Source organism: Rana temporaria, chromosome 5, assembly GCF_905171775.1.
Source record: "Rana temporaria chromosome 5, aRanTem1.1, whole genome shotgun sequence".
In the NCBI taxonomy this organism is placed as follows: domain Eukaryota; kingdom Metazoa; phylum Chordata; class Amphibia; order Anura; family Ranidae; genus Rana; species Rana temporaria.
In genome coordinates, this window is record NC_053493.1 from 286,096,671 (window position 1) to 286,240,849 (window position 144,179).

A 144,179-nucleotide genomic window follows, 5' to 3' on the forward strand; every position below is an offset into this window, starting at 1 on the left:
ATGTTGTCAAGAGATAGTGAGATATGAAATCCCAAGTAAGGTACAGTGGAGGGCCAAGAAAAAGTATATTTGTTTTCAATCTGAGAAGTATGAGATTGTAGAGTAGTATTAAGAGCTTTAGACATTTCATCATTAACCTGTAACCCAGAGATAAAATCTCAGCAAAAGTAGATATTGAAGAGATTAGGTAGTATACAGTGGGGATCGAAAGTTTGGGCACCCCAGGTAAAAATGTGTATTAATGTGCATAAGAAGCCAATAAAAAATGGAAAAATCAACAAAAGGCATCAAATTACAGATTAGACATTCTTATAATATGTCAAAAAAAGTTAGATTTTATTTCCATCATTTACACTTTCAAAATTACAGAAAACAAAAAAATGACGTTTGCAAAAGTTTGGGCACCCTGCAGAATTTATAGCATGCACTGCCCCCTTTGCAAAGCTGAGACCTGCCAGTGTCATGGATTGTTCTCAATCATCGTCTGGGAAGACCAGGTGATGTCAATCTCAAAGGTTTTAAATGCCCAGACTCATCTGACCTTGCCCCAACAATCAGCACCATGGGTTCTTCTAAGCAGTTGTCTAGAAAACTGAAAATAGTTGACGCTCACAAAGCTGGAGAAGGCTATAAGAAGATAGCAAAGCGTTTTCAGATGTCAATATCCTCTGTTCGGAATGTAATTAAGAAATGGCAGTCATCAGGAACAGTGGAAGTTAAAGCAAGATCTGGAAGACTAAGAAAAATATCAGACAGAACAGCTCGCAGGATTGTGAGTAAAGCAATTCAAAACCCACGTTTGACTGCCTGACCCCTCCAGAAAGATCTGGCAGACACTGGTGTTGTGGTACACTATTCCACTATAAAGAGATATGTGTACAAATATGGTCTTCATGGAAGAGTCATCAGAAGAAAACCTCTTCTATGTCCTCACCACAAAAATCAGCGTTTGAACTATGCAAATGAACACATAGACAAGCCTGATGCATTTTGGAAACAAGTTCTGTGGACCGATGAGGTTAAAATATAACTTTTTGGCTGGAATGAGCAAAGGTACGTTTGGAGAAGAATTTAATGAAAAGAACCTCTGTCCAACTGTTAAGCATGGGGGTGGATCAATCATGCTTTGGGGTTGTATTGCAGCCAGTGGCACAGGGAACATTTCACGAGTAGAAGGAAAAATTGATTCAATAAAATGTCAGCAAATTTTGGATGGTAACTTGATGCCATCTGTGAAAAAGCTGAAGTTAAAGAGAGGATGGCTTCTACAAATGGATGATCCTAAACACACCTCAAAATCCACGGGGGATTACATCAAGAGGCGTAAACTGAAGGTTTTGCCATGGCCTTCACAATCTCCTGACCTCAACATAATTGAAAATCTATGGATAGACCTTAAAAGAGCAGTGCGTGACAGACAGCCCAGAAATCTTAAAGAACTGGAAGACTTTTGTAAGGAAGAATGGGCAAAGATACCTCAAACAAGAATTGAAAGACTCTTGGCTGGCTACAAAAAGTGTTTACAAGCTGTGATACTTTCCAAAGGGGGCAGTACAAGATATTAACTCTGCAGGGTGCCCAAACTTTTGCAGATGCCATTTTTTTGTTTTCTGTAATTTTGAAAGTGTAAATGATGGAAATAAAATCTAACTTTTTTGACATATTATAAGAATGTCTAATCTGTAATTTGATGCCTTTTGGAGATTTTTCCATCTTTCCTTAGCTTCGTTATGCACATTATTACAAATTTTTACCTGGGGTGCCCAAACTTTCGATCCCCACTGTATATGGGGGAAGAAATGTTCAATAAAATAACATCTGTGAAAAGCAATATTTTATGATGTGTTTACGCAAAAGTAATGCCATGACTAGATTAATTGGATCTGATGACTATTGCTAAAGGTTCCATGGCAAGTATAAAGAGAATTGGATATAAGGGACAGCATTTTTGGGTGTCCTGAAGAATGTTAAAAGAAGGAGGTGACAAGTCTGCATATTCAATGGAGGCAGTAGGTTTAACATATAAAGCATGTATCCATGCTAGAAACTCATTTCCAAACCCCCATCTGTGCAGTACATAGAATAATTAAGGCCAAGAGAACAAATCAAATGTCTTGCTAACATCTAGTGATAATAGCATTGTTTAAAGAGACCTGGATTTATCTAAATGAATTAATTGAAAGATACAAATTATATTATCTCCAGCTTGTCTTGAGGGTACAAAGCTTACTTGATCTTTCTGTACTTTCTTATGAAGTAATTTCAGTATCAAGCATTAAATTGAAATTAGAAGGTATGGAAGGTAAATGTTAACAAAATAATTGACAGAAAGAAAGAGATCTGCAATGCAAAGACCATACACATGAGCCTCCGGGACTTTAACTTGACCTGAAATCAATATAAACTACAAACATTTAAAAATTAGAAAAACCTTTATTGAAACTAGTGTAGACACTGTAATCAAAATATAATAATAACTACCTTCCACCACCATTAGAAAGAAAACATTGCCTTAGTACAAAAAGCTACTCTTGAGCAACTCTCCATGCTTCCATTATTCTTGCTAAAACTTATTTTATTTATATCACTTTGGAGAAGATAAGGATTTTTAATCTAGATGGATGGTATATCCCAAGTCTATGAAGAAATGTGTTTTCACATCCATTGTGACATTAATGATCATTGCAGTATAGCATTGTGATTTTACCCATGGGGTTATTGTCAGGGAGTTTTTATATGGAGTCCCTTAGCTTTAGCAAAATATACTAATCAGCATTCATTCTTGTCAGGAGCATGGTTCTTTGACAGCTGCTGGTCTCATTGCAGCATCCTGGTTTTGGTTGTGATACATTCTCTCTGCCTGTCTACCTGCAAGGTGATTGTTGTGGTCAGTCTCAAGGTGGAGACGAAACCGGATTTAAGCCAGCCAAGCCTGCAGTCTCATGCTTGTGATAGAGTGTGTAATACGTGCAAGCTCTATGGCTTTCTGTCCTGCTCTGCTGTTTGGATTCCTCTATTAATGACCTCAGATTGGATATTGACTATTCTCTGAACTGTCTTTTGACTACGAATTGACTAAGACTATTCTGAACCTTGCCTGCCTTGTACCTGGATTGTCATTGAACCACTCTACCTGTCTGCCAAACACAAGTACCCGTTTGCTTTGTTCAGTTTGCCTGTCCCAACATGGTGGCCAGGCACTATAGAATTGTGTATAAAACCTGGGGGCAACCGAGTCCCTGTAGGCCTGCTTGCCTTATTGGAAAGGGAGCTGCTATAGGTGAAGAACACAGAAGCTAGCTATAGTGTCTGATCACCTGCGTTAGGGGTAAGTGGGACTCTTCTATAATATGGGATGTATGAATGTGCATATGACATCTAGACGTAACAACATTGTCTTTTTAAAGGTGGTTATTATAATTTTTTTGATTTACTGTGTCTACACAGACATTTTTTAACAAACAAACCACTGGTTAAACATTTGTGCGCGGACACTCCATACTATAGTATTCCTATACAATACAAAAACAAACAGTAAGCTACAGTATATTCCTTCAAAATGTTTTGCCCAGGCTGATGAATATAATGGTTCTCAGAAGCTCAGAAGTACAATGTCTTAGAGCAGTGGTTCTCAACCTGGGGGTCGGGACCCCCTCGGGGGTCAAATGATGATTTGCCAGGGGTCCCCACATCCTGGGCTGTTCCTGAAGCCCACACCGCTCTCCCAGCCTTTTTGACTGATCAGAACTCTCCCCAGCATTGCCACTCATCCCAATTCCCCGCCATCACTGCCACTCATCCCACCCTCCCCCCCCCCACCAAGGAGCAAGAGAAGTAATAAAAATAGAGAATACACGGAATATAGAGGAAAAGAGCGGAATGAAATAAAGAAAAAGGGAGAAAAGGAACAAGAAAGACGGCTGGAGAGGGACGGGGGAAAAAAAAAAAGAAATTAGAATAAAGAGAGATAAAAGAGAAAGAAAGGAGAACAAAGAGAAAGAGTTGTACATCCTAAAATGTACCATAGGGGTTTTAATACTGTATGAGTGGAAGGGATTCAGGGAGTGCAAAATATCCGTGGGTTTGGGCGTGCAAATCACTTGTCTTGCCTTGGGTGCTGACAACCCACGCTACGAAAATAATTTTACTGTTAGGGGTCCCCACAACTTGGAAAATGTTATCAAGGGGTCACGGCACTAGAAGGTTGAGAACCACTGTCTTAGAGAATAGAACCTTTTACAGGATGTGATCTGTTAAGATACAGTAATATCATACAAGCAGTGTTTCCCAGAGCAGTCCTTAGAAGACCAATAGCATTTCATGTTTAACCAGGGCTTTTTTCTCAGATAATAGTTGCAGGAACTTAACCATACCCCCTCCTTTCCACTGAACCACTTAATGGTTGTCTTAATATGGTATTAAATACCAGGAGTGTCTTTTGTACAGAGTGCCGAATTCATGAGTGCGCTACATGCAGAGTGCAGGGTTCAGGGGTGTGCTATGTACAGGGTTCAGGGGTGTGATATGTACAGAGTTCAGGATTCAGGGGTACGCTAATTTCAGAGTACAGGATATAGTTGTGCACTATGTACAGAGTATAGGATTTAGGGGTGCATCATGTACAGAGTACACGTTTCTGAGGTGTACAGAGTACAGAATTCAGGGGTGCACTACGTATAAAGTACAGGATTCAGGGGTGCTCTACGTACAGGGAGCAGAGTTCAGGTGTGTACTAAGTACAACGTACAGAGTTCAGGAATGCACTACATACAGAGTGCAGGGTTCAGAGGTGGACTATACACAGAGTGCAGGATTCAGGAGTGCACTGTACAGAGAACAGGGTTCAGGGGTGAGCTATGTGCTGAGCTCAGCTCTTTCTCTTTCTCATAGGTCCTAACATCTGCACACTCCTCTCAGCTCTGACCTCTGCACCACTGCACACATCCTCCATCTCTGCACACAAATCCCCCTCACTGCCCTCATCTCTCCTTCATCCGCTACCTATGCATGCAACTGCCCTCAACTCCTCCACCAAATCCAAACCTCTGTACACATACTTCCTTTCTTTCCTTTAAAGCTCGACACATTTTACCTTGTCAAAAAGCACCTGCCTAGCTCAAGTGCCTCACTTCACTGTATGTTGCTCCTCACCTATGGTAAGCGGTATCTATGCACCCAGGAACTGATGACAAATGGGGATCACAGAGGGTGTAGCTTTCCTTGGGAAGCAACCCCCTGCCCATGACCATTCTGGACTAGCACCTACATCTCCATTGTCCAAGTCATTTGTACTGTAAGCACTTAAAGTGACTATGAGTCAGACTGGACATCTGAAAATTTGATTTGTTGCTGGTAGCTGAGGACTTGAGTTAGTCCGACTTTTCAGTAACTTCCAAAAGTAGATTTTTTGTATGGGTCTTTTTAACATTCATCCAAGTGATAAAAACTTGCAACAATTCATGAAAATAGTAGACTGATGCAAAATACCTGAACTGCGTGAATATATAAAGGATTTTATTAATATTTTCTAGGTAATTCACAAGTAATTCTCATATTGCAGCAACAAATGATTTCCTTGAAGGTCTTTCGCATTTCCTGACTGCGAAAGGCATATATCAGAGGATCAATGACAGAGTTGCACATGATAAGAATGAGATACATATTAAAATGGGACATAAAACAGACACAATACAGGTTCTGTGGACATGAAATCATCAGAATGAGATGGAGAAAGAACGGAGCCCAGCAAACAATAAAAATTCCAATCAATATCGTTAGAGTGATGGCTCCTTTCATACTTGTTCTCTGGTGGACTGAATTATAGCCTGGCAGAGCAGCTATCCTCTTGACATGCGTACGCGCCAGCAAGAACATATGGATGTATAAAGATACCATGAGGAAAAGCATGGTGAAAAACATACTAATGAGGCATATTATTACATACGTTGATTCATAGTAAAGAATAAATATAATCCCACACCCAGTGCAGAATGTCCATATACAAGCAATAATGGCTCCAGCTCTTTTTACAGTCATGATGTTGTGGTACCGAAGAGCATAGAAAATGGTGATATAGCGGTCTATAGCTATAGCAAGTAAACTGCACATTGAAGCCACCACTGATATGCAGATCATGGAATCAAAAACATTATCTATATGACGTACAAATGCATCTTCCATAACAAGATGTTTATTATTTATGAGGTTTATTGCGATTGTTTCCCATGCATTAGACACACTAACCAACATATCGGCGACTGCTAAGCTACATACAAAGAAATACATAGGGGAATGCAAATTCTTGTTCTTGATAATGGCAAAAATCACAAGGATGTTTTCAAGGAGGCTTAAAATACCAAGCGTTAAAAACACTTCCGCAGCTATTACCACTTGATCACACGAAGACAGTTTAGTCTTGCTTGTTGGCATTGTATTATTGCCATCTATGTTGCTTATATTAAGTTCGAGTATACGGTGCTGCACGGACATATTCATCCTTACAAGAATGTGAATGTTCTTTCCCAAGGCCGTTATGCTCCAATTTTGTACTTTGGTCCCATTGTCAGGAGAGATGAGGTATACTGTTAAAAAAGAATATAAACAGATCTTAGCATGATTCACTTATGGGATCATATTACAAAAGAATAAAATTATGATTTGTTTTGTTTTTTCATTTTTTTTTTTATAGTGATCAGAGATTGCATTTCAATGCAAAAGTTGGAGGTACATTTCAACATGCAAAATCATATGAATCACATGGCTAATGAGCCTGAGTATACTTGACCATACACAAAAGTATCTATCAGACATGTAGGCAACTGTTTCATGCAACATGTATTCCCATTATACATTGCATCTTGGGCGATCTCCCAATAACTGTAACTAGCAATAAAGGTCTGCACACCACAATTATCTGCACTATTTTGCAACCAACAATACAAGATTTTTTGGGTGCCTAAACCCTAACAAACTGTATCAACCTGTTAGTACAATCATTTTAAATATGCTGAGTAAGCACACCATATAAAAAGAATGCTGTTGCAATAAAGTTGTTTTGAGCATATAAACACAATTATTCAATCGGTACAATATCCAGGTATGTCATATCACATCAAGCATATTGCAGTATTTACTGCACTGTTAATTCATCTCTACATCCCAAAAAAATACCTAGGTAAAGTGAACACCACTTAATCAAATAACAGCTGACGTACAAAAATAATTACAGGAATTCAGAAGCCAGAACAGAAGAGTCGGTTCACACTAGGGCGACACGACTTCCAGCACGACTTTCAGAAGCAACTCCAACACGACTTGAACATGAACCACAGGGCGATCTGGGGCGATTTACAACACGACTTGAAGTCGTCTCCAGGACAGGAGACTTTCCAGTGGCCAATAAAACAACAATCAGCTCTGGGAGAGGGAGGGGGAGGGAGAGATTTGCCTGAGAAATGTATGTTATCTTCCTGGAAAGTAGCTTCAGATAAGACAGTGATCCGATTTCTGAGGCGACTTCCATTGAAATCAATGGGTACAAATCGCCTACAAGTCGGATTGAAGTAGTACAGGAACCTTTTCTGAAGTCGGATCGCCTTGAGTCGTGTGTATTAACACCGCTCCCATTCACTTCCATTGTTTTTCTCTACAGCACGACTTGGGACGACTTGAGGCGACATGAAGTCGGATGGCAAGTCGCCCCAGTGTGAACCGGCTCTAAGGAAGAAAACAGAGTCAAACCCTGGTAAAAAGAGAGAGGGGGGAACCCAACATGGGGGGGGGGGCTTGACATCCCCTTTACCAAGAACCTCCTTCCTCAACCAGATAGCTGCCTGTGATGCAGAGTGCTGGCTCTCCTTTCTTCACCCCAGTCTTAAAAGCAGGAAATAATGTTCTACAAGTCTTCAATATTACTGCTCCCTCTCAATATGTGTAAAGTATAATACCAAGTGTTCCAAAAATGAGTATACAACATTCTTGATCAACATATGACTGCCCTATGTTAGATTAGATATGGGCCTAACACCACCCTGTTTGGTTGGCAGAAGAACTCCCGAATAGGGGAAAGGTTCTAACCCAAATGGTGAACCCCATTGAAGTCTATGGGAGCTGAAAACGAAAAATCAAAACAAGTGCCCAGGTTGAAGGCTTATACAGTATGCAAGTAATTGGCCATGAAAGGGGTATGAGGATCCAGGTACTGCCCTAGGGGACATTTATTAATGCAATTTTTTTTTTAAAGATAATCCTTTTTTAGGAGCAGTGATATTATTTATGTTTAACCACTTAAGGACCAAGCTTCTTTCTGAGATTTGGTGTTTACAACATTTTAATTTTTTTGCTAGAAAATTACTTAGAACCCCCAAACATTATATATATATTTTTCTAACACTCTAGAGAATTTTTGTCATTTTTGTATTTGCGCAGCGGTCTTACAAGTGCACTTTGTTTGGAAAAAATTTACTTTTTTGTATAAAAAAATAAGACAACAGTAAAGTTAGCCCAATTATTTTTTATATTGTGAAAGATAATGTTACGCCAAGTAAATTGATACCCAACATGTCATGCTTCAAAATTGCGCCCACTCGTGGAATGGTGACAAACTTTGACACTTAAAAAGTTAAAAAATGTCTACAGGTTACCAGTTTTGAGTTACAGAGGAGGTCTTTTACTAGAATTATTGATCTCGCTCTAACGATCGTGGTGATACCTCACATGTGTGGTTTGAACAAGGTTTTCATGTATGCGTTCGGTTTAGCACGCAAGCTCGGCCGGACAGGGTGCGTTTAAAATTTGTATTTATTTTTTCTTATATATTTTACCTTTTATTTAACATTTTTACACTGTTCTTTTTTAAAAAATGTGGTCACTGTTATTCCTATTACAAAGAATGTAAACATCCCTTGTAATAGAAAAAAATCATGACAGGACCACTTAAATATGAGATCTGGGGTCAAAAAGACCTCAGATCTCATATTTACACTAAAATGCAAAAAAAAAAAAGATATATATATATGCAATGATATGAAGACGGGTACCTCTCTGCTCCTGGCCGAGAGCAGAGATGACGTCACCGACGGCTCGCAGCTTACCTCACGCGTTACGTGGCTGGACAGGTTCATTACATCGGATGTTCGTTATTGAAATAAGAAATATGAGTGTTTTATTGCCTTTTATTAAAGTTTATTTGCGATTTTACACATTGTGAGCGTTATTCCTCCTTACATGCACTTTGTGGGAGCCATTGATTCAATGAAAGAGGGACTGGAATTGTGATCATACGCTGCTGCTGTGTTTGGAAGTGAAAGTGATCTGCAGACATATTGGGGAAGTGAAGCTGCGGCCAGTGGAAATTCATAAGGCTTATTATAAGCCTCCTAGAGGTGAGATGCTGGTACTACTGGTAACCTGGAGTGGAGCACATTTTTTTGGATTTTTCTTTGAGCACTGCACTTTAAGATTTATCCTGTGGACATCATACTACCTTCGGGCTGCATTTCTTGGACTTTTTCCCTGGATTGTTATCCTGCACATTTATTATTCACAATTGCATGAAGACTTTCTCACTATATTAGTTCTTATTATGTTTGGACTTCAGTCCTATTGATTTACATATTGGAAGAAATTAGCCTTGTTGCACTTTAGTAGCACTTATCACTTTATGCACTTTATATTGCTGCATATATATACTTAATGGAAATATTTTTATTGATATTTTTTATAAACCGTTCGCCCATCACTATGTTAGGCTCCATGTACACGGAACATTTTTAGAACTGCTCCTAAATGATTAAACTTGAGAGATAGTAACCCACTTTTAAAACGTCCATTTTGCTGGGTTTACATACCGCGTTTAGCAACGTTTTGCCACGTTTGCATTTTTTTTTTTTAAATGGCCAAAAACGAAAAACACCTATAAACGAAATGCTGCTAAACGCGGGTTACTGCGTTTAGCTGCGTTTAGTCGCGTTTGTCGTCTGAAACGTGGAAATCTTCTGCGTCTGTACCCATTTTTTTGCTTTCAAAGAAACGCTGTTAAATGCAACTGCTTAAAAATGGCAATAAACAAAACTGTGTACATGGTCACATAGGATAACATTGAATGAGTTCAGGGGCAGTTGAAAAAAGCGTCCAACTGCCTCTGAACGTACGTTTAGCAGAGTCCCATGTACATGGGGTCTTAGATCACTGTTTCTCAATCCAGGTCTTAGGGTCTGATACCAGATTATGTTTTGCAGATCTCGTCACACAGTCACAGGTGAAATGATTTGTTAAATACACATATAAAATATATATAAATTAATTCCGACACGCAAAATTTTGACGCATACTCGGAAACAACTCGTTGCATGCTCGGAAGCATTGAACTTCATTTTCTCGGCTTGTCGTAGTGTTGTACGTCACTGCGTTCTTGACGGACGAAAGTTCAGAGAACTTTTGTGTGACGGTGTGTATGCAAGCCAAGCTAGAGCGGAACTCCGTCGGAAAAAAACACCCAAGGTATTTCAGACGAAAAATCTGATTGTGTGTATGGGGCATTAGGTTTTAAAGGTATGAGGTGGCAACCCTAGTCAGAATGCAACCCCTACGAGCAGTTAAGAAGGTTATTGGCATCATGCAACTGGCCCTACCAAGTGGCATTGGCCCTGGGACTATGCAGGCACCATCCATTGGGAGGTCAATCAGCCATAGCTCAAGGAACCGCCAGGAATATCTGTAGGAAACCTAGAGTTCCACAGAACCCTGGTTGAGAATAGCAGGAGTAGGGAATAGTTAACATCTCTGTCAGATATTTTGTTTGTTTGCAAATTTTTTGCTGTCAGTGTCCAATTGGAAGATCTCAATTTACTTCCTTTCCCAGACATGCAACAGAAATGTAGATGACATTTCTCTAAGGCCTGGTTCATACTGGTACGATTTGAGATGCGATTTGAGATGTCAAATCGCATCTCAAATCAGCAGCATTTGCCGGCAATTGTCGGCAATGGCACCGTCCTAATCTGTGCGACGCCGCATCTGCGGTGCTGCACCGATTTCAAAAAGTAGTTCCTGTACTACTTTTTGCGATTTCGGGATGCGATTTGCATTGACATCTGTGTAGAAACCTGCACAGATGTCAATGAAATCGCGGCCGAAATCGGGACTTACAAGCGGGAGTGAAATTGTGCGAGTTCAGCTGAACTCGCACGGCTTCACTCCCGCAGCCCAGTGTGAACCTGGGCTAAAGTTAGTTGTCACTGGGAAACAAGTGTCCTCATTGAAAGGTTTTCAGACTCTCCCTAAGCTATAAAGCCTTTTGTTCATACACAGAAGTGGATGATTCATCAGCTGTGACTCATTCTTTATCAGATGGCTCAACATAAGATTTAGTTAAGAGAAGTAATAAGCTGCATTCATACCTGAGTGTTTCAAAGTTGTGTGTTTTAACTGCGTTTTTGCCGCAATTTTGTTCAAGTCACCAATGTAAAAGGGCAGAAAAACACCTGTAATCTGCCCCAAAGAAGCTCATGTTCTTTTTTTTAAGCTTAGGGCATTTTTCAGGTGACAAAACGCTCAGATGTGAACATGTGCCATTGAAATGAATGAAATTTTACTTGTTGGGCATTTTTTTTTCAGGTGTTTTACGCCCTTTTTTTTTTAGCTGAAAATGCTTAGGTGTGAATGCAGCCTAAGCCTTGGTTCACACTAATGTGATGTGGGAACCAGCATGATTATAGCGCCTGTTCCCGCATCGCTCCTCTCCCGCAGGCAGTTCACACTGCCTTGTGTGAACCGCTAGGAGTGTCATTAACAAAGTTAATGACACCCCCAGTCCTGTTTACAGATCGCAGTGCGAACTGTGAACTTGCACAGGAATCGGATCACATAGGTGAGAACACCCATGCAATACGATTCTAGTGCTGCGCTATTCTCTATGCGAATCGAATGCGAGTTCAGCCATACAACTGCCATACTAGCATTGCTCAGAGATCACATGTGATCGGCAACTGCAGTGTGGGTCCGAATCACATGCAATCTCTGAGATCGCAGCAGTGTGAACCTGAACTTAAGGATTATTATTTTTTCCACAATCGTACTTACCTCGGTAGATGCAGCATCGGTTTTATGTTGTATCTGTCCCCCAGTGCCTCTACACTGAGAACTGAGCGATCGAGCATCGCAGATCACTTAGGCCCCTTTCAGACAGGGGCGGGAGCCGCGGTGGCGGTATAACGCCGCAAAAAATAGCGGCGCTATACCGCCGGGATTGCCGCGGGAATCAGCCGCTAGCGGTGCGGTTTTAACCCCCGCTAGCGGCCGATAAAGGGTTAATACCGCCCACAATGCGCCTCTATAGAGGCGCATTGCGGGTGGTATTGCCGCGGTTTCCCATTGTTTTCAATGGGAAGGAGCGGTATACATGCCGCTCCTCTCACCGCTCCAAAGATGCTGCTGACAGGAGATTTTTTTGTCTCCCGCCAGCGCATCGCCTCAGTGTGAAAGCCCTCGGGCTTTCACATTGAGTCTGCAGTGAAGGAGTTTTTCAGGCGGGATAGCAGCGCTATTTTTAGCGATATACCGCCTGAAAAACTCCTCGAAAGGGGGCTCAGATTTCACAGCGTCCCAAGCGGAGAGCTGCAGACACAGTCACAGCTCTCTGCGGCCGGATCAGTCTCTCTGCGGCTTGCTGATCCAGACTTTATTGTCACGATGACGCGGTGCCTGGACTGATATCCGTGACGTCAGCAGAGAGTGGACTTCAGGTCACAGGAGTGTAAAATTAATTGCACTCCTGTGATCCATAGGAGAAGTACAGCCAAACAAGCTCAGGCTGGACTTCTCCTTTAAAGGGACACTAAAGATTCCTCAAACAAACATATCATACTTACCTCCACTGTGCAGCTCGTTTTGCAGAGTGGCCCTGATCCTGGTCTTCTGGGGCCCCTTTCGGCAGCTGTCTCGGCTCCTCCCCGCATCAGCTTAACCCCTTCATGAGAAGCACTCTTCCAAGGGGGTTAACTTGCGGGCGCGCTCCCGTGATACAGCTGGTGGCTATAGCTACAGACTGTATCACTCGGCCCCGCCCCCCGGCACGCCGCGTCATTGTTTGATTGACAGCAGCTGGACCAAATGGCTGTGCTGCTATCAATCCACCAATGAATGAGCCAAGAAGCCAGTGCATTCACGGCGCGGGACTTTCGAGGGGTCAGGTAAGTAAACGGGGGGGCTGGGGGACCACTAATCCTCGGATGTTTTTGAAAAAAACATGTACCTTTACAACCCCTTTAACCACTAGGGTACCGCACGCCGTCAAATGACGGCGGGCGGAATACCCTATTGTTCTGACAGGACTTCTTGTCATTTAAAGCCGCTAGTGGGCACGCATCGCGTCACTGGGAACACAATGCGCGTGCCCAGTAACTGAGCAGGGATGTGGAGCTCTGTGTGTAAACACAGAGCTCCACGTCCTGTCAGGGAGAGGAGACTGATGCTGTGTCCCTTGTACATAGGGACACAGATCGGTCACCTCCCCCAGTCACCCCCCTACAGTTAGAACACTCCAAGGCTACACATTTAACCCCTTCCCCGCCCCCTAGTGGTTAACCTCTTCCCTGCCAGTCACATTTACACAGTAATCAATGCATATTTATAGCACTGTTCACTGTATAAATGTGAATGGTCCCAAAAATGTGTCAAAAATGTCCGATGTGTCCGCTATATGTCGCAGTCCTGAAAAAAAAATCGCAAATCGCCACCATTCCTAGTAAAAAAATACATTTAAAAAAATCATAATTATGTCCCCTATTTTGTAGGCAATATAACTTTTGCGCAAACCAGTCACTATACGGTTATTACGATTTTATTTTTATTTTTTTTTTACCAAAAATATGTAGAAGAATACATATCGGCCTAAACTGAGATACGTTTTTTTTTTTTTAAATGGGATATTTATTATAGCAAAAAGCAAAAAATATTGTGTTTTTTTTTCAAAATTTACGCTCCTTTTTTTGTTTATAGCCCAAAAAAAACAAAAAAAACGCACAGGTGATCAAATACCACCAAAATAAAGCTCTATTTGTGGGAAAAAAAGGATGTAAATTTCAGAGCTACGTCGCACGACCGGGCAATTGTCTGTTAAAGTGACGCAGTGCCGGAAGCTAAAATTTGGTCTGGGCAGGAAGGGGGTGTAGGTGCACAGTAGGCAAGTGGTTAAGCAAAGTATGAGAAACAGAAGGCTGTAACTTCTGTGCTATCTACTTAACAAATTTGCCCCTTTCACATGTGCGGACAGAATGTCCGCATTTTCATTCATCCGTTTGCGGATGAAAACGGGACATACATTGGTCCCTATGTGATTGCGGGTGTCAGCGGATGAACATCCGCTGACACCTGTAATCACCCGCCTCCGCAATGCTCCAATTTTGCGGACGGAAGAAAATCCTATTTTTTCTTCCGTCTGTGGATCGGATCGGATGAACACGGACATACGCATAGAACACGGACTCCCATAGGGGAGAGCGGAGAAAAGACAGGGCGGTCCCTGCACAGTGTGCGGAGACCGCCTTGTCAGCCGATGGCTCAGCAGGGATTTTACGGAGGATCCCCGCTGAGCTGACGGACACACGGAGGCAGATCATTACTGATCCGCCCCGTGTGAAAGGGCCCATTGCATATTGCTATTAAAAATAGATGTGAAACAACCGGTAAAAACTTACAACAGTTTATTATTTTAAATGTAGCAAAGCTGCTAATAACATTTAAACAAATATAAGAGTGCCTATAATGGTTAGCTGACTTGCAGATTACAGGAGGCAGAATGTACAACCCCAGACAATATTTTATATTATATTATAGTAAAGATCCTATTGAAGAGCATTTCCTTAAAGCAAAGTTCCACCTAAAATTGGAATTTCCGCTTTAGGCTGGGTTCACACTATTGCGAACCTAGTGCTAAGAAACCCGCATCCAATGTGCATGAGAGGAGATTGTGGTGCTGGTCCCAACATCTCCGGGGCAGACTTGGCTCCATTTGAGGTCCGAATTCAGCCAAAAATTGTTATATCACTGTTAGGCTGGATTCACACCTATGCTTGTTAGTGCTTTTTGCATTTTGCAGATTTGCATTACAGAACGTGTTCCATAGAAAACCATGTTAAAATGGACTCTAGTGCAAATCAGAAAAATACAAAAAGCACTAAAACTGCATAGGTGTGAATACAGCCTTATAAGCAATAGTTTTAGCTGTCATGAATGGCTTTCATTTATTGCAGCTAGTTTACTATTGTGAGCTGTGACTGGCTACAGTTAATCATATGGTAAAGAGTGCTGTGATTAGCCCAGGTACCATGTGATATCTGTGGGACAATCACAGCATCACAATACTAAGCAAAACCAGTACATTGCTGATCCTGCAGCTGTGCCTGATTCTCAGTATGCTTACTGTGAGAGGGTTGGCAGGTGGTGAAGGTATATCTAAACAAAGATGCAGCTTACTGTAGCTGTATGCACACTTGCACACTGCTGCTATCAAATGCATTTTTATAATTTTTTTTAGGTATTTGAGGGTTTTTTTCTGGCCCTAAACCACCTCTATGTGAGCCTGTGTGTCCATGTACACATAAGCAGTTGCAGGCATTTAGAGGCAGGGGCACTTAGCCTAGGTTCACATTGGAACGATTGCACTGTTCCAATCGGTGCGACAATGATTTGCTCCTCCACTACTTTTGCCAATTTCAGGTGCGACTTCAATAGACATCTGTGTATGCAGCCACACAGGTATCTATCAAGTAGCAGCTGAAATCGCGCTGACCTTGCTACTTTGAAACTGCGCTACTTCAGGGGAAGTAGCACGATTTCAAAGTAGCATCAATGTGAGCCAGGGCTTAAAGGGGTTGTAAAGGTTTGTTTTTTATTTTGTAAATAGGTTCCTTTAAGCTAGTGCATTGTTGGTTCACTTACCTTATCCTTCGATTTCCTTTCTAAATGTTTTTTTTCTTTGTTTTCTTTGTCTGAATTTCCTGTTCCTCCTTAGTAAGCTGTTCTGGCTGACTAACCCCTGCTCGGATAATGGTGTGAGGTTTACTCAGGAAACAGGAAGTGAGAAATTCAGACAAAGGAAAAAAACATTTAGAAGGGAAATCGAAGGAAAAGGTAAGTGAACCAACAATGCACAATCTTAAAGGAACCTATTTAGAAAATAAAAGATAAACCTTTACAACCCCTTTAAGGGCAGAAATCTGAACACATTAAAATCTCTTTCAGGAAAGCAGCTTTTGGGCAGAAAAAAAGTGACACCTGGAGGTAATCTGCAGCAATTTTATATGTAAAAAACTGTCATAGTCCCTCTGTTATTTAGATGTATACCCTGTGCTAGTTTTGAGTCACTCTGATGGGTTGCTCATATTTAAAACAGCTCTATAAACTTGTGTATTTGTGAAGTGTATTGCGCTAACTTATATAAACATTTTACCACAACTGATCCTGTGAACTTGTTACTCAAAAAACAAAAAGTGTGTGCATGTGTCTATGATTATTAGTTAATGTGCAAACAATTAACAAATAATGTGCAATGAATACCAGTACAGTGCCCTGTGCCAAACTATAACGTATGAATTCCTCAATCCATCAAAAAAATGTGAAATAAATCCAAAAATAAAAATAAAAAAATATATATATGTATATGTGCTATGAAAGTCCTTAATAGATGATTTCTTGCAGTGATGCCCAGCTATGTTTCCACCTTCACCGCAAATAGTGCCTACACCGTCACCGGATAAAATGGCCACTCACCAGATGGACCCAGAAATCTGCCTTTGGTTCATATGGATAACCACTCCCTCTCTCAGGTTTATCAGCAATCACTCCCAATGCTTTGGCTGTAGTCTTGTTCTATATCCACTCATGTAATATAAAAGACTATCATGGTGTAGTATATCCAAGAATTTATTATGATTAAAACATATAGTTATTCCACTCACATGTAAAAGTGCCTGAGAGCCGGCACTGAGCTAATCCAGCTGTAAATAGGAGTATTTGGTGTACGAGTGTGTCCTGGTCCGCACGTGTGATGCCTCACTTTGTCGCCTGCGTTCCCAGCCTCGTTATACTCAGACTGGACATGACGAACTGGCAATGGTCCCGCAGCCTCTATGCATTTCGCAACTTAATGCGTCGTCAGGAAGCTGCCTCATTGGTGTTCGTCAGTCTTTTTATACCTCCCTGTGCTACTTGTTATCCTATCATCTGCTTCGTACAACAGGAAACACCACATCAGCCATTTTGACTACTGGCAATTCCCTGACTACTGGAACTTCCGGCCTGAAGTCCAAACTCCATTTTATTGGAAGTGAACTGGCCGCCATTTTAGTTACTGGCTACTATTCGCTGCCGCTGGTGCGGCTCTCAGGCACTTTTACATGTGAGTGGAATAACTATATGTTTTAATCATAATAAATTCTTGGATATACTACACCATGATAGTCTTTTATATTACATGAATGGATATAGAACAAGACTACAGCCAAAGCATTGGGAGTGATTGCTGATAAACCTGAGAGAGGGAGTGGTTATCCATATGAACCAAAGGCAGATTTCTGGGTCCATCTGGTGAGTGGCCATTTTATCCGGTGACGGTGTAGGCACTATTTGCGGTGAAGGTGGAAACATAGCTGGGCATCACTGCAAGAAATCATCTATTAAGGACTTTCATAGCACATATACATATATATATTTTTTTATTTTTATTTTTGGATTTATTTCACATTTTTTTGATGGATTGAGGAATTCATACGTTATAGTTTGGCACAGGGCACTGTACTGGTATTCATTGCACATTATTTGTTAATTGTTTGCACATTAACTAATAATCATAGACACATGCACACACTTTTTGTTTTTTGAGTAACAAGTTCACAGGATCAGTTGTGGTAAAATGTTTATATAAGTTAGCGCAATACACTTCACAAATACACAAATATAAATCCAACCTTTTGAGGTTGCACTTTTTATTGCAGCAAGACTTAATTAGAATATTGATATTATCTTGGCGCCGGTAACACAAATTTTTTCTAAGCTCTATAAACTTAGTTAATGTGATTCACTCCACTCAACTATTATAATTGAATTTAAAACCCTGGACTGCAGCTAACTGCTTCTGACAGCTGCAGCTAACTAGAATGTATCAGTTTTGCTTACATTTTAATAAGCACTGATGCCGAAAGTGTTCAGCAGGTGTAAAGCAGGAGTAGTGCTTTACCCTACTACTGCTGATGGGTTCTATGTTGTGCAATGACTCTCTAAACTTCTCAGTCCCCACTGACACACCTGCCTGGTTGCAGGTTAAACTTCATTCACATCTTTGCTGTGTGACTTAAACATTAGTAAGCCACCACTGTATTATGATGCACATAAATTAGGTCACAAGCAACTTGGTGATTAGATATATTATGGCAATGAAGTTAAACAGATGTATTGACATATAAACAGGTAACCGCTTGCTGGTCGCAATATGTATATATATATATATATATATATACATAAATATATATATATATACATAAATATATATATATACATATACATATACATCCGTCGATATCCAATCCGATCCTGTCTATGAAATCCAGACAGATGGAGAGCCTATTTTCTATCCGTCTGGAGGATAGGATCGGATGTTAATGGACAGGCGGTCCATTTTCATCCGATCTCCCATAGAGGAGAGCGGGGCTCTGACAGGTCCGTCTCTGCACAGTGAGCGGAGACGGACCTATCACCAGCCTGCTCAGCGGGTTTCTCAGGCTGACTGTTTCCACCAGCTCGCCCAAGAAACGATCCGATGGTGGGGCTGGCTGGTAACATAGGCGATAAGTAGCCATCATAAAGAATAGGGATGAGCTTTATGTTTGGGTCTAACATCAGTTCGACTCGAACATTGGCTGTTCGTCATAAAAAGTGTTTGGGGACCTGGGACCTGCCCCAGGGGACATGTATCAATGCAAAAAAAGTTTTAAAAACTGAGGTTTTTTTCGGGAGCATAATGCTTAAAGTGAAACAATAAAAGTGAAATATTCCTTTATATTTCGTACCTGGGGGTGTCTATAGTATGGCTGTAAAGTAGCGCATGTTTCCCGTGTTTATAACAGTCCCTGCACAAAATGACATTTCTAAAGGAAAAAAAGTAATTTAAAACCAATGGCGGCTATAATTAATTGTCGGGTCCCGGCAATACAGATAAAAGTAATTGAAAAAAACATCAGGGGCCCTTTAGGTCTGGTATGGATATTAAGGGGAACCCTGTGCCAATTTTTTTTTTTTTAAATGGTGTAGGGGTCCGTCTCAATATCCATATCAGACCCTTTATATCTGGTATGGATTTTAAGGGGAAGCCTGTGCCAAAATGGAAAAAAAATGGCGTGGAGTCCCCCCCCCCAAAAAAAAACATACCCTTATCCGAGCACACAACCTGGCAGGCCGCAGGAAAAGAGGGGGGACAAGAGAGCGCCCCCCCCTCTCCTGAACCATACCAGGCCACATGCTCTCAACATGGGGAGGATGTCCCCATGTTGATGGGGACAAGGGCCTCATCCCCACAACCCTTGCCCGGTGGTTGTGGGGGTCTGCAGGCAGGGGGCTTATCGGAATCTGGAAGCCCCCTTTAACAGAGGGGACCCCCAGATCCCGCCCCCCATGTGAATTGGTAACGGGGTACATTGTAACCCTACCATTTCACAAAAAAAAATGTGTCAAAAAAGTTAAAAATCACAGTAGACAGCTTGGGAAGTCCTTTTTTAAAAAGAAAAAAAAATTCCAACGATGTAATCCATTCTTGAGCGATACAGGAAAAACAAAGCAGACTCGATCCTACTTCCATGGGAGGCACCCGCGGAATGACACTCTCCCGCGTGACAGCTCTTTTATAGCTGAGTGCACGGGTGACCCCGCCCCCCTCTGACGCAACAGGGAAATGCCGGGGTTACCCAGTGATGTGTATGGGTGACCCTGCCCCCTTTGACGCATCGTGGGAAACCCACATTGCGTCATAGGGGGCTGGGTCACCCGTACATGTCACCCGTACATATTCATACCAGACCCAAAGAGCCTGGTAATGGACTGGGGGGGACCCCTGGGGTTTTTTTTTTCAATTACTTCTATCTGTATTGCGGGGACCCGACAATTCATTATAGCCGCTAGTTTTAAATTACCTTTCTTCCTTTAGAAATTTAATTTTATGCAGGGACTGTTTTAAACACGGGAAACATGCTCTACTTTATAGGCATACTATAGACACCCCCAGGTACAAAATTTAAAGGAATATTTAACTTTTATTGTTTCACTTTAAGCATTATTAAAATCACTGCTCCCGAAAAAAAAATTGTTTTTAAAACTTTTTTTTTTTGCATTGATACATGTCCCCTGAGGCAGGACCCAGGTCCCCAAACACTTTTTATGATAATAACTTGCATATTAACCTTTAAAATGAGCACTTTAATTTTATGCTTGGTTAGAACTTACCAGGTATTATCCATATATGTATACTTTATTAATGTGTCTACCCAACATTTATTTCTATGTATCTTTTTTTTTTCCAAGCACTGGCTACGGTAATTTAAATGTTATCTATATCATTTATAACAAAACTTTCATTTACTTTTAATAATCGGGTAAACCTTTGTTGGGTTTATGACCCGGCTGTTGTTGTTGTTATGTTTGTCTAAAAATTTGAAATAAAAATGTATTGAACTCTAAAATGAGCACTTTTGATTTTTCATGTTCGTGTCCCATAGACCTTAACAGTGTTTGCGTGTTCGAACAAATGTTTTGCCTGTTTGCGCCATGTTCTGCTGGGGGTGTTTGTCTCTTTCCTAAAAAAAAAAGCAACAGTATGCGTGGACTAATTACAAAACATTACTGATTCTTAATATGTATGCATACCTAATACATTTTTACATGGTCAAAAATGCATTTTAAATATATTTTTATAAATCCACATCTCTTTTTAATATGTCCTGTTCTTTTTTCCCAAGAAAATAGCCAATCTTTCTTTAACATTTATAGCCATATTAAAAGTTAGCTTCTACTTATTAATGAATACTTTCTTCCCGGAGGTTATTTTATTTGCCTTCTAATAAATGCATATTTCCTTTGCTGCATATGGAAATCAGGCTTCACGCTTGAATTAAAATAATGAAGCATAGTATATACCAATGATAAAAAACTGCATGAGTTCATATTTTAATTTGCCATAATACCCAAGAAATTGCAGTTGCTGTACGTATACTGTGTCCACATCTTTTTCAAAATGACAGCTAGACTGTTTGTACTAACTGAAGCATATCAGTTACCGTTATGTCATGCCATTTTATGGTGATTATCTTCTTATCTCTTTACATGCAACCATTATTTAGCAGTAGAGATAAATAGGTCCTTCTTGGATCGGTGGATTTTAGTGCCCAGCAACAAGAATAATAAAGTCAAAACTGGTAGACTTCAAAAGTAAGGAGACCGTATCAAGCAAGTACATTACAGCCCTTATATTATCAAGGTCCATTTATCCTGGAATCACATTCCATTTGCAAAAGCAAAGATAAATATTGTTAAACGCATAATATATGGGGTATAGGTGGAAAGTGAAATGGGAATTTAAAAATTCTCTTTGTTGTCTTTGGACTTGGATGCTAGAGAGACCCTTCCTCAAAATCAATCCATCAAACAAGATATTTTCCTATTGTAAACTATGTGTAGCCACTTACCATTAAAGATGCATCAATTCCCCCAGGAAAGTCCCGGCCTGGTTATTTCTAGTTAGCCACAATGCTTGGCACAGCTTCTGAGTGTTGCTATCTTGCATAGGACAGCAGACTTAAACCCTGTACACACGATCGGACCTTTGCCCGACCAAAATCACATCGGAATTCCGACGGAATTCCATCGGAGTAAAAGAGAACATCTTCTCTATCTAAACTCCAATGGAATTCTTCGGAATTTCCGATGGAATTACTCCGATGGGGCATACACACGGTCAGAATTTCCAAATGGAAAAAGTCCGTCTGACTTTTTCCATCGGAAATTCTGATCGTGTGTACGGGTCTTAAAATAAACAAACTTAAAGGGTCACTAAAGGAAAAAAAATGTTTTGCTGAAATGACTGTTTATTGGGTATAGAGACATAAAAGTTAACTGATTCCTTTTAAAAATGATTAAAAATTGAATTTAATCTATCATATAATGTGCCTCTAGTTTCACTTTCGGTTTTAAAGGTACATACATGAAGTTCTGGGTGAGAGGTGAGTCGGGAAGACTCACAGAACAAAAACAAACAAATCCAGGGCAGTGTTTTGTTTTTAAAATGAATCTGATTGGTTCTGAGGAGTTTTAGACACACAGTAATGACAGCTTAGACCACCGTGAAAATCTCCCAGTACCATGGTTATAAGGAAACAGGCAACCAGGAAGTGTGGAAATCACAGCAGAATTACAGCTACTTCAAAGCGAAAACAAACAATGAGGACATGAAACCAGTACTGCAGTAAGGTAAAGGAAGCTATTTAGCTAAAAAAAAAAAAATCCTTTAGTGACCCTTTAAGCCCACTTGAACTTTCAGTTTACATTGGCTAAATACAATCCAAGTAGATCCAAACAAAAAGTGATGAAAAACTACTATTTTTTTTTAAAGAAGTCACATCCTGACTAGAAAAAAACTATCCTTTACCTGCATGCCACAGTGTAGGACCCTTGCCCTGTTTGGGGCCAGTGGTCTCTCTGCAGAGGTTCAATTGCTGTGGCAGACCTATAGGTATGCTTTTAGCAAAGCTTTAGCTCTAACTCAGTAGGGGGCATATTGGACCTCTGTAGAGATATAAATGCCACACCCACAGATTTAAAAAAAAAGTATGGGGACTATGGATGTCATTTAAAACCCTAATGCCGCGTACACACGATCGGAAATTCCAACAAGAAAAACGTGGATTTTTTTCTGACGGAATGTTGGCTCAAACTTGTATTGCATACACACGGTTACACAAATCTTGTCGGAAATTCTGACCACCAAGAACATGGTGATGTACAAGACATACGACGAGCCAAGATCAATGAAGTTCAGGCAGTTCGGCTCTTCTGATTGATTCTGAGCAATGCATGTTTTTTTGCTCGTCGGAATTGCATACAGACTAGAGTGGATTTTCCGATAGGAACTTTTTCTGTCGGAAAAATTGAGAGCCTGCTCTCAATCTTTTTCTGGCGGAAATTCCACCACCAAAAGTCAGATGGAGCATACACACGGTCAGAATTTCCGACCAAAAGCTTACATTGGACTTTTCTTGTTAGAATTTCCAATCGTGTGTACGCGGCATTTGGCTTCATGTACACTACAGCTCCTAACCTTGAGTTTTGGAGCTTTTGGCATTTTTTTTCCAAAGCTACTAAACTCAACTCCATAAAAGCCTATGGCCCAGATTCTCAAAGGAGATACGACGGTGTATCTCCAGATACGCCGTTGTATCTCTGAGTCTGAGCCGTCGTATGCGCCTGATTCATAGAATCAGTTATGCATAGATTTGTATTAGATCCGACCGGCGTAAGTCTCTTACGCCGCCGGATCTTAACTGTATATTTACGCTGGCCGCTAGGGGCGTGTACGCTGATTTACACCTAGAAATATGCAAATCAGCTAGATACGCAAATTCACGAACATACGCACGGCCGACGCATTAAAGATACGCCGTTTACGTTAGGCTTTTCCCGGCGTAAAGTTACCCCTGCTATATGAGGCGTACATGCGGCGTAGCAATGTTAAGTATGGACGTCGTTCCCACGTTGAATTTTGAAAATTTTACGTTGTTTGCGTAAGTCATCCGTGAATGGGGCTGGACGTCATTTACGTTCACGTCGAAACCAATACGTCCTTGCGGTGTAATTTGGAGCAATGCACACTGGGATATGTCCACGGACGGTGCATGCGCCGTTCGTAAAAAGCGTCATTTACGTGGGGTCACATAACATTTACATAACACACGCCCACATCTTCCAAATTTGAATTAGGCGGGCTTACGCCGGCCTATTTACGCTACGGAGCAAGTGCTTTGAGAATACTGCACTTGCCCGTCTAAGTTGCGGAGGCGTAACGTAAATAGGATATGTTACGCCCGCACAAAGATACGCTGATCTACGAGAATCTGGGCCACAGTATACATATACACACAATGAAAAGGTACTGGAGAGGTGGGGCAGCTATAATCTTGGGATTTTTAGACCAAAAGGATGTTGGTAAGGGACATTTCAGGGACAGATGTAAAAAAAAAAAAAGATTTTGACATACTGTCCCTGGTTTTACTGAGGCTGGCAACCCTGATGGGACCCCTAGTGGCATGGGGCCCTCGGCCCAAACGGTCAGTCCGCCCCTGGTTAGACATAGATACAAGAGGTAAAGGGGAAGCAGATTCATGGCTACAACTTGCTTTTTTGTTGTTTTAACTAATGTTATTCTTTATTTTTATTTTCAATTATATTTAAATACATATTACATATTCTGTATGTAAGGTAAACGCCTAGGTGCTCGCTCACAAAGAAATATCCATACAAATCAAAAACAGGTATAAAGGCACATCCCTGGTCTTGTAGCAGAAATTAATCAAAGGAACAGCATTTTATTGTCTTTTATAGTCTACCAAAATGTATGTATATATATATATTGTAAGGGGTTAGCTCGGTAGCGGGGGTGTGTGACCTCCTGAGTGGGTTCACTACACACTGAATTATACAGAGAGGCAGCCGTGGGTGGTTGAAAAAACAAGGGTTATGGTTTATTCTTCCATATTGCTGGAAACAAGTGCAAGCATCCAAACAGCATAAACAAAACAAAACATAAAATAAACCCTGGCCACTTGGGCCGTCTACCTTCACAACACAGGAACCTACCTATGGAGTCTGGCACAGCCTACTGCTGGGCAGACACTGCTGGTCTTCCAGCAGAAAACAATAGTCTTTTTGATTTTCTTATCACACAGCAAAAATATCAACAACCACTTCACCTTTAGTAGTCTTCCTCAGCTCACTGCTCTCCTTAACTCAACAAGCCTCAGGATGCAGCATTCAGTAGTAATCCTCTGGACAACTTATAGAGGCCTTAATTTTCTCATTCTGAACAGCTGAAGCTATCCAACGTCCTTAAACCTTTCTGGCTACCTCTGCAGCCGACACCTGATAGTAATTGGTGAATTTTCTAAACAAGGCAGAAATGTATCTCCCGTCTGTGACAACACCCCCAGATTTACCTGACTTCCTATCACTATATATATATATATATATATATATATATATATATATATATATATATATATATATATATATATATATATATATATATATATATATATATATATATATCATTTACTACATCCTAGCTAAAATAAAATTATACAGAAATGGCTCCTGCATAAAAACTGCAAATGTAGAAAAAGTAGAGAAAACCAAAAAATATTGGTAGCACTCGCAAGATGGCCACCAGTGGTACCCGGACCCGAACCCGAACAATTTACTGTAAGTTCGGGTTCGGTGTTCGGCAATGTAATGGCGCGCTGCAGGGCAGCCAATCAACATTTTTTTTACTCGTGTGACCTAGAAGCCATCACAGCCATGCCTACTAATGGCATGGCTGTGATTGGCCAGTGCAGCATGTGACCCAGCATGTGACCCAGCCTCTATATAAGCTAGAGGCACATAGCACAGCGCGTCACTCTGCTTTAGATAGGGTAGGGAAAGGCTGCTGCTGCTGCTGCTCTGAGGGAGAGAATTAGATAGGAGTCAGACTGTCCTGCTTCAGAAATCAAATCACTCAGCGATCTACATAGCAAAGTAAGTCACTCTGCTTTAGATAGTTACTTTAGGGAAAGGTTCCTTCCTGGTTTTGCTTTTAGGGAAAGAAATAGATAGGAGTCAGTCCTGCTTCAGAAATCAAATTACACCAGCACTGCATATGTTTCTGTGAGATACACCCTTTAGATACTTTAGGGAAAGGTTCCTGCCTGGTTTTGCTTTTAGGGAGAGAAATAGGAGTCAGTCCTGCTTCAGAAATCAAATTACACCAGCACTGCAAATGTTACTGTGAGATAAACACTTTAGATACTGTTCTTCTATTTTGCTATTCAAAAAACACTTGTCCTCCTAGGTCAAGATTTTTTATTTATTTGTTTATGTATTTTATGTTATTTTAAGTTATTTCCCTATCCATATTTGTTTGCAGAATATTTGACATGCTCTTACCAACATTTTGCTGCAATTTGCAGCCCTCTAGCCCTTTCCATTACTTTTTTAGAGACATTTAAAGTGGATCTCCCACGCAAAATCTTTTTTTTTTTAATGGTCTATTTCAATGTGTAATAGCACTGCTGTGCTAAACTCATGTTTCCGGTGTCCCACCACCGATCCGCTGTAATATTGTCCCTAATAAATACTTATATTCAGTGTTTCCTGCCTTCGCCATCTTAGCTTTGGGCTCTGATTCCCACAAGCAGGCACTTCCTATTTGCGGTGGATGCTGTCCCAGCATCCACCACTCGATCTCGCGCATGCGCACTGGCAAAGGTGACAGGCGGCGTGAGCGTCTCTGTTGTCATCGCAACGGCAGGCGTATGAATGAAGTCGCGCGATGTTTGCTAACAGAGCGGAATATTATAATTAGGGAGCTCTGACACAGGCTCCCAGCAGACACAGCGCGGCACAGGAAACTGGAGAAAACCCGTCGGAAACTCGAGGGGGGGGCAGACCGGAAGCCTGGCTGATTAATAAGGTACACGAACACTAAATTAAATGAAAATAGCCGATTCCTCATTATTTAGGAGCATTAGGAATATTGAGCTGCAGTTAAATTGAGGGTGGAGATCCGCTTTAAGTACTCAAAAATTCGGGTCACCATTGACTTCAATGGGGTTCAGGTTCGGCGTCAAGTTTGGGTCCCGAACCCGGACTTTTTTCCAAAGTTCAGCCGAACCCATCGAACCCGAACATCCAGGTGTCCGCTCAACTCTATTTGTAACACAACATAGAAATAAAATGATAAGCAATGTGCTAGGGCAACATAATGACAAAATATCTCAAATGAAAATGTGAGTAATGTAATGGGAATCAATACTCTACACTGCCAGATAGAAGACAACGTATTCATTGCTTCCAATTTTCTGAAGTTGTACATGTTGGGGGAATATGTTGGGTCATCTACTGCAGCCTACAGGGACCACTATTCGTTGGCCATAATATTAGCTTCTCAATACAAGACCAATCTGCTTCCACCATCTAAGAAGGAGCACAAAATGTGCCACTTTGAGGAGGTGCTGTATATAAACAACTTTGCCCCATTTCCAGATGCTGGCACAATACCCTCTGATGATAAACGATGTGTCTCTGATCCCTTCTTTTTTAAGTGATATCTGCCAGACCCAGCAACAAGCAGCATTCACAGGCGGCTTCTGTTCTGAGCACATCGGAAGAAGGAGGTTAGGGTGCTGGCACTGAGGAGGACAATAAAAAAATGGGCTTCATATTATTATTTTTTTTAATTAAATTATAGTCAGGGCACTGGAGGCATAGCTACATGGAAAAAACCCACAGTTCTAGGCTGCCTGTCCTTCCACAATTTATATTTATATTTTTAACTGTTCCTGGAAAGGCCATCACTGCCCAGCTCAAACAAACACTGGCATGTATGGCAATGCAAACTGAGCACTGCCTTATGAAAAAAAGGGGGGGGGGGGAGGGGGGGAAGGAAACTTGGTGGGACTTTATATGAAACTTATGTAAATACATCTCCATCCCTGATTCAGTAGAAACAGAAGCAAACTGGGGTTGGACTTTATATGAGGTATGTGCAGCAACAGAAATGCAGTCAATATAAAACACAATGGGGGTTATTTATGAAAGGCAAATCCACTTTGCACTACAAGTACAAACTACAGGGCAGATCCACATACATTTGCGTGGGCACAGCGTATGTGAGATATGCTACGCCGCTGTAACTTACTTAGTAAATCTTTGAATCCTGAAAGAATTTGCGGCGTAAGTTAACTTAACTTACGGCGGCGTAGGGTATCTCTCGCGGCGTAAGGGCGCGGAAATTCAAATGCGGCGAGTAGGGGGCGTGTTTCATTTAAATGAAGCGCGTCCCCGCACCGAACGAACTGCGCATACCCCGTCCGTCAAAACTCCCAGGGTGCATTGCTCCAAATGACGTCGCAAGGACGTCATTGTTTTAGTCGTGAACGTAAATGGCGTCCAGCCCCCATTCACGGATGACTTACGCAAACAACGTAAAATTTTCAAAATTAGACGCGGGAACGACGGCCATACTTAACATTGAGTACGCCACCAGATAGCAGCTTTAACTATACGCTAGAAAAAGCCGAACGGAAACGACGTAAAAGAATGCGACGGCCGCTCGTACGTTCGTGGATCGTCAGAAAAAACGAATTTGCATACTCAACGTGGATTACGACGTGAACGCCACCCAGCGGCCGCCGGAAAATTGCATCTTAGATCCGACGGCGTACTAAGGCGTACGCCTGTCGGATCTAACACAGATGCCGTTGTATCTTGTTTGGTGGATACCAAAACAAAGATACGATGCGCAAAATTTGAAATTACGCGGCGTATCAACAGATACGCCGGCGTAATTTCTTTGAGGATCTGCCCCTACAAGTGCAAAGTACACTTGAAATTGCACTGAAAGTGCACTTGGAAGTGCAGTTGCTGTAGATCCGAGGGGGACATGTAAGAAGAAAAAAACAGCATTTTAGCTTGCACATGATTGGATGATAAAATCAGCAGAGCTTCCCCTCATTTCAGATCTACCTCTCAGATTTACAGCGACTGCACTTCCAAGTGCACTTTCAGTGCAATTTCAAGTGCACTTTGCACTTGTAGTTTGCACTTGTAGTGCAAAGTGGATTTGCCTTTCGTAAATAACCCCCAATGTTTACATGTATTACATGTATAACATGTAATAAAATTAATTCATAGGTTTGTGTCCATAATGACAACATGTAACAAACATGGTATGTAGAAAACTGGCAACAATAAATGGTAAAGATAAAATCTGTATATATAAAACTGGTCTAAACCATCCAATGAAGATAAGATGCATCCAATAACCCCTACGCGTTTCCTGGATCTTTTCCACTCTCCAGGGGCAAATGCATTACATATTTTTGAAAGAACACAAATATATAAAGTAAAAAATAATATTGTAAAAAGCAATCTAGCCACGGTGGCTGGCAAAAATGAATACTAGCCAAAGGGAGGAGAACGCTTTTACTTACAATCGCAATGTCGCATTCCCACTAAAAATCACTGATCGCTGCCATTACTAGTAAAAACAATTAAAAAAAGAAAAATTCCCCAAATATATCCCATAGTTTTTGGAAGCTATAATTTTTCCACAAAACAATCAATATACGCTTATTGGGAATTTTTTAACAAAAATATGTAGCAGAAAAGAAAGCAAAATTTGTGAGAAAAAAAGGACATCAATTTTATTTGGGTACAGCATCGCACGCCTGCGCACTTGTCAGTTAAAGCGACGCAGTGCTGTATCGCAAAAAATGGCCTAGTCAGGAAATGGGTAAAACCTTCCTTTACATAAATCCCTCCCTATGCATCTTATTAGCAGCGCTCCCTATGTTTTCCCTATCACAGCTGAATCACTTTGCCACGTAGGGCTCCTTTCACCGCACTCTTTTATAGTGAGGGGGCGGACTTATCCAAAGGCCCATTTATTCACAATGTATCATAGTTACAAATAATTTTAGTCTGGTGAATGCTCACATTAGTTTTCTGGGCTTGCAATTATCACATACACAGGTTTAGCTGTGAATCAATGGAAGAGGTGAACCCAAACCTTAGCTCAAATCTTTAAATATAAATGTCTTGTTCAGTATTTTGTACTTGTATGAATAAAGAACCATGCCTTGTTGTGTATTATTTGCTTTATGGATTGCGTGCATTGCCCCTTTTATTTTATGTAAGATGTCTAACGATGGCCATAGACAGATTTATATCTGTCTGGTCTAACAGGGACGATTTTCCATATGTGCGTCACCATCTCCGTTCCACAAAAGCCGATTGTTGGATTGACTTACAGTATGCCGAACAGCCGAAGCTGGAAAACGTTCTGCTGTCAGAATACAATGCCCTGGTGGGGAAAAAAATCTCAATCCACCTATTATGTGTGGATGGCGGAATTTGTTCTTTTTTCCATTCAGCCTGCTAGCTGAACAAAAAAAAAATAATCATATATGGCCAGTTTAAGGCTGGGTTCACACTACTACACTACTTTCATCCTACTTTGCTCTGCGTTCAATGTTTCCCTATGAGAGCGTCTTGTAGCGTCCTACACAAGTCGGTCCGACTTTGAAAATGCTCCCTGTACTACTTTTGGTCCTACATTGATCCTACTTCAGGCCCATTGAATATCATTGAAGTCGGACCAAAGTAGTATCCTGTTCATGAAAGTAGGATGGATGTAGGACCAATGTAGCAGAGCAAAGTAGGATGAAAGTAGTGTAGTAGTGTGAACCCAGCCTTAGGCTGCATTCACACCTGAGCGTCGGTCGTTCGGCGTTTTTTTCGGCGTTTTTCCCGGCGTTTTGTCGCGCGTATTCATGCTTATTTGCGCGTTTGCATACAGCGTTGTCCGACGTTTTTGTACTTTGACGTTTTTTATTTTAGCCAATAGGAAAAACTATCATCTTTTCATCACTTGTTGCTATGTTGGTAGATTTTTTTAATCTTCTGCATGGGCGACAAGTTCTATTAATTAAAGCGACGAAACGCCCGTAGCAAACGCCCGTTGTCGCGCAAGTCGCTTGAATCGAGCGTTTCCATTACTTTCTATGGGAAATGGAAACGCTCAAATACGGCCAAACCGCCCGATACGCGCGACAAAAAAGGGTCCGGAACTTTTTTTGGCTACAGGTCGATGGGCGTCAGGCGCATCAGCGTTCAGATGTGAACCATCCCCATAGACTTTCATGTATTTTGGTCCCTCTGGCGTTTGTGAACGTCGCGCTACAGGCGACAAAACGCCTAGGTGTGAATGGGCTCTAAGGATGCATTCACACTGAGCACAGCTGAAACAAACCATGCCTGGGTTTAATTGCCCCCTACTCCTCAGCTAGTCTGTACTCACACTGGACACACTTACATCACCACTTCAGCCAACCAGATCACAGTAATCCCTGCTTCTATGCTCAGTGATCTATGGAGAGCTATGTGCTCAGGCACAGTTTGCACTCACACTGAATCGAACTGTGCTGGACCACAAGGGAACCATTCCAGGGACCACTGTTTCAAAGTGCTACCGAACATGGTATTGTTAATCATTCCTGGGCATGGCTTAATAACCAGACCAAGGGGCTGAACCGTGATTAAAGAAAAGTATAATGATGTTGGTTAACTTTTACTCAGGGCCTCTCATAAGGGGGTACCACTGGTCCAGACAGCAGGATGAATTGGATCATGGACATCAATCACACTGATCACCACCTTCTGTCCATGATCCGATTACCTCTACCCCTGCTGCCCAAGCCTCCCTGTGTGTCCCCCTCCCCCCAACCTGGCAGCACTGCCATACTGCCAGCTTCTTCTCCTCTTCCTGTCACAGACTTTCAGCTGCTACAGAGGGGGACTACAAGGGACCTATTCTGGTGAATCAAATGAGGGATAGGGAGGAAGGGGGAAAGGAAAGACAACAAACGAAGGGAAGGGGAAGGGGAGGGATGCAAGGAAGGGGAAGGTTAGACACGATACACAAGGAGGAGCACTCACATTAGCCACATCCGTATATGGTAAGAAATAAGGAAAAAAACAATCACAGGAGTGAATGAAGGTCGGACTTTGAGGCAAGGCGGAAGTATATATAAAAATAAATATTTATTACAAAAATAGAGAAAATGCAAGGATACAAAAATACAGAAATAGCAGTAGAAACATAATAATTAAAATAGAGCCATCTAGATTAATAGTACATTAATGATAGATAAATCTTTTGAAGTCGCCATCCTTTGAAGTTTACCTATTCTGGTAAATGCCCCCCACCTCACTGCACTGATCACCCAATACTTTAGATGATCTCCTTCCCCTGCTGCTGGGGCCCCCTGTGTGCCCCTCCAGTCACACTGTCGGCTTCCTCTCCCCCCTCCACCAGCTGCTGAGGGACACAGGATCACTTTAAGGTGGAGAGCAGGGGAAGGCACTAGTAAATATGTCATATTTACCAGTCCCTTTTCCTGAATGAGCACAGTGAGTGATCGATACTGAATACTCACTGTGTTCATTTATAACAGAAGCATATTAAACTGTGGTTACTATGCTTCAGTTTATGAATGATGTGCTCACTGTGACAGTGATGATAATAAATGTGATATCAACACAACTCTACAAAAACAGATATGAATAGCTTTAAAGTCCATAGAAATAAATTTATAGGTAGATTCAGGTACATTGGATTATAGTTACGGCGGCGTAGCTTAGCCTGTTTAGGCTACGCCGCCATACATTAGCTAGGCTAGTAATGATTCTCAATATACTTGCATGCTAATATACGGCGGCGTAGCCTAAAGCGGGCGGGCGTAAGGGCGCCAAATTCAAATGTGTTGGAGGGGGGCGTCCATACTTTAACAGTGTTATTCCACCTAATAGGTGGAATAACTTTAGGCCTGCTAATGCCTTACGGAAACGGCGTAAATCGACTGCGGCGGCCGAGCGTTCGTTCGTGAATCGGCGTATCCCCTCATTTACATATTCTACGCCGACCTCAATGGAAGCGCCACCTAGCGGCCATCCAAAATATTGCAATATAAGATAGGACGGCGCAAGCCGTCGTATCTGAGGCCTCGTACACACGGCCGAGGAACTCGACGTGCCAAACACATCGAGTTCCTCGGCCAGTTCAGTCCTGGAGCCGAGTTCTCCCATAGAACAACGAGGAAATAGAGAACATGTTCTCTATTTCCTCGCCGAGGTCCTCGTCGGCTTCCTCGGCCGAAAGTGTACACACGGCCGGGTTTCTCGGCAGAATTCAGCCAGAAACTCGGTCGGAAGCTGAATTCTGCCGAGGAAACTGGTCGTGTGTACGGGGCCTTAGATATGTTTAAGCGTATCTCTGTTTGAGCATACGCTTAAACATAGGTCGGCGTAGATTCTGAGTTAGGTCGGCTTATCTACTGATAAGCCGGCCTAACTCTACCTGAATCTACCTAAAAGTCCACAATGTGTCAAATAAAGAAACTGTGAAAAAGGAACATCAATGACTTCAAAGTGCATGTGCAAACTTCTGGACAATAAACCGAAGCACTTGCATGTGATGTGCAGACCCACCACTGGTATAGATGTAGGCATACCAGAAAAATTGGATTCAGGGGAACATACGTCTCCGTGAGCCCAAAAGGCTTATGTTGTTGTAGACCAACAAGGTGAGAATGCAGAATCCTTTATGGTTATATATTATAGCATCCAGACATCCGAAGTAACCAGACCTATGCAATCCACTGGAGGGAATGGCCCAATAGTGCCCGATGAAAACTCACACCGATGGTGTATCAATTTATAAGGAAATGGAAGAAGAAGAAAAAGGCCACATTGCGTGATACCGTTTAAAAATGTAAAAGATATTTATTAAAAGCTGATAAACTCACATTTAGCAGAATGGTTTCAAGCGCTGATAAATATATTGGGCGGCAGTGAAGTCCTCCCGAGGCGTTTCGTGTCAATACACTTTGTCTGGGGTGTCCCTTCACTGCAGACATGTAACATTTATAAAGAATATGACCCCCAACAATGAGATTCCAGCCCAACGTATTGCGCCAACATCTATGCGGGTCACTTCCAGTCTCTGTCCAAAATGGTGGAATGGTGTGCGTTCCACACATCCGCGTGGTGACACCGCTTGCGTTCCAAGCAGTGCTGGCCCAAGACATTGTGCTGCCTGGGACCAAGAATGAAATGCAGCCCCCCCACACAAAAAAAAAAAACGCCAACCAAAAGGCCTCCACATTCATTATTTTATATCATGATAACTAAAGGGGACCCGTCATGGCTCTATACATGTATATAGAGGACCTGTCATGGCTATACGCCTATATGCATGTATAATGCATATAGGCGTATAAAAGGACCTGTCAGGGCTCTATACGTGTATCCAGGAGTATAAAGGGACCTGTGAATTGCCAGCGGCCACAATGTCTTTTGCGCAAACTATTCAATGTACGCTTATTGTGTTTTTTTTTTGTACCAAAAAAATGTAGAAGAATGACTGCTCCCCCCACCCCTTTCAGTGTCCTCTTCGCCGCTCTGCCTCCTGTCATGTCACCACTAACAGTGAGCAGCGGCACCGGGCTCCTCACAAGCAGCGGCGCTGCTCACTCGCTGACTGCTCCCCCCACCCCTTTCAGTGTCCTCTCCGCCGCTCTGCCTCCTGTCATGTCACCACTAACAGCAAGCAGCGGCGCCGGGCTCCTCACAAGCAGCGCCGCCACTCACTCGCTGACTGCTTTCCCCCTCCCCTGCGAGTGTCCACTCCGTCGCTCTGTCTCCTGTCATGTCATTACTAACACAGCGAGCAGCGGTGCCGGGCTCCTCACAGGCAGCGGCGCCGCTCACTCGCTGACTGCTTCCCCCCTCCCCTGCGAGTGTCCTCTCAGACAGGCAGCGGAGCGGGTGGAACGGGCTGGCGCGGGCGTCAGTAGGCCGCCCCCCTCAAAGTGCCGCCTTGTACCCATGGTACCACCCGGTCCCATCATAGGGCTGGCCCTGGTTCCAAGCCTCAAAAGGAATAGATGTAGAGGTATGAGAGAACACGCGACCCCTGTGACTCGATGTGATGATGTCATGTGCATTCCAGATGTGCCGGAAACTACGTCTGCGTGCGCCCACGTCAGACGTTGTGCCTTATGTGTGTCATGCCTCAATCTGAATAGGCTATTTGCGTTCAATGCTGCTAGCTGGACGAAACAACCCAATTCCAGATGTACATAAATGAGAAGGGTCATGGAAGCATAAGATGACCTAAATATGTCTATATTAGCAATACTGGCATAAACAAAATGCCAATATCTGCCGTTATAAACTGGATAGTAAAAAACAATACAGGTAATTAGATATCAGGGCAGTGCTGTGAACCTACGATCTCAACTTTACAATGTGTGCAGATATCTCGCTGTCTGGATTATTAAATTATAAAACATCCAGTTAGATGGAAACTGACCCATCCATAGATGGATTCTCTATCAAAAATGTAATATATAAAAATATAAGAAAAATGTAAAAAGTCTGCATTGATGACCACATTTAACCATGAGGTGGACTCTCATGCAATAATGCCCATACTTATTTTATACATATATATACAAATGGATATCGATACCTACAGAAATACTGAACTATACATAACCAACTGTGTATATGAATGTTAAATGTGAATTCAAAAGGTGAAAATTGAAACTAAATAAAAACAAAAAATAAAAAATGGAAAATAATATTGTGAGTTATGAAAAAGAGACATACTTACTGTAGGTTGGTCAAAGCTGGATCAATATAATTATGAAATAAAAAACTGCATGGCGCAAACCCTCTGAAGTTTGAAAATCTCTTATATTATTAAAAATATTCACCAATTTTTTATTTAAAGCATATGAAAAAGAGATGCAACCTCTAGAGGAATTACCAGTAAAAAATATATGTATGCAATCATTTAAATTAACTTTTGTTAAAAAAGAAAAAAATACTTGATCCATCAGAAAAGGAGGAGATGCAATTGTCTCACTTGGCTGTAAGAGCTACACAATGACAATTACCATTGCATTCCCCAGGAACGGGGAAAATGATTTGTGAATCACCATATGTCTTAATAACTTTGCTGTCCTTGTTGTCTCCAACTAATACCCACTTACATATTAGTTCTGAAAAGGACTTCCAGCATACAAATACCTGTACTATGATTACCATCTGGAATGTCAAACTACTCCATCTGTCTAAAAAAAGCCAATAATGTTTTAAAGGCCACCCATGGCATTATACACATCAAAAATGTTCTTTGGATCCTATACCCTTTCTTTCACCAGAAATCTAGTGTAATTAGTGCAAGTAGAAGAGATAAGTCCCAAATCAGTGGATGTTCAAAAAACAATACAATACAATTACAAAACAATACACGTGGAGCACCATCTGCTGTTCTGGTATATATTAACTACACAGTTTGTGACCCCTATCTAAATCCTTACTGTGTAATACATATTGGTGATTAGATATGACCCTGATGATCGAGTCGAATGTAAGTTGGAAGTTTGACTCGAACATCGGGTGTTCGCCCGTTCACCGAACAATATGTGGCAAAATTCGAAAGCCGCTGGACACCGTTAAAGTCTATGGGAAACTAACATTAAAAACCAAAAGTGCTAATTTAAAGGCTTATATGCAAGTTATTGCCATAAAAAGTGTTTGGGGACCCGGGTCCTGCCCCAGGGGACATTTATCAATGCAAAACAAAATTTTTAAAAATGCTTAAAGTAAAACAATAAAAATGAAATATTCCTTTAAATATCATGCCTGGGGGTTGTCCTTAGTATGCCTATAAAGTAGCGCATCGTTCACATCTTTAGAACAGTACCACAGCAAAATCACATTTCTAAAAGGAAAAAAAATCATTTAAAATGACTTGCGTCTCATCTTTTGGGTCTGGTATGAATATTAAGGGGAGCCCCGCACCAAAAAAATAAAAATAAATTGTGTGGTGGTCCCTCCAAAATCCATGCCAGGCCCTTCGGGTCTGGTATGGATATTAAGGGGATCCCTGCACCAATTTTTTTTTAAATAATGTAGGTGTCCCCCCAAAATTCATACAAGGCACTTTAGGCACTTTGGATTTTAAGGGGAACCCTGAGCCTAAATTTAATAAAAAGGTGTAGGGGTCCCCCCAAAATCCATACCAGACCCTTATCCGAGCACACAACCTGGCATGCTGCAGGAAGGGGGGGATGAGAGCGTGCCCCCCCTCTTGAACTGTACCAGGCCACATGCCCTGAAGTAACCATAGGAATGGCAGTGATTTATCATCCTCCTAACGCCAAAGCTAGGTTTGGCGAGGAGATGTGCGAACTCCTAACGACCCAATCCCTGCGATATGCCCAATCTATAGTCTTGGGAGATTTAAATTGCTGGGCTGAGGATGCAAATAATTCGGAAGCCCAGCAGTTGATTGCATTTGCAAACTCCATTGGCTATAGCCAAGATGTCATAGGGGCTACCCATAAAGCGGGCCACACCCTGGACTGGCTTTTCCAGTCAGGATGTATAGAGAAAGTACATCCCCCGAAAGAGATTATATGGAGTGATCACAAATTAATATTATTTGATCACAGCCATAAATTTCTCAAAAAGTCACCTCATGTTCCTAATAGGAACAGTGGCCCAGATTCACAAAAGAGATACGACGGCGTATCTCCTGATACGCCGTCTTATCTCTGTTTTAGGGTCTTCATAACAATGCGACTGATTCATAGAATCAGTTACGCAAAGTTAGCCCTAGGATCCGACAGGTGTAATTGAATTACACTGTCGGATCTTAGGATGCAATACCTCGGCCGCCGCTGGGGGGAGTTTGCGTCGTAAACCAGCGTCGGGTATGCAAATTAGTAGTTACGGCGATCCACAACGGTTTTTCGCGTTCGCTACGTCGCTGCTAGTCTAGTTTCCCGTCGCAAAGTTAGTCGTCTTTTTTGCTGCCCTAACTTTACACAGCCCACGTATGTGCTGTATAAAGTATGGCCGTCGTTCCCGCGTCGATATGTGAAAATTTTTTGTTCTTGCGTAAGACGCCCGGGAATACGAAAGTGCGCTACGCACGTCGCCGTTCGAAAAAATGACGTCACTTCGCACAAAGCACGGCGGGAATTTCAAAACGGAGCATGCGCAGTAGGTCCTGCGCGGGAGCGCGCCTAATTTAAATGGCACACGCCCCTTTGAATTACGCGGGCTTATGCCGGAGGCCGCCAGCGTAAGTTTTCATGCAAGTGCTTCGAGAATCAGGCACGTGCGATGAAAACTTGCGGCGGTTTAACGTATCTACGATACGTTACGCCGCCGCGATTCTACGTGAATCTGGGCCAGTATTCCAAAATTTTCGAGAAATCTTACTAAAATATCTATTAAGGCTTTTAGTAACCACTTTTTGTGGAATATTGACAAGGCATCTTTTGAGTCTACTAAGGTCGCAGCTGAGAAAATTAATTTTTTCAATATGGCTATTTCAAAAGCGCTTGACTATTTAGCTCCCCTAAAGAGAAATCATTGCATTAGGCAAGCAAACAATATTCCCCTCTGGTTCACCCAGGTGACCAGAAGTTTAAAATGGAAGTGCAGAGCAGCGGAGAAGGCGTGGAGAAAAAATCCAGCGCCCGCCTCCAAGGAGGTATATACCGCAGCCCTGAGGAGCTATAAACTAGGGTTAAAAACCTCCAAAAAGCTGTTTTTTTCTGAAAAAAAATGCTAATGCTAAAAATGTAGCAGCTGAACTCTTTAGAGTTGCGAAAAATGTAGCTAATCCAGCATGTAGACAGCCGGAAGAAGAAGTTTCACCAGAGTTCTGTAATATTTTATCAAATTATTTTAATGAAAAGATAGAAATTATAAGGAATAACATCAAAGTAGTAGATATCGAGGAATTTTGTCCCATTTATGAAGGTACAAGATTTTCTAGTTTTGTGGACGTCTCTACTTTAGATATTTTGAACATCCTTAAGTCTCTTAGAGCCTCGTCCTCATCACTTGATCCCTGCATTGCGCAACTGGTGAAGGATGCTGCAGAGACATTGGCCCCCTTTATTGCCGACATTGTAAATACTTCCTTCTCCACCGGAACAGTGCCGGGTATTCTGAAACGGGCGGTGATTATCCCCCTGCTGAAGAAAGCTAACCTGGCACGCTCCGTGTTGAGCAATAATCGTCCCATTTCAACTCTACCGTTTCTGTCAAAAATCATGGAACGAGCCGCAGTGTGGCAAATTCAGCCCCATCTCGAGTCCAATTCCATTTTGGAAAATTTCAATCTGGATTCCGACCAGGAAGAGGTCCTGAAACCGCCTTGACCAAAGTCCAGGACGATCTCCTCTGGGCCCTGGACAGAAATGAGGCTTCGGCTTCATAACACACTTGTATACACTGCATACTAGCACATTTTACCTTTCAAACTGAGTCCTCCAGTGCTGAGCTGTCACCGCTCCTGGTGCTCTCCCCCCCCCCTTTGCCCAGTCCTCCCTCCAGGTTTGCGCTTTCCAGCCATTTTAATGGCTGAGCCATGATGACATCTCTCCTGCACATACTCATGGGAGTACCCATTTTGGCTTGGCACTCTCTGCAATCAGCCTACTCAGTGTTCCATGAATGCAAAGAGTATTGCACATGCACCAGTGATGTCATCCTTTGGAGCCGATGTTAATATCTACTAAACAGCACAGGTTCAGTCTGTTTTCATGGCACCTAGAGTTAATACATTTTATATGCTTACCTGTATGAAAGAGTTAAACATTGGACTTCTATACCACTTTTCCATAAATGAAAGTAATTTTTTAGGTGTGTAGTACGTAAGTGAGCCAAAGGAGGATTAAAACAATATAAAAAGCCGCGCCAAATATCAAAACAAAATAAATATAATAGTTAAACAGTCCACAGATGGTATAAATAGTAGTGGATTTTCAACTGGTTCTCCAGCAGAGACAGAATCACTGTATTAATCAGAGGCTGATTTGCATGTAGGGATGTTAACTTTTCAATGCACCCGGTGACTTGCATACAGTGTGTGAGATCCCACCACCGGAACTGTATATCAGCTTACCAGATAGCAAGCCTTTAGTGCAGTTGGCTATAGCCCAGCCACGGCCTTTAAATCCCCTGGGCTAAGATGTTTCAAGATTCCCAGTCGAAATGGCAGCCTTGATGTTGAAAGTGGTGCGTGTTTGCGGTTTGGGACGCAACGCAACTCATCAATACCACAGTAAAACGACAATCGTAACCCAATCCGGCTCACATGCAGGCAGGAAGACAGAAAGGGACGCAGTAGCGTGATATCGTAGGTATAACAGGTTTATTAAAAAAGTAATGTACTTACACTTAGGCAGTATAAACACAGCATGTACAAATAGATAAAAAGCCGCCCGGCTTGTGGAGCCCTCCTCCTAGGCGTGGTGACGTCACTGACGCTGCCTCCAGACGCGTTTCGTCCTATTGGACATTCTCACCCCCATTGAGAATGTCCAATAGGACGAAACGCGTCTGGAGGCAGCGTCAGTGACGTCACCACGCCTAGGAGGAGGGCTCCACAAGCCGGGCGGCTTTTTATCTATTTGTACATGCTGTGTTTATACTGCCTAAGTGTAAGTACATTACTTTTTTAATAAACCTGTTATACCTACGATATCACGCTATTGCGTCCCTTTCTGTCTTCCTGCCTGCATGTGAGCCGGATTGGGTTACGATTGTCGTTTTACTGTGGTATTGATGAGTTGCGTTGCGTCCCAAACCGCAAACACGCACCACTTTCAACATCAAGGCTGCCATTTCGACTGGGAATCTTGAAACATCTTAGCCCAGGGGATTTAAAGGCCGTGGCTGGGCTATAGCCAACTGCACTAAAGGCTTGCTATCTGGTAAGCTGATATACAGTTCCGGTGGTGGGATCTCACACACTGTATGCAAGTCACCGGGTGCATTGAAAAGTTAACATCCCTACATGCAAATCAGCCTCTGATTAATACAGTGATTCTGTCTCTGCTGGAGAACCAGTTGAAAATCCACTACTATTTATACCATCTGTGGACTGTTTAACTATTATATTTATTTTGTTTTGATATTTGGCGCGGCTTTTTATATTGTTTTATTTTCCTGTCATCACACGCTAGCCGCTGCCTGAATTAACGGTGTTGTGATAGCGCGGTTTTTTGGTGTATATTAGCCAAAGGAGGATTGCCTTTATGGGCCTTTTTATGCTTCCTAGAGTAGGATGACTAGACATTCCCGGATCCCGGGGACACTTCCTGGATTAAGGACACTGTCCCCGGACCAATTCTGTCCCTGGATTGGATCTGAACAGGGGCTGGGGCAATTTCAAAGACAGTCAGTGCAGAATAAAAAAAAAAAATCTGAATTACACACCCCGCTACGCCGCTCCTACTAGCTTAGGTTTTTTTTTCCCCATTATCTGTGCCCCTTTCTGATGATCATGTGCTGATCAGAGCGGAGGGAATATTTCTTCGGTTTCAGGTGCATGCCCCTTCAGCTCCGCTCGCATGTTTTTCTGCCTTGGCTCAAGTCCCGGCCAGCCGCCTGCCTGCTTATCTCCTTGCCTTCCATGGTGGAGTGATCTTCCTCCGCTCCCCACCCAGTAGTAACCAGGGCCCAGAGATTAAGACTTGACAGGCTGTGAGGGGGCGGCGGCGGGCAGAGAGTCGCTGATTGCCACCATTACTAGTAAAAAAAATGTTCCAGGATTTAATTTAAAAAATCTGGTCATCTTATCCTAGAGGTGTCCTGCCCTGTAACTGCACCTAACAACTTATGAACCACCAATGACAACAGACACGCTTTCAATGCTCTTTTTGCAGTTTATTGTGTAGTAATCACTGCCGAAGGAGGGATAACTAACACAGATAACCCAAACAAAGCTAGTGCAATGACAATGAAATGTAGCCATGGGCATTCCAGTTGTGCAGAGGTCCCTGGAGGGGAAATAAATTCATATTTATCAGAAGATGTTTTTGCTTTGAGACAAGCCATTGTCTTTTTCAGTGATTTATTTAAAGTTGGGTATAAATTAAACCCTTGACCTCTGCTGTAGCACTTCATGGGCACTTCTAGGCTACCTAGAGGTGTCATGTCCTATACTTTTCAATGCTCTTTTTGCAGTTTATTGGCTCAATTATCATTAGTGCCAACTATCAGCTATCTATTACTTTAGTCCTAATTATCTTCCAGTTTAATAGGCCTCTGCCACAGACCATCTATGGATTCTTTAGGTCTCTACCACAGACCAGCTTGGATTTTTTAGGCCCAGACAGGAAGCTACCGTTCTGCTTCTGACTTCCTCCCCAAGGCAAAGAGCCTGGGGGGGGGGGGGGCAAGTGACCCCTCAGAGCTACAAACTTCCCAGGCAGCAACTTGGGAGGGACATTTTGGGTGGCAGTAGAGATATTTGCCAGCACACCATGGAACGACATAAATAGTGTCCAAATGGATGTTTTATTGCATGATCACAACACAAAGAGAGTGCAATGTTTCGGAGCCGCGCAGGGCCCCTTCGACAGGCATGTGATCTTGGGTGGCAGAGCCTCTTTAAAATATTGTTTTCAATATTTATTCTCTTCCTCAGCCCACATCACTGGAAAAAAAAACAAAGTGACTGGCCAAAGAAGAATATATTTTCCTAACCCAATACATTGTAATTTCCCCTTCTAGCTACTGTCAAACACTCGACATCAACAGGCAGAAACAATCAATGTCCTTAGCTTAGGACAAAACCAACTAACACAGATAACCCAAACAAAGCTAGTGCAATGACAATGAAATGTAGCCATGGGCATTCCAGTTGTGTAGAGGTCCCTGGAGGTGAAATAAATCCATATTTATAAGAAGATGTTTTTGATTGAGACAAGCCATTGTCTTTTTCAGTGATTTACTTTATTTAAAGTTGGGTAGAAATTAAACCCCTGACCTTTGCTGTAGCCTGTGGAGCCCACTAGGGACATTTCCCCCCATTTCCTGTCAGGGTATGAAGTGATGGAATATATATATATATATAGTTGGGAGGCAGACTATGACAAACTACCAACCAGAAAGGGGCTAGAAACCTCTGTCAAAATAATCCCTGTCTGAATCTTCTTGTCGCAATGAGAAATGCTTCTCTAATTTTGTGTCTTGCTGTCATAGGTACAGGGACTGTGTTGAAATTCTCCTAACAGGATCAAGAGCAGTAATACAAACTAGGCATAAGAATTTATTCCATATACATCCATTCAAAACGAAGAAACATTGAAGACTGAAGTTGGACTTTAAAAGTCCTCAAATCATTTTTATGCTTTAATAGCAAAGACTTGCAGAGCAAAGACCGTTTTTAATAGAGGCGAAAGGTTACTAACTCTGTCAGGTTTTATTCTAATTGGAGAAACTTACAAGAACTTGGTGTCCTGATGAAAGTGCTTACTGGCACAGAGGGCAAAGAAAACGTTCCTTACAGGAACATAAACAGCAAAAAGTTTACAGAGGTCCTTCACTCTACTAAAAAAATAATTGTGTTGTTGTCTATGCCCTAGCTTTCCTCATTTCCACAAGCAGTGAGCACTTTAACAAAGACAGGAGATACGTAAACATTTCTACAGCAGGTTTAATCCAAGATATCACCAGAACACAATGTTTTGACAAACAGAAACACTTTAACCACTTAAGGACCAGAAGAATTTTCCCCCTTAATGACCAGGCCATTTTTTGCGATACGGCACTGCGTCGCTTTAACCACCTCCGGAGCGCCGCATGTACATATACGTCGGCAGAATGGCACGGACAGGCACATTGGCGTACCTGTACGTCCCTGCCTAGACGTGGGTCAGGGGTCCGATCGGGACCCCCCCGGTACATGTGGCGGTTCCCGTGGCTTCAGGAGCGCCCCGGGACGAGGGCGTGGCTATTCGTTTCTAGCCGCCCCCTCGCGATCGCTTCCCCGTGCTTCACTGTGGCAGCTGCATTGATCGAGTGATCCCTTTTATAGGGAGACTCGATCGATGACATCAGACCTACAGCCACACCCCCTACAGTTGTAAACACACACTAGGTGAACCCTAACTCCTACAGCGCCCCCTGTGGTTAACTCCCAAACTGCAACTGTCATTTTCACAATAATCAATGCAATTTAAATGCATTTTTTGCTGTGAAAATGACAATGGTCCCAAAAATGTGTCAAAATTGTCCGAAGTGTCTGCCATAATGTCGCAGTCACGAAAAAAATCGCTGATCGCCGCCATTAGTAGTAAAAAAAAAAAATAATAATAAAACTATCCCCTATTCTGTAAACACTATAAATTTTGCGCGAACCAATCGATAAACGCTTATTGCGATTTTTTTTTACCAAAAATAGGTAGAAGAATACGTATCGGCCTAAACTGAGGAAAAAATAATTATATATGTTTTTGGGGGATATTTATTATAGCAAAAAGTAAAAAATATTGATTTTTTTTCAAAATTGTCGCTCTATTGTTTATAGCGCAAAAAATAAAAACCGCAGAGGTGATCAAATACCACCAAAAGAAAGCTCTATTCGCCATTCGTACTGCTGTTATGTGACTCAAATTACGACATCGCTTCCGCCCTTACTGTGTCCCTGTCAGTAATCTCGCGCATGCGCCATAACCATTCGTTGCTGTGTCTGCGGCTGCAGTGTTCTTTCACTCCCCTTTTGTGACGTCTTCTTTAGTCACACAGGGGAGTATCAGGAAGAGTGGAAGGAGCTAAACACCGCAAGACTTCTCCTCTGTGCCGGACAGAGGGGAAGTTCTCACAGACTGCATTCCGGCAAGCTTTAAATGCCGTTTTAGAGGGGCTAATGTGCCCAAGTGCAGTAACGTCATGCAAATGATCAGCTGCCTGTGTTATGGGCTATTTTTTAAGACAATGTTGTGTCCGAGGGTTTACATTACAACCACTTTAATTGACTGGCATATTATTGAAAAAAATTAAACTTAAGGGGCCCCCTATTGGGCAGGGCCCATGGGCTTGATGGGGAGGGGCAAAGGTCAGCTGTGGAAGAGGGGACACAGAGGTAGAATACTTGAGGGAAGGGGGATTTTTGCTTGGGGAAGACCAGGGATGGGGGACAGTAAAGCATACAGAGTTCAGTGAGCAAGAGAATGTAATGCATGACTGTATGTTACATTTTAAAGGAATTGGGATGGTATTACTGCATGCTGTATTCTGTACAATGGGTTTTGTGTTACATACTCCTGGGCCCTGCATTCTGTATGCTGATCTGTATATTCCATACACATTACCCCTGCATGCTGTGTGATACCCTCAGTTACATATTCCTGACCCCTGTACTCTGTACACAGGGCTATATGCTGCATATACCTGAGCACAAGGGATGCTTTGCATTGAATGTAAGTACTGTCCCTTTTGCTGATTTTTTTTTTCTGTGCGTTGTGTGATATGCACCACGTGCCTTGTGTGATATGCACCACCTGCTGCAGAATAATAATGAACTGTCTAGATCCGATTGGGGGAGGGGAGGTTAATTACCAATGCTACCTATTTTTAATTTCTGTAATATGCAGCATGAGGGGATTAATGTACTGCCACTTGTCCCCGATGCATTAGTGGCTGACCAGTGCCAGTAAATTAACACCTTTGTGCTGCCTTAGGACATTAATTAACCCTGACACTGGTGCAACTTATGCAGCACAAAGGAGTTAATTTACTGCTACTGGTCAATTACTAATGTATCAGTGACCAGTGGCTGTGCTCAGCATAGATCAAGTGACAGAGGAGTCAAACAAGATAATACATGGCAGGTAGTCATGCATGACATTTCCAACCCCATCTATAAGACATATAGAAAGAACTTGACATGTCTTTGGGGCAGGAAAGTGGGAATAAGGAGGACATTCTCAAAAAGGTCATAGGAAAAGCCCCAGGGAGGACTGGCTTTTAGGGTGTTTAAAAGTAGTGCAAGAAAAAGAGCCCCCCCCATGTAAAATACAGGAGGGGGGAAGCATACAGTAACTACCACTGTTAGGGGTAGCAGGAGAGAAAATGTTTCATTCTTGCAAAAGCAAGAAGTACCTTTTAGCAAAAGGGAAGGGTTCTGAGTGGGCAAGAATACCTGCGGAAATCTCCAGAGAGGCACAGATAGTCACAACGGTGACGATGAACGGCAACGATAATTTGGGGGGGGGGCCCAGTTTGCCTCCTTCGCCCTGGGCACCAAATGACCTTGTCCCGACACTGCCCCCTATCCTCTGATAGCAGCTGCAATCCACATAATCTCATGTATATTCCTCTTCTGCCTAGAACCAGCCTTCCCTTCTCCTCTGCCCTTTGGAATGCCTGCTCTGTTTGTAACAAACTCACCACTGTCCATGACCTATTTATCACAAACTCCCTGAATTTATTTGTAATTACTGATACCTGGTTTCAAGAATCTGACTTTTCATCTCCTGCTGTCCTGTCCTATGGTGGCCTCCTGTGGACTCAATCTCCCAGGCCTAGTGGACAGAAAGGAGGTGGTGTGTGAATTCTCATATCCCCACAAAGCACTTTTTTTTTCTTCATCCATCTCCCTCTCTGTTCCTCTGCTCAGGTTTGTTAGAATCTTATCTATCTCACCAGACCTTCAGTATCACGTACAACTCCACTTCCTCCTCCACAACTCCTCTTATGCCATGTACACACGACCGTTTTTCATGACGAGAAAAATGCAGTTTTTTAAAATGGTCATTAACCGCTTGCCTACCAACTGCCGCAGTTTTACGAAGGCAGGTCGGCTCTGTTGGGCGAGATCACGTAGATCTACGTCATCTCGCCGAGCAGCCAATAGAGGCCTGTGCGCCACCGGGGGCACGCACGCGCTCGCCCCTGACGCCGACGCGTGTGCCCGGCGGGCGCGATCACCACCGGGCACCCGCGATCGCTCAATACAGAGCGAGAACCGGGAGAACAAGGGCCTCATCCCCACAACCCTCGCCGGTGGTTGTGGGGGTCTGCGGGCGGGGGGCTTATCAGAATCTGGAAGACCCCTTTAACAAAGGGGACCCCCAGATCCTTGCCCCCCCATGTGAATTGGTAATGGGGTACATTGTACCCCTACTATTTCACTAAGGAAGTGTAAACAATTGTAAAAAAACACACACACCGTGGAAAAAAGTCATTCATTAAAAAAGAAAAGAAAAAAAAATCCAGCGGTGGTAATCCACTCTCGTCCCCCGCTCCAACGTTGTCGGTATCCAGCGACAGGTGATCTCCTCTCCGGTTGGGTCCTGCGATGAGAAGATCCATCCATCCAGAGCGCAGCATCGCCGGCCACCTGTCTCCACCGGAGACAGCCCGGCGAATGACGCTGCTGGAGCTAGTGACATTTCTTATATAGGTGAGGTGGGGCCACCCGTCACGTGACCCCGCCCCCTCTGACGCACACTCTGCTACATCACTGGGGAAGCCCAGGCTCCCCCTTGCGTCAGAGGGGGCGGGGTCACGTGATGGGTGGCCCCGCCTCACCTATATAAGAAATGTCACTAGCTTCAGCTGCGTCATTCGCCGGCGGCCAGCGATGCTACGCTCTGGATCCCGGACCTGGATGGATCTTCTCATCGCTGGACCCCGGCGGAGAGGAGATCACCCCTCGCTGGATACCGACAACGTTGGAGCGGGGACCGAGATTGGATTACCACCGCTGGATTTTATTTTTTTAATAAATTACTTTTTTCCACGGTGTGTGTGTTTTTTTTACAATTATTTACACTTCTTTCGTGAAATGGTAGGGGTACAATGTACCCCATTACCAATTCACATAGGGGGGCCAGGATTTGGGGGTCCCCTTTGTTCAAGATTGTGATAAGCCCCCCGCCCGCAGACCCCCACAACCACCGGCCAGGGTTGTGGGGATGAGACCCTTGTCCCCATCAACATGTTAAGGGCATGTGGCCTGGTACGGTTCCGGAAGGGGGGTGCTCTCTCGTCCCCCCCTCTTTTCTGCGGCCGGCCAGGTTACGTGCTCGGATAAAGGGTCTGGTGTGGATTTTTGGGGAAACTCCACGCAATTTTTTTTTTAAATTTGGGGTGGAGTTCCCCTTAAAATCCACACCAGACCTGAAGGGTCTGGAATGGATATTTGGGGGGAACCCCACGTCATTTTTTTTTATTGATGGCGGGGTTCCCCTTAATATCCATACCAGACCTAAAGGGCCTGGTAATTGAATTTGGGGGGACCCACACCCTTTTTTTTTATTATTATGAATGAATTCTCTCTGAATTGCAGACAATTCATTATAGCCGCGAGTAATTTTTAAATTACTTTTTTTTCCTTCAGAAATTACACTTTGTGCAGGGACAGTTCTAAGTACGGGAAACATGCGCTATTTCACATGCATACTTTACACCCCCCCCCCCCCCGGGTACGAAATTTAAAGGAATATTTCACTTTTATTTTTTCACTTTAAGCATTATTATATTCACTGCTCCCGAAAAACTGCCATTGTTAAAACTTTTTTTGCATTGATACATGTCCCTGGGGCAGGGCCCCGGTCCCCAAACACTTTTTAGGACAATAACTTGCATATTAGCCTTTAAAATTAGCACATTAGATTTCAAACGTTTGAGTCCCATAGACTTAAATGGGGTTCTAAAGTTCACACGAACATTTGGTGTGTTCGCAGGTTCTGGTGCAAACCGAACAGGGGGGTGTTCGGTTCATCCCTAATCAGCTCATCCCCCACAGCTATTACCTTGTGTATCAATTGACTCTCCCTTTTCAGATTGTAAGCTCTAATGAGCAGGGCCCTCTTGTACCAAATTGTAATGTAACTGTTATGTCTGGCTTAATTTTGTTAAGCGCTGGGCAAACTTTTGGCGCTATATAAATCCTGTATAATAAATAATAATAATTTGGGACCATTGACATTTATACAGTGATCAGAGCTAAAAATAGTCACTGATTACTGTATAAATGTCATTGACAGGGAAGGGTTTAACACTAGGGGGCAATTAAGGGGTTAAGTGTTCCCTAGGGAGGTGTTTCTTACTGTTGGGGGAGTGTACTGACTGGAGGAGGAGACACATCGCTGTTCCTAATTACTAGGAAGAGCAGATCTGTCTCTCCTCCCCCTGACAGAACGGGGATCTGTCTGTTTACATTGACAGATCCCTGTTCTGTTTCTCTCCAGAGTGATCGCGAGTGGCTGGCGGACATCGCTGGTCCTTAAGTGGTTAATGTCACCAACAGAAAGCAAATTTTAAGGTCACTGAGAGCCACTTCTACATGCAGCAGTACTGTCGCTGTTTCTTAAAATTACCTAAATAGTAGTTTTATGAAGATGCTTTCTACTGCATTAGAATCTTAAGTTGCAAATAAGATTCCCAAGAGCCCAGCCGTGGGTCGCGCGCACGCGACCCGGTCCTAAGCTCCGTGATCGCGTGCGGGACCCACGGACCCGATCGCCGCCGGTGTCCCGCGGTCAGTCACAGGAGCTGAAGAACAGGGAGAGGTGTGTGTAAACATACCTTCCCCGTTCTTCTGTGTGGCAGTGACACTGATCGTCTGTTCCCTGATATAGGGAACGATGATCAGTGACGTCACGCCTACAGCCACGCCCCCCTACAGTAATAATCACTCCCTTAGGACACACTTAAAGGGTCACTAAAGGAAAAACATTTTTTTGCTGAAATGACTGTTTACAGGGTATAGAGACATACAAGTTAACTGATTCATTTTAAAAATGATGAAAAATAGATTAAATTCTATCATATAATGTGCCTCTAGTTTCACTTTCGCTTTTAAACTGATTTCATGTTTATGTGAAGTAAAGAGACACACAGAACAAAAACAAACAAATCCAGGGCAGTGTTTTGTTTTTAAAATGAATCTGATTGGTTCTGAGGAGTTTTAGACACACAGCTTAGACCACAGTGAGAAGCTCCCATGAGAAATTTACTATGGAGCCAGAGAACCAGGAAGTGAGGATTTCAGCAAAGGATTACAGCTGCTTCAAAGCAAAAACGGACAATGAGGACATGAAATCAAGACTGCTATAAGGTAAAGCAAGCTATTTAGCCCAAAAAAATGTTTTTGTTTAGTGATCCTTTAACCCCTTATGCCCCATACACACCATCGGTTCGTCTGATGAAAACGGTCTGATGAAAACCGTTTTCATCAGACGAACCGATCGTGTGTGGGCCCCATCGATTTTTTTCCCATCGGTAAAAAAACGTAGAACCTGTTTTAAAATTATCTGATGGTTAAAAAAACGATAGAAAAAAATGATCGCCTGTGGGGAAATCCATTGGTTAAAAATCAACGCATGCTCAGAATCAAGTTGACGCATGCTCGGAAGCACTGAACTTAATTTTTCTCAGCACGCCGTAGTGTTTTACGTCACCGCGTTCTGACACGAACAAATTTTTAACTAATGGTGTGTAGGCAAGACTGATGAAAGTCAGCTTCATTGGATATCTGATGAAAAAATCCATCAGACCGTTTTCATCGGATGAACGGATCGTATGTGCAGGGCATTAGTGTCCCCTAGTGGTTAACCCCTTCACTACAATTGTCATTTTCACAGTAACAGTGCATCTTTATAGCACTTTTCGCTGTGAAAATTACAATGGTCCCAAAAATGTGTCAAAAGTGTCCGATGTGTCCGCCATAATGTCACAGTCCTGAAAAAAATCGCTGATCGCCGCCATTACTAGTAAAAAAAAAATATTAATAAAAATGCCATAAAACTATCCCCTATTTTGTAAATGCTATAACTTTTGCGCAAACCAATCAATAAACGCTTATTGTGATTTTTTTACCAAAAATATGTAGAAAAATACGTATCGGCCTAAACTGTGGGAAAAAAATGTTTTTTTTATATATTTTTGGGGGATATTTATTATAGCAAAAAGTAAAACATATTGATTTATTTTTTTCAAAATTGTCGCTCTATTTTTGTTTATAGCGCAAAAAATAAAAACCGCAGAGGTGATCAAATACCACTAAAAGAAAGCTCTATTTGTGGGGAAAAAAGAACGGCAATTTTGTTTGGGAGCCACGTCGCACGACCACACAATTGTCAGTTAAAGCGACACAGTGCCAAATCGCAAAAACTGGCCAGGTCCTTTACCTGCATAATGGTCCGGGTCTTAAGTGGCTAATTTGCGAGACGTGTGGTCGCACGTGCCTCCGTCGGCGCGCTTGCAACCCTGTCGCGGGCTCAGTGGCCGCTGATGTCCCACGATCGGTCACAGAGCTGAAGAAGGGGGAGATGTCAGTGTAAACACAACATCTCTAAAGAGACAGAGATTGCCACTCCAGGCAGGTCTTGTTGGGTGCAAATCTTCTTCTCAGGAACTGAGGGTGCTAGCAATGCACATGGCAATTAAGAACAAAAGATGATCAGGACAACGGCACTCCAATCCAACGTAACTTTAATGTAAAAAACTGGAAACAAGCACTACAATCACAGCAACGAAACCTAGGACAGCTGACACGTTTTACACTAACTTTAGTGTTTACACAGCTATGAGTAAACACTAAAGTTAGTGTGAAACGCGTCAGCTGTCCTAGGTTCAGTGGCTGTGACTTGTAGTGCCTGTTTACATTTTTTTACATTAAAGTTACATTGGATTGAAGTGCGGCTGTCCTGATCATCTTTTGTTCTTAAACACAACATCTCCCTGTCCTTCCCCTGACATGTCACTGATCAAATGTTCCCTGTCATCGGGAACAGCGATCAGTGACATGTCACGACAAGCCACACCCCTAACAGTTAGAAGCACTCCCTAGGTCACACTTAACCCCTTCAGCGCCCCCTACAGGTTAACCCCTTTACTGCCAGTAATCAGTGCATTTTTATAGCACTGATCGCTGTAAAAATGGTCCCAAAATTATGTCAAAAGTGTCTGATGTGTCCGCCATAATGTCGCAGTCACGATAAAAATTGCTGATCGCTACCATTACTAGTAAAAAATTTTTTTTTTATAAAAATGCCATAAAACTATTGCCTATTTTGTAGGCGCTATAACTTTTGCGCAAACCGATCAATATACGCGTATTGCTTTTTTTTTCACCAAAAATCTGCAGAAGAATACGTATCAGCCTAAACTGAGGGAAAAAAAATGTTTATATATTTTTTGGGGATATTTATTATAGCAAAAAGTAAATAATATTGTTTTTTTTTTCAAAATTGTCGCTCTGTTTTTGTTTATAGCGCAAAAAATTAAAGCTGCAGAGGTGATCAAATACCACCAAAAGAAAGCTCTATTTGTGGGAAAAAAGGCCTAAAATTTTGTTTGGGAGCCACTTCGCAGGGCCGCGCAATTGTCAGTTAAAGCGACGCAGTGCCGAATCGCAAAAAGTGGCCTGGTCTTTGGCCAGCAAAATGGTCCGGGGCTTAGGTGGTTAAAGAAAAAAAAAAAACGGGCATTTGATAGTAAGTCAAATTCAAATCCCAAAGCCGGTTACACACTACAGTTTTTTTTTTCATGCAAATCCACCGGGTTGCACGAAAAAAAAAATGTAGGAAAATAAGTTGTGTTTTTTTTTACATCAATATTGTACAGTAGAAGCAATGAATTCCAAGTTGTTCCAAAGAATAGCTAGTCAGAGCGTGAGATATATTGGCAGCGGCAATTATGGTAAGGCTTAAGGCCATAAACTGTATTAATATAACTCTTGAAGGGATACTAGAAGCAAGCGAATGATAGAGGAGTGGATTCAATTGATTGAGTGACAGCAGTGAGAGATGTGATGTACATTGGAAGCTATAAAGAGAAAATAGCGGCTCAGCTGGTGGTGAAAAATATGAATGAAATGCAGTGTTTAGATAATGAACCATGAGAGTGATAGAAATGGTTTTACAGTGCTTGTCAAGGAAGTAGATGATGATGATTTACAGTTAGGAATATAGATGTGCTGATGACATGTATAAATTACATGTTATTAAAGTCTATGTTACCCCAAATATTTTTCTATGTGTGCTTACATATGAGTATTTTATAAATCATAGTCTCTATCATTTTCATGTGTTTCTCATATCTAAGGTACCTGGTTTATCCTGCCAATCACCTGTTTTCCTTGTTCTAAAGTGACCACACAAATCAGAGAAGCTAATCTGGGTTAGTGTGGTCAGTTGTCATGCTTTATCTGGCCATTTAGAGTTGCAGGACACTGTGCACTTACACAACATGCCTATATGTTTTAGTTTGTTCGGCCAGCACACCCCCCTGATCAATTATGGCCTGCCTCTGGCACACATGCCCTCCCAATCACAGCCTGCTTCTTAAACACGCCCTCTTCGCAATCACACCCTGCATCTTGCTACAGGCTAAACAGACTATAGAATACAGGCACAGGTGTTTTAGTTCAGTTTCCTGTAGCCCGTCCCCCACTGTCATAAAGAAGACATGCATGGTCACATGACAGAACTTTTTAACCTTGTAAAAAAGATAAAAGATAATTTATGAAATTAAGCAAAATCTGTTATGTTAACTGCAGTTATAACTGTATTATAAAGTGTCTATAACATTGTATGTTCACAACTACTTGACTATGTTTCCCCAACATTTCATATTACTGATATGTGTTAGACATGTGCAATTAGAAAAGATTAGAGGGGGGTGTGACCGGAAGATGGTGGAGTAGAGACAGATACGCTCCACAGCTACAGCCACGCTCCTCCACCCCCGACCAGGACTAGATGAAGTGTCTGTCCTACAACACCTGGAAATCCTGAAAAATACCTGAAAATTTGCTGCATGCTACGGCGGTACGGACAGTGAATATCGCACCTCCCAAGAGACCCTCCCGGATAGAGGGTACCGGGGGATCAGGCACGAACGGGTGATCGGGTAATGAGGAGGAAAAAGGAGGCTATCGAATCACCTGGAGAGGAGCGGAATAAGGAGCTGTCCCTGGAGCCGCAGACACTCGAGCAGTCCGGATCGGGTAGACAGCCTAAGCAGATCCCCCTGTCTCAGCCGGAGATCCAGCGCTACTTCCCGCTGACACGGTCAGCTGCAAACAGGCATCGCGAGACCGGGTCACGTGTAGTCGTGACGTGTGAGGAGACGCTCAAGCCCGCGGCGGTTCTTTCTACGAAGCCGACAGGGGGGGCGGTGATGCTGCTGACCGGAGGAGGAGAGGTAAGGGGGAGCGGAGGAGGAGGTGAAAACCTGCAGGCTCAGAGAGACCTGGGAGGGACAGTTAATACAAACTCCTTACTAGGAGACCAGGGGTCAGAGCTGAAAGAGCTGAAAGCTATGTTATTAGCTTTGCCGACTAAGACTGATATGGAGACCCTGGTGAAGCGCATGGAGGAAGCCCACCGAAAGGATATGGAGGTGGTCCGAGAAGAAGTAATGCAGATATCAGATAAATTGGATAGAGATGAACAGTTGATGGCAAATATAGATGCACGGGTCTCAGTTATAGAACAGACATATATGTTAAAAGTTGACGACATGCAGCTGAGGTTGGAGGAAATGGAGGACCGGAGCAGACGCAGGAATTTAAGATTTAGAGGGGTTCCTGAGACGGTGGAGAAGGAGACTCTGCAGACAATGATAAATGGCCTATGTAACCAGTTGGTGCGATCCCCTCCCCCTCAGGGGTTTGAATTTGAAAGACTTCATAGAGCACTGGGTCCCCGCTCAACGAACCTGGACAGGCCTAGAGACATAATTGGGTGCTTCCATAGATATGCTCATAAAGAGATGGTCAGCAGAGCAGCATGGGAAGCTGGCGAGATTGTGTTTGAAGGGGTGCAAATAAAAATCCTCCCTGACCTATCTAAGGCAACGTTGCAACGAAGGGCCATGTTGCGCCCTTTATTGGACAAAGTAAAAGGGCTGGGGGGGAGTTATAGATGGGGGTACCCAATATCGGTATCAATTAGAAAGGGGATGGAGTCTTTCCTTTTACAGCAGCATAAGGATCTCCCAGCCTTGTTCAAGTTTTTGGGAATGGAACCTATGGAGGTACCAGATTGGCTACAGCAGTTACCGAGGTTACCCAGACTAAGAAAATAAGGAAGGACAAAGATTGAGGAGTACCAGAAGAAGAGACCCCCCTTTTTTTTTTCTCTCCCCGGGTGGGGCCCCCTCCAAAGGAGAAGAGAGGAGGGGAAAGGAGGAAATTTACCTCCTTTTTTTTTTTCCCCAGGTTTTGGAAGTTTTTTTTCTGTCCCCTTCCCACCGGTTGGCCCACCAAAATGTTTTTTTTTATTTTTTATTTTCTCTCTCACTGGAGGGAGTTTTTTTTTGGGACACGAAATAGCACAATAGCACAATTCATAGGACTAGAAATGAAGATAAAAATTGAGATAAGAAGAAGACTAGAACTAAGGGTCCGAGACACGAGACGAACACTGAATTTTTTAATTATAATTTTTTTTTGGGGGGGTTGTATATTAAGGAGTAGTAGATTGTGGGGTATATATTTTCCCCCCTGCGCCCCTTTGGGAGGGAGCAGCGGGGATCCTTTGGGGGAAAATTTGCAGTGTTCTTTTTTTTTAGGCCCCATGGGAATAAAACCACGGGGTAAAATGCATTAGGTTTTTTTTTTTTGTATGTTTATTGTTTTTTTTTTGCACAAAAAGTCACAAAATGTCACTGAGTCACAGTATACACAGGAATGCATAGGTTTGAGTTAAGAGAACTTGTGTATAGGAAAATGGATAGTAGAGATTGATAAGCACATTTTTTTTCTCACTAAACATGGAGGGCCGAGGGAGGGAGGGGGGTGGAGAGAGAACAGAGGGGAGGGGCAACACCCGGGGGATAGGCGGTTTTTCTGGGTTCCCGGTTTGATATATGTTGGATACATGGTAACAAAGATAATAAGATAAGGGGGAAGTGGCCAAGGTGAGGGGTAGGGGTAGTGAAGATAGTGAAGATAGTTAGGCCGTAGCGGTTGATAGGATGGCAGGATGAAGGTGGTTTATTTTTTATTTTTTTCCCCATTGCTGCTTATGCGTACAGTTTTTTAAGTTTATACTTTCCCTGAAATGAGCCCCCGCCTCACCTTACCAGTATGAGTAAGCTTTAGTGGTCAGCTTTATTGGTCAATGGGGTAAGGAAGGGAGGGGGGATCCCCTCGAAGAGGAGGGCTTAGGACCTTTGGAGTTTAGTAGTACTAAAATAAGAATAATTTGGAGTAAAGTTGACCGGAAAGTGTGAAATACTGAGTAAGAGAGTAACGAAGTGGGAGAAATGGCAAAATAAGAATAACTGGAAGGAGTGACGGGGGGAGGGAAGGAAAGGGAAGGGGAGAATGGAATGGGGAAGAAAGAAAGAAAAAGAGATAGAAAAGCAGGATGAAGAGGGTCAGGGGGGGAAGAGGGGAGCTGGGTGGGAGCCACTTGTCCATTCCGTCGAATCCCCCTATAGTAGTACACACCCACGGTGATCGCTGGAGAAGGATCCAGCCTTGGGTGGTTTTTCCCTTAGGGGCATAGAAAAGGGGGTGGAGGTAGGTACAGAGGTACCAGGGTAGTTTTTTTTTTCTTTTTTTGGGGGGTTAAATTCTACCCCCCCTTTTTCTAGTGGGGAATTTTTTTTTTTTTTTTCTCGCGGTCTTCCTCTCTTCCCTCCCTTGCCTCTATTTGTCCCCTTAAGTAATATTGAGATGGGGACAATAAAGGTAACCTCCCTGAATGCTAAGGGACTTAATATTCCAGAAAAACGGAAAATGATGTTAAAGGACTTAAGTAGATGGGGGACAGATGTGGCTTTTGTACAGGAAACCCATTTTAGGGGAGGGAGCCTGCCATTCCTACAGAACAGATTCTTCCCATGCGTATATCATGCGATGAATCAGGAGGCGAAGTCTAAGGGAGTATCAGTTTTGATCTCTAATCGAATAGCGTGGACTTTACAAGAAAAACGTTTAGATCCTAATGGCAGGTTCCTTTTCCTAAAGGGGAGTATAGGAGGGGTCAAGGTAACCCTGGCTACGCTGTACGCACCAAATATTAAACAAGACGTATTCATTAAGAAAGTGCTCACAGATCTGGTTGAATTTTCAGAGGGGAAATTAATTTTGGGAGGAGATTTCAATATTGCTTTAGAGCCCAAAATGGATGCATCCTCAGGGGTCTCGTCGATTCCAGGAAGAGTCAGAAGGGGGATAATAAAGAAACTATACAAGGTACAATTAGTGGATGTGTGGAGGACTTTTCATGCAGATGAAAAGGACTATACTTTTTTTTCGGTTCCACATCAGGTATATACACGTATAGACATGTTTATTGTCCCTCATTATCTGATTACTTCCGTATCAGAAATTACAATTGGAAATATAACTTGGTCAGATCACGCCCCGATTAGTATGTGCCTCTCCCTATCTAACACGGTATTTGCCCAAGATAGAATATGGCGGCTGAATGAGAGCCTGCTGCAAAATCCAGAAGTTAAGGAGGATGTGACTAGGGAGATTGCGGCATACTTCCAGGTCAACGATATACCAGGTAGCGATCCAGGAATAGTGTGGGAGGCACATAAAACTGTGATCAGGGGGATCCTGATAAAACATGGGTCCTACCTGAAGAAAAAACGTGAGAAACAGATTAAGGAGATACTGGAAGAAATTCAGAGATTAGAAACTCAACATAAGGAAAAACTATCAGCGGAGGTAGGGAGGGAATTAGGACAATTGAGGAGGCAGATATCAGAGATTATGCGATTTAAAGCTAAAGCAAGTATACAGAGAGGGAGGAAGGCTAAATATGAGATGGGGGACAAATGCAGTAAGCTGCTGGCAGGGAAATTGAAAGAGAAGAGTAGAACAATGTATGTCCCTCAAATTAAAGGGAAAGAGGGGAAACTGTTAAAAAAAACAAGAGAGATAGCGCAGACGTTTGAGGAATACTATTCAGCCCTATATAATCTGTCATCAGAAGGGGACACACAGTCGGGGATAGAGGAATATCTGCTGGGAGCAGGTATGCCCAGATTACCTTACTGGCACGAAAGAAAGAAATTAGAGTTACCTATATCTACGCAAGAAGTTGGGGAAATCCTAAAAAAAGTCAAGTTAGGGAAATCTCCAGGCCCGGATGGATTCTCGGTGAGTTACTACAGGGAATTCTCCGGGTTATTGAATGGACAGATGGCAAAGTTTTTTAATGCACTGGGGGGTACGGCGGCATTCCCTCCGGAAGCCCTTTTGGCACATATTACCGTGATCCCAAAAGAGGGGAAGGACCCGGCAGAATGCGGTAGTTACAGACCTATTTCATTGTTAAATGCAGACTTAAAGTTTTTTTCAAAAATAATAGCATCTAGGCTTCAACCATGGATAGCGCAGCTGGTAGATATGGATCAGGTGGGATTTGTGCCGGGGAGGGAGGCTAAAGACAATACGATCAAAATCCTTAACCTGGTACATTATGTAGGAGAAAAGAAAATTCCCTGTGTATTTCTTAATACCGATGCAGAAAAAGCTTTTGACCGGGTGAGCTGGCGGTTTTTAGAGGAAGTACTGAGACAGGTGGGTTTGGGAAATTGCATGATCAGATGGATTATGAGTGTATATACAAACCCACGGGCCTCAGTAAGGGTTAATGGAGTACTTTCATCTCCCTTTAAAATTAAAAATGGTACAAGACAGGGATGTCCACTGTCGCCCCTGTTGTTCGTCCTTACAGTAGAGCCCTTACTAAACAGAATTCGACAAAATGTTGATATTCAGGGAATACAGATGGGAAAACAGGTACATAATATTGCAGCATATGCGGATGACCTGCTTTTCTCAGTAACTAATCCCCATATGTCACTCCCCAACCTTCTACGAGAAATTCAGCAGTATGGGAAAGTTTCAAATATGAAGATTAATAAAACCAAATCAGAAGCGATGAATGTAGAAGGTCGGGGAGTAATAGGAGATACAATAAAACTTTAGGTTTAAATGGGTGACAGTACTAAAATACTTAGGCACATATATAACATCAAATATCAAGAACATCTTTGCCCTGAATTTCTCTCCACTATATAATGCAATGAAATTACTGCTAGATAAATGGGGACAAGGAATGCATTCATGGTTTGGGAGGGGAAGCATAGTAAAAATGTGCATCCTACCAAAAATGCTGTATATGATCCAGGCCCTGCCAATTTCTATACCGATAACTTTTTTAAGACAGGTAAATACTCTGTTTATGAGATTTATATGGGCAGGGAAAAAACCTAGAATCAAAAGGGAACTATTGAGAATGCCTAAAAATGTGGGAGGGATGGCAATCCCAAATATAATAAATTACTACAGAGCATCTCACCTGACCAGATTGATAGACTGGTGTAGACATGGAGAGTTCAAAAGGTGGGTAAATATAGAGCAATATGCAAGCCCGATCCCGCTATCTAGAGCAGCATGGTGCTATCCGGCACTCCCTAGATATCTTAAGAGACACCCTATAATAGGTCCAACATTGCAAATCTCAGCTAAAATATGTGGAGATAAGAAATACACACCAGGCAAATCACCATTGATACCTGTAATAGGAAACCCTAATTTTACTCCAGGGTTGGAGCAGGCTATAGTTGAAAAGTTCAGAAGAAAGGGCCTTAGTCAGGTGTTAGACTTTACAAAATCAAGTGAGTGGCCCTCAATTAGAGATTTAACAGAAATAGGAGGTGCATATGAACTTGCACTGTGGCAGGCACTGCAGGTAAGCCATTTTCTAAGATCTTTGGGACGGATAGGGGAATTTCAAAGACAATTGACATCATTGGAGAGATGCTGTAACGAAGTGGAACCATTATCTGGAGTGTTGTCGAAAATGTATGGGTTTTTGAACGCACCTCCAGAAGATTTTGTGATGCCAAGTATTCGGAAATGGGAGAGGGATCTGGGGAGAATTTTCACCCCAACCCAACATAAACAGATAATATTTATGGCAGTCAATTCATCGGTGTGTTCAAAGACGCAAGAAGCGAACTATAAGCTCTTAACACAATGGTACTACACTCCAGAAAGATTACACCAATTTGACAAACAGGTAGATGGAAGTTGTTGAAGATGTGGTTGAGAACAGGGTACACTTTTACATATTTTTTGGTCCTGTAATAAAATGAGGTATTATTGGGAGGAGGTACGAAGAATAAGTCAAACATTTATTGAAGATTCGATACCGGATGATCTCGCTTTCTTTTTACTGCATAGTTCACAAATACCTTGGAAAAAATATAGAAAATCAGTGGTGTGCCACATGATAAACGCAGCAAGGGCAGAAGTCACGTTGAGGTGGAGGGATACAAGGACACCCTGTATTTCAGGGTGGCTTAATAGGATCCAAGAGGTAGGAGCAATGGAAGATTTGGTGCTTTCAGCGCAGAATAGGAGGACACAGTATAACGATACTTGGTCAGGATGGAATACGTTCACGAGATCTGAAGAAGGAAAGAGGCTTATGGAGGGGAATAGAGAGGATCCATAGAGGACGGGAGGGAAGGAGGGAGGGTTTTTTTTTTATTTATTTTTTTATTTTTATTTTTTTTGGGGGGGGGGGGTTGGGGGAAAAAAGGGAGTAATAGGAATGAATACTGTATAGATAAGGATCTGGAGTAGGATAGTTTATGTGAATTAAGTATCTGAAAATGTAATATTATTGGTAGAAGTAATTTAAGTCAATTGTATGGCATTCGTTGGAGAAAATAAAAATAAAAGATAAGTAAAAAAAAAAAAAAGAAAAGATTAGAAAAAAAAATCAAAACAGGTTCAGTACAGTATACTAAAAGTGCATGCATGTGTAGCGCCTGGTTACTTTCCAGGACCGGTGCTATGTAAAATCTAGAGCGGGTCATAGAGTTAGTTGACTCTGACCAGTTTGATTTGTTCAAATTTGGGTCTCTGTCTTTGACTGTGCTGTGGGTCCATTCTGTCGTTTCTGGGGTGCTGATCTTACAGCAGGTCGGCAGGTGGCAGCAGTGGAGTCAATGAATGAATGACTTGTATAGCACTACTCATGCGAACTGAATTGCCTCTGGGCGCTTTTTCCAGCCAGAGTCTGCTTGGCTGGTGCGGTCATTTTACCCTGTAGGATCGTGACACGGTTGGGACACACAGTCATACACACAGATATACATATATATACTGGGCCAATTTGGACAAGATCCAATTTACCTACCAGCATGTCTTTGGAGTGTGGGAGATAACCGGAGTACCCGGAGGAAACCCACGCAGGCACAGGGAGAACATGCAAACTCCAGGCAGATGGTGTCGTGGTCGGTATTCGAACCAGCAACCCTTTTGCTGCTAGGCGAAAGTGCTACTCACTGCACCACTGTGCTGCCCTTTCAAGGATTAGGTGCTCTTGCCCAGCAGCCTATCAGGAGGGTTTGTCCTCGCTGTGCATTCTGGGAGAGAGTATTTATGAGGCAGATGCCATTTTCCTGGGCTTCTCCTCATGGGGTTGCCACCTTTAGGGTAGCCACTTCACGCCGCCCCGGAAAATGGCCATCCGGACCGGGGTGCGCATGCAACGCAAGGATCCTGGCTCCGGGACCACGTTGGCCCGGAGCAATTGATCTGCTGCTTGGGGACTCAGTAATTGACTGGGTCCCACCTAAGAAGGTCCCGGGCTGTCCATCCAGTTGGAGGAGGCAGTACAGTGGAGAGTCTGCCTGAGGAGTACCAAGAGAGGCTGGTGTTCCGATAGGGGCCTGACCATCCATCGGGGACCAGGGGAACCGGACACTGAGAGGCTGAATGTTGGTCGCCTGTCAGTCGGTACCCTAATTTAAAACTAGGAGATCCAGGTGCCAAGTCTAATAAGGAGGATTATCTCCGCTGTTCATTTATCAGGAGGGTCTGTGGCAGAGACTTTTTCCTAAGGTTCGAGTGACATTCTGGCTGCCAGGCTGGTAAGAGAGGCCTGTCCAGGTGCGCTATACCCACTCTGACTAAAGTGGTGAAAAAGAAAATGTCGTATGGGAGCAGGACTGTTTCCTTATTACTAACATCTGGATCTGCTATCTTCATTTCTACTAAACCTCTATTCTTCACCAAGTTTTATTGCTTTTACCCGGCTGGGTAATAAAGAGCACAGAAAAAGACACCTGTCGTGGACATTCTGTTACTACAAATTTCACCAAACACCCCTAGACACCGGAGAAACACGAGGTAACATGCCGCCCAAAACAAACCAGCAGCTCCTTCGGGGGTAGTGCTACACATACATTGCAGAATAATACAAAACAGAAAAGAAAGCTACCCAGACATGGGGATTATTTAATAAAGGCAAATGCACTTTGCACTATAGGCAGACAAATTTCTCACCGCTCCAGGTGAGCCCCGTAGGCAATCCAGGGCTGTTGAACCACCAAGGTGCTGGCAATGCTGATGATAGCAAATAGAAGAACGAAAACTGGATAGCCGCACTCCAAAATCACTTAAAAATAAGTTGTCTTTATTTTTCAACCGTACACACAGTCACTGCAACCAACAAAAAACAGTATGGCCGACGCGTTTCGCACTTACATTTAGTGCTTAGTCATGGCTAAAGTAGGTTCACAGCATAATAAAATATATATTAAAACCATACAATCATGTGATAAAAATCCGCCTATGGCGGTACAGGGTCAATTAACCAATTAATCAATTAAACAATGAACTGGAAAGGACCAAAAAAACTCCCTCAAAATTAACCCTTTAAGATCCTTTAAGAGTAAGTAAAGAAAATATAAAAAATATGTAAACTACATAAAAAAAAAATTATACATAAAAGATATACATAGTGACACCTGTGTGTGTCTAAGCACACCTTCATAATCACAATTTAACCCTCAATTTGTACACTTTGCTCCCTCAGGCATGGATTTTTTATGCGTAATTGTTCATATGCAGTGCAGCAAACACTCTAATGTGTGTTCAGGTAAAAAACTGAACTAGTGCTTATAATTTGTACAATACCAAAGCGCGGTGACCTATCTGGACATAATTATGTAACTAGAAAATGCATTCCCTGAGGAAAATGCGAGTGGGAATGCTGAATTGCTGAGCCCGCGCCAAAGCCATTCACCATAACCACTACACTATCTTTAGGACACACAGCTCCTTTCTCTATCTGCAAAGTAGAGAGTATGCTGACTTCCTGGTCGCCCCTCCCCCCTCAAGAGGTTTCCCCCCCTCCCCCAGGTCAGTGAGGAGGAATATTGCACTGAGGTAAGGAAAGCTATTTATGGAAAGAAATTCCATTACAAACGCCTTTTAATTCACAGACCAATACATGAATTACGCCTTCAAACAAAACGTAATAAATCCACAACCGTACATGCGATCGATACAGCGACTTCACCGTTTGAAAGACACGGCCCTTGTGAACGCATCGATATGAAATTTATGTTGATAAACTTAAAATTGTGGCCATGCCAGCGATTTAGAAAAGAGCGTCTTTGTGTGTTTTGCAGGAACAGTTTTAAAATTTTTAACATGACGGTCAATGAGAGTGGTTTTGTCGCTCTTGTCCTTTAGAAGCTCCTGGAACTAAAACTAAAATACATATCACAAAACTGATCACACTGCCTGAAACCAGACAAGCATACCTACGTTTTGATATATAAATTGTGTATGACAAGTAGATCTTGTGGGCGTGAGAGCAATTTGTTCGCCCTTTTTTTAAAGATAATTTTTGTTTTCAAAGATCTCCACTGTAAAGGTCACATGACACACTCTAAATCCCTTCCATAGGGTTACATTATAACCGATTCCATTTTCTGAAAAAATCGCTAAACGTAAATTGCGTTTTCACAAAAACCGTAAAAGATATCAATCTGAAAAGTCATGTTTGGATAGCTGAATATTTTGTGACCGCTTTAAAGTTTGTTTGGTGTCTGTAAGTGAAAGTATGAAGGAGCTGAAACTTTTGGCAGAACGTGTGTTTTGAAGCAGGAAAAAGGATGTTCTCATTGACTTCAATGTTAAAAAAAAGTGTCTAAAAGCTTAATATTTTAAAAAGTATAAATAGTACAAAAAAACTTGAAGAAGTCCCATCGTTAGCTGAATGAGACGAACATTTTAAAAGTTAAATGGTCTCAATAGCTGAAAGTATGCAGAAGTTACGCAGAGCCAAAAAACGTACGGAATAAAATTAAAATTAAGAACTAGAAAATGCATTCCCTGAGGAAAATGCGAGTGGGAATGCTGAATTGCTGAGCCCGCGCTAAAGCCATTCACCATAACCACTACACTATCTTTAGGACACACAGCTCCTTTCTCTATCTGCAAAGTAGAGAGTATGCCGACTTCCTGGTCGCCCCTCCCCCCTCAAGAGGTTTCCCCTCCCCCCAGGTCAGTGAGGAGGAATATTGCACTGAGGTAAGGAAAGCTATTTATGGAAAGAAATTCCATTACAAACGCCTTTTAATTCACAGACCAATACATGAATTACGCCTTCAAACAAAACGTAATAAATCCACAACCGTACATGCGATCGATACAGCGACTTCACCGTTTGAAAGACACGGCCCTTGTGAACGCATCGATATGAAATTTATGTTGATAAACTTAAAATTGTGGCCATGCCAGCGATTTAGAAAAGAGCGTCTTTGTGTGTTTTGCAGGAACAGTTTTAAAATTTTTAACATGACGGTCAATGAGAGTGGTTTTGTCGCTCTTGTCCTTTAGAAGCTCCTGGAACTAAAACTAAAATACATATCACAAAACTGATCACACTGCCTGAAACCAGACAAGCATACCTACGTTTTGATATATAAATTGTGTATGACAAGTAGATCTTGTGGGCGTGAGAGCAATTTGTTCGCCCTTTTTTTAAAGATAATTTTTGTTTTCAAAGATCTCCACTGTAAAGGTCACATGACACACTCTAAATCCCTTCCATAGGGTTACATTATAACCGATTCCATTTTCTGAAAAAATCGCTAAACGTAAATTGCGTTTTCACAAAAACCGTAAAAGATATCAATCTGAAAAGTCATGTTTGGATAGCTGAATATTTTGTGACCGCTTTAAAGTTTGTTTGGTGTCTGTAAGTGAAAGTATGAAGGAGCTGAAACTTTTGGCAGAACGTGTGTTTTGAAGCAGGAAAAAGGATGTTCTCATTGACTTCAATGTTAAAAAAAAGTGTCTAAAAGCTTAATATTTTAAAAAGTATAAATAGTACAAAAAAACTTGAAGAAGTCCCATCGTTAGCTGAATGAGACGAACATTTTAAAAGTTAAATGGTCTCAATAGCTGAAAGTATGCAGAAGTTACGCAGAGCCAAAAAACGTACGGAATAAAATTAAAATTAAGAACTAGAAAATGCATTCCCTGAGGAAAATGCGAGTGGGAATGCTGAATTGCTGAGCCCGCGCTAAAGCCATTCACCATAACCACTACACTATCTTTAGGACACACAGCTCCTTTCTCTATCTGCAAAGTAGAGAGTATGCCGACTTCCTGGTCGCCCCTCCCCCCTCAAGAGGTTTCCCCTCCCCCCAGGTCAGTGAGGAGGAATATTGCACTGAGGTAAGGAAAGCTATTTATGGAAAGAAATTCCATTACAAACGCCTTTTAATTCACAGACCAATACATGAATTACGCCTTCAAACAAAACGTAATAAATCCACAACCGTACATGCGATCGATACAGCGACTTCACCGTTTGAAAGACACGGCCCTTGTGAACGCATCGATATGAAATTTATGTTGATAAACTTAAAATTGTGGCCATGCCAGCGATTTAGAAAAGAGCGTCTTTGTGTGTTTTGCAGAAACATTTTTTAGACTTTTTAACATGACTCTTGTCCTTTAGAAGCTCCTGGAACTAAAACTAAAATACGTATCACAAAACTGATCACATTGCCTGAAACCAGACAAGCATACCTACGTTTTGATATATAAATTGTGTATGACAAGTAGATCTTGTGGGCGTGAGAGCAATTTGTTCCCCCTTTTTTTAAAGATAATATTTTTTGTGGATGATCTGCACTCTAAAGGTCACATGACACACTCTAAACCTGCTCCATAGGATTACATTATAACCGATAAAAAAATCACTAAACGTAAATTGCGTTTTCACAAAAACCGTATAAGATATCAATCTAAAAAGTCATGTTTGGATAGCTGAATATTTTGTGACCGCTTTAAAGTTTGTTTGGTGTCTGTAAGTGAAAGTATGAAGGAGCTGAAACTTTTGGCAGAACGTGTGTTTTGAAGCAGGAAAAAGGATGTTCTCATTGACTTCAATGTTAAAAAAAAGTGTCTAAAAGCTTAATATTTTAAAAAGTATAAATAGTACAAAAAAACTTGAAGAAGTCCCATCGTTAGCTGAACGAGATGAACATTTTAAAAGTTGAATGGTCTCAATAGCTGAAAGTATGCAGAAGTTACGCAGAGCCAAAAAACGTACGGAATAATAAAATTAAAATTAAAATTAAGAACTAGAAAATGCATTCCCTGAGGAAAATGCGAGTGGGAATGCTGAATTGCTGAGCCCGCACCAAAGCCATTCACCATAACCACTACACTATCTTTAGGACACACAGCTCCTTTCTCTATCTGCAAAGTAGAGAATATGCTGACTTCCTGGTCGCCCCTCCCCCCTCAAGAGGTTTCCCCTCCCCCCAGGTCAGTGAGGAGGAATATTGCACTGAGGTAGAAAGCTATTTATGGAAAGAAATTCCATTACAAACGCCTTTTAATTCACAGACCAATACATTAATTACGCCTCCAAACAAAACGTAATAAATCCACAACCGTACATGCGATCGATACAGCGACTTCACCGTTTGAAAGACACGGCCCTTGTGAACGCATCGATATGAAATTTATGTTGATAAACTTAAAATTGTGGCCATGCCAGCGATTTAGAAAAGAGCGTCTTTGTGTGTTTTGCAGGAAAATTTTTAAAATTTTTAACATGGACGGTCAATGAGAGTGGTTTTGTCACTCTTGTCCTTTAGAAGCTCCTGGAACTAAAACTAAAATACGTATCACAAAACTGATCACATTGCCTGAAACCAGACAAGCATACCTACGTTTTGATATATAAATTGTGTATGACAAGTAGATCTTGTGGGCGTGAGAGCAATTTGTTCGCCCTTTTTTTAAAGATAATTTTTGTTTTCAAAGATCTCCACTGTAAAGGTCACATGACACACTCTAAATCCCTTCCATAGGGTTACATTATAACCGATTCCATTTTCTGAAAAAAGCGCTAAACGTAAATTGCGTTTTCACAAAAACCGTAAAAGATATCAATCTGAAAAGTCATGTTTGGATAGCTGAATATTTTGTGACCGCTTTAAAGTTTGTTTGGTGTCTGTAAGTGAAAGTATGAAGGAGCTGAAACTTTTGGCAGAACGTGTGTTTTGAAGCAGGAAAAAGGATGTTCTCATTGACTTCAATGTTAAAAAAAAGTGTCTAAAAGCTTAATATTTTAAAAAGTATAAATAGTACAAAAAAACTTGAAGAAGTCCCATCGTTAGCTGAACGAGACGAACATTTTAAAAGTTGAATGGTCTCAATAGCTGAAAGTATGCAGAAGTTACGCAGAGCCAAAAAACGTACGGAATAATAAAATTAAAATTAAAATTAAGAAGAAGAAGAACTAGAAAATGCATTCCCTGAGGAAAATGCGAGTGGGAATGCTGAATTGCTGAGCCCGCACCAAAGCCATTCACCATAACCACTACACTATCTTTAGGACACACAGCTCCTTTCTCTATCTGCAAAGTAGAGAGTATGCTGACTTCCTGGTCGCCCCTCCCCCCTCAAGAGGTTTCCCCTCCCCCCAGGTCAGTGAGGAGAAATATTGCCCTGAGGTAAGGAAAGCTATTTATGGAAAGAAATTCCATTACAAACGCCTTTTAATTCACAGACCAATACATTAATTACGCCTCCAAACAAAACGTAATAAATCCACAACCGTACATGCGATCGATACAGCGACTTCACCGTTTGAAAGACACGGCCCTTGTGAACGCATCGATATGAAATTTATGTTGATAAACTTAAAATTGTGGCCATGCCAGCGATTTAGAAAAGAGCGTCTTTGTGTGTTTTGCAGGAAAATTTTTAAAATTTTTAACATGACGGTCAATGAGAGGGCGTTTGAGGCTCTTGTCCTTTAGAAGCTCCTGGAACTAAAAGTGAAATGCCTATCGCAAAACTGATCACATTGCCTGAAACCAGACAAGCATACCTACGTTTTGATATATAAATTGTGTATGACAAGTAGATCTTGTGGGCGTGAGAGCAATTTGTTCGCCCTTTTTTTAAAGATAATTTTTGTTTTCAAAGATCTCCACTCTAAAGGTCACATGACACACTCTAAACCTGCTCCATAGGATTACATTATAACCGATAAAAAAATCACTAAACGTAAATTGCGTTTTCACAAAAACCGTATAAGATATCAATCTAAAAAGTCATGTTTGGATAGCTGAATATTTTGTGACCGCTTTAAAGTTTGTTTGGTGTCTGTAAGTGAAAGTATGAAGGAGCTGAAACTTTTGGCAGAACGTGTGTTTTGAAGCAGGAAAAAGGATGTTCTCATTGACTTCAATGTTAAAAAAAAGTGTCTAAAAGCTTAATATTTTAAAAAGTATAAATAGTACAAAAAAACTTGAAGAAGTCCCATCGTTAGCTGAATGAGACGAACATTTTAAAAGTTAAATGGTCTCAATAGCTGAAAGTATGCAGAAGTTACGCAGAGCCAAAAAACGTACGGAATAAAATTAAAATTAAAACTAGAAAATGCATTCCCTGAGGAAAATGCGAGTGGGAATGCTGAATTGCTGAGCCCGCACCAAAGCCATTCACCATAACCACTACACTATCTTTAGGACACACAGCTCCTTTCTCTATCTGCAAAGTAGAGAGTATGCTGACTTCCTGGTCGCCCCTCCCCCCTCAAGAGGTTTCCCCTCCCCCCAGGTCAGTGAGGAGGAATATTGCACTGAGGTAAGGAAAGCTATTTATGGAAAGACATTCCATTACAAACGCCTTTTAATTCACAGACCAATACATTAATTACGCCTCCAAACAAAACGTAATAAATCCACAACCGTACATGCGATCGATACAGCGACTTCACCGTTTGAAAGACACGGCCCTTGTGAACGCAGCGATATGAAATTTATGTTGATAAACTTAAAATTGTGGCCATGCCAGCGATTTAGAAAAGAGCGTCTTTGTGTGTTTGCAGGAATTTTTTTTAGACTTTTTAACATGACGGTCAATGGGAGGGCGTTTGAGGCACTTGTCCTTTAGAAGCTCCTGGAACTAAAAGTCAAATGCCTATCGCAAAACTGATCACATTGCCTGAAACCAGACAAGCATACCTACGTTTTGATATATAAATTGTGTATGACAAGTAGATCTTGTGGGCGTGAGAGCAATTTGTTCGCCCTTTTTTTAAAGATAATTTTTGTTTTCAAAGATCTCCACTCTAAAGGTCACATGACACACTCTAAACCTGCTCCATAGGATTACATTATAACCGATAAAAAAATCACTAAACGTAAATTGCGTTTTCACAAAAACCGTATAAGATATCAATCTAAAAAGTCATGTTTGGATAGCTGAATATTTTGTGACCGCTTTAAAGTTTGTTTGGTGTCTGTAAGTGAAAGTATGAAGGAGCTGAAACTTTTGGCAGAACGTGTGTTTTGAAGCGGTAAAAAGCATGTTCTCATTGACTTCAATGTTAAAAAAAAGTGTCTAAAAGCTTAATATTTTAAAAAGTATAAATAGTACAAAAAAACTTGAAGAAGTCCCATCGTTAGCTGAACGAGACGAACATTTTAATAGTTGAATGGTCTCAATAGCTGAAAGTATGCAGAAGTTACGCAGAGCCAAAAAACGTACGGAATAATAAAATTAAAATTAAAATTAAGAAGAAGAAGAATAATAAAAAACGAATATCAATACTGGGAATGCTTATTAAAGCATTCCCACTAATTAAAATTAAGAAGAAGAATAATAAAAAACGAATATCAATACTGGGAATGCTTATTAAAGCATTCCCACTAATAATAAAAAACGAATATCAATACTGGGAATGCTTATTAAAGCATTCCCACTAATAACTAGAAAATGCATTCCCTGAGGAAAATGCGAGTGGGAATGCTGAATTGCTGAGCCCGCACCAAAGCCATTCACCATAACCACTACACTATCTTTAGGACACACAGCTTCTTTCTCTATCTGCAAAGTAGAGAGTATGCTGACTTCCTGGTCGCCCCTCCCCCCTCAAGAGGTTTCCCCTCCCCCCAGGTCAGTGAGGAGGAATATTGCACTGAGGTAGAAAGCTATTTATGGAAAGAAATTCCATTACAAACGCCTTTTAATTCACAGACCAATACATTAATTACGCCTCCAAACAAAACGTAATAAATCCACAACCGTACATGCGATCGATACAGCGACTTCACCGTTTGAAAGACACGGCCCTTGTGAACGCATCGATATGAAATTTATGTTGATAAACTTAAAATTGTGGCCATGCCAGCGATTTAGAAAAGAGCGTCTTTGTGTGTTTTGCAGGAATTTTTTTTAGACTTTTTAACATGACGGTCAATGGGAGGGCGTTTGAGGCACTTGTCCTTTAGAAGCTCCTGGAACTAAAAGTCAAATGCCTATCGCAAAACTGATCACATTGCCTGAAACCAGACAAGCATACCTACGTTTTGATATATAAATTGTGTATGACAAGTAGATCTTGTGGGCGTGAGAGCAATTTGTTCGCCCTTTTTTTAAAGATAATTTTTGTTTTCAAAGATCTCCACTCTAAAGGTCACATGACACACTCTAAACCTGCTCCATAGGATTACATTATAACCGATAAAAAAATCACTAAACGTAAATTGCGTTTTCACAAAAACCGTATAAGATATCAATCTAAAAAGTCATGTTTGGATAGCTGAATATTTTGTGACCGCTTTAAAGTTTGTTTGGTGTCTGTAAGTGAAAGTATGAAGGAGCTGAAACTTTTGGCAGAACGTGTGTTTTGAAGCAGGAAAAAGGATGTTCTCATTGACTTCAATGTTAAAAAAAAGTGTCTAAAAGCTTAATATTTTAAAAAGTATAAATAGTACAAAAAAACTTGAAGAAGTCCCATCGTTAGCTGAATGAGACGAACATTTTAAAAGTTAAATGGTCTCAATAGCTGAAAGTATGGAGAAGTTACGCAGAGCCAAAAAACGTACGGAATAAAATTAAAATTAAAATTAAAATTAAAACTAGAAAATGCATTCCCTGAGGAAAATGCGAGTGGGAATGCTGAATTGCTGAGCCCGCACCAAAGCCATTCACCATAACCACTACACTATCTTTAGGACACACAGCTCCTTTCTCTATCTGCAAAGTAGAGAGTATCCTGACTTCCTGGTCGCCCCTCCCCCCTCAAGAGGTTTCCTCTCCCCCCAGGTCAGTGAGGAGGAATATTGCACTGAGGTAGAAAGCTATTTATGGAAAGAAATTCCATTACAAACGCCTTTTAATTCACAGACCAATACATTAATTACGCCTCCAAACAAAACGTAATAAATCCACAACCGTACATGCGATCGATACAGCGACTTCACCGTTTGAAAGACACGGCCCTTGTGAACGCATCGATATGAAATTTATGTTGATAAACTTAAAATTGTGGCCATGCCAGCGATTTAGAAAAGAGCGTCTTTGTGTGTTTGCAGGAATTTTTTTTAGACTTTTTAACATGACGGTCAATGGGAGGGCGTTTGAGGCACTTGTCCTTTAGAAGCTCCTGGAACTAAAAGTCAAATGCCTATCGCAAAACTGATCACATTGCCTGAAACCAGACAAGCATACCTACGTTTTGATATATAAATTGTGTATGACAAGTAGATCTTGTGGGCGTGAGAGCAATTTGTTCGCCCTTTTTTTAAAGATAATTTTTGTTTTCAAAGATCTCCACTCTAAAGGTCACATGACACACTCTAAACCTGCTCCATAGGATTACATTATAACCGATAAAAAAATCACTAAACGTAAATTGCGTTTTCACAAAAACCGTATAAGATATCAATCTAAAAAGTCATGTTTGGATAGCTGAATATTTTGTGACCGCTTTAAAGTTTGTTTGGTGTCTGTAAGTGAAAGTATGAAGGAGCTGAAACTTTTGGCAGAACGTGTGTTTTGAAGCAGGAAAAAGGATGTTCTCATTGACTTCAATGTTAAAAAAAAAGTGTCTAAAAGCTTAATATTTTAAAAAGTATAAATAGTACAAAAAAACTTGAAGAAGTCCCATCGTTAGCTGAATGAGACGAACATTTTAAAAGTTAAATGGTCTCAATAGCTGAAAGTATGCAGAAGTTACGCAGAGCCAAAAAACGTACGGAATAAAATTAAAATTAAAATTAAAACTAGAAAATGCATTCCCTGAGGAAAATGCGAGTGGGAATGCTGAATTGCTGAGCCCGCACCAAAGCCATTCACCATAACCACTACACTATCTTTAGGACACACAGCTCCTTTCTCTATCTGCAAAGTAGAGAGTATGCTGACTTCCTGGTCGCCCCTCCCCCCTCAAGAGGTTTCCCCTCCCCCCAGGTCAGTGAGGAGGAATATTGCACTGAGGTAAGGAAAGCTATTTATGGAAAGAAATTCCATTACAAACGCCTTTTAATTCACATACCAATACATTAATTACGCCTCCAAACAAAACGTAATAAATCCACAACCGTACATGCGATCGATACATCGACTTCACCGTTTGAAAGACACGGCCCTTGTGAACGCAGCGATATGAAATTTATGTTGATAAACTTAAAATTGTGGCCATGCCAGCGATTTAGAAAAGAGCGTCTTTGTGTGTTTGCAGGAATTTTTTTTAGACTTTTTAACATGACGGTCAATGGGAGGGCGTTTGAGGCACTTGTCCTTTAGAAGCTCCTGGAACTAAAAGTCAAATGCCTATCGCAAAACTGATCACATTGCCTGAAACCAGACAAGCATACCTACGTTTTGATATATAAATTGTGTATGACAAGTAGATCTTGTGGGCGTGAGAGCAATTTGTTCGCCCTTTTTTTAAAGATAATTTTTGTTTTCAAAGATCTCCACTCTAAAGGTCACATGACACACTCTAAACCTGCTCCATAGGATTACATTATAACCGATAAAAAAATCACTAAACGTAAATTGCGTTTTCACAAAAACCGTATAAGATATCAATCTAAAAAGTCATGTTTGGATAGCTGAATATTTTGTGACCGCTTTAAAGTTTGTTTGGTGTCTGTAAGTGAAAGTATGAAGGAGCTGAAACTTTTGGCAGAACGTGTGTTTTGAAGCGGTAAAAAGCATGTTCTCATTGACTTCAATGTTAAAAAAAAGTGTCTAAAAGCTTAATATTTTAAAAAGTATAAATAGTACAAAAAAACTTGAAGAAGTCCCATCGTTAGCTGAACGAGACGAACATTTTAATAATTGAATGGTCTCAATAGCTCAAAGTATGCAGAAGTTACGCAGAGCCAAAAAACGTACGGAATAATAAAATTAAAATTAAAATTAAGAAGAAGAAGAATAATAAACTAGAAAATGCATTCCCTGAGGAAAATGCGAGTGGGAATGCTGAATTGCTGAGCCCGCACCAAAGCCATTCACCATAACCACTACACTATCTTTAGGACACACAGCTCCTTTCTCTATCTGCAAAGTAGAGAGTATGCTGACTTCCTGGTCGCCCCTCCCCCCTCATGAGGTTTCCCCTCCCCCCAGGTCAGTGAGGAGGAATATTGCACTGAGGTAGAAAGCTATTTATGGAAAGAAATTCCATTACAAACGCCTTTTAATTCACAGACCAATACATTAATTACGCCTCCAAACAAAACGTAATAAATCCACAACCGTACATGCGATCGATACAGCGACTTCACCGTTTGAAAGACACGGCCCTTGTGAACGCATCGATATGAAATTTATGTTGATAAACTTAAAATTGTGGCCATGCCAGCGATTTAGAAAAGAGCGTCTTTGTGTGTTTTGCAGGAAAATTTTTAAAATGTTTAACATGGACGGTCAATGAGAGTGGTTTTGTCACTCTTGTCCTTTAGAAGCTCCTGGAACTAAAACTAAAATACGTATCACAAAACTGATCACATTGCCTGAAACCAGACAAGCATACCTACGTTTTGATATATAAATTGTGTATGACAAGTAGATCTTGTGGGCGTGAGAGCAATTTGTTCGCCCTTTTTTTAAAGATAATTTTTGTTTTCAAAGATCTCCACTCTAAAGGTCACATGACACACTCTAAACCTGCTCCATAGGATTACATTATAACCGATAAAAAAATCACTAAACGTAAATTGCGTTTTCACAAAAACCGTATAAGATATCAATCTAAAAAGTCATGTTTGGATAGCTGAATATTTTGTGACCGCTTTAAAGTTTGTTTGGTGTCTGTAAGTGAAAGTATGAAGGAGCTGAAACTTTTGGCAGAACGTGTGTTTTGAAGCAGGAAAAAGGATGTTCTCATTGACTTCAATGTTAAAAAAAAGTGTCTAAAAGCTTAATATTTTAAAAAGTATAAATAGTACAAAAAACTTGAAGAAGTCCCATCGTTAGCTGAATGAGACGAACATTTTAAAAGTTAAATGGTCTCAATAGCTGAAAGTATGCAGAAGTTACGCAGAGCCAAAAAACGTACGGAATAAAATTAAGAAGAAGAATAATAAAAAACGAATATCAATACTGGGAATGCTTATTAAAGCATTCCCACTAAAAACGAATATCAATACTGGGAATGCTTATTAAAGCATTCCCACTAATTAAGAAGAAGAATAATAAAAAACGAATATCAATACTGGGAATGCTTATTAAAGCATTCCCACTAATTAAGAAGAAGAATAATAAAAAACGAATATCAATACTGGGAATGCTTATTAAAGCATTCCCACTAATAAAAAACGAATATCAATACTGGGAATGCTTATTAAAGCATTCCCACTAATAAAGTAAATAAATAAAGTCTAGTGTGATAATGTCCATATAAAGCATGTGAATGAATAAATATCTGTGTTTATACAACATAGACTAAAATAAAGGTGAAAAGTGGACCTACAGTCTGTGCTTCATATGATATGTTATGTGTAATATGAAATATTTTAAATCTGCGTGCATATTAATGCACACACAATGCAGAGAACTGACCGTGCTCTAAGGAAACAAAAGCGTGCATATACTTCTTGGTGAATCTGTGAAGCAGTTTAAAAGCCGCAAAAATAAATATATGTGTATATGCATAAACCCCACAGTGTGATGAAATCACACCAAAGTGCTATGATAAAACACATGCACCTATGGGGCGGTGTTGATAATAATCCTGGCACACATGTAAGTCGTGATCCTGCGTGAAAGTTTGTTGTCTAGCGCCACAGTATGTGGTCAGTCCAACACTAATAATGTGCCGAGGCACTGATAAAGCCGTGCTCCGAACAAAAATAAAAAATGAAACATAAATAAAATTGGGAAATATGTGTGCATTTTTGTGAAGTGGTGAAGCGGCTTAAGAAATGCAATAAATGTTGATGTGAATATAAATGTGAGTGAGGATAATAATGATGATAAGCCCCACAGTGTAATGATAACATACAGTACCAGAGTGTTATAGGAGGGCATATATGCACCTGTGGGACAGGTGTTAGTGATAGTCCTGACACGCTTGTGAATCATGATCCTGCATGAACGTCTGTTATCAGGCGCCGCAATTGCGGTCAGCCCAATTCTAATGATGTACAAAGTATACTTAATGTGGAGCCAACAGACTAACATAGAGGATGAACAGGTGTGCAGAGAACTGGAAAAGCCCTTTGTGTCAGAAAAGGGCTTATTTCTAAATACAATCACCAAGACCCGGCCAGTGTCGGCGTCCAATAAAGTGTGTAATAATGTCGGACAGTTGTCCATACCCGTATAGTATACCACTGGCCATAAAAAGAAGAAGAAAAAAAAAAAAAAAAGATAATCTGGCATGTTGATTCTAAAACTGGGGAAAAAGAAAAATGAATGTAGAAGGTGTCACCATATAGCTAATGTATATAATAAGAGGAAAAAAGGGGACCCATATATGTATGGACTTTGTGGTGTATGGTAAATACATTAATGAATGTTTCAAATTGAAACAACATTAGAACCAAAAGGTGGTGGCTACCGCCAGGCAGATGTCTCGAAGACCTTATCGGGAGAATGCATAAAGTTTACAAAAAATGAATATAAATAATATATTTCTGAAAACGGTAATAATACAGGAACGGAGTGACGTCAAGGGTATGAGTGAATATCGAAACCGGGGCAGCCGGGCTCATACCAACTCAAAATATTCCGAACGTGGCACCCGTCCAATCGCAAAATTACAATAAATGCACTTTCTATAATCTGCCTGGCGGGGTCCACCATGCAGAACCCTGTTATCCGAATGGTTATAAGAATAAACCAAAAGGAAAACCTGACCGATGAATAGTGAAGTAATCCTGAGAACCTAAACATGGGTTCCAAAACCTATAGATTAATGTGTATCTGTTGCCGGTTGGTTATCAGTATGTAGGTAGATGGACAGGTAGATGAAACCATGGTCAAAACTGGGAAGTGTGTCAGACACAGGGGGGGAATTTTCTTAATCGTGAAAATGGGAAACGTCCCAATCAAAGTTGAGTCCATGGGGCTGTCTGGAATTGAGATGGAATATCCAGAACACTTTTCGTTTACAGAGAAGTTTAAATTTGTCTCCCCCTCTGGCTGGACACACAATCCTTTCCATGCCTTGTATAGAAAGGCTGGAGATGTTTTTACAATGTATATTGTTCCAATGTTTAGCCACGTTGGTGTTGTGGTTTTTCTCAATATCATATAAATGATCGCTGAGTCTGTCCCGTAGTCTCCTAATGGTTCTACCCACATACTGAATGTGACAAGTGTTGCAAGTGATAACGTAAACTACAAACTTGGTAGTACAGTTGATATATTGCTGTATTTTAAAATTTCTGCCACTAGAACATGATCGCACAGAATGGCCAGTTCCTATTAAGGGACAATATCTGCAGCCATTGGTGCCACATTTAAAAGTACTTACAACGTTCAACCAAGTTTGGGAGGAGGATTTAGATTCAAAAAGGCTAGGTGAATGAACACCCCCCAATGTAGGAGCTCTACGGCTAACTGTCTTGATGCCTTTAGACAAGATAGATTCATAAGACGCATCACTATACAAAACAGGCAAGTATTTGTTAATAATCTGTTTGATTTTGTGAAACTCCATACTGTATGAAGTGGAAAAAATGGGGGCCAGTTCATTAACACCAGGTTTGATGTGTTTATCTCTGGACCTCTTGCTATCTAACAGTGAGTCTCTGGGGATGGCACTAACTCTATGAAGAGCATTGTTAATTACTGTGGCTGAATAGCCTCTAGCTTTAAACCTATAAGCCATCTCCCGAGCCTCACTGTGGCAAAATCGATGGAGGAGGTGCAGAGCCTTTTAAGGCGGAGGAATTGTCCATAGGGAATGCTCGTAATAGAGCATTGCCCGCTGTACTCTTTCTGTATAGCCCTGTAGAAATAATACCATTCGCACCTGTGAGCTTTACATTACACTTTGCACTATAAGTGCTATTGAAAGTGCACTGAAAGTGCAGTCGCTGTAGATCTGAGGGGAAGATCTGAAATGAGGGGAAGCAATGCTGATTTTATCATCCAATTAATAGCCTCAATAGGGCAAGCTGTGTCCATAGATACACAATGCAACGCAAGTCAAACGAAACTGTCATCTACCCCAAAGTTTCTCAACTCCAGTCCTCAAGTACCCCCAACAGGTCATGTTTTCAGCAGGTCAATGTCTTGCCATTATTTTGCACAGGTGATTTAATCAGTTTCACTGGCTAATGCCACGTACACGCGACCATTTTTCACGATGTGAAAAATTACATTTTTTTAATGTCATTAAAAACTATCGTGTGTGGGCTTTCAGAGCATTTTTCGCGACGTTAAAAATGGGCATTAAAAATTTAGAACATGCTCTAATTATTTGCGTCGTTTTTCACGTTGTCGTTTTTAACGTCGTAAAAAATGGTCGTGTGTAGGCTTTAACGACGTGAAAAAAACGCACATGCTCAAAAGCAAGTTATGAGACGGTCACGGGAGTGCTCGTTCTGGTAAAACTAGCGCTCGTAATGGAGATAGCACATTCATCACGCTGTAACAGACTGAAAAGCACAAATCGTCTCTCACCAAACTTTTACTAACACAAAATCAGCAAAAGCAGCCCCAAGGGTGGCGCCATTCGAACGGTACTTCCCCTTTATAGTGCCGGCGTACGTGTTGTACGTCACCGCGCTTTGCTTGAGCATTTTTTTTTCAAGATCGTGTGTAGGCAAGGCAGGCTTAAAGGAGTTGTAAATAATTTTTTTTTTTTGCTGAAATGAATGATTACAGGCTATAGAGACATAATAGTTAACTGATTCCTTTTAAAAACGATAAAAAATGATTAAAAATAGATAAAATAGATAAAAATCAATCATATAATGTACCTGTAGTTTCTAGTTTCGTTTTTGCATGTTGTTTACTGCCTCTGTGCTGTACAGAGCCACAGAGCCAATAGAGGGCAGTGATGGTTTGGAAAACGCAACTGATTGGTGCTGAGGGGTTTTAGACACACAGTAATCACACCTCCTTGATTAGTGACCACAGAGAAAAAAGCTCCCAGTACTGCATTAAGGTAAAGGAAGCTATTAAGATAAAATGACAGTCTATAGAGCTGAATTCGCATCGCACATGGATCAAACTCGCACAGGACCCTTTGTTCCCGCAGCTTATATTCACAACGCATTGGTGTGAACGGCACTAATGTTAAACTGTGTCATTTAAATGACTTGCGAATTTGAGAAATCACAACAGCTCAAATACGCAATAGAATTTGCAGCAGTGTGAACCTAGCCTTAGTAATTACCACAGCTGTTTCATCTGAGTGAAATCTTGAAAACATGACCTATTGAGGGTACTTGAGGACTGGAGTTGAGAAATATTGATCTACACTATTCTGTTGAAGTCAATGGAAATCTAATGACCTGCGTTTGACACACGTGAGCATACATGTGAAACTACAATATATGAGCTGTCTCAAATTCTACTCCTAATTAAATGAATGCATAGTTATGTGTTCCATAGTTTTGCTCACCGTTTGTATATGCCTGTCAGAGAAAATTAGTATTCATGAATATTAATTAGAGTACAATTATAGTACTATACACACACTAAAAAATTAAAAATGGTATGCATTGTCCTTGAAAATGTTTCTTTGATATCAACAGTTGCAGCTTTTTACTAATTGCCTTTGAATGATTGCTTAAGGTTGGTGTCAGATGAAACTCTGCCTCTCATTAATAGCTAAATAGTGCCCAAGGCTTCCATGCAATAAAGGAGTGGGGGAACTGAATTATAGCTAATTTGGATAAAAATAGCAAATCTGAAACTAATTTATGTTGATATATTTATGCTGAAGTTAGGCTATGGTGTTAATGATATAAAAGTATTTGTGAACCCTTACCTTGTAAAACAACCCATGCCGTTTAAAATATAAATGAAAGGCAAACATTTGTGTGCGTATATATACTGTATATTTAACCCCCCCCCCCCCAATCCATACAAAGCCCTTCTGGTCTAGCATGGAATTTAACGGGAACCCCATGCCAAAATTAAAAAACAGTGTTGGGTTCCCAAATTCCATACCAGACCCTTATCTGAGCATGCAGCCTGGCAGGCCACATTCCCTCAGCATGGGGGGCGCTTTGGAGCACCACTTTTTTGGTGAATGGGTAGGGGTACTATGCAACTAGGGATAAGCCGAACACCCCTTGGTTCGGTTTGCAGCAGAACATGCGAACAGGCAAAAAATTTGTTCGAACACGCGAACACCGTTAAAGTCTATTGGACACGAATATGAAAAATCAAAAGTGCTAATTTTAAAGGCTAATATGCAAGTTGTTGTCATAAAAAGTGTTTGGGGACCAGGGTCCTGCCCTGGTCCCCAAACATATTAATGGGAACCCTGCGCCAAATAAAAAAAACTCTCTGCCTGTCGCCGCCGCGCCTGCCTCGCAGCCTGTCAAGTCTCACTCTCCGGGCCCCGGCTACTACTGGGTGGGGAGCGGAGGAAGATTACTCTGCCAGGGAAGGCAAGGAGATAAGCAGGCAGGCGGCTGGCCGGGACTTGAGCCAAGGCAGAAGAACATGTGAGTGGAGCTGAATGGGCATGCACCCGAAACTGAAGAAATATTCCCTCCGCTCCGACCAGCACATGATCATCAGAAAGTGGCACAGATAATGGAGAAAATTACACTCCCCTAAGCTAGTAGGAGCAGTGGAGCGGGGGTGTAATTCTGATTTTTTTTTAATTCTGCACTGACTGTCTTTGAAATTGCCCCAGCCCCTGTTCAGATGCAATCCGGGGACAAAACCGGGGACAGACTTTGTCCGGGGACAGTGTCCTCAATCCGGGGACTGTCCCCTGGAACTGGGGATGTCTGGTCACCCTACCTTAGGTATGAGAAATACATGAAAATGATAGAGACTATGATTTATAAAATACTCATATGTAAGCACACATAGAAAAAATATTTGGGGTAACATAGACTTTAAAAATATGTAATTTATACATGTCATCAGCACATCTATATTCCTAACTGTAAATCATCACCATCTACTTCCTTGACAAGCATTGTAAAACCAATTTCTATCACTCTCATGGTTCATTATCTAAACACTGCATTTCATTCATATTTTTCACCACCAGCTGAGCCGCTATTTTCTCTTTATAGCTTCCAATGTACATCACATCTCTCACTGCTGTCACTCAATCAATTGAATCCACTCCTCTATCATTCGCTTGCTTCTAGTATCCCTTCAAGAGTTATATTAATACAGTTTATGGCCTTAAGCCTTACCATAATTGCCACTGCCAATATATCTCACGCTCTAACTAGCTATTCTTTGGAAGAACTTAGAATTCATTGCTTCTACTGTACAATATTGATGTAAAAAAAAAAAAAAACGAATTTTCCTACATTATTTATCAATCGATGTTCTCTGAAACAAATCGATCCTTGCACAAATTTGTTATATTGATCCAAACGTTAGATATTTTAAATAAACTATGTACAGTATCTGTAAATAACCTCTTCTGCACTGGTAATCCTCTGGGAAATCTTAATCTAAGCAGTAAATTTTAATACAGTATGCAATCTAGTATGCAGCCGTTGCCAAGGTGATGGACGGCCAAAAATGGCTATTACCAATATACATAGCCAGCTTGGCTTGTCACCGAGGAACATAAATAGTAAAGAAGAAATTCTAAAAAGAAAACGCTGACTTTAATGGGTTTATTTAATAAGGCAGAGTTGTGTGCAAATTGCAGTAGCCTATAACAATCAGTAATAATTTATCTTTCCCTGTACTACAGTAGAGTATATGGGCTGTAATACACAAATAAATCCCAGCTCTTTGGAAAAGCACATCACTTACCATAACAATACTTTGGCATATACTCATACAAAACTAGTCTATTTTGCAAAGCCTAAAAAAGGGCACACTCTATTATAATTTAATAGTGTTAACGAATTAAACTTTTTATTTCCAACAGTTTTTAATTTTAATATGAATTAGGGACATTTCTTGTGACATGACTAGATCATAACACACAAATGTTTACACAAAATTGTAATAAAACGAATACCTTTAGTTTAACGGGAAAGTTGATTTAGTATTTTTTTTTCTGTTTTAGATTTATTATGGTATTATTTTACTTTTATTTTATTCTTTTAAAGTGTTACTAAACCCACAACAGTAAAATCAGTCTGTATATGCAGCACAGCATGCTTGTTATACACACTGTGGAACTTAAAGTGGAGGTTCACCCAAAAACGTAATTTTTAACATTAGATTGAGGCTAATTTTGACAAGGGGAATAGGGTGTTTTTTTTTTTCAAATCGAAGCAGTACTTACCGTTTTAGAGATAGATCTTCTCCGCCGCTTCCGGGTATGGGCTGCGGGACTGGGCGTTCCTATTTGATTGACAGGCTTCCGACGGTCGCATACATCGCGTAACGATTTTCCGAAAGTAACCGAACGTCGGTGCACAGGTGCCGTATAGAGCCGCACCGACGTTCGGCTTCTTTCGGCTACTCGTGACGCGATGTATGCGACCGTTGGAAGCCTGTCGGAAGCCTGTCAATCAAATAGGAACGCCCAGTCCCGAAGACCATACCCGGAAGCGGCGGAGAAGATCTATCTCTAAAGCGGTAAGTACTGCTTCGATTTGAAAAAAAAACACCTGATTCCCCTTGACAAAATGAGCCTCAATCTAATGTTAAAAATAGTTTTTCGGGTGAACTCCTGCTTTAAGGGGTTAATCCTCTGCATTGTGTAAAAAGTCCGTTTTTTCTTCCCCTCCTGCATTGTCTATCTGGGGAAGGACAGCTAACACAGGCAGAGTAGCCGACTTGCACATGCTCAGTTGTGTCTTTTATGCTGTAGAGAATATTTCCTTGTTGAGCTGAACTAGCCAGGTCACATGATATTGACATCACACATGTGGGCGTGTATATAGGCTGCAGTGGAAATCTCCTCCTTCCTGAACTCACAGCACTGGAGAAACTGTGCAGTTTATCACATGACTGTGGTATGCAGATCATTGAAAAAGGTATAAAGTGGCAGTATTATAATGTAAAAATAATATTTATAAGCTGTGGGCACTGGTAGTGGGCATTTGGGCATTTTTTTCAACTGCTCCTGAACTCTCCTCTATGTTATCTTATCAGTAGATATACACTGGGTCGTATATAGTGGTTTTTAGGCAGTTGAGTTTAAAGGCTTATTTTGGAATACAAAAAAAATGGGTCCAGAAGAGTTTAGAGGCATTTCAAGCGCCAAATGTTTCGAAACGCTTCTAAACGTGGCTAAACACGGTAACTCACGTTTAGCCGTGTTTCGTTTACAGACGTTTTTTTCATTTTTGTCTATTTTAAACCTTCAGGAAAGGCTGCAAAACGTCCCATGTACATGAAGCCAGTAGGCAAAAAAATAATCTTCCTGATCCCCGGAGGCAGATACACCCTGGTTCAGTATCCTGCAATGTTATTTATTTAAATGTTAATAGTTATTTATTTTGGGGACATTTAAGAACAGCTATTTTTAAAACAATCTAATATGTTGGCTAGAACTAGCTCCACTATTCCACATTTTCACAGCTTTAACAGTAAATAATCCTTTTTCCCAGGCACAACACATTCCCTTGGTGTTTATTTATTATAGGCAAATAGGCTTTGCACTTTGCAAATGCAGTTGCACTTTTTAAGGGCATTTTCTCCATAACTAAGTAAATAAGGTGACACTTCACTTTGCAAATAATACACAATCACATGCATGAAAAAAAAAATATATATATATTTTTGTTTGCACATGATTGGTTGATGGAAGTCAGCAGAGTCTCCCCTCATTTACTAAACTCTGGAGCATATGCCCTTGCAGAGAGCAACTGCACTTGCAAATTGCATAGTCTATTTCACTTTAGTAAATCAGCCCCCTTGTGTCTAAAAGTGTACTTTTGCTGTCGAATTTGAGAAACCTACAGTGTATGTTTTGTGTTCACTTTCATAAAACCCCAAACTTCTCTATGTCCCACATTCGTGCCTACACAATTTTCCGTACTGTTCCCCATACCTACGTCACACACCAGAAATTAACCGGTATAATGAGGTATGGTTGGGGATACAAACACAGGCAGCTTTTCCCTCCACTATGTATTTCTGGTGGACTTTTGCACAGGATACATAGGGAGGTTTTGGAACCATTAGGGTGGGTGTTAGTACATTTAAAGGGGTTGTAAAGGTCTGTTTTTTATTTCCTAAATAGGTTCCTTTAAGCTAGTGCATTGTTGGTTCACTTGACTTTTCCTTCCATTTCCCTTCTATTTTTTTTTTCTTTGTCTGAATTTCTCACTTCCTGTTTCTCCTCAGTAAGCTTGCCACAATCATGCGAGCCGTTCTGGCTGGGGGTTAGTCAGCGTGCTCGCCCCCTCCCTTGGGACTACATCCCTGCGGGGAGACGCTGTGAACACAGGCATTGTAGTCCCAATGGAGAGGGCGAGCACGCTCACTAACCCCCAGCCAGAACGGCTCGGATGATGGGGGGCAAGCTTACTGAGGAAAAACAGGAAGTGAGAAATTCAGACAAAGAAAAAAACATTTAAAAGGGAAATCGAAGGAAAAGGTAAGTGAACCAACAATGCACTAGCTTAAAGGAACCTATTTAGAAAATAAAAAACAAACCTTTGCAACCCCTTTAATGACTTAGAATGTATGATCTTTCCAATAGATATCATGGCGTTTCTATTTCTTAGCCTAATTTACTTCATATACCAACTCTACTAGCCCAAGGGATCTGCACCCAGTCAAATAATTTCAGGTAAGAACAGGTTAAAAGCTTTATTAAATTGTATGTTAGTTCATAGACATGTTTTTTGGAATGACCAAGATGATGTAGCAAAGCACCTTCTTGAGAATGAGTGTATATCCCTGTATTTAGTGCATAATACAAATGGATACCCACCACTAAATATAATGATTGATGATAACTATGGTAAGGTGACCAGATTTTTTAAATTAAATCCGGGGACATATTTTTTTTTTACTAGTAATGGCAAGAATCAGCGACTCTCGCCGCCACCGTCCACCTCACAGCCTGTGAAGTCCTACTCTCCAGGCCCTGGCTACTACTGGGTGGGGAGCGGAGGAAGATCATTCCACCAGGGAAGGCAAGGAGATAAGCAGGCAGGCGGCTGGCTGGGACTTGAGCCAAGGCAGAAGAACATGCGAGCAGAGCTGAATGGGCATGCACCTGAAACTTAAAAAATATTCCCTCCACTCCGACCAGCACATGATCATCAGAAAGGAGCAAAGATAATGGAAAAAATACACCCCCCTAAGCTAGTAGGAGTGGCAGAGCGAGGGTGTGCAATTCAGACTTGTTATTTTTTAATTCTGCACTGACTGTCTTTGATATTGCCCCTGCCCCTGTTCAAATCTAATCCGGGGACAGACTTGGTCCGGGGACAGTGTCCTCAATCCGGGGACTGTCCCCAGAAACCGAGGATGTCTGGTCACCTTAAACTATGGTGTATATACAGTATTTGATTTCTGTAACCTTTCTAGGATGCTCTTGAAGAAATGTAATCCTCTATGGCAGGGGTAGGCAACCTTTTGAGCACAGTGTGCTGAAATTTTTGTTCAAAGAAAATCGAGCGTGCCGGTTTTATATAAAAAAAAAAGTCAACTTCACATTCTCAATCACGAAAAGGATTTTTTATAAAGTAAATGCTGTAAACTACTTTGGTAGTGAGAAATTAACATCCTGCATTCTCACGCCTCAGATCAGCCACAATTCATGCACCTTCACACTTCAGAGCACTGTAACACCCTGCACATTTGCCCCACCACTGTAACCCCCTGCACATCTTCCCCACCACTGGACCACCTGTACATCTGCCCCACCAATGTACTACCCTGCACATATGCCCCACCACTGTAACCTCCTGCAGATTTGCCCCACCACTGTAACCCCCTGCACATTTGCCCCACCACTGTAACCCCCTGCACATCTGCCCCACCACTGGACCCCCTGTACATCTGCCCCACCAATGTACTACCCTGAACATCTGTCCCACCACTGTACCCCCCTTCTCTTCTGTCCCACCGCTGACCCCCCTTCTCATCTGCCCCAACACTGAAACCCCCCCTGCTGTGGGTGTGACTCATTGCGCTGAATTTTGGATCTGGATTAAAGAGACACAGAGTGCAGGGGTTCTGTAGTAAGTGACGCAAAGGTTCAGTAATAGTTTCAACAAAGTTCCCAGAAGCTCAAAAGTAATTCCACAAACTGTCACCTGATTGGGCTTTCTCAATGACAGTAAAATCCCTTCTTTCTGGGATTGGTAGTGGAAACCAAGTGAGTAATCTTCCTCCAGATGGTGGACAGGGCTAGCACGACTGTGATTGGCTTTAGCAGTGGCCAATGACAGTGCTCCCCCTCCTGCAAACAGGGACCACCCCCACTAGCACAACTGCACCCAGTCTCCTCCAAATCACAAGAGCTGACGATCACAGCTACAGCAAAGTTAGAGAACCAAACAATATTTCCTATCTTTTACAATGTGTAGGGGCACAGTGCATCCCCTTCAGTGCAGGTGCAATGGGGGGGGGGGATTCTAAAAATTGGAATGCATTAGTGTCTCACTGAAGCCTCGTACACACGACCGAGGAACTCGACGGGTGAAACACATCGTTTTGCTCGTCGAGTTTCTTGTTAGGCTGTTGAGGAACTCAACAAGGCAAGATTCTCCATTCCAGTCGAGGAAAAAGAGAACTTGCTTTCTTTTTGGCTCGTCGAGTATCTCGACAATTTCCTCGACGAAAATGTACACACGACCGGTTTCTGCGGCAAAAAAATATCTCCCAGCAAGTTTCTTGCTGGTTTTTGCCGAGAAACTTGCTCGTGTGTACGAGGCCTGACACTTCCCTGTGCTGCTCTGCTGATGGGGAGGGAGTTGAGTGCCTACAAAAGAGGCTGTTCGTGCCTCTTGCGGCATCCGTGCGGGGGGTTGCCTACTCCTGCTCTATGGTGTACTTCCATAACAGAGCGTGGAAGACAGAGTATAGAAAAAGAATACTAGGTGTTCTCTGTGATCAGGAGGTTGGCTTTTGTTCAAGGTTGTTTAAGGTTTTTTTTTTTGGTGGCTAGATATGAGAAAGGTATGACTTAAGCCTCGTACACATAATCGGATATCTGATGGAATCTATTTCGATGGATTTTTTCATCAGATATCCGATGAAGCTGACTTTCATCAGTCTTGCCTACACACCATCAGTCAAAAATCTGACCGTGCCAAAACGCGGTGACGTAAAACACTATGACGTGCTGAGAAAAATTAAGTTCAATGTCTCTGAGAATGCGTCGACTTGATTCTGAGCATGCGTGGATTTTTCTCTGATGGAGTTCCACACAGAAATGTAAAACATGGTCTATTTTTTTTCACAGATGGAAAACAAACCGATGGGGCCCACACACGATCGGTTTGTCCAATGAAAACAGTCCATCGGTCTGTTTTCATCGGACAAACCGGTCGTGTGTACAGGGCTTAAGGGGTTTAATATTATATAGTTATACTGTATATTATACTAATCAACATTTTTCATTATGTCATATAAATCTACATTACAAAGAAAGGGAGAGAAATGAAGAGGCAGGTTCCTATGAATCTTGTGTGTTCTGGTCCTTAGGATCCCCTGCAATAACACGGGGGATCTGGTTATGCCCATAAGTGCAGCGCCATATTGTATGCTTTGTGTAAGTCTTTTCTGTGATATGAACACTATCGATGATGCATGAATGATAATAAGCTTTGGTTCTAACATAAGTTTGTATAATTGGAGATCATTATTCCCTATTTCTATCTGAAGAAGCAGAGGTCATCTGTGAAACCTGTTTCAGTTATAACTACAGCCACCATCCATCTAAAAACCCTGTGGTGTATATTCTGTCATAGATAGTCATTTGATGTATATCCTTGAATATTAGTTACCAATAGCTGGATGGTTGATGGCAGGGGAATAGTTTCTCTTTGAAGATAACAACTGTTTTTTTCCCTTTTAAGACAACATTTGGCTTCTTTGAAAGCCTTTTTAAGGAGAAACCTTTTTATATAAATAATATGAATAAAATAAATGCTATATACTACCGATGGATGGTTGATGGTGTGTATATAGGGGAATATAACAACTGTTCTCTTTAAAAAACATGATTTTTTTTTAGGCCAAAAAAAAAAAAAGCCTTTTAGGCCCCTTTCAGACGGACGGCTGTTTTGCCGCAGTTAAAAGCACTACAAATGTTTTGTGAAATTCAAGGCTCCAAGCACTGCGATTAGCTGCATTTGCACATTGCGTTTACATGCGTTTACGTGCGTTTAACTGCGGCCGCGTTTAGCTGCGGTATTCATTTCCATAGCAACCATTTTTATTTTTTTTGTTTTTGTTTGGGTCCCTTGAATTCTAAAACGGTGCTATCCGCAGTTGACAAAAAAGACTGCGATTACCTGCGGTTATGTGCATATAGCTGCGCTACATCGCACCTGGACACATTCAATTCTATTTTTTCTATTCGCACCAAACCGCATGTAACGTAATCGCACGCAAACGCTGTGTGTGAATAGGGCCATAGGAAAACATTGTGTGCTTTTAGCTGCGGTAGAAAAATAGAAAATCCGCAGCTAAAAGCACCATTCTATCCGTCCATCTGAAAGGGGCCTTAAGGTGATTTTTTTTTTATATAAATAAAAGAGATGTGGTTTTATATAATTGATTGTGATTGTAACATATTGACACTTTAAAAATCCCCCGTTTGGCAGATATGTGTGTAGTATTAAATCAATGGGGTGTGGTATCCTGGGATCTTACACTATATTGTCAAAAGTATTGGGACACCTGCCTTTACACGCACATGAACTTTAATGGCATCCCAGTCTTAGTCCGTAGGGTGGAATTTTGAGTTGGCCTACCCTTTGCAGCTATAGCAGTTCAACTCTTATGGAAAGGCTGTCCACAAGGTATAGCAGTGTGTCTATGGGAATGTTTGAGCTTTCTTCCAGAAACACATTTGTGAGGTCAGAAACGTATGTTGAACAAGAAGGCCTGACTCACAGTCTCTGCTCTAATTCATCCCAAAGGTGCTCTGTCGGGTTGAGGTCAGGACTCCGTGCAGTCAAGTTCCTCCACCCCAAACTCACTCATCCATGTCTTTATGGACCTTGCTTTGTGCAGGTGTCCCAATACTTTTGAAAATATAGTGTATCTTCCCATTTCATAACATATCTGGAATTTAAAAAATATTAATTCCTTACCTGATTTTTCCCAGGAGAAGAGCTGACGGCCGACTGCAAGGTTTTCTAAACAATGTCGGAGTGAGTGTGTGCTGGTTGAGTTTCCTAACATACACTGCAAGAAACCCAGCTTCTTGTCGTGAACACCAGTCCAATGCCGGGCCATGTGACGTAATCAAAGTAGCCGGGCAAGGAGGCGGGTTGTATGTGACGGAGAGCAGACAGCAATTCAAATGAAAGCTGTTACAGCAGGCAGTGCTCACTGTGATCCGGCCGGCCTTTCTCCTTTTCCTCCACTTTCTCTCCACAGGTCATGCTGCATTGGTGGGCACAGATCATGCTGCATTGGTGGGCACAGGTGGGTTGCATTCATGGACACAGGTCATGCTGCATTGGTGGGCATAAGTCATGCTGCATTGGTGGGCACAGGCAAGTTGCATTGGTGGGCACAGATCATGCTGTATAGGTGGGCACATGTCATAGTGCATTGGTGGGCACAGGTGAGGCTGCATTGGTGGGCACTGGTCACGCGGCATTGGTGGGCACTGGTCATGCTGCATTGATGGACACTGGTCACGCTGCATTGATGAGTACAGGTGAGTGCTGCATTGGTGGGCTCCGGTCACGCTGCATTGGTGGGCACTGATCAGGCTGAATTGATGGGCACTGATCAGGCTGCATTGATGGGCACTGGTCATGCTGCATTGATGGGCACTGGTCATGCTGCATTGATGGGCACTGGTCATACTGCATTGGTGGGCACTGGTCAGGCTGCATTGATGGGGACTGGTCAGACTGCATTGATGGGCACTGGTGAGGCTGCACTGATGGGCACTGATAAAGTTGTTGTTAATATTTATTGGTGGGCACAGGTGAGGCTGCATTGGTGGGCACTGGTCACGCGGCATTGGTGGGCACTGGTCATGCTGCATTGATGGACACTGGTCACGCTGCATTGATGAGTACATGTGAGTGCTGCATTGGTGGGCTCCGGTCACGCTGCATTGGTGGGCACTGATCAGGCTGAATTGATGGGCACTGATCAGGCTGCATTGATGGGCACTGGTCATGCTGCATTGATGGGCACTGGTCATGCTGCATTGATGGGCACTGGTCATACTGCATTGGTGGGCACTGGTCAGGCTGCATTGATGGGGACTGGTCAGACTGCATTTATGGGCACTGGTGAGGCTGCACTGATGGGCACTGATAAAGTTGTTGTTAATATTTATTTTTGTAACTTAATTCTGCATAAAACATTTAAGTGTCATTTCATGAGATAGTTTATGAGGATGTGTTTAGAGGCAGAATTAAGGGGTAGCAGGGTAGGAGTTGGGTGGGGCAACTGGTGGTGAGTAGCCCCTAAGGCCTGGCTAGTAGCTCAAATTTTGTGTCCTGCACTATTATCATAGGTATATTTGTACATGTACTAATATCATTGATATATTTGTACATGGCGATTGTATACTCACTTTATCATCTCAAGGGACAATAACTTTATTTCAGTTAATCTTTTCTAATAACTGAAGTCTCCCATGCCCCTTATTAGTTTTGTTGGCTTTTTTTTTTGCACTCTCTCCAGTGACTGAATTAGAAGAGTGACTAATCCTCCTCTCTCCCCTCCCTCTGCATAGCTCTATCAAAGGCTTCAAGGAAAGACAGCATCACCTGAAAGAAGATCATTTCTGCTCTTCAAATTGTTAACCAGTTGTACTCTGGGAATCCTTCATTATGTAATGTTTATTTGTAAAACAAATAAGTCAGATTCAAACTAGGCTGATTTCAAGGTGGCATCAAGGTAACAACCATGCGTTTTTGATGCAGGTGCAAGAAAGTTTGCAAATACACCTAATCTGGCACCTGCATATAATGTGAACCTAGCCGTATATTATATGTAGTAAAAAATATGTTTCAAAACACACAGTGAGAGATTTATTAAAATGAACACACATAATCTGTTGAAACTGTGCAAAGTAATCAATCAACTTCTAGTTTTAATTGTCAAGGCTCAAAAAGAGAAGTTTGGCATGTTTTTTTCAATAATCATACTTACCTAGGTGGATGCAGCATTGGTCCAATGTTGCATTTGTTCCCAGCCGGGTCTAAGACTGAGAACTGAGCAATCAAACACCATTGATCACTCGGTTCTCAGTGCTCTGTGAGCAGAGAGCTAGTGACTGTCAGTGCCCCGCGCTCAATGGAGTCCTGGGCTGTGGAGAGGTCGGAAGCAGCTGACTCAGCCTCTCAGCAGCTTGCTGAGAGGCTGAGCCAGGTGTCAGTCCAGGGTTGTGGGCAGGTCACAGGAGTGCAGAATGAACTGCACTCCCGTGATTTACAGAAGAAGTACAGCCAGGCAAGCTTTGGCTGTACTTCTTCAATTCATTGAATAAGCTGAAGTTAGAAGCTTATACCATGTACCAGATCCCGTGTGCACCAGTTTTAGTAAATCTCCCCTAAAACTTTTTCAAACCTCAGCAAGGTTGTCCACACTGGACCGTGGAGTGACACAGTTAGTGTTGATAGGGAATGAAAGTGAAGGATAAATTGTGACTTTAAGTGAGGCTGCAGACAAGGTGCTGGTAATAAAAGAGGTACAAATTTAATATTCATAGGAATGCAAAACATGTATCAACATACAGAAAACATGTAAATGAGAACATACATTTCAAATAAATGACATTACCCTGTTTCCCCAAAAATAAGACCTACCCAGAAAATAAGACCTAGCATTATTTTCCAGGAGGGCTGCAATATAAGCCCTACCCTGAAAATAAGCCCTAGTTAAAAATGCTTGTAAAATCCTATAATCCACTCTATTACAGTGGAATATAATGTACAATGTGTGTGTTTCTGTAATATAATTGCGGGGAAGAGAGCTCCGGCGGGTAACAGAAGCGCAGAGCGGCTCTATAACAAAGGTATTTGGCACAATTATATTACAGAAACACACACATTGTACATTTTATAATAATGTAATAGAGTGGATTATAGGATTTTACAAGCATTTTAACTCAGTTCACAATGGGGATTCCTGACAGGCAGGGAGAGAAGACATCACATTACATAGTAAGACCTACCCCGAAAATAAGCCCTACTGTGTCTTTTGTTGGCATACTTAATATAAGACCCGGGCTTATTTTCGGAGAAACACTACTACATATTGCAAACACATAATAAGTGCATATGGAGTAAGAGCAACAAGGGTGTGGCAGTGCCTAACCAGGTGCCACATGCTAGTCTGCATGGAATGATGAATGCATAGAATAAATATATGTACTGATGGCATGTTAACAGAAATGGCGGAATAATTGCATTTGGTGAAGAACTGGTAAAAGACATATAAAATATCAAAACATCATGAAGGTACATGTAGCATCCATAATAGCCCAGCATCCATAATAGTCCGACGCGTTTCGTGTCTGTAACACTCCTCAGGGGCGGATGCTTGGATTATCTAAAGAAAATATATAAATACATTTTAGGGTAGGATATAATTAATAAACTAATAACCAGTATGAGATGGAAAAGTATCCACCTAGGGTACTCACATGGAATCTAGGGTAAAAGGATGCGGTGTGTATGGAGCCATGGCCAAAACGAGATGTCCGCCACGGAAGCTGAGGCGGCATTGCAGCGCACGCAGGGTAGGGGCAGCAAGGAAACCTCCCCAAACAAAGCAACACGGTATCAAGTGTGCATATAGGGTGTAGTAGCCACAGGGAATAGCCAGCTGGAGTCTAGAAAATATGATGGTATAAAATCAGTAAGTATAGGAGCCAAACAGAGGGCAACCAACCCAGACATAAGGGTAGGTAAAATAACCTAGTGGTGACATCCAAGGCTCCCGGACATCCAGCGGAAAAGTGGCATAGTATAACCTCACAAGCTCACAGACAAGAGAGTGTATTGGGAGGACCTTTATATAGCCTCACTTTGTCTGCATCTCGGGAGCTGCTACGCGCTCTGCGAGCTGCCCCCTCCCCGTCCTTCTCTCCACCCTTTGTGGGCGGGGGCTGCCCGGTGGTGGGGTCTGCGCGCACTGCGCCTCGGCGCCACGTATCCCGCCCAGTTTGTGACGCCAGTTCTGGCGTCATTGTGCGGGGCGTGAGTTCCTTCCATCCACGTCGCCCGGGCCTCATTAGCGGACGCTGTGGGTGGTCCCGCCCACCTCAACGCTCTTCCGGGTTGGCATCTCGCCCGCATGACGCTGACGGCATGCCAGTGCACGCCTGTGTGGGGCGGCTATATAAAGGTCCTTCCAATACACTCTCTCGTCTGTGAGCTTGTGAGGTTATATCACGCCACTTTTCCGCTGGATGTCTGGGAGCCTTGGATGTCACCACTAGGTTATTTTACCTGTCTTGGTTGGTTGCCCTCTGTTTGGCTCCTATACTTACTGATTTTATACCATCATATTTTCTAGACTCCAGCTGGCTATTCCCTGTGGCTACTACACCCTATATGCACACTTGATCCCGTGTTGCTTTGTTTGGGGAGGTTTCCTTGCTGCCCCTACCCTGCGTGCGCTGCAATGCCGCCTCAGCTCCCATGGCGGACATCTCGTTTTGGCCATGGCTCCATACACACCGCATCCTTTTACCCTAAAGTCCATGTGAGTACCATAGGTGGATACTTTGCCATCTCATACTGGTTATTAGTTTATTAATTATATCCTACCCTAAAATGTATTTATATATTTTCTTTAGATAATCCAAGCATCCGCCCCTGAGGAGTGTTACAGACACGAAACGCGCCGGGCTATTATGGATGCTGGGCTATTATGGATGCTACATGTACCTTCATGATATTATTTTTGATATTTTATATGTCTTTTACCAGTTCTTCACCAAATGCAATTATTCCGCCATTTCTGTTAACATGCCATCAGTACATATATTTATTCTATGCATTCATCGTTCCATGCAGACTAGCATGTGGCACCTGGTTAGGCACTGCCGCACCCTTGTTGCTCTTACTCCATATGCACTTATTATGTGTTTACAATATGTAGTAATGTCATTTATTTGAAATGTATGTTCTCATTTACATGTTTTCTGTATGTTGATACATGTTTTGTATTCCTATAAATATTAAATTTATACCTCTTTTATTACCCACACCTTGTCTGCAGCCTCACTTAAAGTCCCAATTTATCCTTTACTTTCATTTTCTGAACCAGGGATGGAGGTGTTATACTCATACACCTCATTTAAAGTCCCAATTTTCCCTCCCCCCCTTTTTTTTTTTGATAGGGAATGTCTTCCACAGCGATATTATATTTTGCTGGGGGGGGGGGGGGGCAGCGGTGGCGGACGCGGAGAGCATTCCTAGCCGCCAGAATACAATGAATACTGCTAGCAGCTGTAGCCACTGACAGTAATCACATGTAGACAGATCAAACGGGTTGGTTGTATGGAATTAGCCTGCCATGCATGGATCAAAATTTGGTTGGTCCCTGCTGAACCGGACACATTTTCAATCTAAGTATGGCCGGATTTATATTCCCTAGTACTAAATTAGTGGAAGAAGCTTAGTTTTTACAGGCCATGCAGTATGGAATGGAGTCATCATAATAGGAAATTAAGGGGTTGATATACTAAAACTGGAGAGTGCAAAAACTGGTGCAGCTGTGCATGGTAGCTTTAAACTTTAGCTTGTTCAATTAAGCTTTGACAATAAAGCTGGAAGCTGATTGATTTCTATACAGAACTGCACAATATTTTTGCACTCTCCAGCTTTAGTAAATTCCCCCCACGGAGAAGAAAACAGCTGAAATGAAATGAAATATTCAGTTGCTTGTTTAGAATTTTAAGATACTCCTAGAACTACATAATGTCTAATATCTCTTGAGCCATTTACTACAATGGTTGAAGCTACCAAACAGGGGCGGAACTACCGCTATAGCGACCCACGAGGGCTCTATGGGGCCTGCAGCCAGGTGGGGCCCAGCAGGGACGGATTGGCCTACCGGGATACGGGACATTTCCCGGTAGGCTGTCTGCCCTGGGGCCGCTTTAAGCTACGCTGTGGCTGCAGCGTAGCTCAAAGCAGAATCACGCTGTGTCACGGAGCTCAGTGTGAAAGGTTCGGTCGTGCTGTGACGAAAGTCCCACTCTCCTCTTAGACCAGCTTGTGTGATAGATGCAGTGTTCTGTCTATCACACAAGCTAGTCTAGGAGGAGGGCGGGACTTTTGTCACAGCGCAACCAAACATTTCCGGCTGAGGTGAGGCGGCAATGATTGGCATGGTAAGACGGCAATGATGGGCACAGTAAGACTACATTGATTGGGACAATGAAGCGGAAATGATTGGCACAGTGAGGCGGCAATCAGGGGCGTCGGGAGACCCGGGCTTGGGAGGCTGGAGCCCCGAATGGGTCCCCGAAAAGCCCTGAGTCTCCAGCATTTAGGTCTCCATTATTAGCCCTGAGCGCCGGGACCTATCTGATCCCGAGCACCGCCGAGTGCGGCAGAGCGTGGCTGAGTGCGGCCGAGTCGCCAGAACCGAGCTGATCCGGACCAGACCCGAGCCTTGCCGAATGTGGCCGAGTCCTGCCGACTCGACAAGTTTCATAGCAGGTTTTTCCCTCTGGAGTCTAGGCAACCCCTATGATGGACGTCCCACTGGTCCAATGCCAGGACCGTGGGACGTGCAACGTCCATCATAGATTCTGCAGACTCCAGAAGGCGGGAAATACAATGTGGCCGGTCAGGTCATTGTAGGTCAGGTCACTGTAGGTCAGGTCAGGTCAGGTCAATGTAGGTAGGTCAGTGTATGTAGGTCACTACCGTCAGTGTAGGTAGGTCAGTGTATGTAGGTCACTACCGTCAGTGTAGGTAGGTCAGTGTATGTAGGTCACTACCGTCAGTGTAGGTAGGTCACTACGGTCAGTGTAGGTAGGTCACTATGGTCAGTGTAGGTAGGTCACTATGGTCAGTGTAGGTAGGTCCCTACGGTCAGTGTTGGTAGGTCCCTACGGTCAGTGTTGGTAGGTCACTACGGTCAGTGTAGGTAGGTCACTACCGTCAGTGTAGGTAGGTCACTACTGTCAGTGTAGGTAGGTCACTACCGTCAGTGTAGGTAGGACAGTTAGGTCAGTGTATGTAGGTCACGGGCCAGCCAAAAAAAAAAGCCTGCGTCACATACACCATTCCCCCCCCCCCCTGCTTCTGGCCTTCGACCTCGCCCCTGGTGGTAATGATTGGCAACATGAGGCGGCAATGACTGGCACGGTAAGGCAACAATGATGGGCACAGTGAAATTGCTTGGACGGCATGGAGGTCAGCAATGTGTGTGCTCCAGGGGCTGCATACAATATAATGCATACTTTGTTGTTCGAAATTAATATAAGCTGTTGCCTGGGTACTGTGCCACATGGGTGTAGTAATCTGTTGCTCAATGGCATTAGTTCATTTTTTTTGTGGGGTGGGGGGGCTGTTTGCGGAGGGGGGGGCCTACATTTTGCTATGGGGCCCTGTGATTTCTGTTACGCCCCTGCTACCAAATAATAATATGTATTTAATTTCCAATTCCATTGAATAAGAAAAAAATATTGAAAATGATGTTTATGATGAGCATTATTACAGCTGACAATTCTGTTTTGTTTTGATTTTGTTTTTTAACAAAAATCTATAAATGAAAGATTTATGCTGAATTATGTTTCTTGTTACTTTATTGAAAACGTGTAGTGTTCTAGGACATTGAAAATTATGTATAATGACTAAGATGACTGCTGACAATTTTTTTTATGTTTTTTTTTTTTTTTTTTTTTGTGTTTAAAAAAAAAAAATCTATAAATAAAAGCTCTACATTTACAAATGTAAACTACAAGTGCAAAGTGCACTTGGAAGTGCAGTCGCTGTAAATCTGAGGGGTAGATCTGAAATGAGGGGAAGCTCTGCTGATTTTATTATCCAATCATGTGCAAGCTAAAATGCTGTTTTTTTTTCCTTGCAGTTCCCTCTCGGATCTACAGAGACTGCACTTCCAGGTGCACTTTGCACTTGTAGTTTGCACTTGTAGTGCAAAGTGGATTTTCCTTTTTTGTAAATAACCCCCATGGCTCCAATGACCTAACTTTTAAAAAAATCTTGTGTTCTACCACAGGTGATAGGTTCACGTTAAACTGAACAAAGAGAATGGAAATAAATGAACTTGTTGCTACACAAATAAAATGTGACATTTTAGGCAATTGCTCTAGCTACTGTTTGGTAGTGAATACTAACACAGTTCTAAAGATGTGATATTATTAATATTAATTTGCTTATGGTATTATTAACGTCGTTTTTACTGTATATTTTTTCAGAAAATATCTGGTAATTTTCTATCCAACTTTTCATGCTGGATTAAAAGACTCACAAAAGAGTAAAGTGGGCAACAGTTTCCTAATACAAAGCCTGAAATAAAAAGGTTTACATCATTATTAATGATTGATTTTCATACTTAAAGGGGAAAAGATAATGTGCAAATTGCTGTAACCTAAAGTGACCAATCAGAACTAATCTCTCAATGCGTTAACACTGGTAAATAGAAATGGGATTTGTTCTCTTCGGTTTGCTGCACATCATTACTGCTCTTTGCACTGCCTTGTTACACTCATTTGATTGCGAGAAAGAAGCTGATGCGAGTTAAAGGGGTTGTAAAGGTTTTTTTTTTATTTTCTAAATAGGTTCCTTTAAGCTAGTGCATTGTTGGTTCACTTACCTTTTCCTTCGATTTCCCTTCTAAATGTTTTTTTTTTCTGAATTTCTCACTTCCTGTTTCTCCTCAGTAAGCTTGCCCCCATCATCCATGGGGGTTAGTCAGCCAGAACAGCTTACTGAGGAGGAACAGGAAGTGAGAAATTCAGACAACGAAAACAAAGAAAAAAAAACATTTAGAAGGGAAATCGATGGAAAAGGTAAGTGAACCAACAATGCACTAGCTTAAAGGAACCTATTTAGAAAATAAAAACGAACCTTTACAACCCCTTTAACCACTTCCCGTCCGGTCAATAGACAATTGACGTCCGGTAAGTGGCTCTGTAATCCTGACTGGACGTCTATTGACGTCCAGCAGGATAACATGCCTGCGATCGGTGGTGCGGGGTGTCAGTGTGACACCCTGCATCTCCGATTTCGGTAAAGAGTCTCCAGCAGAGGCTCTTTACCACATGATCAGCCGTGTCCAATCATGGCTTATCACGATGTAAACAGGAAGAGCCGTTGATCGGCTCTTCCTCACTCGCATCTGACAGACGCGAGTAGAGGAGAGCCGATCGGCTGCTCTCCTGACAGGGGGGGTATACGCTGATTGTTTATCAGCGTAGCCCCCCCACTGATGCCCACACTGGACCACCAGGGAAGCCACCAGGACCACCAGGGAAGGGGGCAACGTGGATGACCAGATATGTACCACATGGCCAACCACATGTTAAAACAAATATTTGCAATAGATGCCAATCAGTGCCCACAAATGGGCACTGACTGGCAACATGGGTACAACATAGGAAACATTTAAAAAAGTGCCCAGCAATGCCACCATCAGTGTCTATCAGTGCCACCCCTCAGTGTCCATCAGTGCCACCTCTCAGTGACCATCCATGCCCATCAGTGCCCACCTATCAGTGCCCATCTGTGCCACCTATCAGTGCCACCCATTAGTACCCAGAGTGCCACCCATAAGTACACATCAGTGCCGCCTATGAGTGGCCATCGAAAGTAGCAAAGGACGGATGGACGGCCGCACACCAAAGAACTATTGAGTTGTCTTTATTGAAGGAACATGAGCAAACACCGCAAATACACAGCAGAAATCATAAACAGCCGACGCGTTTCACACTTGGTTAGTGCTTATTCATGGCCATCAGTGCCGCCTATGAGTGCACATCAGTGCCGCATACCAGCGCCGCCTATCAGTGCCCATCAGTGCCGCCTATCAGTGCCGCTTATCAGTGACCATCATCAGTGCCCATCAGTGCCACCTTTATCAGTGCCATCTCATTGGTGCCACCTTATCGGTGCCCATGAGTGCAGCCATATCAGTGCCCATAATTGAAGAAGAAAATGTACTTATTTACAAAAAAAATTAACAGAAAAAAAATAAAAACTTTATTTATTTATTTTTAAATCAGTCTTTTTTTAGTTGTTGCGCAAAAAAAAAAAAAATCTCAGAGGTGATCAAATACCAACCAAAAGAAAGCTCCATTTGTGGGAACAAAATGATACAAAAATTGTTTGGGTACAGTGTAGCATGACCGCGCAATTCTTATTCAAATAGCGACAGCGCTGAAAGCTGAACATTGGCTTGGGCAGGAAGGTGCCTGGTATAGAAGTGGTTAAGAACCTAATTTTTAGAGACTTTGGGCCAGATTCTCAAAAGAGATACGCCGGCGTATCGCCTGATACGCCGTCGTATCTCTGAGTCCCCCCGTCGTATCTATGCGCCTGATTCATAGAATCAGTTACGCATAGATAACCATTAGATCCGACAGGCGTAAGGCTCTTACGCTGTCGGATCTTAAATGCAATTTTCTTTTTCGCCGCTAAGTGTCGCCGACGTCGGTTTCCCGATCGAGTATGCAAATTAGCAAAATACGCGAATTCCCGAACGTATGGCCTACAGACGCAGTGAAGTTACGACGTTTACGTAAGATTTGCGACGCGTAAATTTGCCCCTGCTATATGAGGCGCAGCCAATGTTAAGTATGGCCGTCGTTCTAGCGCCGAAATGTAAAAATTTGCATAAGTCATCCGTGAATAGGGCTGGACACCATTTACGTTCACGTCGAAACCAATGAGGTCCTTGCGATGTCATTTAGTGCAATGCACGTCGGGAAATTTTAGGGACGGCGCATGCGCAGTATGTTCGGCGCGGAAACGCGTCTAATTTAAATGATCCACGCCCCCTACCCGGATCATTTGAATTAGGCGGGCTTGCGCCAGGGGATTTACGCTATGCCGCCGCAACTTTACAGGCAAGTGCTTTGTGAATCAAGCACTTGCCCGTAAAACTTGCGGCGGCGTAACGTAAATGAGATACGTTACGCCGCCGCATTTTTAAGCCAGTCTACGAGAATCTGGCCCTGTATCCACCCAAAAGTGATACCTCTATTACAGGTGGAGTTTTCGGTGCTGTTTCTATCTTTTGAGAACTCCATCCACCAGAGCCTCCTACCACATCCCTTTGCTGCACATCATTATTGCTCTTTGCACTGCCTTGTTACACTCATTTGATTGTAAGAGAAGCTACGTGAGATAAGAACCTCTTTTTTAGAGACTCGATCCACCCAAAAGTGATACCTCTATTACAGGTGGAGTTTTCGGTGCTGTTTCTATCTTTTGAGAACTCCATTAGTGAGAGTCTTCTACCACATTCCTTTGCTTTGTTCTATCTTCCTTTGGAGTTTTGAGTGTTTCTGCTCACCCTGGAATGCTGCCAGCTCCTCCTGTTGTATTCTTCATAATATAAAATATATTATAAATCCGATAGAGGGATCGGGACCCATTTTTATAGCATCCTAGAACATAGGTCGCCCCACAGTAGTTGCTGAACAATATAAGGAACCATTAGGAGGTTCTGGGGCAGATCCACAAAGAAATTACGCCGGTGTATCTATTGATACGCCGGCGTAATTTCAAAATTCCTGCGTCGTATCTTTGTTTTGAATCCTCAAAACAAGATACGACAGCATCTCGGCTAGATCCGACAGGCGTACGTCTTCGTACGCCTTTGGATCTAAGATGCAATTTTTTGGCGGCCGCTAGGTGGCGTTCCCGTTGAAATCCACGTTGAGTATGCAAATGAGCCATTTACGGCGATCCACGAACGTACGTCGGCCCGTCGCTTTTTTTTCCGTCGTTTGCGTTTGGCTTTTTCCGGCGTATAGTTAAAGCTGCTATACTGAGGCGTACTCAATGTTAAGTATGGCCGTCCTTCCCGCGTCCAATTTTGAATTTTTTACGTCGTTTGCGTAAGTCGTTCGCGAATAGGAATTTGCGTAGAATGACGTCATCGTCGTAAGCATTGGCGGGTTCCGGTTTAAATTCGAGCATGCGCACTGGGATACCCCCAGGGACGGCGCATGCGCAGTTCCAAAAAAACGTTGTTTACGTCGGGTCACGACGTATTAACATAAAACACGCCCCCATTAGATCCATTTGAATTCCGCGCCCTTACGCCGCGAGAGATACGCTACGCCGCCGTAACTTATGGCGCGGATTCGTTGTGGATTCAATTGAAAAAAGATAAGTTACGGCGGCGTAGCGTATCTTAGAAACGCTGCGCCCGGCGCAGATCTTTGTGGATCTGCCCCAATGAGTCTCCAACCTCCACCAAAAACTGATATACCCATTTTGGTTGCTCTGACAATTTAAACAGATAAAGAACCTTTACATGGGCATTTTAAAAAGAGTAAATAGGCAGACTGTTACATTTGTCATAAATAAACCAATTAATAAAATACAAATTCTACAGTTTGTAATTTCTTATCCTTCAAACGTTAACATTTATTATTTATTATAATGAAACTTATGGGAACCTGACTTCCTCTCCCTTTCCCAGAGAGATGTTACAGATATGTAAGATTAAGTAAATAACCATCTGCAACTAGTGGAAATATTTCAGTGGGAAAGTCGCCGTTATTGCCTTTGGCGCGTCTCAGCCTTCATTGATAAAATATACTCTGCAGGCAATAGTTCTTGATTGTGAGCATTTCATAAGGTACAACTAAACAAATCCTTGTAGACCAAGATAATAATATCAATGAAACATTACTAAATGAAATCAGTGTTTTAGAAAGTCTTTGCAAAGTACAGCAGAAGTAATCTAATATATGCATAATAAAAATGATATCTAAGAAGTGACTATAAATATGTGTCTAGCTGTCACAGTAATAAAAATAATGAAATAATATTATGATGAGTGCAAATAAAATGTCTTTATAGATTTTATGAATAAGAATAAATTATTATTATTAATAATAACAATATTAATCTGTTAACTGGATAGGCAAGATTTACAGGTCAGGTGTATTATAACATCCTGGAAAATTTTAGTTTAGCTGGAAAGTACAATATATAAGAGTATAAGAGTAACCCCTTATATCCCTCTTTACCTGCAGCTGTTCAGGAATCTTCACAAGGTTTGCTGATGTTTACTATAATCCCAATCTTGTCCTTGCACAGTCTCAATTTCTACTTCTTGATCCATCATCCAAAGGAATCAAGCTAGCTGGAGATGGCTTGCCTATGGTACATTTTAAATCCACAGAATACTGAGTATCAATATATCAGTAGCTGTGCAGCAGACTGTTTTATACCTTCTTGTCTATAACGACACTGGTGTAGAGCTTTGACTCCTCCTGTTCTGTCTGTCAGCCCATTGACAACACCGCCAGAGGGCTCAGAGCAGAATAGCCAGAGAACTGTATTGCTACTGTAACACGTGAGGAAAGTAGCAAGTGATTTCTCTGTACATCTGAGCCAGGAACAAGAGTGCTGAATGATACAGCCTAAATGGCATCTGTTATTGTGCCTTATAAAAGGAATCAGAAAATATATAGGGTATATATATATATATATATATATATATATATATATATATATATATATATATATATATATATATATATATATATATATATATATATATATATATAATATTGGAAAAGGTTTTAGGCTGGCATGAAAAAATGCTGTAAATAAAGAATGCTTTCAGAAATTGAAGTGTTAATAGTTTATTTTTATCAATTAAAGTGACTATAAATGCTTTTCTTTCTTTTTTCTTAAATCTAACAGGTTTATACTTACCTGCTCTGTTGCACAGAGTGGCCCGAACCTTTTATTCTTGGGTCCCCTTGCTCCTCCTCTCTGCTTCCATAGAAAGCCATTTTCTATGAGGGCACTATTAGAGGCTCACTGCCTGCTTCTATAGACACAGACAGCGGGGCTCAGCCCCGCCCCCCCCCATACTTTCTTGTCACTGGCTTTGATTGACAGAAGTGGAAATCAATGGCTCCCACTTCCTCAGCAAAGCCAGAGCGATTGGGAAGTGGGGGAGAGAAGAGCTGCAGATGGGCAGTGGCGTTGCTGGAGGGGGGATGGGGGTGCGGGCCGCACCCGGGTGACACCTGCAAGAGGGGTGACACCCATTGGTAACGACACCTTTACCACCACCCGCTGCCCTACACTGTGATCTGCACCTCTCGGATCTCTAAGCGGAGAGGACTGAAGCCCCACTCCCCCTCCTCTCTGTTTACGTCCACACAGGAGGATGAGGATCCCGAGGGACACATATCGATGTGAGTGTGTATATCCGTCTGCGTTGCTCTGACTGAGGTCTGTACACTTCCTTATTTATTAGATGTAGATGAGCATGTGGAGGGGGGGCGCTATACTGAGGGGGGTCTTCACTGAGGGGGGGTATGCACTGAGGAGGGTCTATCATAAGGGGGTATGAACAGAGGGGGGTATGCACTGAGGGGGTCTATACTGAGGGGGGGTTATGCACTGAGGGTGGGTTATGCACTAAAGGGGGTCTATACTGAGGGGGGTATGCACTGATGGGGGGTTTATACTGATGGGGGGTCTATACTGATAGAGGGGGTCTGTACTTAGTGAGGGAGGTCTGTGCTGAGGGGGGAATATAGTTGGTGGAGGGGGTGATACCAATCTTTTCCGCACCGGGTGACACCAACGCTAGTGACCCCACTGCAGATGGGCACAGTGCTGGATCGAATGTGGGCACAGGTAAGTAAAGGGGGGCTACTGATGCCTAAACATTTTTTACCTTAATGCAAGAAATGCATTAAGGTAAAAAACATTTACCATATTTATCGGCGTATACCGCGCACTTTTTTCCCCTTAAAATCAGGGGAAAATCGTGGGTGAGCGATATACGCCGATACCAGCTTCCTGCGCTGTGTTTGAACGCCGCCGCCGACATATACCGAGCGCGGTACACTCGGGTACACTCGGCCAGGCTCAGCTCCGCTCACATTCACGCCCTGTGCCGCCTCCTAGCCTTTATGCGAGAGGAGCCAAGCGTGGCCGAGCGTGCCCGAGTGTACTGCGCTCGGCGGCGGCGTTCAAACACAGCGCGGGAAGCGGGGATCAGCTCAAAAACAGTGCGGGAGAAGCGGGGAGGACACCACCAAGGACACAGACGGATGCCGGACCGGACAAAGCCGCCGATGGATGCCGGGCAAGACACCGACGAGGGGCATTCAAACTGTAAGTATTTTCCTTTTTTTCCTGAAATTTGCCTTCTAGGTTGGGGGTGCGTGCTATACGCTGGTGCGCGCTATAGGAAGATAAATACGGTAAGTTGTATAACCACCTTAACAAAATGGAAAGTGAATGAACACAAGAGAAATCCAAATCATATTAATATTTGGTGTGACCGCCCTTTGCCTTCAAAACAGCATCAACTCTTCCAGGTACACTTGCATAGAGTTTTTGAAGGAACTTGGCAAGTATGTTAGTCCAAAAATTTTGAAGTACTAACCACAGATCTTCTGTGGATGTAAAAAAAAAGTTTTTTTTTTGGGACTTTAAATGAGATGCGTTTTTAAACAAACAGTAGTATAAGTAAAATAGTAAATCTCTGCTTTTAACATATACAGTTAGACAGTTGAATTTGGCTTGCTGTTTGGGTGGTATGTATGAGCCTGGTTATAAACGTTTACTATTTTACTTATACTACTGTTTGTTTAAAAACGCATCTCATTTAAAGTCCCAAAAAAAAAACTTTTTTTGTATCCAATAGGGATGGAGGCGTGTGTTTTTCATACGCCTCATTTAAAGTCCCAACCCCAGTTTTCTTTGTACCATATAGGGATGGAGATGCGTTTTGCTGGTACCCTTATACTATTATGCGTTTTTTTCCAGTGCTCTTCACCACAATACCAAGCATAGGTGGAGGCGGGGACACACCCCTAGTCACCTGTCCTCCATCTACCCATTAGTCTTTACATGCCTCCATTGAGGAGACTTCAAAAGTTTAGTTAGGACTGCAGATCGCAGAGAGCCTTGGCGCGGGCTCTGCAGCTTACTCATGTACTTGCAAATGCGTGCAACCAATCTCTGCTTTTAACATATACAGTTAGACAGTTGAATTTGGCTTGCTGTTTGGGTGGTATGTATGAGCCTGGTTATAAACGTTTACTATTTTACTTATACTACTGTTTGTTTAAAAACGCATCTCATTTAAAGTCCCAAAAAAAAAACTTTTTTTGTATCCAATAGGGATGGAGGCGTGTGTTTTTCATACGCCTCATTTAAAGTCCCAACCCTAGTTTTCTTCTGTGGATGTAGGCTGCCTCAAATCCTTCTGCCTCTTCATGTCATCCCAGACAGACTCGATGATGTTAAGATCAGGGCTCTGTGGGGGTTCCTAATGACATTGTATGTTTGGGGTCATTGTCCTGCTACAGAATACATTTAGGGTCAATCACTTGCCTCCCTGATGGTATGGCATAACCGATACGTATCTGCCTACATTTTTCAGCATTGGGGACACCATTGATCCTGACCAAGGGGTTATTTACGAAAGGCAAATCCACTTTGCAATACAAGGGCAAAATGCACTAAAAGTGCACTTGGAAGTGCAGTCACTGTAGACTCGAGGGAGACATGTGAGGAAAATAAAAAATCTGCATTTTAGCTTGCACATGACTGGATGATAAAATCAGCAGAGCTTCCCTCATTTCATATCTACCTAGGGTTGCCACCTCATCCCTTTAAAACAGAACACATATTAATTACACAGGTTCTGTGGCTGATTAAGGTGGTAATTAAACTCACTTGGTGCCTTATCTGCATTAAATTAGCCTCAGAACCTGTGTAATTCATATGTGTTCTGTTTTAAAGGGATGAGGTGGCAACCCTAGATCTACCCCTCAGATTTACAGCGACTGCACTTCCAAGTGCACTTTCAGTGCAATTTCAAGTGCACTTTGCACTTGTAGTGCAAAGTGGATTTGCCTTTCGTAAATAGCCCCCAGGTCTTCAACTCTCAAATACTCATTTTTGTATTGCTCTCTAACCCTTCGGTGAACAAACTGCCTCCTGCTACAGCTAAATATTTCAAATGCTGACTCATCAGTTCAGAGCACCTACTGCCATTTTTCTACACCCCAGTTCATATGTTTCCATGCGTAGTTGAGTAGCTTAGCTTTGTTTGCACATCAGAGGTAGGGATGAGCTGAACACCCCCCTGTTCGGTTCGCACCAGAACCTGCAAACACACAAATGTTCGTGTGAATTTTAGAACCTTGTTAAAGTCTATGGGACTCGAACATTTGAAATCTAAAGTGCTAATTTTAAAGTGTTTGGGGACCCGGGTCCTGCCACAGGGGACATGTATCAATGAAAAAAAAAGTTTTAAAAACGGCCGTTTTTTCGGGAGCAGTGAATTTAATAATGAAACAATAAAAGTGAAATATTCCTTTACATTTCGTACCTGGGGGGGGGGGGGTTGTATAGTATGCCTGTGAAATAGCGCATGTTTCCCGTACTTAGAACTGTCTCTGCACAAAATGTCATTTCTGAAGGAAAAAAAGTCGTTTAAAAATGACTCGCGGCTATAATAAATTGTCGGCTCCCGGCAATTCAGAGAGAATTCATTCATAAAAAAAAAAACGCAGGGGTCTCCCAAATTCAATTACCAGGCCCTTCAGGTCTGGTATGGATATTAAGGGGACCGCCGTCGTCACATAGGGGGGGGGGACCAGGATCTGGGGGTCCCCTTTGTTAAAGGGGTCTTCCAGATTCTGATAAGCCCCCAGCCCGCAGACCCCCACAACCACCGGGCAAGGGTTGTGGGGATGAGGCCCTTGTCCCCATCAACATGGGGACATCCTCCCCATGTTGAGGGCATATGGCCTGGTACGGTTCAGGAGGGGGGGCGCTCTCTCATCCCCCCTCTTTTATGCGGCCGGCCAGATTACATGCTCGGATAAGGGGTCTGGTGTGGATTTTTGGGGGAACTCCACAACATTTTTTTTTAAATTTGTGGTGGAGTTCCTCTTAAAATCCACACCAGACCAAAAGGGTCTGGAATGGATATTTGGGGGGAACCCCACATCATTTTTTTTAAATTGACGGCGGGGTTCCCCTTAATATCTATACCAGACCTGAAGGGCCTGGTAATTGAATTTGGGGGACCCCATGCTTTTTTTTATGAATTAATTCTCTCTGAATTGCTGGGAGCCGACAATTCATTATAGCCATTTTTAAATGACTTTTTTTCCTTCAGAAATGACATTTTATGCAGAGACAGTTCTAAGTATGGGAAACATGCCCTATTTCACAGGCATACTTTATACCCCCCCCCCCCCCCTAGGTACGAAATTTAAAGGAATATTTCACTTTTATTGTTTCACTTTAAGCATTATTAAATTCTCTGCTCCTGAAAAAAACGTCCGTTTTCAAAACTTTTTTTTGCATTGATACATGTCCCCTGGGGCAGGACTCCTCAGGACTCAGAGGACTTAGGACAATAACTTGCATATTAGCCTTTAAAATTAGCACTTTAGATTTCTCCCATAGACTTTAACAGGGTGTTCTGCGGCTTTTCGAATTTGCTGTGAACACCCCAAATTGTTCATTGTTCGCCGAACAGGCGAACAGGCAATGTTCGAGTCGAACTCGAAGCTCATCCCTAATCAGAGGTTAGCCCCAATTAATATATTAATTAATTTAGCCCCAAGGAATATAAACATGATAAGGCGTCAAAACAGTTTGGGGGCTCCCGGAATCGTGAAATTGAGTAACGCTATATGGGGGGATTTCTGAATGGGCAGGCCCGTAATTTTCCAGGTCATGTGGAAAATGTTGTTCCAGAGACCTCTGAGTTTCGGACAGTCCTACCATACATGCAGCATTAAACCAATGTGTCCACAATTTCGGAAACAGAGGGGAGTCCTCCCCCAGTTTTAAGCCTCTTACACAGCTTATTCTGTTTCAGTTAATGACTGTTTTATCCTACAGTACATATGAAATTTAGGATCCATTAGCACCTGCTTTGTATAGTTATTTTTTAAATACACCTGACTCTAATCCTACAAAATCCCTGACTTTGTACAAATGTAAAAAGTGTGCAAGTGTAAGAATTGATCCTAAATTTGAAGCCAAAGGGTAGTCACAACAAATATTGATTTGATTTAGATTTTTCTTCTGTTCACTCACTTTGCATTTTTTATAAATTGATAAAATTAAACAATTAAATACAGTATCTCACAAAAGTGAGTACACCCCTCACATTTTTGTAAATATTTTATTATACCTTTTCATGTGACAACACTGAAGAAATTACACTTTGCTACAATGTAAAGTAGTGAGTGTACAGCTTGTATAACAGTGTACATTTGCAGTCTCCTAAAAATAACTCAACACACAGCCATTAATGTATAAACCACTGGAAACAAAAGTGAGTACACCCCTAAGTGAAAATGTCAAAATTTGGCACAAAGTGTCAATAATTTGTGTGGCCCCCATTATTTTCCAGCACTGCCTTAACCCTCTTGGGTATGGAGTTCACCAAAGCTTCACAGGTTGCCACTGGAGTCCTCCTCCACTCCTCCATAACAACATCATGGAGCTAGTGGATGTTAAAGACCTTGCGCTCCTCCACCTTTCGTTTAAAGATTCCCCACAGATGCTCAATAGATTTTAGGTCTGGAGACATGCTTGGCCAGTCTATCACCTTTTCCCTCAGCCTCTTTAGCAAGTGGTCATCTTGGAGGTGTGTTTGGGGTCATTATTATGTTGTAATACTGCCCTGCAGCCCAGTCCCCAAGGGGATCTTGCTCTCCTTCAGTATGTCACAGTACATGTTGGGATTCCCTCAATGAACTGTAGCTCCCAAGTGCCGGCAGCACTCATGCAGCCCCAGACCATGAAACTCCCACCACCATGCTTGACTGTAGGCAAGACACAGTTACTCCTCACCTGGTTGCCGCCACACATGCTTGACACCATCTGAACCAAATAAGTTTATCTTGGTCTAATCATTCCAAAAGACATGGTTCCAGTAATCCATGTCCTTAGTCTGCTTGTCTTCAGCAAACTGTTTGCGGCCTTTCTTGTGCATAATCTTTAGAAGAGGCTTCCCTCTGGGACAACAGCCATACAGACCAATTTGATTCAGTATATGGCGTATGATCTGAGCACTGACAGACTGACCCCCCCACCCCTTCAACCTCTGCAGCAATGCTGGCAGCACTCATACGTCTATTTCCCAAAGACAACCTCTGGATATGACCCTGGGCACGTGCACTCAACTTCTTTGGTTGATCATGGTGAGGCCTGTTTTGAGTAGGACCTGTCCTGTTAAACCGCTGTACGGTCTTGGCCACTGTACTGCAGCTCAGTTTTAGGGTCTTGACACTCTTTTTATAGCCTAGGCCATCTTTATGTAGAGAAACAATTATTTTTTTCAGATCCTCAGAGAGTGGAGGTGCCATGTTGAACTTCCAGTGACCAGTATGAGAGAGTGAGAGTGATAACACCAAATTTAACACACCTGCTCCCCATTCACACCTGAGACCTTGTAACACTAACAAGTATGACACCGGGGAGGGAAAGTGGCTAATGGTCCAATTTGTACATTTTCACTTAGGGTGTACTCACTTTTGTTGCCAGCAGTTTAGACATTAATGGCAGTGTGTTGAGTTATATTGAGGGGACAGAAAATGTACACTGTTATACAAGCTGTACACTCACTACTTTACATTGTAGCAAAGCGACATTTCTTCAGCGTTGTCACATGAATAGATATAATAAAATATTTACAAAAATGTGAGGGGTGTACTCACTTTTGTGAGATACTGTATATATTTTCGAAGGAATGCTTTCTTCACAGCTGTCTAAAACTTTTGCACAGTACTGTATATTAACATGCAATCCAAAATATATGCCAGATGGTTCATATCACAACTATAATATCATTTTTTTAGTGGCATAATAAGCATATTACTGCAACAAGTATCTTACTCTCTAAGAGTGAGTGAGTGAGTGAGTGAGTAACCTGTAGCGCAACAAATGCAAACTAAATCGCCTCAAGGCACTTCCCGTCCAGAGTCGTGCCAGAAGAGGTCTGAAAGTATGTTTAGAGTGTGAGAGTAAGAAATAAAGCTCCGACTGCTGCACAAACAGGGCCCCCCTGCAGTATATTTTCCCCTAGATAATGGCAGTGTCCCCCTTGCAGTGTAATACCCCCCCCCCCAGCCCCATGCAGTGTAGTGTACCCCCCATAGTGTGATGCCACATGTAGTGTAGTGCCCCCCTCCCGCCTTCCCTCTAATCCCCTTCAATGCAACCATTGCAGTGTACCTAAGCAGCCTGTAGTAATCATCAGCCCAAGTCAAGACTTCCCATAACTTTTTCCACCACTGACACCAATATCAGGGGCATTTTTTGCCTCCCACTGACCACTGCACCCAGAGTTTTATTTCTCCCACTGACCACTGCCATCAGAGTGTTCTTCATTTTACTGGCCACTGAAATTGAGGAAAACTTTCTTTTGCTCACCGCTGATGATAGGGCATTTTTTTCTCGACTTTTTTTCCTCTCACTGACACTAGGGTATTTTTTTTCCCACTGATACCAGGGCATTTTTCCTAATGACCAATGTCTTTTAGATATATGTTTTGGTTTCCACGTATAAACATCATCTAATTTGGACCACTGGACGCTACACATATACTTATTAAAACTGTGTATTGTCTGTTACATATAGAAGACTACTGCGCTCTCTACTATTACTGCAGCTTTAGTACTGCTTGAGTACTGCTTGGACCTTGAAGAAGGGGGAAACACCCCCGAAAGCTTGTCCTGAAAAATTGTATGTTAGTTCAAATAAAAAAAGTATTATGGACAGTACTCAATTTTCTCTGTCACAATTGCACTAATACGGCTACAATCACGTCAAGTATTACTGCAGCACTATATTTTAAAACTGGCAGCACAAGAAAAGGTAACACTAGCAGCAGGGTGTTGCATTAACTGCTATGTGTCAGTGCAGTGCTAACTGTGTCTATAACAGTAATGTTTCCGCTTGTCATCATGGTACTGATTGTGTTTTTTGGGGTAAAAATAGAACTGGTACGTGTTTGACAGGTAAACAACTGTGGAGTACACAAGGTCAAATTAGCATCAAAAGAATAAACCTGCAACTTGTCAATAAACCTATTACCTATTTCCAGAAATTCCTGTCTTATATCTGAATGTAAACAAAGGGGTAAGGATTGTGTTAACAAATAAAGTGTGCCATCTACCCAACCGAGCCCACCCAAGAAAAAACATGTAACTCCAGCCCAGAATTATTTTTTTTTTTTAATTTTGTTTGGATAGCATTGGGAATGGTTAACACCCCCTATAACATTTGTTTTGTTGTCTATGCCCCTGTTCAGAAGATTTCACCTCACTTTCTGTCCCTGTGACAATGGATTTTAAAAATGTTGGGTTGTTGTCGAAACAATGATTGGTGATAAAGCTTCAGTGGAGGTACCTTGTTCCCATGATAACTCTGACAGGAGTGAATTTTCCTTCTTAGGGGTACATTTCCTCTCACTTCCTGTTGTCTGCCCCAATTTGTAAGTATGAGTCGTATGTAAATCGGATGTATGTAACTCTGGGAAAGCCTATTTAAATTTTAAGGGGGACCCCATGAAATAAATGACAAATTCCATATCAGATCCTTGATTTTAAGGTGAAGTCCTATGAAAATCAAACAAAACAAGAAAAGAAAATCATGGAGTGCCTTCCAAAATCCATATCAGACCCTTATCTGAGCATACAGTGAAGCAATGAGTGTGTGCCCCACCTCTTGAACCATACCAATTCACATGCACTCAACATGAAGAGGGTACCCCCCCCGGCAATGCACTTTGTCCCCTTATTGATTCTGTCAGGACTGGGTATACCAAGACATGTAGCTTGTAGTTACAGTGTCCACGAGCTTGTACTAATTAGTCATCACCTGATGGTGATTGCTGGGAGTATATTTAGCTCTTCTTGTGTGACTGTTGCTTGCTTTGGTGTTTTGCTGTGTGCCTTGTGACCTTGTTGCTGATCCTGATCCTTTGCATACCAGCTTGTTCCTGCTTCTGTGCACCCTTTCCCTGCCACCCTGTCTCTGATGATCCACTTCCCCACACCCAGCCGGCCTCAGATGGTCTGCTGCCCAATGCCCAGCCTGCCTCTGATGGTCCACTGCCTGAAGCCCAACCTACGTCCGACGGTCTGCCACCCAACGTCCAGCCCGTCTGTAATGGTTTGCTCTCTGATGGTCCACTGCCCGATGACCAGCTTCATCTTTCTAATCCTCTGCCTACCACCCAGCTGTGTTATACTGATTCTCTGCCCACTCCCCAGCTAGATCCCCTTGACTCTATGCCTGCTGCCCAGCTGGATTTTAGTGCAAAGGTTAGGTTTGCGCCTGCTGATGGGTTTGACACTTCTGAGTCTTCATTTTCCCTTTTTATGGAAACCAGGCAAGCTGCATGGTTATAACAAGACATTCCAGTGTCACAGTTCCAGTGTTGTCACATGACCCCAAGGCTTAGTTTGTGAAAAACCCATAGTACCCCAGCGTTGGGGTACCTGCTGTCTTGAGGGATCAAGTGCCATTGCTTTCTGAGAATCTGGCAAACAGGTTACCTAGCCAGTTGCCTAATCCCAGCAGTGGAGTACCCAGTTAGTCACCAGACCCAGTCGGTGGGACACCTACCTTGTTTTTGGATCCCAGCAGCAGGTCATCTTATTTGTGGCCTATGACTTATTCAGCAGCTGGATATCTTTTATAGATTTGTTCAACTATGGCTGGTTGGAGCATCTGGAGGCCGCTCCTTAGAGTGGGGGAACTGTCAGGAATGGGTTCACCTGCTGGAGGCACAGTGGCTCCCAGACCTGTAGGTTCCAGTGTCCACCAGTGGATGTCTATAAACAGCCAGCACTCATACTAATTAGTCATCACCAGATGCTGATTGCTGGGAGTATATTTAGCTCTTCCTGTGCTACTTTTACTTGCCTTGGTGTTTTGTCATGTGCCCTTGATCTGTGTGCATTGTGACCTGCTACCCTGTTCCTGTTCCTATTACTGATCCTTCGCTCCCCAGCTTGTTCCTGCTCCTGTGTACCCTTTCCCTTTCCTGGCTTGTTCCCTGCTCCTTCTGCCTGATCTTCCATGTATGACATTGGCTCTGATACTAACCACTCCATTAGTCTTACACTGCCATCTGTATAGTTAGCTCAGTTATCTGGTTTAGTTTATTTCTTGTGATCATGCTCACCCATTAGACTTCATCGGTTTAGGTTCTTGGGGTTTTGGTAATCTTGGAGCATGTGTTATATTGTTGTTTTGCTGGCACTAGCCTTTCATAAACCACATTTTATTTATATATATATATATATATATATATATATATATATATATATATATATATATATATATATATATATATATATATATATGTGTGTGTAACGGTCACCACCGTTTACGATTTCCATTCCACCAACCCAAGACAGCTTATCTGACAATCCACAATCCAGCAGACAGGACCCATTGGATTTTCCCCAGAAGTAACGAGACAGAGCTCTGTTACTGGTTCCAAAATCAATGAATATTTTTAATGGTGTCTTAGCTTTCTTATATACAGTACAAATATGTTACAGTAATCAAAGGAACAAAGAAACTCTCCACCCACACATCACACAATGGGGCTTCATACACATTCTTTTAGATAATGACATTCAGGTGAGTTAATTACTACTCATTGCCCAGACTGTCTGGCTCTGCGACAAGTTCCCCTCACCTGTTACACAAAACACATTCCTTTACTAAACATAATTGACATGCTAATTCCCTACCCCTGAAAGGAGACATCTGACGTTTCAGACTTATTTAGTACAATGGACACAGAATGTAATGACAGCAAGATACTTTAACATCCCATAATAGCCAGCCAGTCTGACTCTCAGTTTTAATCCACATCACCACAGTAGCAGACTTAGTTAGCATCTCAACAGTCTATTCACCTGTTCATAAGGAACAACTTGTAATATGTCCATATCTCCTGCAATACATGAATTATTATTTCTCAGTCACCCTATGCCCAAAAGGGGCATAGGATGACCCTAGACCCAATAGTCATTAGTGACGCTGACACAGGAGTACCCCACATCCTTCAAAGGTCTCTGGGTGTCACGGGCCATTCCGTTACAATATATATATATATATATATATATATATATAAAGCAGGCTTATCAGAACATGGAAGCCCCTTTAAAAATAAGGAGGGCCCCAGATAGGGTCATGTCCATATATGGTTAATGATGCCATCTGGTAGACTTCACTCTTTTGTTTACATTGTGTGATAGGGCATGGGTGCTGTCATTTACACCAAGTGAGTAAATGAAATGAAAGTGTCAGTGGGTTTTCTCTTAGTGAGTATACCAGCATCATTCATCATGATTGAAGAGAATCCGCATTGATGGACATTGTTGTTGACAATAGATTTTTTTTTCTTTTTTAATGAAAGACTTGTCAAAATGTGTTTATTTATTATTTACATTCTTTTGTGAACCAGTAGGGGTATTATGTACGCCTAACTTATTTACATGGGGGTTGCTATCGGCACCCCCTCCCCCCTTAAAGATGCTTCCAGATTCTAAAAAGCCCACTCATAAACATAGGGACAGGTACCCCATGGCAAGGTACTCTCTTCATGTTAAGGGCATATGGCCTGGAATGGGTCGTGCTGCATGCTGGATCAACGCTTTTCTGGCCAGATAGACTGCATACTAAGATTAAGGTCTGGTTTGGAGTTCGGGGAGGGCCCCACTTTTTTCCTTTTTCTTTTTGTGTGGGGTCGCACTCAACATCCATACCAGATCCTCTGTGATATTGCAAAAAAATATATTAATGCTGTTGGGACATGCGAATAATATGGCTTTGAAAAGACTTTGATTTGAGGCAGATGACAGTTTTCACAGTCAGCCTGCAGTAAACAGGGCTAAATTAATGCACAAGAGCATTATCATCGGACCAGTAGGACTCTTGAGGCTATTTAACTACCCCCTCCCACACACACACCTGGCTGACATGGGGCCCCGAAGGATGATAGATTGATGAAAATCCTGTGTTGATCATCTGCTCAAAAGAAACTTAAAGCAGAGCTTGGGAGAGGAATGAACTTGTGTGACCTTTTGGTTACCATATATCTTCCACAAAGGACCGGTACATGATTTTCTGAGACCCATTTTTGAGGGTGAGTCAAGAATTGACGAGAGGCCTTGGCTTGTGTGATAGAGTCAGTGTGCACATCTCCCTCTCATGTTTTTTTACCCCATTTCCCTATCTGTAATTATAATGTACTACTGTAAATAAATCCAACTCTTTTTTTTTCTTCATTGGAAGCCAGACACCCCAAACAGAGCACTTCCTACACCCTCATCAAGTATTTGGGTTCTAATATGTACCCCTATCTTAGTCTAACTGGCAATTTTTTTATTTTTTATTTTTGGGGTGCCCTATTAACATCTATACCAGACCCTCATCTATGATGAAGAGCCTTGTATAGATGAAGGAAATCCCTGCCCACTTTGTTTACAAACCGAATAAAGCAGCTAGCAGTATTTTTTTTCTAGTTATATGTCAGAGTTACTGTAGAAGGTTCTATACTTTGTACAGATGTATCACTCCATAGGCAGGTTAAGGTTTTACCATTTTTTTTCCCCTGCAAAGTAAAAGCATAATGGGATAGTATGCATCGCATATTAGGCCATTATGTGGCGCTTACCTGCAAATGAAGCCCTCGCTGTCTCCTCTGATGGCCGCCCCCATCTTTGCCCCTCTTCATTCTGGGGCCGTCAGTCAGCATGCACGCGGGAGCCGTCGGTCACAGCACTTGCCGATTCTTCATTCTTCCTCTGGACCAATCGGGGAGAGAAGACTCAACGAGTGACGGCTCACTTGGACAGTCTTCCACCCATCACGTCCGGCGTCTCGCGGCTCTTCCCGCATCCGCGCCAGACCAGGCCTCATTCGCGGCCGCCACAATTAGGAAAGACTGACGACAATGTGACTGGCGACAATGGCTAATCTGCGATACTCTGCGGACTCTATTCGGGGTCTGAGACAATTCGCAACAGCATTACCAGCCGTCACCAAAAAGGCCTTAAAAATAGAGCAACTTTTGAGATTCGATCGACGATCGACCATCAAAAATGTAAACTATTTAACCCAGCTCAAGCACATATCATGTGCTTTGATCAACACAAGATCGGCAGTAAAACACCGATTAGAAATCCACGATTTCTTACTACAAAACGGTCTAGACTGCCTCTTTATTACAGAAAGCTGGCTCTCAGACGACTGCAACACCATTCTCGGAGAATTGGTGCCAGAAAACTATCGCATTATAACGGAAAACAGAATAGGGCAAAGAGGAGGAGGCCTGGCGGTGATCCACAAGAATCACATTACAATCACTAAGCCAGCCCTTCAAAATCCTCTTCCATTCATGGAAACCCTTACTCTTTAACTTCAAACTTCCCCCCAGGAGACTGTTCACATTCTCCTCTGCTATAAGCCACCTGGGCCAAAATCGCAGTTTTTGCCATCTTTAACGGAGTTTATATCCACTTATACCCTTAACAGCAAACACCTTTTGCTGCTCGGGGACTTTAATCTGTGGGCCAACTCCGCACAGGATCCCATTGCGGACGCCTGCATCGATCACCTGGAGGGATTAGGGCTACAGCAACTTATATGCGGGCCAACACATGCTTCAGGTCACACACTCGACCTAATTTTCAGACAAAATCTGAAAATAAGCATTTTAGAAAATGAACCATTGCCATGGACAGACCACCATGCAATCAATTTCATAATCTCCAAAATTCCCCCAGTGATAAAAGCACCCAAGCCGGTGACAATACACTGGGCTAGATCTCAGAAGAAGCTCCATTCGGAACTCTTCAAATCTACCTTGGGAAACAGAATCAAAACAATCCATCCACATCAAACAGCCGCAGATACACTGGATGCCATAAACGCAGCCCTGCTACAGTCAGCCGATTTAGTAGCACCGAAACGCAAAGCCTGCATCCGAAAAAGAAAGTCTGGCTGGTTCAACAACCAGCTGTCGCTTCTGAAGCAAGAGCGCAGAAGGGCGGAAGCTGCCTGGAAAAGAAGCCCTGCAGAGGATAACCTCATCATCTACAAGGCAATAACAACACGATATCATAAAGAAATCTTCAAAGCCAAGAAACATCATTTTTCTATGGCGATTAACAGCGCCCTAAACCGCCCCCGCGAACTCTTCAAGATGGTCACCCAGACCATGAATCCAGGATGTCTTGAAGTCCCCAACTCAGACACCCAAGAGTTCTGTAATGAACTATCGGATTTCTTCATCAACAAAATTGAAAGAATCCGGGAAAGCATCTTGCAAAACAATACCCCCCTCAACCCCACCGTCAATCAACCACAAAACACCCACAGAAACGCTCTACAATCAACAAAGTTCACTCTGGAACCGATCTCCATCGATACCACAAAAAATATCATTGGTGCTTTGCGGAACAGCACATCGCCCAATGATATCATCCCCACCAAACTGCTGAAGGAATGTGCCGACATCCTGGCACCACCCATCACACAGCTTATAAACCAGTCATTTAAGGAAGGCACAGTGCCATCCCTGTTGAAAGAGGGCACAATCCAGCCCATCTTGAAAAAACCTAACCTGGATCCCAAGGACCCAACTCACCGCCGTCCCATAACAGGCCTAAATGTTCTCTCCAAGATAATGGAGAAAGTAGTGGTACAACAGCTGCAACAGCATCTAGATACCCACAATCTACTGGATCCATTACAATCAGGCTTCCGTCCCGGACACGGGACAGAAACGGCATTACTCAAAATATGGGACGATGCCCTCGAGGCCGCAGACGAAGGAGAATCTTGTCTCCTAATTCTGCTGGACCTAAGCGCAGCCTTTGACACGGTAGACCACAAACTGTTACTGATGCGACTAGCCAAGGTAGCAGAAGTCGCAGAAGGTGATTTACCATGGTTTTCTTCCTTTCTTGAAAACCGATCACAAACAGTTAAATTGGGTTCTTTCACGTCGGAAAAGCGCACGGTGTCATGTGGAGTCCCCCAAGGATCCCCCTGTCACCAGTGCTTTTCAACATCTATCTTCGCCCTCTCTTTGATATTATCAGTAGCCAAGAACTACTCTATCACTCTTATGCAGACGATACGCAACTGTATTTTCGCATCTGCAACAAAAAGGATCATCATCCCAGTTTAGAGAAATGTCTCTCTTTGATAGAAAACTGGATGACAAAGAGTTATCTTAAACTGAACAGTTCAAAAACAGAACTCCTTATGTTTGACGCCAGCCGAAAGAGTCAACTGGCAACAACCTGGACACCCCCGCCCATTCTGGGCCAAATCATCACCCCTAGCTCCAAAGTCAAAAGTCTTGGGGTCATCTTCGACACCTTCATGACAATGGACGCACAAATAGGGTCAGTAGTCAGCGGAGCGCACCATCTGTTGCGCCTACTACGCAGACTTATTCCATTTATCCCCAAAGAAGACGTAGCAGTCGTGGTGGGAACAATCGTGAATTCCAGACTGGACTATGCTAACGCCCTGTACCTCGGACTCCCAAAGTACCAAATCTCCCGTCTGCAAGTCGTTCAGAATACGGCCGCCAGACTGGTGACTGGGAAAAAAAAATGGGAATCAATCTCACCTTCGTTGAGAACCCTTCACTGGCTGCCAGTAAAAGACAGAATTGCATTTAAAGCACTCTGCCTGACACATAAGTGCATCCATGGGAAGGCTCCGCAATATCTTTGCGACAAGATAGAACCTCACAATTCGAATCGCGTTCTGCGATCCACCGACCAAAATCTGGTCAGGGTACCAAAAACCAAATACAAGTCCAAAGGAGAAAGAAGGTTTGCTTTTCAGGGTCCTAGACTATGGAACGCTTTACCAACCAGCATTCGGTTGGAGGAAAACCACCTGACTTTCAGAAGACAGATCAAAACTCTGCTCTTTTGATGTCATGAGACACGAACAACTAGCGCCCAGAAGCGATTCAGTTCGCATGCGCCGCGCTTTATACGTTTTTCATTCATTCATTCATTCATTCATAGCACATGCGCCGATTACATCATTGGCACACAAGGGTGACCCCAGATCCCACCCCCTATGTGAATGGGTATCGGTACATATTACTCCTACCCATTGACCAAAAAAGTGTCAAAAAGCAAAAACCAAAAGAGACGGTTTTTGACCCCAAAAATAGCAAAAATGCGAAACGCTCTGCCTCCATGGGAGGCCTCCCGCCCACTGCTGTCTCTTCGCTTTCACAGCTCTTATATAGGCAAGGGCGGGGCGCAAACAAGTTTACATTAAATGTTTTCCTTTAGAAATGTCATTATATCACGAGATTAGTGTACCTTGAACACTCTTTTCTAGTGTATACATTTCATATTATTGTTTTCTTTTTTTGTTCTTTCTTACTTGTACCACCAAGTGACTTGAATACAAAATGGTAAATGAGAAATTTCACTATTGCTGCAGCATGTTCTAAACATCGCACAGATGCGCCACTTTACAGGCAGACTTAAGCCTCTTACACGCGATCGGATTTTCCACAGACAAAGCGTGTTACAGGTGACACAAAGCTCAAACTGGGACCCTTGAAATGAATTGGATTTTGATTGTTGAGCGTCTCTGAGCATCGAGCTTTGAGCTGAAAAGTGCTTACGTATGAACGGGATCTAAAACATATCAGAAAGTGTACAATATATGGTCACTTAAAGTGGCACTCCGCCCAGAAGGGGAAGCTCCACTTGTTTGTTTCCGCTGTACATTTGCAACCTTTCAGAGGGGGGGAGAAGCAGGTACCTGTTTTTGACTTCCGGGAGACCTTGCCGCCCTCCTCCTCCTTCCATGGCCGCCGGGCCATTCAGGAAGAGCAGCCCATAGGGAACTGGCTGTGAAGCAGCAAGGCTTTACTGCCAGTCTCCCTTACGAGGAATGACAGTGGCAGCACTCGAGGGCTGATTGAGAAATCGGCTTGGGGTACCAACATCAGGGGATCACTGGACAGGTAAGTGTCCTAATAATAAAAGACAGCAGCTACAATATTTGTAGCTGCTGACTTTTAATTTTTGGAGAGGGCTGGATCTCTGCTTTAAGAATTCCAGTGGGATGGCATTACATGCACAGCAACCACAGAGCATATATTAAAAATACCATTGTTACATTATTATAAGATCTCATACTTTGAGAAAATGAAGCAGTATTTATCAGTTTCTGAACTGTTCCCAGGTGCTATCAATAAAGCATCCAGGGATTGTCTCTTTACGTAGGACAGAAATGAAACGTCTGTGCTCGGCAAGGGGCCTTGTCCACCTACACACTGTGCAATAAATTCAGTAATAGTCCTGAACACTGTTCTGAGTTCTGACAATTAAAAATAAATAAAACATACAAATCATAAAAAAGTCTTCTAATGCATTTCCTGAACACTGTTCTGAGTTCTGACAATTAAAAAAAAATAAAACATACAAATCATAAAAAAGTCTTCTAATGCATTTCAGCTGTGAACAGCCCTAATTATAGCTGGCTGCAACACAGAAATGTCATTAATATACTCTCTCCTCCAGAAAGAGGAAGAGTGTAATTAAAAACAATATAAATATCGCAAACACTGAAACATAACATGTTAGAACAAACTACAAACTTCATAGCTTGCGGAATCAATAGTCGCTATGCAACTTCGAACTTGCTTTTTTTCCTGTTCCTCCAGCATTCATTAGGTGCACTTCTTCTCAGCTATTCCGCTTGTCAAATAGAAATGACTAAGCTGCACACTGATGTCGTCTAGGGTTGCCACCTCTTCCCTTTAAAACCAAACACATATTAATGTGGCTGATTAAAACGGTAATTAAACTCACTTATCTGCATTAAATTAGCCTCAGAACCTCTATATTTCATATGTGTTCGGGTGTAACCACTTTCTGACCAGCCACCACAGACATACTTCAGCAGGACAGCTCTATTCCGAAAATCGCCATACAGGTACGGTACTTCGTGCAACAGCTATAGCAGGCCCGCGACGCCGGAGGTGCGTTGCTGGAGGCGATGCGTGTGCCCCGAGGCCGCAATGTCTGCCGGCCACTGTCGATCGCTCCACAGAGAGGCAGAATGAGGATCTTCCCGTGTAAACAAAGCAGATCCCCGTTCTAACAGGAGAGGAGAGAGAGAGAGATTGTCTGTTCCTAGTGATCAGGAGCTGCGATCTCTCTCTACTCCCAGTCAATCCACTCCCCCCACAGTTATAAACACCTCCCTAGGGAACACTTAACCCCTTGATTGTGCCCCTAGTGTTTTTTTATAAAAAATAAAAACTTCAGAGGTGATTAAATACCACCAAAAGAAAGCTCTTTTTGTGGGAAAAAAAGGACATCCATTTTGTTTGGGTACAACATCGTACAACACACAATTGTCATTTAAAATCGACGCAGTGCCATATTGCAAAAAATGGTCTGGTCATTAAGGGGACTGAAGTGGTTAAAGGGATGAGGTTGCAACCCTAATGTCATCACTGATATAAAATCAGCTTTAAAGTGGTTCAAAAGGGTCAACATTTTTTGCCTTTATGCATTCTCTGCAATAAAGTAAAACATGTCCCAGTAATTATATTGCCTCCTCACCTCCATAAATACTTAGGTCCTATCTCAATCCAGTACTGTGTCTGTCTGCAGCGGCTGTCTCCTCTCTCTGCTCACAGTGGCAGCAGCAGGAGCCATTAGCTTTGCTACTCTCAATCAAATCCAGTAAACAGAGCGTGGGGGCATGGGCGTGCCACACTGTGTATGTTTATTGATTCACACAGCTCAGCTCTTGAGCAAACCGGCAGGTGTGCCCCCATAGCAAGTGGCTTGCTATGGGGGCACACAAAGAAGAGGAGGGGCCAAAAGCACCAGCTTTTAACATTTTGTTTTAAACAACAGTACAGAGAAATAAGGGACCTCTTCCCAAGCTACATCCCAAAATTGAAATTTATGAAAAACAAATGCAAGTCCTTGTCCTGAAGCTGATGGACTTTACTGGCACCCACAATTAATGCACAATTCCTCAATATAATTTGGGATGTGTTGTGTGTAAAAGTGAAAATATGAAAATGTCTTTAAATGATAATATATGCATGTGTGTAAAAATAACCTTTGTTATATTTAGCAGAATATGACATCCTTCATTATTGATCTTGAAAAAGCTACGCACTAAAAGCGAAAAGTGTTGACCGGCAGAGGAGATCCAGTTTACAGACACCTTTCTCGGTTGTTGCTATCTGTACCATTGTTTGATTTGGGAGGTGATGTACAGGGGTCTGGTGAGGACTGTCGTGCCATTAACATTGTTTTAAATCTTCTCTTGTTTTGTAGTTGCTAATTTCCAAACAACCTCTTTTTTATATATTTACTAGTGCTGTCAGTTAAACGCGTTATTAATGGCGTTAACACAAACCCATGTTAACGCCGTCAATTTTTTTATCGCGCGATTAACGAGGCGGCGTTCGGGGGTTATACCGGGATGATGCCTGCAGCCGCAGGCATCATCCCGGTACCGTTGTTTAGAGCGGGCGATCGGCTATCCAAACATAACAACCGATGCAGCTAAAAGCCGCTCGGTTGTTATGCCGGAGGAGCGGGAGGGGACATCCCCCCCCTCCCGCCGCCTTTCGCCGCTCTGACCGGGCCTCCCGTCCCACCGGGAGACCCGATCCTCCATCCGGCGCCTTCTGTGTCCAGGCGGAGACTGACACTAAGCCGTAAACGGCTTTGATTCAGTCTCCGCATTGAAACCACGGAAGCGGCGTCATGACGTCACTTCCGGGTTTCTCGGCTGCCAATGGCGCCGGATTTAAAAAAGTACACAGTATTCAGAATCGCCGTTTTCGGCGATCTGAATACTTTGAAGTGCAAAGGAGGGCTCGGAGGTCTTTTAGACCCCCGATCCCTCCATAAAGAGTACCTGTCACCACCTATTACTGTCACAAGGGATGTTTACATTCCTTGTGACAGCAATAAAAGTGATCAAAATGTAAAAAAAAAAAAACACAATTTAATATTATAAAAAAAAATAAAAAAAAATAAGAAAACAAAAAAAAAAATGTTTTAAAGAGTGAACCTCCTTAATCGCGCGACATTAATGAAATTAATGCGATTAATTGCGATTAGAAATTTTAATCGCTTGACAGCACTAATATTTACCAATACATTTTTGATAATTTTATAAAAAAAAATTGGTCTTGTGTGGGTGCCAGTAAAGTCCATCAACTACAGGATAAGTTCTTGCATTTGTTTTTTTTAAACAACAGTATTTTTGGCAAAAAATAAAAGCTTTAGTAATCTATAGCCATACACACTGGGGATAGAAACGTACATTACACTAACCTAGCAATTTATCATTACTGCTGTTTACTTTGAATATACAATAATAACTTTTACTAATATGAGACTTTAAAGGCTTAGTTCACCTTTAGTAGTATGCTACATAATACACTCCTACCTAGGGTGTAGCATGTACTGTAACATCTTGCTATGGACCAGTTCCCGCAACACCCTTGATGACAGTGGGCAGGGCTTATGCCGCGTACACACGATCGGTCAAACCAATGAGAACGATCTGATGGACCGTTTTCATCTGACCAAACCGATCGTGTGTGGGCCCCATCGGTTATTTATCCATAGGTTAAAAAAAAGCCGCCTTGTTTAAATTTAACTGATGGAAACCTAAACAATCGTTAGTAGGCACAACCATCGGTTAAAATCCATGCATGCTCAGAATCAAGTCGACGCATGCTCGGAAGCATTGAACTTCGTTTTTTTCAGCACGTCGTTGTGTTTTACGTCACCGCGTTCTGACACGATAGTTTTTTTTAACCGATTGTGTGTAGGCACAACTGACCATTAGTCAGCTTCATCGGTTAACCGATGAAAACGGTCCATCAGACTGTTTTCATTGGATGGACCGATCATGTACAGGGCTTTATTCTTCCCACACCCAATGGTCACCATTTAAAAACAGTGGGGTAGATCCACATACAATTAGATCGGCGCAGCGTATGTGAGATACGCTACGCCGCTGTAACTTACATTAGGCCGGATCGAATCCCCAAATAATTTGCGCCATAAGTTACGGCGGCGTAGTGTATCTCAAGCGGCGTAACGGCGCGGAATTCAAATCAGCGATTAGGGGGGCGTGTTTCATTTAAATGAAGCGCGTCCCCGCGCCGAATGAACTGTGCATGCGCCGTTCCTAAATTTCCCGCCGTGCTTTGCGCTAAATGACGTCGCAAGGGCGTAATTTTTCTTAACATAGACGTGAATTACGTCCATCCCAATTCACGGACGACTTACGCAAAAAAAAAAAATATTCAAATTAAACGCGGGAACGACGGCCATATTTAACATGGCAAATCTAACTATACGCCGCAAAACACCAGCTTTAACTATACGCCGGAAAAAGCCGACTAGGGACGACGTAAAATAATGCGACGGCCGCGCGTACGTTCGTGGATCGTCGGAAATAGCTAATTTGCATACCCGACGCGGAAAACGACACAAACTCCACCCAGCGGACGCCGAAGTATTGCATCTAAGATCCGAAGGCGTACGAAGCAGTACGCCTGTCGGATCTAACCCAGATGCCTTTGTATCTTGGTTTGAGGATTCAAACTAAAGATGCAACGCGGGAAATTAGAAATTTGTGGATCTGCCCCAGTGTGGCAGTTCTGCCCACACAGCCAAGTCATTAATTCTGTGAATAAATGTATTACAAGTCTCATCTTCCACTGCGGAAGATGGCTTGTAGAACTACCAGGGCACTGATCAGTGCCCTTGTAGTTTACTGACAATTCCTGCAGCTGAGTAACTGTCTACCCATACAGAGATATGGACAGAGTGCGCTCAGAAGTGTCTGCAGGAGCCAGACATTTCCCTCGGTGCTCAAGTGTAGAAGAATAATAAATGCAATTTTTTTTTTTACCTGCAAAAACATGTGCATTTATTTTTTTAAGGTAAACTTATCCTTGCACATTCAAGAACCTAGGTGAGCATACTCACCCAAACCATGCCTAATAATAAAAAAAAAATGTGTTTTGTTAACATGCATAAAATATAAATACAAGACAGTAACAAATGGGATTTTGTTTAGAACAAGTTATTTTTATTTTTATTTTACATTTGTATTTATTTTATATTTATTACTGTTGATATGCAGGTCTAAGCTAGGGAGTTGAGCACAAATACATGTACAGTATACACATCTTTGTGGATCCATTCTAACCTCTTTTTCTCTATACGCTAAAAGAGAGTTGGACATAATGAGCTCCATTACCTAAAATATGAACTGTCATTATTTCATTTTGAATTTGATGCAGGCATTTTACCACGATGTAGAAGTGCCACAGATTTGAACTACCGCATGAGTCGTTGATAGAACCAAAACTCTTGTAGATGTTTCTTAAAGGGGTTGTAAAGGAAAAAAATTTTTCCCTAAATAGCTTCCTTTACCTTGATGCAGTCCTCCTTCACTTACCTCATCCTTCGATTTTGCTTTTAAATGTCCTTATTTCTTCTGAGAAATCCTCACTTCCTGTTCTTCTGTCTGTAACTACACACCGTAATGTGAGGCTTTCTTCCTGGTGTGGAGAAAGCCTCTTAAAGGGGGAGGGGGCGAGCAGGAGTGTCAGGACGCCCACTAACATACGGCTCCTTTCTTTATCTGCAAAGTAGAGAGCGTCCTGACTTGCCTGCTCGCCCCCTCCCCCCTCAAGAGGCTTTCTCCACACCAGGGAGAAAGCCTTGCATTACGGTGTGTAGTTACAGACAGAAGAACAGGAAGTGAGCATTTCTCAGAAGAAATAAGGACATTTAAAAGCAAAATCGAAGGATGAGGTAAGTGAATGAGGACTGCAGGTAAAGGAAGCTATTTAGGGGAAAAAAATGTTTCCTTTACAACCCCTTTAAATTAGGCACAGCACATTAATAAGAGAAATTTACCCTCAGAAAAGTGGTCCAGCAGCTTGAGATCCTCATGACATTCCTAACTCATTGTATCAACCACAAGGAAGAACCCCTGTTAAATAATTGTGCTTGCATGACTGCCAATTCTTTCTCAAAAAGAGAATCACTGGAGCAATACCGCCTGGCTCCTATAAATTTACCAATCCGACTAGATGGTGTGCAAAGGGTGACAACTGGATGTTTTTAAGGCAGTTTGGTCAGCACACTGCCGAAATGTAACAGACGATACCATAAATGTACCTGCATCCCCCATAAGTGTGACATCTAAAAAATCTGTCTTAACAGAATCCTTACTATGGGTAAAACACAAATTCAAATAATTGCTGTTAAAATACTATACAAACTATTCAAGCATGAATATATCGCCCCTCTGAACCAAAGGGGTAGCTCCCATACCACATAATACCCTGATTACAGGGGTCCCCATCTGCAAAGTCTGTGAGTTAAGCCTCATACACACAAGCCGAATGCCTGGCGACATCAGCTGGTTCAATAAAAACCATCTGACATTTGGCCCCTGTGTATGGCAGCCGGCCCATCTGTTGGACGAGCATGCTGGAAAACCAGCAGCCGACCTGTTCCCAATCAGCACTCTCAGCCAATGGCTAAGAGCACTAATCGGAGTGTTCTGGCAGGGGGAGCCGAGAACCCAACAGCTTAGTGGGGGGGGGGGGTTGTTGTACTAATATCGGATTGTTAGTACAGCAGCTCCGACCAGAGCTGACAGTTTTTTTTTCTTTCAACCAGGAAAATGTTAGTGTGCACCAGGCTTAACTCTTACCAACCCATAAACAGGTTGGCGAGAGAGAAGGGGAAGACGTGGCCTCCATCCTCCATGTTACATTCTTCATGTTACCTATACAGGAAAACAAATTTTGACAATATAAGGGAATCTTACAGTTGCTGTGCATAGCCACTGTATTTAGAAAGATGAAATCTAGGGGGCTATTAGCACTAGATGATGAGGGATTGCCAAGTACAAGGATTTTATATGCCATCTGAAATCCCTCTGCCAATAAGACTTTGCCATATGTTCAAGAACTCTTTTAATATTTCTGGGAGTTGCAGAACAAGTGGCTGCAAATAAAAGGCCAAGTGGTTAGCACTTCCACCTGGAAGCATTGAAGTTGTTAAATCCAATCTCAACCACGGCACTACCTGCCTGGAGTTTGCATGTTCTCCCGGTTCTTGCATGGGTTTCCTCCCATACTTCAAAGACATGCTAGGTTAATTGGCTCCTGTCTAAATTGTTCCTAGTATAAATGTGAGCCAGGGGCCTTAGATTGTAAGCTCCTTGAGGGCAGGGACTGATGTGAATGTACAATATATATGTAAAGCACTGCATAGAGGGCAGCACAGTGGTGTAGTGGTTAGCACTTTCACCTAGCAGCAATAGGGTCGCTGGTCAAATCCCGACCATAACACCATCTGCCTGGAGTTTGCATGTTCTCCCTGTGCCTGTGTGGGTTTCCTCTGGGTACTCTTGTTTCCTCCCACAGTCCAAAGAAATGCTGGTAGGTTAATCAGATCCTGTCTAAATTGGCCCTAGTATGTGTTTGTAAGCATGTCGGAACCCTTCGGGGTAAGACCGCGCTATATCAAGATACCTCTCAACTCAACTCCTAAATTGTTGGTGCATTATAAGTACCTGTAATAAAGTTCACCCAATGGTTCTAGCAAAGATCCAATGCTGTCACAATGGGGTGCTCATCTATAGGGATCTTGTAGACTAGTATGCAAATGGTGAAAAACTGGGATTATAGGTGATTGTACTGCAGTTGTTCAGCAACTTTTCTGTTAAAGCACCCATAGATTCCCTGGCAGAAATTAGACCACAAAGGGCATCTTGGAAAGTTGCGATGGGATCGCTATAAAGATAAACTTCTGTTAAAGCTTCTTCCTCATAATCTTGAGTACTCAGGAACAGCATGCAGCCTTCTTTGTCTGCATCTCCAATCCTAAAATTCTTATTCTCTTTTTAATGTTTTAATTGCAGCAGATTTGACTTTCATGATAATATATGGTCTCCTGACCTTCTGTTATTTTTCAATTTTATGAGTTCTACTGTAGCTCAGTTACATCCTGGAACTGCTCCACTGTGGGACTCCTCGCATGAAAGGGATAAAAAAAATGTTTCTCTATATTTATCTTCTTTCACCACTACATATCCCCTGCAGGATTATTGTTTGAACTGTTCCAAGACTTAATCATCCTCGAAATCCTGGGAAATCAAAAGTATTAGAACCTGGCACAAATAATAATACATCTTGCTCATCTCTGTAAAAAAATATATTTTCCCTTCTTATCCTGTAAAAAATTGTTTTTAACAACAGTGCATTCATATTAAATCTATTTACATCTAACAGATAAGAAAACATATTAAAGGGGTTGTAAAGGAAAACAATTTTTTCCCTAAATAGCTTCCTTTACCTTAGTGCAGTCCTCCTTCACTTACCTCATCCTTCGATTTTGCTTTTAAATGTCCTTATTTCTTCTGAGAAATGCTCCCTTCCTGTTCTTCTGTCTGTAACTCACCACCGTAATACGAGTCTTTCTTCCTGGTGTGGAGAAAGCCTCTTGAGGGGGAGGGGGCGAGCAGGAGTGTCAGGACGCCCACTAACACACAGCTCCTTTCTCTATTTGCAAAGTAGAGAGTGTCCTGACACTCCTGCTTGCCCCCTCCCCCTCAAGAGGCTTTCTCCACACCAGGAAGAAAGCCTCGCATTACGGTGGTGAGTTACAGACAGAAGAACAGGAAGTGAGCATTTCTCAGAAGAAATAAGAACATTTAAAAGCAAAACTGAAGGATGAGGTAAATGAAGGAGGAAGCTATTTAGGGAAAAAAATAATTCCTTTACAACCCCTTTAAAGTTGTGTGTAGGTGAAAAAGACAGCCCCCCTCAAGAGCAGAGAAAATTTCCTTTTTGGACAAAACTATACTTGGCAGATTTAACACATTATTGCTATGTTTTTGTAATTTTCTTCCTCTGTGCGTAGCTTGTTCCCTAAATCTCTTCACTCTCCTTCACCTTCTTTTCTTTAATCCGCATGTTGATCCTTTGTTGCTTGCCTTCCCTTGTTTTTCTTTGAAAACGTATATTAATAGGTCTGATTCATGAGAGAAACCAGAGCGTACAGATCCTGTCTGATACAGTAGCTCTGATCGTGAATCCAATACTACTGGGGAGCTGAAGTTAATGATTTTGCTTCTCACGTATAGCTTGTGGTGTATCTCTATGCTTAGTAGAACATCTCATATACTATTCCTTCATTATACAGTAGTCCTGTAAATCCCTTAGATATCTTATATGTTTTGTTTTCACACCCATCCTTAGATACAGGAAAATAAGGCTTTCTGAGTGTAGCGTGACAAAAAAAAACGATCAGGCTTTTGCCCGGCCAAATCACATCGGAATTCCGACAGAATTCCATCTGAAAAATATAGAACATGTTCTATATCTAAACTCTGATGGAATTCATCAGAATTTCCAATGAAAAAACTCTGATGGGGCTACACACGATCGGAAAATCTGATGGAAAAAGTCCAGATTTATAAAACAAAATGTCTATTTCACATTTTCAATGAAGAAAAGGATTATTTCATAAATTAATTGTGGTGCTATAAAATAAATTCTACAATAATATACTCCAACTCAGGTGTCAGTGACTACAATATTAACCACCTCAATACTGGGACTATTCTGGCACTTCTCTCCTTCATGTAAAAATTACTAAGAACCCCCAAACATTTTATATATATATATATATATATATATATATATATATATATATATATATATATATTATCAGACACCCTAGGGAATAAAGTGGCAGTCATTGCAACTTTTTATCTCGCACAGTATTTGCGCAATAATTTTTCAAACCCTCTTTTTTTTTCATGAATTAAAAAATAACAAAACAGTAAAGTTAGCCCAATTTTGTTGTATAATGTGAAAGATGATGTTACGCCGAATAAATAGATACCTAACTTGTCATGCTTTAAAATTGCGCACACTCGTGGAATGGCGCCAAACTTCAGTACTTAAAAATCTCCATAAGCGTTACATTTTTTTACAGGTTACCGGGTCTAGTGCTAGAATTGTTGCACACGCTCTAACGCACGCGGCGATACTTCATGTGTGGTTTGAACGGCGTTTACATATGTGGGCGGGACTTACGTGTGTGTTTGCTTCTGAGCATTTTTTTTAATCACTTTTATTCCTATTACAAGGAATGTAAACATCCCCTGTAATAGGAATCTATTGCGACAGGTCCTCTTTATGGAGAGATGCGGGGTCAATAAGACCCCACATCTCTCCTCCAGGCTGGAAAGCATGAGATCGGGAAGCACTGGATGGCGGAAAAGGGGGGGACGTCCCCACCCATCGCCTATAAGAAAGATCAAGTGGCGAAAAAGCCAATATGATCATTCTTATGGTGCGCAGAATCGCCGGTTGAAAAGAAGGATATCTGAATGATGACTGTGGTTAAACTAGACCTGTGACTGAAATAACATACCTTCCAACTTTAGGATTTCATAAATGGGGACAGTCTGGATAAAGAATAATGGGCCTGATTCTCAAAAGAGATACGCAGACTTAACTGCTGTTCAGCCTGCGTATCCCTGTGCCTAACTTTGGAAACGATTCTCAAAAGGCTTTTTCCAAAGTTAGGCAGAAAATCTGACATGTGTAAGACACTTACACGGTCAGATGTACCCACGTGGTGGGTGCACGTGGGTAGGCACCCACCACGTGGGTACCTACCGGAGCATGATGGGACGGTGATGCCTATATAAATGGGATGCAAGGCGCGCTTCCATCATTACAGCGACAACAGGCGACGAGTCAACATCGGAAGAGGGGAGAAGAACAGAAGACCCTGACGTCACAGAAGACCGCGCCGGCTGCCTGTTACTAACTGAGCTAACACACAAACATAGCAGGCAGCCAGCGCTGAAGAAGAAGGCACCGGACAGCTGCAGAAGAACTGGGGTTCGCCGAGTCAACAGCGGAAGAGGGGAGAAGATGGAAGAAGCCCCCCGGAGTCCGGAGAAGCCCCCCCCGGAGAGCGGAAAAAGAAACCCCCCCCCGGAGAGCGGAGAAGACCCCCGGAGAGTGGAAGAAGAAGCCCCCCTGGTAATTGAGCTAATAACGAAGACAGGGGGGGCATCCGGAGCAGAATAATAAATTATTTTAAAAAGCCTTGTGTTGTGTGTTTACTAACTTTTACTTTTTGCCTCCAGGTGAATGGATAGGGGTACGATGTACCCCATATCCATTCACTTAGGGTGGGGGGCCGGTATCTGGGGGCCCCCTTATTAAAGGGGACTCCCAGATTCCGATAAGCCCCCGCCCGTAGACCCCGACAACCAACGGCAAGGGTTGTCGGGAAGAGGTCCTGTCCTCATCAACATGGGGACAGGGTGCTCTGGGGTGGGGGGGCCCGCAGTGCGCCCCCCTGCCCCAGAGCACCCAACCCCCCCATGTTGAGGGCATGCGGCCTGGCACGGCTCAGGAGGGGCGCTCGCTCGTCCCCACTCCCTTCCTGGCCGGCCGGGTAGCGTGCTTTGGATACGGGTCTGGTATGGATTGTAGGGGGACCCCCTACGTCAATTTTTCGGCGTGGGGGGGTCTCCTTACAACCCATACCAGACCTAAGGGCCTGGTATGCTCCTGGGGGGGGGAACCCATGCCGTTTTTTTCTTTGAAAATTGGCATGGAGTTCTCCCTCTCAGGAATGCATGCTGAGCGACGCTGTCATTTTTTTTTATAATTATTTGTTTTCCCGGCACGTCTTTTTTTTTTCACCCGTCGCAACTTTAGTGTCCAGTCGAAATTCTCAAAGCCGCCCGGAGTTAATTACGTTTGCGCGCTGCACGTCGGGAAAATGACGTCACACGCATGCGCAGTACGGCCGGCGCGGGAGCGCGCCTCATTTAAATTTTAAACGCCCCCAGGAGAGGAGGACCGCCTTACGACGGCGGCACTTAAGTTACACGGCGTGTAATTTCTATGTAAGTGCTTTGACGATCAGGCACTTAGGTAGAAATTTTAAGTCAGTGTAACTTAACTGCTGAAATTTAAGTTACGCAGCTTTTTTGAGAATTTGGCCCAATGTGTTACAAAATGCAGTAAAAAAAAAACGTGTGTGGCTACACTGGGCATGGTGTAAAATGATACAGTTAAATAACAGATATTAAGCAATTGAGCTGCAAGTTTGAAAATGACTTGTTAAGCTATTGCTAGACTTGCTTCACAAGTCGGTGGCACAATTGCAGAAAGTCCGCATTGCATGATTCCAGATCACCTTTCTTTGCAAAAATTCTGCAAGTCTGCCAAGTTCTGGTTCAGTTACGTTGTGCAATAGTCATCCCACCACAGGGGTCACTGTGACTTGTAGAGCTCTTGCTGTAGGCTCACCACTGCAACTTTTTACTTGCTAGAAACTTGCCACGCAAATTTGCTACAATTTGGAAAAGTGTCAACTTGAACTTGTGCTTCAAGTGCTCTTCAAGTGTACAAATTTCCAGTGAAAATGTGGAGCAAGTTATCAGACATTATAATTCAACACTGCTACAAATTTTCTATCTGGGATAGAATGTAAGTCTATGCCCAGTATACACTGTACACATTTGCTGCAGTACTTGTACTTCTACTGAGTTACTGTAGCAGCTAACATTATTTTAACAATGCCCTTTTTTTATTGCTGGTCAAAGGAAAAAATCCCTTGTTTGAGTGATCATTGGGAGAAAGAAAAAAATGCCCCGATGTTGGTGGACAGTGGGAGAAAAAAATGCCTGGAATGAATGGGTTGGTAGAAGAACAATGTCCTACTAGACCTGCAGTACTGCTTAGTCCCTCTGAAAAGTGATTCTTGGTGGATCACTTTTCAGAGAGTGGTAAAGCAGTGACTAACAGATGTTCAGGAGGTAGTACTGCCTGTTTTTTTTTTTTTTTTTTTTAATATATATATTTTTTTCTAATTGTCAAATGACAATTTTACATTGTGGAACTGTGCAGCGACTGTAATGCCGCGTACACACGACCATTTTTCGGGATGTAAAAAATGTAATTTTTTTTTTAAATGTCATTAAAAACGATCGTGTGTGGGCTCCAGAGCATTTTTCACGATGTAAAAAAATGGCCATTAAAAATTTAGAACATGCTCTAATTTTTCACGTCGTTTTTAACATCATAAAAAAATGGTCGTGTGTGGGCTTTAACGACGTGAAAAAAACGCGCATGCTCAGAAGCAAGTTATGAGACGGGAGCGCTCGTTCTGGTAAAACTAGCGTTCATAATGGAGATAGCACATTCGTCACGCTGTAACAGACTGAAAATCGTGAATCGTCTTTTGCGAACACAAAATCAGCAAAAGCAGCCCCAAGGGTGGCATCATCTGAATAGAACTTCCCCTCTATAGTGCCGTCGTACGTGTTGTACATCACCGCGCTTTGCTAGAGCATTTTTTTTTTCACGATCGTGTGTAGGCAAGGCCGGTTTAAAGTGGAGGTTCACCCAAAAAGTTAAGTTAATTTTAACATTTTAACATTAGATTGAGGCTCGTTTTGTCAAGGGGAATTGGGTGTTTTTTTTTAAATTGAAGCAGTACTTACCGTTTTAGAGATAGATCTTCTCCGCCGCTTCCGGGTATAGGCTGTGGGACTGGGCGTTCCTATTTGATTGACAGGCTTCCGACGGTCGCATACAGCGCGTCACGATTTTCCGAGAGTAGCCGAACGTCGGTGCGCAGGCGCCGTATAGAGCCGCACCGACGTTCGGCTTCTTTCGGCTACTCGTGACGCGATGTATGCGACCGTCGGAAGCCTGTCAATCAAATAGGAACGCCCAGTCCCGAAGACCATACCCGGAAGCGGCGGAGAAGATCTATCTCTAAAACGGTAAGTACTGCTTCGATTTAAAAAAAACACCCGATTCCCCTTGACAAAATGAGCATCAATCTAATGTTAAAAAAAAAAATTTCGGGTGAACTCCCGCTTTAACAATAATCGGGTTGAAAAAAACGTCGTTTTTTTTCTAGACCATTAAAAATGGTCGTGTGTACGCGGCATAAGCCAAGCATTCGGCTCATGGTTGTGGTGCGGCCCCAGCAAGCTCAATAGGTGAGTTTGACAGGTCAAACTCTGCGCCCTGAGTTAAAAATACAACTGCAAAGTGAAATGTTCCAGCCTCAGCGTTTATACAGCTCTGTCCAGCTATTATGTTACAATTCAGTTTGGCACCCATGGAGGATGCTAAAGCCACATCCTGTTTTTACCGTCCCCAATGCAATGCATACTAGCACATTATGTTAAACGTACCTGCAAACAAAGTCCCCGTCGTCCCCACTGGAGGTCGCATCCATCTTCACCCGTCTCCCTTCCGGGTCCTTGTACTCCGACTCTGTTACTGTCCGGAGTCACGTGACGTCACTCCCACACATGCACACAAGAGAAGCTGGTCATGGCACAGGCTTCTGTCAAAACGACACGGGTGGCCGTTCCTTCAGAGTGCATGCGCCAATGACGTAGTCGGCGGCATATACAGTAAATATGTCCTAAACGGCACATGTTTAGGAGATATTTACAGTACCTATAGGTAAGCGTACAATCAGGGATTTTTTTCTTGGAAAATAGGTACAGGAACTCAATAACGGCCCACCCTTACACACCGGATCAAATAGTGGGAGTGGTCAAATTTTACTAACAGTGAAAGGGTCTTAATAGGGTCATTAAATAATACGAGTGCATTATGTACAGAGTTCAGGGAGGGGGTTACACACAGACTGCAGAGTTCAGAGGTGCGCTACACGCAGAGTGCAGACTTCAGCCTTCTTCCACAGCTGCTTACCTCTGCATCCCCCATCCACATCTCATGTTTACCCCTCTTCAGCTCTGACCTCTTCATGCAACCCCCCCTCTACTGCCCTCGTATTCTCCCCATCTTCCACATATCTTATTTTTGTTGCTGTACAGGCATACCCCACTTTTAATTATGCAGTGGGATTAAGTATGCAGTGGGACCAGAGCATGTATGTTTAAAACGAAAATGTACTTAAAGTGAAACAATACCTTTTTTCACTTCTAGTGTGTAGTGTGGGGTCAGGGACTGTAGTATGGGTGTCAGGAGCTGTAGTTGGGGTCTCAGGGGCTGTAGTGGAGGTGTCAGGGACACACTGGAACAGGGTGGGCTATGCTCTCAGAGCTTCAGCTTCTTGTACTGTGGCTGCAAAATGTCTGTACAGTACTTGTAAGGCACTTTACATACACTGTAGCGCCCAAAAAAAGGAAGAGAAAACCCTGAGGGGGATTTCTATATAGCAAAAGAGAAATCAGGTGATAGAAAATCTAACACCCTCTATTGCACTAATGTAAAGTGTGCAACCGTGTAAGGTGAATTTGAACACATAGACAATATTAGGCTGTACCTGTGATAGGTACCCCTATGTGGTTAACAACCTAAGTTGTAACAATGTGTTAAATATTCTGGAACTGGGATATGCCTGTGCTCTGCAACCGGTAGGGTGCCTGTTCCATCGCATCTCCGCTGCATCCCACACTTTTGGAACACTCCTTACACCTATCCAAGGTGGGAGTTTGCTGCTATATATTTTTTCAGTTTGCTGTTATTTTTTGATTGATTGTTCCAGTTTGCTGATTTTCATTTCACGTGTGACTTTGAAAGTTTTTTATGGTTTTATTGTATTCCTGTCACGTGTGTGATAATTGGAATTTTTTACAATTAAATAATAGTTTTACACTATGAGGAGCACCTCTATTATTTGTCTTTTTTCACATATGATTTGGGGTGCTTGGAGCAACTATTGACAGGGTGTTTCCTGTTACAACATAACCTCTGGACAATCAAGTATATTTGGGACCATTTTCGGTTCGGACCATCAGAGTGAGGACTCCTGGATCCAGACTGCCGGTCTATATAAGCCCTGACGACCCTCCTACCGTACGGTGAGTTAGAGGGTCCACCTGCTCTGGTAAGAGTACCCACCCATTTATTTATATGTCCAACATTGAAGATTGTCTGGTTGAGGATATCTGCTCCACCCAAATACTTGAAGAATGCATATGTGCATCTATTTCTTATTTCTCACAAGGACTAATTGTTTGCAGGATTGGGTGTATGTCTCTTTAAATAGACACACCTGAGTGTTAGCACAACATTCACCTTGAAGGACTGTGTTCAGAACCCAAATTTTTTTTTTGATTTTACACTGTCATTGTGCTGTTTTGATACAGACACTGCAATGTTTTGAGTTTTAGATGTAACACACACTTGTCTCAAATATTTAGCACTAGATTGCTTTCTACGTATGTACTGACACATCACAGATATCTTTGCAAGGTGTGGTGGTCTTGATTTGATTTACTTACCCCTTATTCATTATTATTCCTACTTCATATAAGTGTGTATTTTTTCTGGGACATAGGTGGGTGACTCCCTTGCAGAGCACGGGCATATCCCAGTTCCAGAATATTTAACACATTGTTACAACTTAGGTTGTTAACCACATAGGGGTACCTATCACAGGTACAGCCTAATATTGTCTATGTGTTCAAATTCACCTTACACGGTTGCACACTTTACATTAGTGCAATAGAGGGTGTTAGATTTTCTATCACCTGATTGCTCTTTTGCTATATAGAAATCCCCCTCAGGGTTTTCTCTTCCTTTTTTTGGGCGCTACATTTTTTCACATATTTTTCACGAAGCATCCACTTTGGTATGTTGGCAGCCTGATTCACGTTACTATTTGGTTTGCGCATTATTGTATATATACTTACTTTACATACACTCACGGGTATGTCCTTACTCGAGAGTGTATGTAAAGTGAGTGTACTTAAAGCGGGGTATGCCTGTATTAAGCTGAAGCCCCCAGCCAGCTCTAGTACCTCCCTGCATACTATAGTTGGCTCCACCTCTCTCACTTGCGGGGAGATCATCCAGTGGCAATTTTGGCATTACACTGCACCCCAGGTACCTGCATCTACCCAGTGTCATCTTAAGAGCATTATAGGCCCCCAGGCAATACAGTGCACTGGGGCCCTGTCGCACGAGAATTTACTGACAAAAATCATAAAATTTACTGGCAGAACCACATTTTTTACTGCCACTGCAAAAAAAGTACCTACAATTACAGTTTTCAGTGCTGAACAATGCAAATGTCAGTATTTAAACTATAAACATATAGCTAGTGCTATTAGCAATGTGTTTAAGTTAAACAAAAGTAAAAAAAAAAAAAAATGTCTTCATTGACATGAAGGTCAGGTTACTATAACCCAGCCAGCACAGAGTTTCCTCTTACATCAGAGTCTGCAGGATTCCTCCTTACAGTGAAAGGGAACTCTTATGTAAAGGGGAATGCTGCAGATCATGATCTAAGGAGGAAACTCTGATGTGGAGGGGGGCTCTGGTGACCAGAGACCACCTTATATCAGAGTCCACTGCTTTCTCTTTCCCATTTACATCAGGGTCCGCAGACTGAGTTCCCCCTTGCATTGTAAGGGGGAATCCTGCAGACTCTGATGTAAAGGGGAACTCTGATGTGGGGGGGCACTCTGGTGACCAGAGACCACCTTCCGTAGAGTAAATACACTAAGGTAAGGGGGGTCACTAATATAGGAGGGGGAACCTTTATATCAGTGCCCCCTTACATTTTTGCATTCACTCCCCCCTTACATCAGCAACCCCCCCGCACTCTTGGAGGACCATATCTTCTCTGTGATTTCCGCAAACTGGGCATGGTCAGTTCTAACCCGTCACTTTCCACAATTTTTTACTGGGGTTGCTGGGCAGCCGGTGGGGCCCCCTAGGCAAGCGGGCCCCCGGGCAACTGCCCAGCGTGCCCAATGGAAAAGATGGCCCTGCATCTACCTTGTCCCCATCCTTTATTTAGTGGGAGCCACTCAGGAGATCAGATCTGTGGGAGCTGTTGGGAGACGACCAGTCACTTGTAAGCAAAGAAGACGGCCTTTTGTGTTTTCAAGTAATAGTGGTGAGCAGGGAGCAGAGGGCCTGAGCCAGAGGTGGTGGAACCAAGTTCCAGTTGAAAAAAAGCCCTGTGTACAATATATGCATGGCACTTTACTTCCTCTTTTATTACATTTGTTAAGCATGTTAGCTGTTCAATGGTAGTTAATGTGAACAAGGTAAGGCAAATCATTGGAGTCAAATCACACCAGAACTATGCAGGAACAATAGGTGGAATATCACTTTACCTGGCACTGCCTGCACTATGCTGCGTTTTTACAATATACATTTCAGCATCATTCGGAGCAGAGGTGCTGCTAGACCTAAGGCACCAGACAAGGAGACCTGTGATCAAACGTCTTATTTTCCCAGATATGGCAAATTCCCTGATGCACAGACATCCAATGATTTCTTTGGCCTCTTCTTATGGTGACAACTAATAAAGTTTGAACATCCCATCACTTTCTATCCCAATGACAATAGTCACCAGGACAAATAAAGATGATGACTCTTCCCAGCAGGGACATGGTTGGAAGGCATGTCAGATTTTATTGCTGTCTATGTCCCTGCTGGGAAGAGTCATCATCAGTTCTTACACCATTCAAAATAAAAAAAGTTCTGACTAGAGATATCTGTCTGATGCTGACCAAAACAAAGTACAGTAAAACCTTGGCTTGTGAGCATAATTCAATAAACATGCTTGTAATCCAAAGCACTCGTATATCAAAACAAGTTTCCCCATAAGAAATAATGGAAACTCAAATGATTCGTTCCACAACCATTTATTCATATGTTCTTCAGTTTATAGGCCGTATAAAAAGATTATAGCAATGTGATAAATTGTGTAACCATAAAATATCCATCTGCAGATGGCATCCTCCCCAAGGGGATTAGAAGCTAAATCCAGCAGGAGCTACAGAGTATAAAACAGAAGAGAGGAGCCTCTAAGGGGAGCAATGTATTGTTAAATGTTGTACCTTCATTAAATGTAACCATGGGCTGGGCCAGATTCACGTAGGTGAGCGGCGGCGTAACGTATCGTAGATACGTTACACAGCCGCAAGTTTTCATCGCAAGTGCCTGATTCACCAAGCACTTCTACGGCCTCCGGCGCAAGGCGGGCCAATTTAAATGGGCGTGTGCCATTTAAATAAGGCGCGCTCCCGCGCCGGACCAACTGCGCATGCTCAGTTGCGCAATCCCGTCGTGCTTTGCGCGCCGTGACGTCATTTTTTCGAACGGCGACGCGCGTAGCGTACTTCCGTATTCCCGGACGTGTTACGCAAACGACGTTAAATTTTAAATTTCGACGCGGGAACGACGGCCATACTTTATACAGCAATACGATTGCTGTGTAAAGTTAGGGCAGGTCAAATAATGACTAACTTTGCGACGGGAAACTAGACTAGCGGCGACGTAGCGAACGCGAAAATCCGTCGTGGATCGCCGTAACTCCTAATTTGCATACCCGACGCTGGTTTACGACGCAAACTCCCCCCAGCGGCGGCCGCGGTACTGCATCCTAAGATCCGACAGTGTAAAACAATTACACCTGTCGGATCTTAGGGATATCTATGCGTAACTGCTGGAGGAGTATTTAAACTAGGATTGAGGGGGGAGGGTGAATTAGAATTACATCGAGCAGACAGGTCAGTTAGTGGTCAGACATTAATGGAGAGTGGAATGGGGATAGATGGGGGAAGGGTTATGGCAGGTGACAAGAAAGTTCCCATGTTGCAAACAGCCATTGGAAATAATAGTGCCATTTGTACTACTATAAATTATATGAAAAACACCAGAGAAAAATGTAACAATACATTTAAGTGTTTGTTCACCAATGCCAGAAGTCTGCCAAGCAAAACAGGTGAGCTGGAAGCTCTGGTGCATGAGGAGAGCTATGATGTAATCGGTATTGCTGAAACTTGGCTTCAATCCTCACATGACTGGGCTATTAATATTCCTGGCTATGCTCTCTTTCGGAAAGACAGGGTAAAAAGGAAAGGTGGAGGGGTCTGTCTCTATGTGAGAAGCGTGAAAGAGAACCTGGTTGATGGAGAGTGTGATAAGGCTGAAGCATTATGGGTGGAACTGCATACAGATGTGCGTAGTTCAAAATTAATCATTGGAGTTTGTTATAAACCACCCAATGTTAATGAGGAGGTGGAGACTCAGCTCCTTGCACAGATGGAAAGGGCTGCAAGGTCTGAGACGGTGATAATAATGGGGGATTTTAACTACCCAGAAATTAACTGGATTAATGGCACTTCTGGGACAGTTAAAGGACAAACATTTAAAAACCTATTGCAGGACAATTTTATGGTGCAGTTTATTGAGGCCCCAACTAGGAATGATGCTCTGTTGGACCTGATAATCTCAAACCATGCAGAGCTTATTACTAATGTTCAGATAAAGGAACACCTGGGTAGCAGTGATCATAACATGATTTCATTTAATGTTAACTATAAGCAAGAAATACATACAGGAAATATTAAAACACTAAATTTTAAGAGAGCAAATTTTCCAAGGATGAGGGCCACTCTCCAGGACTTGGACTGGGAGGGACTATTGACACAGATGAACACAGAACAGAAATGGGAATTCTTCAAAAAGACTGTGTGGAACCTCACTGCAAAGTATGTTCCCATGGGCAATAAGTTTAAAAGGCTAAAAATAAAACCTATGGGGCTCACGGTCAAAGTTAAAAAAAGCTATAAACAATAAGAAAGTAGCTTTTAAAAAATATAAAAATGAAGGAACACTAGTGTTGTTTAAATGTTACAAAGAATATAACAGGATATGCAACAAGGAAATCAAGGATGCAAAAATTCAAAACGAACGACAGATTGCAAAAGATAGTAGGACAAACCCCAAAAAAATCTTTAAATATATTAATCGTAAAAAGGTGAAGTCTGAGCATGTAGGCCCTTTACAAAATAATCTAGAGTGGGTGACTGGGGACAAAGAGAAGGCAAATTTATTAAATGTTTTCTTCAGCTCTGTGTATACAATGGAGCATGGGGGAGCTCATGTCCAAAATGGGGGTGGGAGTGACACAGCCTCAAATCCACAATGGCTCAAAAGTGATATGGTCCAGAAATATTTAGACAGAATAAAGGTGGATAAAGCACCTGGACCTGATGGCATCCATCCACGGATCCTAGGTGAGTTGAGCTCTGTCATTTCAAAGCCACTGTATCTAATATTAAGGGACTCATTAAAGACAGGAATAGTACCACTGGATTGGCGCAGGGCCAATGTGGTGCCCATATTTAAAAAGGGAACAAAGTCTTTACCAAGTAACTATAGACCTGTTAGTTTAACTTCTATAGTTGGGAAGATACTGGAACGTTTAATAAAAGACCACATGGATGAGTTCTTGCTGGAAAAAAACTATTTAAGCAGCAGACAACATGGATTCATGAAAGACAGAAGTTGTCAGACAAACCTGATTTCCTTTTATGAAGAGGTAAGTAAAACCCTGGACAGAGGCGTGGCTGTGGATGTGATATATTTGGATTTTGCAAAAGCGTTCGATACAGTTCCGCACACACGGCTCATGTGTAAGGTAATGTCTACAGGATTGGATATATCAGTTTGTAAATGGATAGAAAACTGGCTAAAGGACAGAATTCAGAGAGTCGTGGTTAATGATTCTTACTCTGAATGGTCCAAGGTTATCAGTGGTGTACCCCAAGGTTCAGTGCTGGGACCCTTACTTTTCAATATATTTATAAATGATATTGGGTCTGAGATCAAAAGTAACATTTCTGTCTTTGCAGATGACACCAAGCTATGCAGTGGAATAACGTCCTTGCAGGATGTCTCCAATTTACAAGCCGACCTCAATGCTCTGTCTAATTGGGCGACTAAGTGGCAGATGAGGTTTAATGTTGATAAATGTAAAGTTATGCACTTAGGGACTAAGAATATGCATGCATCATACATACTAGGGGGAGTACAACTGGGGGGATCTGTAGTGGAGAAGGATCTGGGGGTTTTAGTTGATCATAAGCTCAATAATGGCATGCAATGCCAAGCTGCGGTTTCCAAAGCGAGCAAAGTCCTTTCTTGTATTAAGAGAGGTATGGACTCCAGAGACAGAGATATAATTTTGCCCCTGTACAAATCATTAGTAAGACCTCATCTGGAATATGCAGTTCAGTTTTGGGCACCAGTTCTCAAAAAGGACATCGGAGAACTGGAGAAAGTGCAGAGAAGGGCAACCAAACTGATAAGAGGCATGGAGGAGCTCAGCTATGAGGAAAGATTAGAGGAACTGAATTTATTCACTCTTGAGAAGAGGAGAATAAGGGGGAATATGATCAACATGTACATATATATAAGAGGTCCATACAGTGAACTTGGTGTTGAGTTATTCACTTTACGGTCAACACTGAGGACAAGGGGGCACTCTTTACGTCTAGAGGAAAAGAGATTTCACCTCCAAATACGGAAAGGTTTTTTCACAGTGAGGCCCCGTACACACGGCCGAGGAACTCGACGTGCCAAACACATCGAGTTCCTCAGCCAGTTCAGCCCTGAAGCCGCCGAGGAGCTCGGCGGGACGAGAGCTCCCATAGAACAACGAGGAAATAGAGAACATGTTCTCTATTTCCTCGTCGAGCTCCTCGTCGGCTTCCTCGGCCGAAAGTGTACACACGACCAGTTTCCTCGGCAGAATTCAGCCAGAAACTCGGTCGGAAGCTGAATTCTGCCAAGGAAACTGGTCGTGTGTACGGGGCCTAAGAGCTGTGAAAATGTGGAACAGACTCCCTCCAGAGGTGGTTCTGGCCAGCTCAGTAGATTGCTTTAAGAAAGGCCTGGATTCTTTCCTAAATGTACAGAATATAACTAAGAGTACTAAGATTTGTAGGTAAAGTTGATCCAGGGTAAATCCGATTGCCTCTCGGGGGATCAGGAAGGAATTTTTTCCCCTGCTGTAGCAAATTGGATCATGCTCTGCTGGGGTTTTTTGCCTTCCTCTGGATCAACTGTGGGTATGGAGTTGGGTGTATAGGATTTTACTGTGTTTTTTATTTTGTTTTTTTGTTTTTTGTGGTTGAACTGGATGGACTTGTGTCTTTTTTCAACCTGACTAACTATGTAACTATGTAACTGATTCTATGAATCAGTCGCATAGATAGAAACAGAGATACACCGTCGTATCTCTTTGGTGAATCTGGCCCCATATTGCTACACTTAGAGGCTCCTCTCTTCTCTTTTATACTCAGTTATGACATGACACTACTTGTATATCAAGACATTGCTTGTATATCAGGTCAAAGCGTATTTAAAAATGTAGCTTGTCCTGCAAAACGCTCTCAAACCAAGTTACTCTCAAACCAAGGTTTTACTGTATATCTACTTTTAAATTTTGATTTCATTTAATTTTTTACTGTTAACATGAGCATGATCATTCAACTTAATTCTAAAGAAAGGATGTCAAATAAAAAAAGGAATACACGTTACTACCTAGTTATGAAAAATAACACGAGCAGTATATTTGCAGCACTAAAGTGTCCCTGTAAATTTCTTGAACTATTCTAATGATAATTAATTACATGTAGTGACGTTTCAATTTCTATCTGCTGCACAGTATAATATTTCCATATTAACCTCTTACCATAACATTATGCTTACAACGTCAGAAGCTGATATGTGAGGTTTTGACATAACAACACCTAACATTGCAAGCAAGCACTGTTTTTTTTTGGATAAGTGGCAAGCATAAGAAATATTACTCTGTATAGTATAATGTAATGTAATTTCCATTTGAGTGTTTCATGTAATTTCCTGGGACACATTTTGCTGTTGTAAATATGCTATGGTTCAGTAATATCCTCCATGACATTTTTCATAACTAGGTAATACCATGTTTTTCTCTTTTCATTTGATATCCTTCAAATTAGAATTATTACGTTAAAAGGCCATGCTCGTGCCAACACTGCAATACCCAATGATTGCATAATATATAGCCTAAAGCAGAACCCCCACCCCTGAAGCCTCCCGCTTAGACCTTTTTTCTTTAACAAAAAGTCCCTGTACTGTATGTGCTTTTTTTTTTTCCTACTGCAGTCTTTCAGCCAGTCCAGTGAAGTCAACGGTCCCTTTTTTTTTTTTTTTAAGGCTACCTTCACACTGGGGTGGTGGGGGCGGTAGCAGGGCCGGATTCCAGACAAGGCCAACAAGGCCAGGCCTCGGGGCGGCAGTGGGTGCAGGGGCGGCACTGCGGCTGAGAGGAGAGGACACTTTTACTTTCATATCGGGAGTTCCCCCCTGTCATGCGGATAGGGAGAGGAGAAAAAAACAGAGGGCAGCAGCAACCCCCCTCTTGGTTCTCAATGTCATTTTCGGCAGCAGCACTCCCCAATGCTCAATGTCATTTCTGGCAGCAACACCCCCCCCCCGCTTCTCAGTGTCCTGCTGAAAAAGTCCCCCGGCAGATAATGTCCCCCCTGT

At 42.3% G+C, this 144,179-nt stretch overlaps 1 protein-coding gene across 1 annotated transcript; it reads right to left on the bottom strand.

Moving 5' to 3' along the window:
• Positions 1-5,493: 5,493 nt before the first annotated feature.
• Positions 5,494-101,995, bottom strand: MC5R (melanocortin 5 receptor). Its single transcript, XM_040353913.1, has 2 exons — positions 101,721-101,995; positions 5,494-6,581 (listed from the first exon to the last, which is right to left on the bottom strand). Exon 2 carries the CDS (start codon positions 6,493-6,495, stop codon positions 5,518-5,520), a length of 978 nt encoding a protein of 325 aa, XP_040209847.1. The 5' UTR covers positions 6,496-6,581; positions 101,721-101,995; the 3' UTR covers positions 5,494-5,517.
• Between the last annotated feature and the right edge of the window lie 42,184 nt (positions 101,996-144,179).

Bases quoted from the DNA above. Each gene is read 5' to 3' on its own strand.
- MC5R (XM_040353913.1), bottom strand. From the start codon at position 6,495: ATGAATATGTCCGTGCAGCACCGTATACTCGAACTTAATATAAGCAAC.